General features: G+C 40.9%; 3 protein-coding genes across 6 annotated transcripts; 1 reads left to right on the forward strand and 2 right to left on the reverse strand.

The window, feature by feature from the left end:
- Nucleotides 1-6,532: 6,532 nt before the first annotated feature.
- On the forward strand, nucleotides 6,533-80,988 carry tox2.S (TOX high mobility group box family member 2 S homeolog). 3 transcript variants are annotated; one of them, XM_018238457.2, is made up of 9 exons: nucleotides 6,533-6,983; nucleotides 34,936-35,001; nucleotides 51,310-51,555; nucleotides 72,956-73,195; nucleotides 73,402-73,629; nucleotides 73,793-73,873; nucleotides 74,962-75,357; nucleotides 76,280-76,380; nucleotides 80,000-80,988. In XM_018238457.2, the coding sequence occupies exons 1-9, from the start codon at nucleotides 6,885-6,887 to the stop codon at nucleotides 80,034-80,036; spliced, it is 1,494 nt and encodes a 497-aa protein (XP_018093946.1). In that variant the 5' UTR covers nucleotides 6,533-6,884; the 3' UTR covers nucleotides 80,037-80,988. The 3 variants fall into 3 exon arrangements, with proteins under 3 accessions (XP_018093946.1, XP_018093945.1, XP_041434196.1); XM_018238456.2 differs by having other exon boundaries at nucleotides 6,554-6,983; nucleotides 76,250-76,380; XM_041578262.1 differs by lacking the exon at nucleotides 6,533-6,983 and adding an exon at nucleotides 7,860-8,126 and having other exon boundaries at nucleotides 76,250-76,380.
- A 21,867-nt stretch (nucleotides 80,989-102,855) lies between these two features.
- On the reverse strand, nucleotides 102,856-108,343 carry LOC108702776 (tigger transposable element-derived protein 4-like). Of its 2 annotated transcripts, none has more exons than XM_018238461.2 (2): nucleotides 107,567-108,343; nucleotides 102,856-105,238 (listed from the first exon to the last, which is right to left on the reverse strand). In XM_018238461.2, exons 1-2 carry the CDS (start codon nucleotides 107,583-107,585, stop codon nucleotides 103,467-103,469), a joined length of 1,791 nt encoding a protein of 596 aa, XP_018093950.1. In that variant the 5' UTR covers nucleotides 107,586-108,343; the 3' UTR covers nucleotides 102,856-103,466. The 2 variants fall into 2 exon arrangements, with proteins under 2 accessions (XP_018093950.1, XP_018093948.1); XM_018238459.2 differs by having other exon boundaries at nucleotides 102,856-105,241; nucleotides 107,567-108,342.
- Nucleotides 108,344-111,817: 3,474 nt separating this feature from the next.
- Nucleotides 111,818-137,746, reverse strand: snta1.S (syntrophin, alpha 1 S homeolog). The gene is made up of 8 exons (XM_018238462.2): nucleotides 137,452-137,746; nucleotides 132,345-132,530; nucleotides 121,165-121,348; nucleotides 117,780-117,966; nucleotides 117,516-117,646; nucleotides 114,951-115,147; nucleotides 113,644-113,831; nucleotides 111,818-112,754 (listed from the first exon to the last, which is right to left on the reverse strand). Exons 1-8 carry the CDS (start codon nucleotides 137,705-137,707, stop codon nucleotides 112,662-112,664), a joined length of 1,422 nt encoding a protein of 473 aa, XP_018093951.1. The 5' UTR covers nucleotides 137,708-137,746; the 3' UTR covers nucleotides 111,818-112,661.
- Nucleotides 137,747-144,179: the final 6,433 nt, after the last annotated feature.

The following is a 144,179-nucleotide window of genomic DNA, read 5'->3' on the forward strand; positions in this document are numbered from 1 at the left end:
TCATAGTACAAGTTGATCTAGAGACTAGTCCAATTGGAGTCAGGAAGGAATATATTCCCCTCTATGAAAAATTGGAGAGGCTTCAAACTGTTTTTTTTTTTGCTTCCTCTGGATGAACTAGCAGTTAGGCAGGTTATATAAGGACTGAAAAGGTTGAACTTGATGGACGTGTCTTTTTTCAGCCTAACTTACTATGTTACTATGCTACATTGAATGCCTTAACCATATGCTTCTGAGTAGGTGGTGCAGCATGTAGTGGGCTCAAGAAGCAAACAAGTGATTTGGGTACAGGTTGAAGGTCTATGCTGGTCAAATAGCAATTTTAAGGCCTGGGTGCAGCTCCCACAGGTGGAGCTTGTTTATAAGCACTTGGCAAATCTGCACATGGGCAATAACCCCTGGCAGTGGCAACCAATCAAATGTTTGCTTTGATTATTCAACCTGCAGCTGCTTTTAAAAAGCCAGCCACTGATTGGTTGCTATGGTTTACCGCCAAGGTTAACATTTACCCAGTGTTTATAAAGAAGCCCTACATCAAAAGCCTCACTATTCCCTTCTCCAGTGCTACAATCATTTGGTGTTTTACTTCTTTGCCCTATAGATATAAGGCCCTTGATTCCCCCCGTGAGGCCACAAGAATAGCCCTATAAACAACCAATCACCAACAGGGAAATCTCTTCCCAGAATAAAACCCAGTCCATATTCAGTATATTAGTAAGTGGCAGTTTTCTTTTGGATGCAATTATTCCATTTGCTCCTGTACCAAAATAAACACAGAGGCAAAGTACCATCTGCTAAGAACCCACAGTGCTGTTCCCCAACACCCTTTATTTTCTCCCCGGTTTGATACATGGTAATGCAATCTACCACTAAATGTTTGACTACAATATTAATATCTCCAACATCACATTTGCAAGTGTATTTTGACTGGGTGGATTTCAATGGGATTTGCGCCGCACAATATATGCAAATGCGGTTTTAAGCAGTCACAACTCCCAACAAATTCAATTTGGCACCTAAAACAAGGTTACCATTTTGGCATTTAATGTTGCTTAAAAATCACAAGTAACACTGGTTCCCTTTATTTCCATAACAGATGGCTCCTGCCTTCATTTAGAAGCAGATTTTTTGGTCGGCATCCAGGAAAGAGAATCTTCGCTTCATCTTCACAAATGCCACTGTTTAAAAGCAGCAATCTGTCTTGTTCAATTCTATTTACATAGATATATTATTTTCCCTTATTAGAGAAAGCTCCTGGATTTAAATGACTGCACTGGAAGCTTCTGGGAGACCAGCTATTTCTGTTGCACTTCATTTTAATGCCTCCTTAGAGCACCAGTTATACTGAATCTATTGGGAAGGTCTATGGCCGCTCATAGAAGCCAATAGAAATGTTGCAGCATCATCAGAAGGAAACAGGGCTCGGTATTGGGTCCACTTTTATTTAACTTGTTCATTAATGACATAGGGAGGATTTTGTAAGTAATGTATCAGTGTTTGCAGATGACACAAAACTATCCAGCCCAATTAATTCCATCCAGGATGTGACATCCTTGCAACATGATCTTGACAAACTGGCAATCTGGGCAGCTAAGTGGCAAATGAGATTCAATGTTGATAAATGTAAAGTCATGAACCTGAGATGTAAAAATATCCAAGCCACTTATATCCTTAATGGGACTGCACTAGGCAAATCCATTATGTCCTTGTAGATAATAAACTTGGCTGTAGCAAGCAATGCCAGTCAGCAGCATCAAGGGCAAAAAAGGTCTTGAGCTGTATTAAAAAGGACATAGATTTGCAGCAGGAAGGGGTCATTCTTCCACTGTATAGAGCACTGGTAAGGCCCCATCTAGAAAATGCCGTACAGATTTGGTCTCCAGTGCTCAATCAGGACATTACAGAATTAGAGAGGGTAAAGAGAAGGTCAACTAAGCTGGTAAAAGGTATGGAAAATCTTAGCTATGAGGAAAGACTGGCCAAATTGGGAATGTTCACGCTGGAGAAGAGGCGCTTAAAGGGGACCCGTCACCCAAAAAAAACATTCCAATTCCTATTTTATCACATTAGTCAAGCAAAATGAACTTTAATTACACTATATAAATTATTTGAATCTTGTTTCCTTCAGTCTGGGAATTCATAATTATAGCAAGCAGGAAGCAGCCATTTTGTGGACAGTTTTATTAAGACAAGCCTTGTATCATCTCAGAATCTTGTTTGTGCACCAGAATGGGGGACCTGATGTCCATCCCCATGCCCTGGCTACACAATTAAACGATAAAGAGAACGGGGGAATGTGGGGAGAGCAGTGACATCTAGGAAGTGCTGAATGGAAAGTGAAAGTAATTGTCTGCCCCGCCTCTATGCCATTGGCATAGAGGAGGGGCAGACAATATTTGATTGACAGCTGAGATTTTTAAATGAGCTTACAGCAGCTATGAATGCTTTAATAAAAAATAGAAATTGGATTTCATGTTTAATTTGAAAAGGACTTTTATTATACAGATTTTTGTGTCTGGATGACAGGTCCACTTTAAGGGGTGATATGATAACTATGTATAAATATATAAGGGGATCATATAATAATTTCTCTAATGCTTTATTTACCAGTAGGTCTTTCCAGCTGACAAGAGGCAACCCATTTCAATTATAAGAAAGGAGGTTCCGCTCAAACATTTGGGTGGGGTTTTTTACAGTGAGAGCTGTGAAGATGTGGAATTCTCTCCCTGAATTAGTTGTACAGACTGATACATTAGATAGCTTTAAGAAGGGGTTGGATGGCTTATTAGCAAGTGAGGGAATACAGGGTTATGGGAGATAGCTCATAGTACAAGTTGATCCAGGGACTGGTCCGATTGCCATTTTGGATTAAGGAAGGAATTCTTTCCCCCTCTGAGGCAAATTGGAGAGGCTTCAGATGGGATTTTTGCCTTCCTCTGGATCATCTAGCAGTTAGGAAGGTAAAAAAAAGGGTTTAAAGGTAGAACTTGATGGACGTGTGTCTTTTTTCAACCAAACTTTCTATGTTACTATGTATTGGCTACGACCCTCTCTTTCTTAGGGGCCTACAAATATTCAGTCATGCCAACTATGAGATAAAATGGCTTTGTGGTTCCAGGAAGGAACATAAAGTAGATTCAGCAACTTGTGGTATCCCTAGAGCACTGATGACTCTAAAAACTAAATTCTAGGTATCCCTTTCTAGCCATCAGGGTTCCAGATTTTGCAAGGCCATAATTCATGGCCCAGGTCTGGTGGTTGGGGCAGAACTGGACTCGAATACTAGGCCTGAACCCTCTGGGACATTCCTTACTATTCTGCCTCACCAGTCAAACCTGTCCCCTTTCAACATTAATAACAATGGCTTCAAGCACCATTTTTACTAGTCAGGCTTGTAATGTACCAGCCAGGTGGCAACCCCAGGCCGTGACATTTGTGTGACAGCTTCCATATTGTTACTTTAAAATACATTTGTTAGTAATTGCAGTAACTCAACATTCCCCACTGGAAAGGGATTAGAATCTGATTTTGATATGCACCTCCTAACTGATCAAGCCTATAATAACACATGTTCTAAACCATCAGTGTGCAACGTAATATTTGTTTCTAATTAAGATGTGAGATATATATATATATATCCTTTTGTGTAACTTTTTTTATTTACAAATCTGTGGCCACAATTGCCAGTGATAGGTTAGTGGTTAAGCTCATACAAGAGATATTACAGTAGTATCATGTGACTGCCTTAGTGACTCCTGACCCTTGTGTGGGGCTGAGCTAAGGCTGAATTCAAATATATGATGTGTATACACTTATGGGATCCATTATCCAGAAATCCGTTATCCAGAAAGTTCCAAATTACGGAAAGGCCATCTCCCATAGACTCCATTTTATCCAAATAATCAATCAATAAAACAGTAGTTTGTATGTGATCCAAACTAAGATATAATTAATCCTTATTGGAGGCAAAACCAGCCTATTGACGTTAATGTTTACATGATTTTCTAGTAGACTTAAGGTATGAAGATCCAAATTACGGAAAGATCTGTTATCCGGAAAACCCCTGGTCCCAAGCATTCTGGATAACAGGTTCCATACCTATATAATAAGGCACAATGGTATGGATAGAAATTTGAAATTCTGAAGATGCATACAAATATGTGTTGGTATGTGCAAGTTTGAATTTAGGTTGGTGTATAAGTGCTCCTGCATGTACTCTTGAGGGTATCAGTTTATATGCTTAAAGGAACAGTAACCCCCAAAAAATTAAAGTGTTTAAAGGAATGACAATATAAGTACTGCACTGGTAAAACTGGTGCATTTGCTTCAGAAACATAATTATAGTTTATATTAACAAGCTGCTGTGTAGCCATGGGGGTAACCATAAATGGCGGCCCCCATGGCTACACAACAGCTTGCTTATATAAAGTATAACAGAGTTTCTAAAGCAAACACACGAGTTTTACCAGTGCGGCACAACAGGACATTACCGTTTCATTAATTTAAAAGACTTTCGTCATTTAATGATATTTTAAAGGGAAACTAAAACACTGCTAACGTCATGCTTTCTCTCTTTCATGTGCACTTTGAAAAAATGTCCTTCCAGAGGTAGGATTTTACCTTAAAGGAATTGTTTAGTATAAAAATAAAAACTGGATAACTAAATAGGCTGTGCAAAATGAAAAAATGTTTCTGATATTGTTAATATAGTTAGTTAGGCAAAAATATAATGTATAAAGACTGGAGTGACTGGATGTCTAACATAACAGAACAGAAAACAACTTCCTGCTTTGCAGCTCTCTTGGTTTCCACTGATTGGTTACCAGGCAGTAACCAATCAGTGACTTGAGGGGGGGCCACATGGGTCATAACCGTTTACTTTTGATCTGAGCTGCATGCTAAAGACCAATTGCAAATTCGCTGAACAGTTATGTCCCATGTAGCCCCCCTTCAAGTCACTGACTTAAGATGGCCATAGATGTAAATAATCCGATCGTCATCGTGAGACCACGATTATCTCGAAACGATCGTACGAATTGTCCATCAACTAAAAAGACCATTTCAGGTGATATTGCCAGGAAAACAAAGGGGAGCTGCCTGCTTGTCCCTGCAAACATAGATAGATTGCACTGGGACCGATAAAGATTTTTTAACCTGGCCGATCAATTTTCTGACAGATGGTTGAAAAAAAGATTAACCGCACGATAATTTCGAAGGATTGGTCGGACCTTGCTAAAATCGGTCATTCGGGAAGAAAAATCTTTGCGTCTATGGGGACCTTTACTCAGAGTTAGATAGCTGAAAAGCATGAAGTAGTGTTCTGGCTATTATGTTGCACATCCAGTCACTCCAGCCTTTATAGATTGCAATTTGGCTAACTAACTATATTAGAATTTTTTTTTATTTTGCACAGCCTATTTGTTTACCCAGTTTTTATTTTACACTGAATTGTTCCTTAAAAATACATCGAGTTGCATGAGGCCTAAGCAAAAATCAATTTCTCTAATGCAGAGTTTGTGCTCAATGTGCAAAGTAGCACTTATAGTGTGGAAAAAAACACGCGTCACATAGTTGCACGGATATTTACATCCAGAATCGGCATCAGTGTATCAGCTTCAACCCTTCACAAAAGTGTAAGAGATGGGGAGAGGGATATCAGAAAGGAGTATGGTTATAGAGAATAGAATCATGATGGGAAAAGAGTAATAAATAGGGAGAAGGGTATCAGAAAGGGGTATGGTTGTATAGAACAGAAGCATGATGGGAAAAGTATAATAGATGAGATTAACAATATAATAGATGGATATGGTTATAGAGAACAGAAGCATGATGGGAAAAGTGTAAGAGATGGGGGAGGAATATCTGAGATGCATTGTTATAGAGAACAGAAGCATGATGGGAAAAGAGTAATAAATGGGGAGAAGGGTATCAGAAAGGGACATGGTTGTATAGAACAGAAGCATGATGGGAAAAGTATAATAGATGAGATTAACAATATAATAGATGGATATGGTTATAGAGAACAGAAGCATGATGGGAAAAGAGTAATAAATGGGGAGAAGGGTATCAGAAAGGGACATGGTTGTATAGAACAGAAGCATGATGGGAAAAGTGTAAGAGATGGGGGAGGAATATCTGAGATGCATTGTTATAGAGAACAGAAGCATGATGGGAAAAGTGTTAGAGATGGGGAGAGTAGTATGGTTATAGAGAACAGAAGTATTATGGGGAGAAGTGTAAAAGAAAGGAAAACGGGGGAGCATGGCTGGATTGAACAGATGAACAGGGATGTTGGAAGTGAAAAGGAATGTGAGAGGTGGGGAGGGGTGGCTAGAGAAACAGAGGATGGGAGAGTGGAGAGAAGTGTGAGAGACTGAGAAAGGGAAATGTGGAGAGTTGGGGAGAGCATGGCAATAGAAAAGAAAGGGATTATGGGAGTAGAGAGAAGCAATGTGAGAGGTGAGGGAGAACTAGAGAGAAGGGATAGAGAGAATGTGGTGATGCTAGGAGATGGGGTAATGAATGAAGGAGAGAAAGGTGTTAGGAGAGTGGGGGAAGAGGTGGGAAAGAGAATCATACAGAGGAAAACAGAGAGAGAAAGAGAAACTGAGAGAAACAGAGAGAGACCACAGAACGGATGTTAGAGAGAAGGGGACTGAAAGATGCCCAACCCCCCATCCCTCTCCCTCCTCTCTCTCTCTCTCCCTCTCTGTCTTGTTGTTTCAAACAATAGACACAGTCTCCCTCCCTCTATCATACACACACACACACTCAGCAAGAGGCAGCACAGCTCATACAGGAGCTAAGCGGAGAGAATTAAAAAAAACACACACGCTCACACACACAAAACCAAACCGTTTTAATGCCCCTCCAGCCGCCGTGTGATGGACGTTAGGTTTTACCCTCCTGCCCCCACCAGCGTGGGCACCTTATCTGCAGACCCCACCTGCATCAGCCCACTGGACTTTTACCACTGCAACAAGGTACAGTCTTACTGCTCTATACTGCTGCTTCTTGTCCTGCTCTGGGACTGCTCTGACTCTTGTCATTTGGCTTTGGGAGGGAGTGGGTTAAGTCCTGGTTTTGGTGAGAAATTGGGGCTGGAGGGGGCAGAATGCACAAAGTTTGGGTTGAGCAGAATGTTTGGAAATGCTGTCTCAGAGGTACTGGTTTGCTGTCTGTATAACCCTTAATTAATGACCCTTTGGCAATATAACTGCCCCTATGCTTAGCCCCTTTGTCACACCATGGGGTTATCAGCTGTATGTGATTCTGCTTGCTGCTAGTCTGAACCTCAGCAATAGTAACCACGCTGGACCCTGTCATACTCACTCCTGATGTGCAGCGGCCGATTTGGTACTTTTGAGTGTCCATGCTGGGTGCTTAGAGTAGAAATACAATGACATGCCTAGTGGGTAAGTGGCGGAGATGACAGCAGCGTAGTGGTGCACTCACAACTCTGGAACCTCTTTCAGCACAGAACAGGTTAAAAAACAAAAAGGGTGCAAAGACAAAAAAAAAAACTCCTTTGGAATGACATGGCACCCCTACCCCCCTGTATAATTAATTAAGAGGGATGGCACCAAGTGTCCCTATGGGATACGGACACCTTGTAACTCATTCCTCAAATTGACTCTTCTATTGGCTTCAGTCTATAAACTGTCCTTCCCACTTCCATATCCCCCCAAAATAACATCTCTGATACACCAATCCCCCCTCCCCCCTCCTTCCAGCCCATTAAAAATAAATGATTATAGGATCACACCTCCATTTGCATGTGTATGGAAATGAACACTTTTTATTAACTCCTCTCATCCCAGCTCCAACTTAAGCAAAAACAAAAAACGACTAATTAAAGCGTCACTGCCAGCTGTGACAATAACGTATTTAATTGCACAAGGTGGTTTTTTTTACATTTCAATTTTTTTAAAAAAAATCCAGCAAATATGAATTTTGCAAAGCGAATAGGAAAACGCCAGCAGACATTTGCAGCGCTGGGTTCTTAGTTGAAAGTTGCACCGTCCCCTGGTAAGACGTGTGTGTGTGGCACTGGAGCTTACAGATCCTAGAGGTAACTGGAGGCTTCAGACCAAACCATGTTTCGGATATTAGAGAAGTATCTTAGGGTGAGTACTTACCTTTTTATTTTGTGTTTTGTCATTTGGAAAAAAAAACCTTTTTGTGCAAAGAGTGATTGAGAACACAGTATCCAGTGTTATTAGGGTGCATTGTAGATGGAGCAATACATCACTAAACCAGGGTTTCATAGACTGCTGGCTGGGTACTTGGTGTTGGATAGTGTTGTAGTTGCAGCCAACTGATTTATGCATGCCTGGGGGCTGCACAGTGTCGTATTGCCCCATAGCAGCAAGGGGTAAGTGACCTACTAACGTTCCTGACTTTGCTACGCATTATCATTGCACGGCTTTTGATTTTTACAGTGAACCCTGTAACATGTGAACACAGTATTAACAGTTTGTCTGCAAAAAGGAACGGCAATGGGGGACCCAATGCAGAATAAAGATCTGGACAAGTTAATATGCAATATAAATCTGGGGTTTCAGGGGTGCTTGGAAAACTCACCATTTTTTACAGCCCCGTCTTTGTTTTGTAATCTTTACATGGTAATAGTTTATTATTTTCAATGCTAACAGGAGGGAAGGGGAAAAAAAACTATTTCTGTAACGGTCAGGGAGTCGATCATTTTTTTAAAAAAAATTGTTGGCGACTATTTCTTTTTGTACGTGGTCTGATAGGAAAAGTTTGTTGAGAGAGAGATGGATAGTCACTTAAACAAGCATCTTAAGTTGTCCTGGAACAGAGCATGTAGATGCTTATGTGCAGATGCCACTTTTAGATTGTAAGCTCTGCTGAGCAAGCATGTATATCTGATATATACATTCGTTAATACGTATTATGCATAATAATAATCATAATACCTATAAAATGTTGTCCTTTGTATATAAATGCACAGCGGCTGCTGCTGATCTCTAGCCTTCTGGGAGTAGAGAGTGCTTTCAGGTAAGGCTAGTAATTAGATAGGCCGTATTGCTGTCGAGCCTTTGTTAATCACCATTCTTGCCATTGTCACTATTCATGGCAGAGCCCAGACACTGGAATATTTAGGAGTAAGGTGTTCAATGTTGACAGTGCGCAAGTCGGCCCACGTGAGTGAGAGCTTTGTATTCCTCAGGGACTGATGAGGAACTCTAGCAAGACTCAATTGTGGGACTTTGTTATTATACGCAGGCTGTTGCTAAATTAAACACAGTCTTACATGGGTCTGTCTGTTGGGATGAATTAAGATCCAATATGGACCCCAAACTAATTTAATTAATTTAGGGTTAGTGGAAAATATTATCTGTTTTTTGATAAAGAACATCGTTTGTTATGAATTTTGTGACTTAAATTGAGTCACAGGCCTGTGATTACCTGTCGCCACTCCTGCCTAAAAGAATGGAGAAGGGGGTCATTAAGCTGTGCCCCCGGGCTATAAAATGATGACATTATTTAGACACGAGGAGGGTGCGGGGTAGAAAGCTGTCAGTGTTTAGTCAGGTTTTTACTGAGCAATAACCATTTGAATAGCGTTCATATAGACTGAATAATATAGATAATGTTGGTCTATATTATATGTGTGCCACGTTATTTCTCCTTGACTATAATCTTATCAACTGTGCAGGTTTATATGGAAGTTTTCTTGTTTTTTTTCATTTTTAACAATAATTTTTCAGTACAATTGTCACATTTACAGATAGCATATATAACAACAGAGAAAGGGTCATTTCAGCATTTTATACATACGTATATATCCCCACAATGCAGTAGTACCCAATCTGAGCTATCCATTGCAATAATACTTGTATTTATACAAATCCTGAATTCAGAATTATATGGACCTTTATATACATATAGATGGGAGTTTAGTATTTCCTCTCTGTGTGTATGTATATATAATAGTGTAATATAATTAGTGTCGTAGCAGTGGCACAAAGCACTAGAGTTAAAGACAGGGCCCTTGGTAAATCAAGAAAGCTGCACCCCAAATCTGACTGTTCAGATATCCCAACTTGAAAGAAGAGGAGGGGGGTTCTCTCCATACCCTACGCTAAAGCACTTTCTTCCTATGTACACAACCCCGGATTTCGTATACCTACATGTAAACAGTATGTTGTATGATTGGTATAAACACTAGCTAATCTACCTATCTATCTATCTATCTATCTATCTATCTATCTCTCTCTCTCTCTCTCTCTCTCTCTCTCTCTCTCTCTCTCTCTCTCTCTCTCTCTCTCTCTCTCTCTCTCTCTCTCTCTCTCTCTCTCTCTCTCAATCAATCTATCTATCTATCTATCTCTCATCTATCTATTGTCCATCTATCATCTATTTATCATCTATCTATCTATATATCATCTGTCTGTCTGTCTATCTATATCGATCATCTATCTATCTATCTATCTATCTATCTATTATCTATCTATCTATCTATCTATCTATCTGTCTGTCTGTCTGTCTGTCTGTTTATCTATCTCTATCTATCATCTATATCTATCAATCTCTAACTATCATCTATCTATAATCTATCCATCATCTATCTATCTATCTATCTATCGATCTATCTATCTATCATCTATCTATCATCTATCATATATTTATCATCTATCTATGTATATATCATCTATCTATGTATATATCATCTATCTATCTATCTATCTATCTATCTATCTATCTATCTATCATCTATCTATAATCTATCTATCATCTATCAATCATCTATTTATCTATCATATATTTATCATCTATCTATCTATCTATCTATCTATCTATCTATCTATCTATCTATCTATCATCTATCTATCATCTATCATATATTTATCATCTATCTATGTATATATCATCTATCTATGTATATATCATCTATCTATCTATCTATCTATCTATCTATCTATCTATCTATCTATCTATCTATCTATCATCTATCTATAATCTATCTATCATCTATCAATCATCTATTTATCTATCATATATTTATCATCTATCTATCTATCTATCTATCTATCTATCTATCTATCTATCTATCTATCTATCTATCTATCTATCATCTATCTATCTATCTATTTATCTATCTATCTAATCTATCTATGGCACTATATAGCACTGATATGTAGCTAAGTGATACAATAAAAGGTATTACATTCATAGTTACCTTTGTACTCTGCAATTTGCCCGGTTCCTCGCCTTGTGCTTGTTACATGGGCCCCTTGCCCACAGCGAGGTACAGTTTCCCAGCAGTAATTTGAGCTAAGTCACTGGGCACATTAACTTGATGGCAGAAGATCGTTGACACCAGGGACTTAACTTAAGCACCCCTGTTGTATGTACAGTGCTTCACCTCTGCCAAGGGAAATGGAAAATCAAAATAAAGCCATTAGTACCACCTGTAAAAAGTGTAAAGGTTTCAGCACGTCACTGTGAGTTCACCGGCACTGCCGGCTATGTTAGAGGGTGACTAGTAGGGTTAAAGCCTGAAGCAGTGGTAGAACAGCAAACCAGCAGGAAGGTAAACAAAAATCTCATATTTTATAGAAAAGGAAGATATTTTTGAGCCCACTGGGGAGTGATTACATTTTCTAATACAAAGGCCTGGGAAATATAATGTGCTACTTAAATTAACTGAAAAAGAAAGATGTAATTTTTTCACTCTACTTTGCAGTAGAGGTTGCCAAGCTCAGACTTCTCCTTAAATCCTGCTGGGAGTTGTAGTTTAACATGGGACATCCCTGCTGTAAAGTAACACAGGTGGCTAAAAAAATATAAATTAAAATGCTGTAAATATAATTTTAAAAGACTCCTAGTTTTTCCCATCCCCACACAGCGACCCTGCAACTGTTTGGGGCCCTGGAGGAATAGGGGGCTAAGTAGGGAACTGACTGAAAAAATTGCATTGTATTCTAATAACAATTTCCATTTCCTAGGGGGGCCCTGAGAGAATTATTCTTTGAGGCCCAGTAACGTCCCGTTAACCCACTGTATTATAGGCATTGCACACAGCTATTTCACAGCAATGATTCCCCTGCCCCATAGATCTAATGGGGGGGCATAGAGAGTATAAGTGACTTGCCCACGCCACAGTATTGGAAGCCTGGAATCTGAATCCAGTAACTTGGAGATATCATTACTTTTATATTTGGGAAATAGTATAGGATAAAATATGTAAACCCTACTTACCTATAAACCAACATACTTATATGATATTTTGTAGCTGCTGAACATGCTGTGCCCACATGGTGGCACTGTGCTCCCCTCCCTGTATTTTGGTAGGTCAGGGATAAGATTCCGTTAAATTGGTTTGTGCATCGTATTAAAGAGAAAAATTAAATCTCGCATTCAGCGTTCATGTGCCCCCCCCTCTCCTTACACCCTATGGTTTAACAAGAAAATATCAAATGTCTCGCCGTGAGAGCGCTTCAAGCACTGACATGGTTTGGGGCTTTAGAAGCAACTGTTGCAGAGCAAGCTGTCTGAGATGAGTTAATTGGTTAATTAAGTGTTTATTGGAGGCACTGGGAAACAAAGGCTTATGGTTAGTAATCTTGCTTTAATCCGGGTTCCCTGCTGATGGGAATCACTGGAACTGTTTGGGCACAGGAGGAAATGGAGTGGACAGGTTGCACAACACAAGGAGCTCAAGCTGCACAAGGGATGTAGTCAATCTAATTGCCCTGTGGCATCTAAGGAGTTTGTACATGAGGCATCTTGTGGTTAAGGTTAATGTTTTGTATTACAGCCTAAAGAGATCATCTAAAAGATTACATGTTGTAGCTCCCAGGATAGTCTTCAAAGTCCCCTCTCCCTTCTATACCACAGCTACAGACCCTTCCCAGAGACTATTATCCCACTGCTACTATAGACACCATCTCTCCCTACTATACCTGCTATCCCACAGCCACAGTCACTTCCCAGAGACTATTATCCTGCTGTTACTATAGGCACCATCTCTCCCTACTATACCTGCTATCCCACAGTCACACTCCCTTCCCGGAGACTATTATCCCACTGTTACTATAGGCACCATCTCTCCCTACTATACCTGCTATCCCACAGTCACACTCCCTTCCCAGAGACTATTATCCCCACTGTTACTATAGGCACCATCTCTCCCTACTATACCTGCTATCCCACAGTCACACTCCCTCCCAGAGACTATTATCCCACTGTTACTATAGGCACCACCTCACCCTACTATACCTGCTATCCCACAGTCACACTCCCTTCCCAGAGACTATTATCCCACTGTTACTATAGGCACCATCTCTCCCTACTATACCTGCTATCCCACAGTCACACTCCCTTCCCAGAGACTATTATCCCACTGTTACTATAGGCACCATCTCTCCCTACTATACCTGCTATCCCACAGTCACACTCCCTCCCAGAGACTAATATCCCCACTGTTACTATAGGCACCATCTCTCCCTACTATACCTTCTATAGGCACTTTCCATAGTGTGGAATGCCTAGTACCAGTATGGGTACAATTTCACCCCAGTGAGAGTAGTTTAGGGGCCCCTGACAGACACAGTGCCCATTAATAATGGCTAAAACTCAGAAATTAGAAAGTGACAAATGAAGGGTATGCAGCTGGAACTTTAAATGCAGAGCGGGACGGCTGGTTAGTGGATAGACAAATGTATTACAATGTATTACAATCATATAAACTTGAGAATAAACAGAACAAATCACACTCATTACTGTAATTTTCCATTGTTTATTTTGTTTGTATGTGTAGGATTTATGATCAATGCTGGTGACTTAGAAATACCTAAGGTTACAATCAGAATGTAAAATACAGGATTGTGCCCAAGTTCAGTTACATGCATTTCCCTGTATATACACCGACTTTAGCTGTATATTTCCATATCCCATGTAAGCCTTTAGACATTTGTGATTCAAGCTCTCTCTTGAGATTCAACATCTGGTCCATGTCCGACTTAGATTACAGACAGTGCTGAATTTACGATGTTGGCCTAGGTTGGGCCCCCAACTATATATATATATATATATATATATATATATATATATATATATATATATATATATATATATATATATATATATATATATAATGTTTAGATAGGGACCCGCACTCCAATGTTTCCGTGAAAAAAGGTTTTTATTTTAACTTGTGCATCCAACGTTTCGGCCCATGTTTGGGCCTTTATCAAGGTCCAAACATGATCCTTGATAAAGGCCCAAACATGGGCCGAAACGTTGGATGCACAAGTTAAAATAAAACCTTTTTTCACGGAAACATTGGAGTGCGGGTCCCTATCTAAACATTGTATGCTAAAGCTTTGGCCCAGCACCCACAGTGACTTCAAGACTGGATCAGAGTGCGAGCGTTTGCTGATATATATATATATATATATATATACAGAAAAAGAAGCTCGCACTCGCAGGTCTTATTATTATATATATATATATATATAAAATTTGGCCCTGGTTCCAGACAGATAAACATGTTACTATCTTATAATTACCACCATATTAAGTACATCAAATAAGTGTTCCTTTCAGATTTCCCTGTAATTTTATGTTGAGCTTCCAGTAGTATCTAGTGGGGACCTTCTTCCCAAAACTTATCTTAGGTGGTCTTCAAACTGGGCCCCCCTAGAGGGGATAGCCCCAACATTTGGGCACCATTCAAATAATCATTGGAAATCCTTTGTTTATATTGACTCTTGACTATTGACCTGTCATTTCTGTCTTATACTTGCAAAAGTCTCTTTAAAAGCAAAAGTCCTGTCTTGATTGCAGTTTGTTGGCTTCCAGCTCCGCTCTGTTCAGCCGAATTGTCACTGTTTATAAAACTCAGCCCTGCATGGGTCAATGATTCAGTGAGTTTAGCGAATATATTGCCATGAATTGGGGAAGAAATCCCTACAAAGAGAATGTAGGCATATCTGGAATTAAATTATGCATTCTAATTATGATGATGGTGAGTGATTTCATTTACATGAGTATAAGGCATTCAGTTTTGGTGCCAGTGCCACTGACATTCATTATTAATATCTGTACTCTGGGCAAGTGCTGTACTATAGTATAGTATTATATAGCTATTCACTGCCCCTACTCAACAAGGATTGTGAGAGAATGCCCAAAAATACCCTCACTTGATAGCCTTATATTTACCATTAACCATCTACATCAGTGGTCTTCTTCTGACTTATATGATCAAGCCGAACAAACAGACACATGAAAAAAACTGATCTATCGAAAACATACACAAAAATATCTATGGCATAAAACGTGTTCACAACAAATCTTGCTCTAACCGATTATCAACATGGGCTTCCAAGAGCAGCTGGTACAGAAAGGGGCATTCTGGTCATATATGTCCATCAGACTGGACATCCTTGTCAATGCTCTGAGCCTCTAGGGTTTACATCTTTGATAGGTGGCCATTCTGGACAGGGGGCCATAGCAGGTGGCATTGTGGGCAGGTCAATGGTGCTTAGGGATGGAGTGGGTAATTTTTAGTGTCAGGGGTGGGACTATGACACAGTGGTTGTGACTCATTGAATTGCTCAGCAATCAGGGCTTTATGAAAATCTGTATAGCCTCTGCAAAACCAGACTGTCCGATTCAAAACTGGACAGGTGCAATCCTAGAGCCCTCTAGTAATGCTAGTAATGCCAGTCCCAGGGACCACTGATGTATATTGATAACTGTGAGCAAGAATGGAGTCTGGATTCAAATCAGTATCTCTCATTTCAAGTACACAGAGGCCCCAACCATGGCATGAGCATCGGAATCCACTGTCTATGGGGTATGTGACCTCCCCTAGAATTTCTCCCCCTCATTCTGGAAATTGATGAGGTGGGCAGGGAGCAAGGGATTAAAGAAAAGGTTTCACACAGAGCTCAAATGTACCCCCAGACCCTCTGTCTAAAATCACCTTCCAACCTGCTTGGCTTATGTCATCCTACAGTAGCCCCTCTAGCATTTGCCAGAATCCATATATGCCCATTAGTGATGTGAGGCTGGGCTGACACCCGCAGGATCTTCGTGGGTTTGGGCCAACTTTCACACGCGATTATCGTGTTGTGAGTTCGGCTTGAGCTCTTATTTCCGGATTGAGCTCTTTTTAATTGATTTGTGCCTGCGTGGCCCCACCCCTTCTTTGACATCATAGCGGGGCGGGCACCGGTCTATAAATTCAGAGGAGCTCCGGGTTAGGGTTGGGCGCGAGTGGTGGAGCGGCGGGTTAGGTTTGTGTGCGGATCAACTTGTTGTCGACATCAGTACTGCCCATATCAGAAGCTGGGAAGCCAAATATTTTTGACACTGAACCAGCCAGTTTTGGTAAAACTGCCTGGGATATCAGTAGTGATATACTTGGGGGCCTCCCTAACTTCTGGTCCTGCTGCTGCCTAAAGCAGAAGACTATATACAAGAAGGGGAATGGCCAATGCTTTCTACAAAAAAAGTTATGATTCAGATAGTAAAAATACTCCTAGTAACATTAAACCAAATAAATAGCATACTATTGAATATATTGCACATTCACATAAAAATACAAAGACCAACACTTTATGAGGCACACACGTACACTTGTTAGCTGGAAGGCAGACTACCATGCAATAAAGAATCTAGGTCAGTCAAATCTCTACCTCTGTGAGGATGACCACCTCCCCAACCACTAATGATTCATACACACGCTAACAAAATAATGCATTATTTATTATATGCAGAACTGCCACTGCGCACAGTCTATGCCAGAGACAACTCGTGGTTAGGTCCGGCCTTAAAGCAATAGTAAACTTTAACAACAGAGCAGCATAAAAAATAAATAAATAAATATATATATATATATATATATATATACCTGAACGAACAGGAACGCACGACCATGAATGCTGCAAGGGCCGGGTGCCAGTCTGTAAACACATACAAAATCCCTCCAATGACGGCACTCCAGAATCAGTCACGCTTGAGTCAGTAGATAAAGATCATAAAGGTTTATTAGGGTGGACCAACGTTTCGATACCACACAGGTATCTTCGTCGAAACGTTGGTCCACCCTAATAAACCTTTATGATCTTTATCTACTGACTCAAGCGTGACTGATTCTGGAGTGCCGTCATTGGAGGGATTTTATATATATATATATATATATATATATATTTATATATATATATATATATATATATATATATATATATATATATATATATATATATATATATATATATAAGTTAGTGCTATTAAATGGTATGTAAGCATTGGCGTTTTACTGTAATATAAAATGTAATGAAGTTAGGTTGAAAAACACACACGTCTATCAAGTTCAAGGCAAAAAAAAAAAAAACCCTCTGAAGCCTCTCCAAGCCTCTCAGAGGGGGAAAAAAATCCCTCCTGGCTCCAAGATGGCAATCGGATAAATCCATGGATGAACTTGTACTATGAGCTATCTTCCATAATACTGAATTCTCTCCCTTGCTAAAAAGCCATCCAACCCCTTCTTAAAGCTATCTAATGTATTAGCCTTTACAACCGATTCAGGGAGTGCATTCAATATCTAAAAAGAAATCCATCCAAAGTTTTAGCCAGAACCTTCTTTCTTCTAATTTTAATTGGTGCCCAAGTGTCAGCAGGAAGGACCTACTGGTAAATAAACTATTCGAGAGATTATTATATGATACCTTATACTGTATATTTATACATAGTTATAACCCCTCAAGCACCTCTTCTCCAGCGTGAAGAACCTTGGCCAGTCTTTCCTCATAGCTGAGATTTTCCATACCTTTTACCATCTTAATTGCCCTTCTCTGCACCCTCTCTAATTCAGTAATGTCCTGTTTGAGCACTGCAAACCAAAACTGTAAGTCATATTCTAGATGGGGCCTTACCAGTGCTCTATACAGTGGAAGAATAACCCTCTCCTCCTGTAAATCTATGCCCCTTTTAATAAAGCTCAAGACCTTATTTACCTGTGATGCTGCTGACTGGCTTTGCTTGCTACAGCCAAGTTTATTATCTACAAGGACTCCAAGGTCCTTTTCCATAATGGATTTGCCTAGTGCAGTCCCATTAAGGGTATAAGTGGCTTGTATATTTTTGCATCCCAGGTGCATGACTTTACATTTATTAACATTAGGTGCCCAGATTGCAAGTTTGTCAAGATCCTGTTGTAAGGATGCCGCATCTTGAAAGGAATTAATTGGGTTTAATAGTTTTGTGTCATCTGCAAACACTGATACATTACTTACAATACTTCTTAGTCATTAATGAACAAGTTAAATAAAAATGGACCCAATACTGAGCCCTGGGGGACCCCACTAAGAACCTTACTCCAAGTAGAGAATGTCCCATTAACAACCACCCTCTGTACCTGATCCTGTAGCCAGTTTCCTATCCATGTGCAAACGTCCTCATTAAGCCCAACAGACCTTAATTTAGAAAGCAGTCGTTTGTGGGGCACAGTATCAAACGCTTTGGCAAAATCCAAATAGATCACATCTACTGCCCCCCCACTGTCCTGAATCTTACTTACCTCATCATAAAAAGCAATCAAATTTGTCTGGCATGCCCTATCCTTCATAAAGCCATGCTGATTGCTGCTCATACTGCCATTTACTAGGACAAAATTTTAAATGTGGTCCCTTAACAATCCTTTAAATAATTTGCCCATTATGGATGTCAAATTTACAGGCCTATAATTGCCAGGCTGAGATCGTAACCCCTTTTTAAATATAGAAATTATATCAGCTTTCCTCCAATCCATAGGTACCAGATAAAAGAGAGTCAGATGAGAAAATCAGAAACAGAAGCCAGTCTAAAACTGAACTAAGCCTAAGGGTGTAATTCATCTGACCGTGGCGCCTTGTTCACATTAATTTTTAGTAAAGCTTTATGAACCATATCCTGACTAGTTTGAGGTGAGCCAACAGTGCCGCTATGAGGTGCTTCTTGAAACTCCTCTATTGTATACACTGAAGAAAAGAACTGATTAAGCACATTTGCCTTTTCTGTATCTGTTACAACCATACTGGTACCATTATTTAAAGGAGCAACACTCTCAACCCACATTTATTTACTATAAATATTCTTTAAAAACTTTTATCTAGTAACCCATAGCAACTAATCAGCTGGTAGCATGTGTTACTATATCCAAGCAGATTTTGTACCTTTTACTCCATTACTCTTTCAATTTTGTGCATCTACTTAGCCAGCCTAACTGGTGTTTTGCACCCATGGTTCCTTAACTAAACCACCACTAGTTGAGTGTTTTGTGCTGCAGTACAACCATATTGTTTTGATCAGAAAATCTCCCATTGGTTCTAATACCTCCCTGAATGACAGGAGCAACGGCGGCTAAATAAAGCTCTCACTTGAAAGAAAAAGCTGCAATAACTTCTCATTAATCTCTTTTCTTTCTCTGCCGGAAATAAAATCCCCAATTCTTGGCGGTTTACAAGCTCACAAGTACAGTTTACAAGGTTTAAATATCTCACCAGGGAAAAACAAAACCATAGAAAAGATACTTTGGGAGAAATAAGCCACGAATTTAGCAGCCACGGGAGGAATCAGAGTTACTCGGCACAGGCGCTCGCCACTCTGTTTCCTTCTTTAACTTCCATTGCTTTTTTTAGGTCTCTTTTTGCTTCTGCCTTTTTTTTCTTGCCCATTGTTGAATCCTCTTACTTGCACGCAGGGCCCCCGAGACATCTTCACCTTTACTCTATTCTTTCTTCTTCATACTTTTTTTATTCTTAAACATTTTTCTTTACTTAAAGGAGAACTTTCGTGAAAATAAAAATTTAGCTTCAGCATACTGAAATAAGAAACTTTCTAAATACAATCAATTAAAAATTTGGTACCCTTTCTTTAATAATCAAGTGTATCTTCACTATCCCTCTCTCAGCATCTGTTTCTCCTCATTCCGTCTTCATTCAGGAGTTGGGTGTCAGAATTATCCAATAAATATTATTTTGGCTAGAATTTGTATTACAGCTCACTCTATTAAAATCAACAGAAATACTGTCTCTCTACATGCAGAATGTGTGCAAAAAGGCAGTTACAGTATTTTTTTTAGATTTTGTTTGTACTGGAATCAGTTATTTGGGTGAGCTCTAATACATCTGCTAGGAAAGGGAGCCCCCCTATAAGATATATTGGATGATTCATCTGACACCCAACTGCTGCATGAAGACAGAATGAAGAGAAACAGATGCTGAGAGAGGAATAATGAAGATAAACTTGATTATTTCAGAAAAAATGCAGATTTTTAATTGATTGTATTAAGAAAGTTTCTTCCTTCAGTATGATATAATTTATTTAAAAATTTTATTTTTGCAATAGTTCCCCTTTAAACATATCTTGTTCTTCCATCTGATTTCTATTGTAAAACACTCCCTATACATTCAGTAAAGAGACTTTGGGGCACACCCACCTTGGCTCAGGGACCAGATGCATTCTGTATCTTATGTTAGATGAAAGAAATCCTTACACCTTGCATAAAAAAATTCTGCAGAGCACAGTGTTGGTGGGTGCAGGCCTGTCCTGTCCTTAGCCCCCCGGCCCTAATGTATTGTATTGATGTGCGGGACAAGAAAAAACTCGACCTGGACCCGCGTGCCTGGCAAATCCGGCACTGCAAACCCGCAGGTCCCTTGGGTACATCACTATACTGTACCACCAGCACAGACACCCATAGCAGCATGTGTCAGCCATCACTCCTAACTTGTCTATCTGAATGATGTGCAGGAGGGTAGATGTCTATATGCCTCAGGTTCATATGAGGGGAATCAACTCAACAGCCACCTTGTCAATCTTTGCGATTGGTGCAGAGAGACCAACAAATCATGTGAGACTTTCTGGGATATCTGGAGAGGTAAAGTCCTACTTGCCATGTCACCATTAGACCACCCTAAAACATACCTATCCATTAGTGATGTGTTCGCCTGCACACCCTGGCCCTCCTTGATAGCTGCTGCTAGGTGCTCAGTCCTTAGGGGATATGGCTCTCCCCACGAGAATAGGATTCTCCAAACAAAGTACTGGCACACAATAGCGTTGCAAAGGGGTATAACCCCTACGTGTTTATTGAGTCAATAAACAAGTAGGGGTTATACCCCTTTGCAGCGCTATTGTGTGCCAGTACTTCGTTTGGAGAATTCTTCCTCTGGCAGCCTCTATTTATAGGTGCTTTAAATAGAGGCGATTTGTCAGATCAGGTTGGGAGCGGGCAGGTTAGAGTCGGTGCAGGTTGACTTTTTGATGACCTGAACATCACTATTACCTGTACAGTTAGCATCTGAGAATCTATTTGCTGCAACCAGAACATTTATACCCAAGATACATAAACCACTCAACAGCCAATAATACACAGGCATAGATATATAACTCAGCAATACTTTCTCTTGCACGCGTGATGATGTTGCCTTGACTAACCCAACACTCTGATGCAACACTGTTATTTCACAGCACAAGAAACAGCCACTGACACTTGAGCATTCAAAGGAGCGATATTTATCTTCAGGATGAATACCGACTGCTTGCTCCAGTGGTCTGTACCATGCGCCCACTACATCAATATTCCTCTATAACGGAGAGTCCACGAAATACGCACAGCTCTTTCACTCTCTCTATCTTTTCTAGCTGTATTCTAGTGACAGAAGGTTCCAGTGTAAATCAATCAGTCTATCCTATGTCCCATCTACAGTATCTATCTCTCTATCTATATCTTGCTAATAGGCACTTATTCCTGATTATTCCACAATACCCGTGCTGAATTACCATGTTCATTTTACAAAATTAGGCAGGTTATAAAAGTTCGAACACATTTCTGTGATTTTTATGTGTTATTACAGTTTTGCTAATGAAGGTGAATTGCCCTTTAAGAGACTTCATAGATCAATGAATAAAGCTTACCCTGGAGAACCTTCAAACAATAGTTTTGTTTATTTCAATATACACAACATGTTTCGAGTCCAAGGACTCTTCATCAGGTGCTTATAAGCACCTGATGAAGAGTCCTTGGACTCGAAACATGTTGTGTATATTGAAATAAACAAAACTATTGTTTGAAGGTTCTCCAGGGTAAGCTTTATTCATTGATCTATGAGATTTCCTGACTTGGCGGAGTCAGGCACCCTGTCTGAGAGCTGATACTGATTGATACAAACGCTGCAAGGATATCACCTAAAGCATTGTGACCCCTTTAAGAGACTTGCTTATCTTAAATTGTTACAGTTGTTTCTTTGCTTATCTTAAATTGTTACAAAAGCATCTGTTTGCACATGGCACATATTCTGGGCTCTCTGCCAAAAGCCAATTACGTTAGAAACTTTGTATCTTTTTCTGACTGTTCAGTGCAGGAGATCAAAGAGAAAGTCGGGACATTTCAGTAACTTTCCAACTGCAGTTTGAGCTGTCAAAACCGGGACTGTCCCGAGAAAAATAAGACAGTTGGGAGGTATGCAGCAGGGAGGTGCAGTTAATCCACAGGCCAGTTGACTTTTATGACCTCATACTTCCCATCAACGGCACTAACTTCATGGCTTTTATATGATCTCAACTCCACAATAATACTATACTCTATAATTAAGGGTAATTTATGGTGCACGCAGTGTGCCAAGTGCTATTTTGGAGACAAATCGTCATGCAGATCCCCCCCCCCATTCGAGCATTGTTGCGGCTGAATGGGGAGTTGCGGCTGCTGTGTCAAAACAAATGGAATTGTGCTTGTGTTTTGTCGAGGATGGAATGGTGTCACTTTCAGCTTTTACTGTTTAAATCCAATTGTATATCATTATTATTGATTATTGATGCAATTGATGCAATACCCTGAGCAAACCCTGGGATATTCTCATGTTCAAGCATTCTCATTGGAATGAGGGGGTGGGGACTACTCAGGGGACCCCACACTTGAACCTGTGTTCATAAATGAGCCCTGATATTTTACTAATTGGAGAGTTCTGATCTAGAGAGCCCATTCTCCTTGCATGTACCCATCCATCTCTGGAAGAAGTGGTTTCTTCAAAAGCTGGGTCCTCCTAAGCCTTCCATGATGTCTACCAAGGAAGCTCAAACCACATGCCACTGTAGCCCATAAATTATATCCAAGCGGTGAACATGAGACAACTCAGGAAGTTCCCTTACAGGCTGATAAAAGGTGATATTTAAGAGGGCTATTTAGGACAGCGGCAGCTTCTACAGCAAAAGAGAGAAAGAGGAAACCTGCAGTGGGAGACCACAAAGCAAATCACGTGTCCAATACCTATAAATATCAATTGTAAATAACTAACCGGGGCAGGAAGCTTGATGGGGTCTCTGCAAGCAAGTGTTTTGCAGAGAGTATCTCAGCAGATATTGCAAGTAGGTGAATGTGTTGTGTTGTGAGGGACACAGAGGCCTTAAAGGGGCACTGTATACTATTATTCCTTTCACTTTATTTTCTTATAAATGCTCAATTAGACAAGCAGGCATAATCTATACTGCACGGAGAGCCTTATATATATCTGTATATCTGTGTTTATGCATCAGTGGGAGCAGCCATGATTGCTCTGATGCGGTAACTCCATTAATGATTTGTAAAATAGTGCCACCCAGTGGCCAAATACAAATGCTGTGTCACCCAGTGGCCAAATACAAATGGGGCTAGCCTCTCTATCAGCTCTGAAAATAGGTTGGAAAAGCTTTAGGTGGCTTTCTAAATTCATAATGGGAAATATACTGTCATTTACAAGCTGTTGTAATAAATGTATGTACAATTAAAGAGCATCTAAACTAGGAATGCACCTAATCCAGGATTCAGTTCGGGATTCGGCCAGGATTCGGCCTTTTTCAGCAGGATTCGGCCGAATCCTTCTGCCTGTCCGAACCGAATCCGGATCCTAATTTGCATATGTAAATTAGGGGCGGGCTGGGAAATCATGTGACTTTTCATTGCAAACGAAGAGTTTTTCCCACTTTTTCCTTTCCTGCCCCTAATTTGCAAGTGCAAATTAGGATTCAGATTCGGTTCGGTATTTGGCCGAATCTTTCACCAAGGATTCGGCCGAATCCTTCTGCCTGTCCGAACCGAATCCGGATCCTAATTTGCATATGTAAATTAGGGGCGGGCTGGGAAATCATGTGACTTTTCATTGCAAACGAAGAGTTTTTCCTTTCCTGCCCCTAATTTGCAAGTGCAAATTAGGATTCAGATTCGGTTCGGTATTTGGCCGAATCTTTCACCAAGGATTAGGGGATTCGGCCGAATCCCAAATAGTGGATTTGGTTTGGTGCATCCCTAATCTAAACCGAAATGAATGAATACACTCCTCTAAACACTATTGCAGTTTACATGAAAGTTACATTTTTTTGTGATTTCTGATATATCAGTGGTTTTACATTTCTAATACCAGATTTGCAGCACAATAACTCTCTTTAAGTGTCAACAACCCTGGGGTTAACTAATCACATAGGTTCTGCATGGTTGGATAGAGTCTCTGGGTCTCTGGCTCCAAAAGAGACCTATTTCCCTGGAAGCCTCAAGTCAGCAGTCTAAAACTACACACATCTACTAGACCACAAAAAATAGGCAGTTTAGATCAGTTTACTTTTTGGGTTTAAATCCCAACGGTCTGCATGAAGAACTAAATAACATCTGCAGTGATAAGTAAATGCACAGTGATTTGTGTACTGACACTGGTGCCATTTCAATTGTAATACCAAAAAACTTGAAAGGGGAAGTTTACCTTTTCATTAACTTTGATTATATAACATGCAGATTTAGTAAATGGTTATCTTAAGTTACTCTGTCAGCCTTCCTATTCTGTCTATTTCCAGTTTTCATAAGAATATGTGGGGGTCGCAAACCTCGGCTCCCTGGTTGTTAGGATAATGAACCCCTAGCAGCCAAGAGCTGCAGAAGAAGCTTAGAATGATTGCATTTTTGATTGGCTTCCCCTTTAAATCTTTTGTAGTGTGTATAGAGGCAATAGCCCTGCAGTTATTTAAGGGATTATTTATTTACTGAGCCAGAAGGTGCTGTGTTTAAGGCGTGCGTGTTATTGTGAGATGTTACAAATTGCATGTTTAACTCGCTAAGAAGATAATTTGAGGAGGACAATTAAGCTAGAAATTAGAATTCCCTTCAGCCCTGCTGAGTTTTGCTGTGCCATTTCCTACAGCGGGAACACTGGTTTAACACAATTATCGCACTCATTTTCATGTGACTGATCAATATTGTGACACAAAGGTCTCACTCATACAGGTGACTCTGACACAGCGGTTTTTATACTGAGACTGAGTATTACCAACCAATTACTGCTGAGTGCTTCCATAGAGGGAGCAGGTGTTCTCTATATTCCACGCTTGTTGGACAGATATAATACAATACTGATGTCATTCAAAAAAGTTAATGGACTATGAGGGGCCACATACAGTTGTAGGAAATGGCAGAACAGTATAAAACCTATCTAAGTGATATCTGATTGTGTTTACTAAACATGGAACTAGGAGTAGTAGACTTGGTGGCAGCCATAATGGGAAAAGGGGGTGGGACATACTTGTACAAAATGTTTCTTTTATGTATATTTCAATGAACTATAAATAACAGCTCCTTATTTCTCCTCTCCTTTTATGTGTGAGTTGGTCTGTGTCCAGGTCAGGACAGAAATTCACAACAGGACCTGGCAATTCAAGTACGCAAACCCTCTACAGGCCCATTTATTAGTGATGTCTATGGGTGTCTTACAGGAGTTCCTCTTGCAGTAGCCAGAATCTACAGATGGCCAGCCTGGGTCTGTCTGTGTCTACCGCTAACGTTGCTGTTAAGGGGAGAGGGAGTATGGAAGCAAAGAATGCAACATTTCGGGGCAAGCCCCTTTGTCAAGCTTGACAAAGGGGCGTGCCCGAAACGTTGCACTGCATTAATAAAATTGCAAGGGCTTGCCCTGCTAACTAAATTCCTGTGTGCCGGGGATCCTTCTATGTACTCTGCATTTAACAGCAGGTGAAACTATTGTCGGATAAGGTACCAAAAAGTTTCATGTAGGTTTCCATTTTATGGGTCAGTATGTGTCTTTGGGTGCACTAAACTGTGTGTGTTTGAGGAAAACCTGTAAACCTGTAGAAATGAGTCCTACCAAAAACTTCAAAAAATGTTCTGCTGTATTGGGGTGACTGCAGAATATTGTATTTGTTATCGAAGCCAACTACCACCACATTAACACATACCGTATAAAGGATGATGTCCAATTTAAAGCCTGAAATTTGTCCTATAGAACTGAAAAGGGCCAAGTTCGGTTTCCTTTAGAAGAAGAGTTCTTGAGATGTTCCTGCTCAGCTAGCCAATGCATTCTAAGAAAAGGACATCATTATGTTTTTCAACAACTTCTTCTGAAAGCTCAATGTTGGTATACAATATCAACCATAACTCTTTACTCAACTACAGCTGCATGCATACATCACAGGTGAAGCATTTAGAAACATCTCTATTTTGAGTATGAGCTTCTTCATGTGGTCAGATATGGCACAGAACCTCTACCGCTGATCTGTTCAGTATGTTGTTCCAGCACCCTTACCTCAACAAGCTCTTTGTCTCTAAAGAGCAACCTTCTAGGCCATGTTGTGTTGTAGTAGCATCAACTCTGTGGCAAAGATCAGGGTTTCAGTCAGTGAGGAAACCAAGGTGGTTCCTAAAGTAAATACGAAAGAGAGATTTTTGTTTTAAAAGTTATTGCCTTGCCAAGTCATGCCGGAACCTTATCACATTTTCTTAATATTAAAGTCAGTGATGTTAACAGAGAAATTATGGCTGTTGAAACTGGTTTAAGTAATACTTGTAAACCCAAATATACAGAAACTAAAGGATCTTGGTGCACTAGCAGATACAACTTATTGTCACAACAAAACAAAGCACATGGAAATAATATATATATATATGTGTATCCTTGTTAAGGACAGTCCCTGTGTATTAGTGGTAAATCCGTGAGGCCCCATGGATTTACCATTTGGTAGGGAAGCTTCAGCCCAACAAACTACAGGGAGTTAAAACTTTTATCAAGATTTTACTCTATGCTTGTCTTCTTAATCTATACCATGGCCAATGTTGTCATATGAGCACCATCTGTTGACATTTGTCTTTGATGTCAGAGGGTGTGGGTCCACCATAGGCTTTAAAAACCAAAAGCGCTGTCTTTTCTGTGTATATCTATACTGAGTATATTACATTGTCCCCTTGAAGTGATACTGACACTAACAATTTTCTTTTCAAAATATTAATCTACATGAAAAGTTACCTATAGGTCATGTTGATAGTTTTTCGCTGATAGTTCTGCTTTTGTAAGTAATTGTTACTTGAAGTTCCTAAATCTGACTGTTTTGCCAACCTGACTGTCCCATCTCAGTCTGTCAGTTAGAGTTTCTAATGCTAACAGACTACTGCTGCACAAATATGGCAGCCCCCTCATAGAGGAACATGGGGGTAAGAAAGGTAATGTAAAAGCATCAGGCAAATACAGGCAAATACAGGCAAATTATAAATAGCATTCAAAAACAATGTTATGATAGATAATAAAAAAGTTTTTTTTCGGATTTTCAGTTGTATATATTCACATTTCAACTTTTCTTTCAACTAGATCTCCCCCCCCCAAAAAAACCCAAAAGCTCGGAAACTGTAGCTCTTTCATGTGACCAATCACACAACAGACTTTTTCTTGCCTCAAAGTGGGGGTTGGTATAACTACTAACTCAGTGAATTTTAATGCCAATTGTATTCACTTCCTTTGATTCTGCATTTCATATTGAGTTTAAAGAGGAAACATTTTTATTTAAACATTTGTTGTATTTAAAATATCTAAGCATCCTTCATTCAAGGCTTTATTGCCTCTTCCATGGGGAATTTCACTAGAAAAATAAGTCACAGGGTTTATAAACTCAGTCCTTGGCTCATCGAATCTGCCTCCTGTGTCCCCCCCTCACCCCTGCACTTCCCCTCTTATAGCCCTGGGTGTTATATGTTTAGCAGTGGTTGCGGATTTAACTGTCACAGATAAAGAGAGATATACAGGCCTGCCACAAAGCCACACTTCCTACTGCAGGTCTCTGGAAGTTGTGTTCACACGTACTGACATACTGGAAAAAAAAAAAAAATTATATATACATATACATAGATAGAAAGGAGTAGGGAAATGCAGAGATAATTATGCACTAGAAACCTAAAGAATTAGTTCTTAAAAGACAAAATAAATCATGTACTAAACCAGTTAAGGGTAAGGCCACACGAGGAGATTCGGGGAGATTTTGTCCCGAACTGCCTCAGCGTTTTTCCCCATAGGCTACAATGAAAAGTTGCCTGCGCTAATGCACACGCGGCAATGCGTTTTCAAAATTCGCCCAAAGTTGCCTCAGTGAGTTTTCACCCGAAACCCCCGACACAACCAAAAATCAATGGGACTGTTCCCATTGACTTTTATGCAACCTCGACAGGTTTGAGATGCCGTGTTTTTATTTTCGGGCTTTTTAGCCCTCAGGGTTTAATAAATTCCAAAAAATTCGAGATTTTTTCAAAAATCCGATTTTATAAAGAAAATCACAAATTTTTTGGATTTCGGGGAATTTCGGGTATTCGGAGCTTAGTAAATAACCCCCTTAGGGCCCTAAGTACAATGAGGAACTCAGAAGAACAAGAGCTTGCCTTTCTAATTTGTGGGTCCAGCCAGTTCTTTAATGTGACCCAGTGCACTCCTTTCCACCTCTATAGATGTGCAGACTTCGATGCATTTGGCGCAATATGCACCCTGGTGTTCTATTGTAAATAATGTTTCACTAGTGGGTTTTAGCTTTTGGTATATAATAATATAATTATTATCTTGCCCTGCCTTCTCTGTACCTGAACTCTTTGATATAGTATTTGTCCAAATTCTGAACCAAATCCGAACCCTCGTCCCAGGTAGAGATTGCCAGTGCGTGGATGGAAATCACTGATGTGCTGATTTTAAAGTGTTCGTATTCAGTTGATCCAGGCTCTTTGATTTGACTGATGGAAAAGACTCAGATTTGGATGAATCCCAAATGGAATCCTGGTTTTGTGCATCCCTACTTCTCTGGTAGACCTAACTGCACAGGGGCATTCACTCACTCAGATTATTTCTTTATTTAAAGAAGAATGTTTACTTCCCTAATAATTTTAGCAAAGCTTCTTAACATAGTGGTGCTCTAGCACCCTATCCCCACCCATTGGGCCAAGTCTCTATTCCACACCTGCAGATTTAGGAAATCACTAGGGGCCCTATGTTGTCTAGCACACTCTTACCAACTCTCTCTCATTACTCTCATCCACCCACTCTAACACAAAAACACACAGCTCTGCATGAAGCCTAGATATTTTGGGTTAAGAGAATCGTTGGTGTGGGATGACCATCGATAATCATCTAGAGCCCTGTGCAGAGATGCAGTAGATGAGAACAGTGTTCAACACACCAAAGCAGTCAACCAATAGGAATATAGAGCTCACCAAACGAATGCATCTTTCCCCAATGCAGGGCTATATTCCAAACATTTGGCCCTAGGGCCAAACAATCAGATTACAACAAGGAGCAATGGGCTCCAACGGGTCGATCGCCTGAAATATTAAACCTTCCCTACCAATATCGTGGTCAGATATCGATCGGGAAGACCCGTCGGAAGCCCCCATACATGGGCAGATAAGCTGCCGAATTGGTCTAAAGGACTGATATTGGCAGCTTTATCTGACCGTGTATGGCCATTAAGCACCTCTTCAGTTTAAATACAGGGGAGCTGGGCTTTTTTGGTGTGTCTGTTTGATGCAGTTGGGGAGGGCAGATGGGGGGTCTTTGCATATGATTAAAGTATAAGTTTACATCTCCTTTAATTCAAACATCATAACAAAAGTCAATCAGAAGGTGAACATCTCATGACCTCACACTACAACATGAGGAAAGCGACAGTCTAATTTGTGAATGATGCTTCACCATTCACATTTGCAGTCCAGCTCTGTGTGTAGTAGCACTTGCTCTCTCCCGGAAGTAAAGATGGAGTAAGATAAGTAACTATGTGCTGGAGGAAACCAGAAGTATGTTTTGCATAGCCGTTATCAGATGATGTGGTGAGGGGGGAGGAAGAAATGCAGGTATCTGTACTCAGCCCCTCGCTCTTATCAGTGCATCTGTGTTTAGCACATTCAGTTATATTGGTTTGATTGCTGCATCCGCTCCCCGACTCTCTCTAGTCTCGAGTCAGGGTGACTGCAGAAGTCTTTGTTTACTTATGTTCCCAGATAAACGTTCAGGTGCAGACAATGAAGTGGAAGTTTAACATTGCTTGTTTCTGCTTCCAACGTGAAACTAAAGATCCTGCACTGAGACTTTGCAATCACTGTGAGGCTCAGGAGTACAGGGGGTCAGATAGGGTTGCCACCTTTTCTGGCCTTCCTATATTTGTATCTGTCTTCCCTTTTATTAACATTGGCATCAAGCATTATTACCAGCCAGGTCTCTTAAAAACTGACTAGGTGGCAACCCCAGGGTCAAGGTGGCACGCCACTGAGATGATTTATGATAACACACGGCTTGTTTCTCTACTGTTTATATTGTGTGTTGCAGTAGGCTTTGCTGTGCGTTTTCCTTAGATCTGACAGATACATATAGGCCTAAACATTTAGAATTTTCTGATGCTCTGGTTGCCTACAGTTTGGTCTAAGTATACTTTGAGGGCAATTTAATTGCCACTAGGGATCAGTGTAGTCAGTGGCTTTCTGGTGGGCCTGGCCTTTGCTACAGATTGTTACACACACAAGTTTATTGCTGGGATTGGCTACAAGTTGGTCTAGCCATGTAAAAGTTCTAATGCTCTGACTGATTATTCTAATCATGCATATGATGGGCTACAGTGTTGACTAACCATGAGAAAGTTATAATACTCTGATAGGCTACAAATTGATCTAGTTACATGAATATGCCAGTGTTTTGATTGGCTACATCTAGCACTATCCACTTTATACTGTATATGATCAAGTGGCCCAACAACAAGAGTTAGTGGGATCATTTCTACTCCATGAATTTGTAATTTATATGACACTAATCATATTTCTCTATTCAGCTGCCCTTAGATTTCCTAAAATTAATTAAAAGGCTTTACTTACCGGTCAGAGCTGAACTTGGGTTACGGCAAACTGTGTATGTTTGTATTAGTACATGTAACAGGAAGGGCAGAGAACATGGCTTCTCTGTGTATTTATATTCATGCATTTAGTTGGGAGTTAAGTCAATTAACTGATTTGAAAGGGGCAGTTTTTCATAGATGTCTTTTGAACCCCTATTGACTATAAACATGTTGTACTATTATTTTCGATTGAATAAATGGCTTTGCTATAGAGACAAATATGGCAGCTTTACTTTCACATATTCGGGGGCCGGAACCAGGGGTAGACAGAAGAGGCACATGCCTAGGACACAACAAAATGTGGGTACCAAACAAGAACTTCTTTTTTCCCTCTACCCCTGGTCCTGACCCTTGTTCCCCCCACCGTCATTTCTTTCCTACATCTCTCTGCATGCCGGGGAGGAGGTGAAGTAGCCTGTTTGCCTTGGGTGCCTGGTGGGATTGGCCCGGTCCTGCACATATCAGTTTAGATATTTGAAGGACCATTAAAGGTGCTTAGGAGCCAGTATCTCCTTTACGAAACCCCTTAAACAATGGAAGCACATTAATTTTAGTATAGAGTTAGTATTGCTGCTGTGCAGCGCTGTGATCCTAGATTCCAGCCAGGGCACTAATTGGAAGGATTGTGGGCTCTATGTGGCTACTCCAGGTTCCTCCTATAGTCCAAAAACATACAGACAGGCTCATTGGCTCCTGATACAGCTGATCCCAGTGCATATGAATGTGATGGGGGCCTTAGATTGTTAGCTTTGCTGGAGCAGGGACTGATGTTAATCATGAATATTCATTTAATGTGCTGTGGAATGTCAGAGCTGTGTAAAGAATATTTTTTTTCGGTGTTGTGTCTTTAACTGTACAAAATAAAAGACGATACCACAACACAAGCACAGGTCTCAGAAAACAAAGCAAGAACAAGGCAAAATGAGAAACCGGTGGGGGGAGCGAAATGCAGAGAGCTTCTTAGTAAGGGAAAGTCCATTCCAAGAAGTCCTAAAATTGACAGTGTTTCATGCACATTGTCTCCCCCTCTGTGCTAAAGTAGGTGGTATGCTCTTTTTAATAGGGGGGGGAAAAAATAAAGGTCGCTGTATCCATGGTAACACCCTGAGCCAATCGTATTGCCCCACGTTTAGCACACAAAGCACCTGTTATGTTGTTAAAGAACCAACAAGCCAATCAGAACCCTCCAGTCTGCTTTCTGCTCTCACTTTACGCTGGTACGTTCTCAACACGTGTCCCCAAATTGAAAGGAGGTTGGGGTTTTTTTTCTGTACCATTTAATGAGGCTGAGCAATTACTGAGAACAGCTTCCAAACAAGAATGTTTGTGGATAACAACATGTGCATAATTAGTCCTTAATGAGCCATTGTGCGCGCAGGATTTTATTCCCCCCTGTTAAACGTGCAATTAAATTTATAATGGTTTATAACATGTAGAAACCCGTACTGAAGAAAGAAGTATACCATTTGCTGGTTTAACCGTTTCACTTGTATCTTAGCATGGGCAGGGAAGAAACACAGAATATAAATGAGTATATACATTATAATATATACCCCTATAATGTATAATGTTAATGAAGGAAATGTAACAGAACATTTAAATAATTCCTTTATAAAATTATATGTGCTTGAGTAATTACACAATATATTACACAAGAATATGAATAACCATAAATATATTTAATAAATACATCCAGTGTATAGTGATTTCACTTGGCCTTATGCCTTGTAATTTACAGTAGGGGGTACATTATCCCTTATAATACATGAGTGATACTCAGAGTTCCCTGTATAACTCAGCCTGCAGCCTTGTGCCTTTATATGGTCACAGAACCCCTCAGTGACTTCTAATATCCTTATAATTTACAGTAGGGGGTACATTATCCCTTATAATACATGAGTGATATTTAGAGTTCCCTGTATAACTCAGCCTGCAGCCTTGTGCCTTTATATGGTCACAGAACGCCTCAGTTACTTCTAATATCCTTATAATTTACAGTAGGGGTACATTATCCCTTATAATACATGAGTGATACTCAGAGTTCCCTGTATAACTCAGCCTGCAGCCTTGTGCCTTTATATGGTCACAGAACCCCTCAGTAACTTCTAATATCCTTATCATTTGCAGTAGGGGTTCACAAGTCCTGTTCATTGCATGTATTTTGAACAAGGGGTTATGCTGTCTCTTTAACAACTGCTGCTTCCAATTCTATACCCAGAAAAGCAAATTTTCTCTCACTGCATAATGAGAGTATAGTCTCTAAATGTATGAAAGACAACAAATCTTGTGACACCCTAGATCAAGGAATCTGATTCCTATCACCTATATAAACTAAGGGTAGGTTATAGAAGAGACACAGGCCTAGGCCATAACCATTTTTGGAATATTGGGGGCACAAATACAGAATTTTTTTATCGTAGTTTTATTGTCTGTTATTTTGGTCCTTGTTGCTCCTCTGTCTCCCTGTGTAAGTTGATCATGGGAGAGGTGACATCTTATGCCACACATGCTTTGGGCACCCAAGCTCTTTAGACCCAGTCTGCATCCAGATTCTCTGATCTAGTCCTTCAAGTGATTTGCAGTCTCTCAGTTTCCTGAAAGACTACAGCTTCACTGCCATCACAACTGCTAACAATACTGATTATAACAATGCTATTTATTAAGAGACACAAGAAGCACTGGATATATATATATATATATATATATATATATATATATATATATATATAATATATATTCATATATACTATGAATACACACACACACATATACGTGGATACTTCATCTTGTTCTTATTCTTTAAATCTTCCTGAATTAGGAACATGCAGCCTTGTTGTTCAACTTTAGGAATCTAAAGAATGTATTTTGCTGTATTAGAGAGCTTGACACAAAATATGCAGTTCTGTAATACGTTTCTTCATCTCCCGATCCTCAGAGATCCTAATAACGGCCTCTATTCACCAAGGGGCAAGAGAAGGACCTTGGACGCCTGAGAAAGTTGGCGTGGGATGTTGATTGTAGGAACCATTCGATTTGGTGGTCATGCTACTTTTATGGCGGGACGGGAACACCAGTTTTAATTTTTCTAAACTTCCTAATCTAAAGTAAAGGTTGTCTTGAAGGAGAAATAAGAGAAGAAGGCACTGTCAGTAGAAGTCTGAGTTTGAATGACATGGCTCCTCAAAATTATGTTTGCTTCCATTTTTTTAAATGTAATTTGACGAGTCCAGGCATTGTCCAGGATGGAGACAATGGGGAGATTACAATGTGTTCTTTTTGTACACTGTAATGGTACACTGGATGGGGTTCATGTCAAGTCTCATGTTCATGTCACCCTAGTTGCTGCTATGTCAACCCTCTCTGTACTTATTGAGTCAATCACCTTTGCAAATGTCCTAGGCTTTGTATCTGTTAGGGCTCACACCTCCAGTGGTGTCCAGAGCTGTTACTCCATTCAACAGTCCTTCTACCTTCTTTACACTGGCTGAAGAGCAAAACAAGAGCCACGAGGTCGACAAACATTACACAAATGCTGCCAATCTCTGTTGTTACCACGCTAGAAAGAAAATAATTATTGCATAGACTCATTTGAGGCAGTGTCATGGTGTGATAGAGCTGGCCAGGTAGATCTTTTATCCTGACTGTTCTTTAGGTTAACTGGAGCATTGTAAATGAGAGCAAAACAAGGTTTATGGTTTCTTTTGTCTTCTTCATCAGCCCTGTATCAGTATGATATCCCTTCTTCTTTTTGTCTTACAGTTTGATGGGGAGAACATGTACATGAGCATGAATGATACCAACCAGGACTTCCTTTCGACAAACCAGGTAAGTTCTGTTTCACTTAATTTCCACTTATGTGGTATAAGTGGTTAAATAATTTTATGCACCAACAAGTTCTGGCTCTTCTTATAGACTGAAGTCTTGGTTATTGAACTGAAAGAACATTGTATTGTGTACACTGGGGATCGTCTACTCAGTAATAGGTATCTTACCTACATGTTCAGTGAACAATGGTTGAGTAGTATTACAATATTAAACATTTTAAAGACCTCTATATTATACCTTTATCTTGTGAAACAGTGTTTGGCATTAGTTAGAGTTCATTTCTAGATTATAATGTGATGTCCACATCAGTCTTATGCTGAGTTTTCCGTGGACTGAGAAAAAGTAGAATTCAGAAAAGCTGGACACAGATGGACTAAATGTCTCATTGTTGTTCAAAATTGTCATATGAACCTAAGCCTATGCATTGGGCTTCATAAGAGGCAATTCGGTTAGCCAACCGTTGCAAATGATTGACCAAAACCAAGCCCCACCTGATTTTGTTGAGGTTATCCACCATCCAAAAATTGTATATGCCTACACTTGTGCACAGCAAGGAAACTGACTGACTCAAGGGCTGACCAGTACTATTACTGCAATTTTGCGGGCAAAGGTGTACAATGCTTAAATGATAGGCTAATTAGTCGAATTTTTCATACTTCCACCAATTTGGGGCCAGCTTTCGAAAGACATTCATTCTGTTAGTGAACACAGTACAGAACTCAGTCTAAGCTAGTGGTTCCCAAACTCATGCTTCAGTGGCATGGGGGAGGGGACTTAGCCTGGAGGCCACAGTTAGGGTAATAATTGTGAAGTATGGCCATTTGCCCTCATATATACACCGAAAATACCCAGCTTGAAGGTCAGTTAGGGTGAGATTTGTGGCTAATAATTATTTACTTTACTTGATACTCTTGAAGCTATGACTGGTTAATTGATGCACCAATATTTTCCTATATTTGTACTTATTTCATGAGCCAAGGGCTGCAGGGCTAATACACTTTCTGGTGAAGTACAACATAAATCTGATGTTGATGAACAATGATCATCTTCTAAGTGCAAAGTCTACCTTATTTAGAGACAGGTTTACTCTTTAGAGTAGGGCAAACATGCCATTTGCTCTGGGTCCCCAGTAACACAAGGGTCATTACATCAGTGATATTCAACTTGTCACCCTCCATTTTATACAAATTATGGGACTAATCAAGAAAGCAGGTAAGAATTGTAGCCACTAAACAGTTGGAAGGTCACATTCTGGACATATATTTTCATTCTCAGATGAAGCCCCGGTTTCCCTGCACCTCCTGGGTCCCTGTCAATGTCCCCTCTAAGGTATGGGCTTGTGAGCACGTACAAAAATTGTGAGGGCAGCACATACAAAATATTGTGGTGTGCACAGAGAATTTTGTGTGAAAACACAAAATGTTTTTATTACTCCTGACCTGGGCACACCGTTTTTAAAAACTGCTCACACAAGTTTGAAAAGTGCTTTTTTTTGTGCACAGAGTCATTTTTTGTGCATATAGCTGAGAATGAATTAAAGGGAACATTGGTCCCTGTTATTAAACAATAGATTGTAAAATGAGTGCCGCCTTCTGACAATGTGACATCTCTCCATTGGCCACGTTCTGTCACTCACATGTCTTTTAAATCAAATAAAAATGGTGGACTATATTAAGCAGTATTATCTGGCCAGCAGGGTGTACTTTGCCAGGGAATGAATTACCTAATAAAGCAGAAAGCTATAAAATATTATTAAAGTCATTATGAACCTTACGTACCTCCTGTCACAGCCACTAAATTACAGTACACGCACCCATCTTGTTGGCCTCATTCATATTAGTTACAGAAATACTACCCCCACCACCACCACCACTTTCTAGAACACATTACGGCCGCTTTTAGGTCTGTCCGTGCCCTCGGGAGAAATACAAATTATGTAATTCCACCTATTTAAATCAAATCACGGTGACACTCCTGACTGCAAAGTAGAACTAGATTTTCTCTCCCAAACAGACATGGACATTAATGAGAGATGACATCCAGTTATTCAGCAGTGACCTGCTGACCCGACAGAGAGAAGAGAGGGGGACGGTGGGGGGAGGGGGTGTAATTTGTGTGCGACTGGGATTGTATAGGAAGCTTGCTATTGTTTTCCCCATACAAAGAAAGCCCTTTCTCTAAAGGATGAATGGAGTGTACAAACAATTGTGTCATTTTGGGCATGATGCCATTGGTGGAATCCTAATGACAAAGCAGAAAATCTGCGTGGGGATATGGGGGAAGGCGTTTTGTGGGCTACAAAAGAGGGCGTGCTGGGATATGTTTATGAGGGTTAACGAACAACATCCAGTGTAAAGAAAACATGACAACAACAAAACAATACCCAAGGAATGTCATTACCACAATCTTGTGAACTGATTTTTTTGAACCCACTCACTATGTTGCTTAATTTTATATATATATATATTAAATTCATTTGTAGTACAATAATAGTTTATATATATACAGTACATTGAAAACTTAACTATTGCCACCACAATGCATAGAAGGTTGATTTAAAAACTTAATTCATTAAAGGAGAACCAAACCCTTAATTATAAAAACCTCTACCCCCTCACCCTACATAGACCCCCTCCCTGCTCCCCCCCCAGCCTAGCTGTTTTAGCTGTTACCTTCAGTAAATGACCCTAACTTCGGTCTTCTCCGAGAAGTACGTGCCGTTTTGTCGCATGCGCAATTGAAGCAGTCTTTGGGTTTTTGACAACTGTGCATGCAACGAAATTGCCGGAAATATCTGGAAAAAGACCCGAAGATTGATGCCGGAAGATGTGAGCTCTGCTGCACTGAATCTGCAAAGAGAGGTAAGTAAAGAGTTAGGGGCATTTACCGAAGGTAACAGCTAGGCTGGATGGGGGGGAGCAGGTAGTGGGGTCTATGTAGGGTAGGGGTTTTTATTATTAAGGGGTTGGTTCTCCTTTAAGGCCTCAGAGTGTAATACATTTCTTCACGATGGTCTAAGATGGTTTAATAGGATGAATGTCTATTTGTGCTTCTAGACACACCTGACAGTCCAGCTTGATGGTCAGTTACAGACAGATTTGTAGTGAAAACCTATTTGCTAGCCTAGATATTATTGGACTGAATGATTAATACATCAATATCTGTAACTTTGTCAAAAACCAATGTGGGCCCTGGTCAAAGGTGGGACCTACATGAAAAGATTGAACTAAACATGTCCAACAACCACTGGTGTAGAATTGAGAGTTGAATTAAAGAGTTGTACCATGTGGACTTGAGAGTGACCCCATTCCTTTGAGCAAACTGTAGGTATATTCCCAAGCAGTACATTTTGCAGATTCATTATGGTTTGATTTCTATTAACTTTAATGCTTGTGAGGAGATGGAGATGCTTCTTTATATGAGAGTTTAGTTGCATGGTTACCCATTACTCTGTATTGTAGTGTTGAAGGTAAGGGTCAGCCTTTTTAAAAGATATCTCACAGATTTATTTTTCTGTTTGTTTATACTCAGAGAGGTTGCTAGGATGTGCGGGTTCTATCTGTATTCATGCTGGAGTCAGAGATACGGAAACCTCAGCTTTAAACTGTTCTACAAACCCTTAATTACCTATTCCTGTTCTACAAATGCTCTTCTGCCCTTAAGGGCTCTTACACACGGGCGTATTTTGCTGAGCTCCCCTACGTTCCACTTTCTTCCATTCAGCCGCAGGGGAGTGCAGGAGAAAACGCACTCAATTATTGTCAAGGGGACTGTACTCACACAGACGCATGTAAGTGACCAACGCAGGTGGGACGCAGCATGTTGCATTCCACCTGCGTTTATTGCTTACATGCGTCTGTGTGAGTATAGTCCTCTTGACAATAATTGAGTGCGTTTACTCCTGAGCACAGCAAAAAACGCCTGTGTGTAAGAGCCCTAAACCTTTCTGCTCTTGTAAATGTACCACTACTCCTCAGTTACTCTATGTGCTGTCATTTGTTTCCTTCTTGCTCTGTATAGCCTATTTGTAAATTATTTTCAACATATTCTCTACTGCTCTGCAAACATTCTTCATAACCACCATATAGTATGAATTATTCTGCATGCCCCTGAATTTTCCATAAACCCTCAACAAATCTGTTCCCTGGTTTTAACGGGTAACTCCCATCATGCATTCTGCACTATTTGCCTCTTGTAAAAGCTAACGATTTTCTGTAGATTCCTCTAGTGCTCCAATGTCTACTTAGAATCCTCTTGTGTCACATGTCTACTTGGAAACTTCTCGTGTCCCATGTCTAAATGGAAACTTCTCATGTCCCATGTTTACCTGGAAACCTTTCTTGTTCAATGTTGAGGTGAAACCCTCTTTTATCCCATATCTACATGGAAGTCTCTTGTGTTCGATGTCATATTGAAACGCTCTTGTATCCTAAATCTATATGGAGCCCTTGTGTTCCATGTCTACGTGAAATCCTCTTGTGTTTCATGTCTACTTGGAACCCTTTTGTGTTTAATGTTCATGTGAAAAAAGTTTACATGGAACGCTCTTTTTTTGTGTTTCATTTTGTATCTGTGTGAGGACACAGTCTTATTCAATGTTTATGTCTGTTTAGAACCCTCTTTTGTTTCCCAGCTATGTCTATATTCTGTACATCCTTAACAAATTAGACAAATAATGTAGCAGCTACATAAAACCAAATCTGATCTGAAATCATGTACACCACTGCTTTTTTATCAGCAGGACACAATGCTTATATACACACACACACACATACACATGTAATGCTGTTGTGTTTACAAAGGACAAATCTGCTTCCTTCCAACAATTCACCAAGAGTTTGAATCTCAGGAAATGTTGCTTTCTCTAAATGAACAATAAAGAAGAATTTATAGAAGGACGAAAATACTGCAACCAGTGACCTTAACTGCTTTAAAGTGGGGGCAGGGGTGACATTAGGGGCAGGGGAAGTATTAGGGGCAGGGAAATGCCATAATTTGGGAAACCTACACTTCTTCATCTATCTTCTATCTGTGTCATATACATTTTATTATATTTTATCTCAATATTGTTCTTTCCTTTATTAGTTACAATTGATTATCCATCTTTTGATTTTTCTACCCACCTTTCTATTTATATATCTACCCATCTACAGTTCCTTATTATCTCTCTCTCTCTCTCTCTCTCTCTCACTCTCTTTCTTTCTCTCTCTCTCTCTTTCTCTCTCTCTAATATATATATATATATATATATATATATATATATATATATATATATATATATATATATATATATATATATATATATATATATATATATATGCTATTATCTCTTTCTGTATAGCCTTGTTTCTCTCTCCTCTTCTCCTCCATCATGTACTTAATCCTGCTGGGAAATATAGTAATATATTTATAGTTTTCCAGGCAACCCCCTTCCAGAAAAATAAAATAGCTTTATAAATAAGTAAAGCGCCAGTTTCCCTAAACACCCATTATTTTACCAATAAGGTAGAAAGGAGGCAGCAAGCCAAAGGGTTAATCAAGTATATTACCATAAACTGATGGCAAATAATTTATGGTGCATTGCCCATCCATTACTCTGCATTCTCCATGTAAACACGGAATGAAATGATGTCACCAGGGGCACATCGTACGCTAAGCGGTGTAATTATTAGAGATGCAAACAAAGCAAAATAGGATTAATACCTATATGAAGTACAGTGCGTTTGTGCTGATCCAAGGCTAATGAGAGCTTAGACCTGTCCTATATTCTGCAGAAATGGATCATAATGAAATATATTCAACATCGTATTGCTTATTATTGCTATCAAACCCCCAATGAGATGCCTGCTTAAACACTTTGCTAGTCAAATGATGGGTTTATTTACTAATTTGGAACAGTACACTTGTTATAATAAGGTCCCTTCAGTGATATTAAATATTTATATTTTTTCTAAATTCTTTTTCAACTGTAGATTTCCAGTACAGTAGCAATAAGGCAAAGCATGTATTTTGCAGGCTGTGTCCATAGGGAGATGGGGTTTGAAGGGGACAAGTAAAGACCAGGGATGACCAATTATTACAACACTGGGCATCATGTTAAGGGATTTACAAGCAATTTGGGGGTCGGTAAATCACAGGTCTACACCAGGGGCTTAGAAATATTTTTGCAGGGGGTTGTTCACTTTCCAAACATTTTTTTTCAGTTGAGTTGTTTTCAAAAATTGTTCGCCAGAAATAAAGACTTTTTTTCATGTTTTATTTTTAACAATTTTTGCAACAATGTCCCTGTCCCTGGTGTTTCTGTCTGTCATCTCAGTAATCCAGGAGCAACTGTTACAATTTGCTCCATTAGTTGATGCATTTCTCAGCAGCATCTGTGGAATATTAACAACTACTGTATCAATTCTAACTTCTGCCTTTAAGGGCACTCAGGGATTCTGCTCAGCAGGGCTACAGATAACAAATGATCACAAATAGAAAAGTGAAAATAATTGAATTTCTTTATTTCTAATGAACTATTTAAAAACAAGGGAGCTAAAAAAAAGTGGTGTAAAATGGACAACTCCTTGTTGTTCAACCCCAAGGTGATTATATGCCCACAATTTTATGTCTCACTCTCTTTATCTCTTTCACTCCATCTTTCCATCGCTTTCACCATTATCTATCATACAATATATCTGTCTTATCATCTATCTATCTATCTATCTATCATCTATCTATCTATCTATCTATCTATCTATCATCTATCTATCTATCTATCTATCTATCTATCTATCTATCTATCTATCTATCTATCATCTATCTATCTATCTATCTATCTATCTATCTATCTATCTATCTATCATCTATCTATCTATCTATCTATCTATCTATCTATCTATCTATCTATCATCTATCTATCTATCTATCTATCTATCTATCTATCTATCTATCTATCTATCTATCTATCTATCCATATATCAGTCTACTACAACTGTATCTTTCTGTATCTCTAGCAAGGTTCAGTTCCAGTCAGGGTGCTATTTGCATGCAATGTTCCCTGAAATTACTTCTTAACTATGTGTGCAAGAAAACTATTTTGTGCAAACATTATTTGTGTGCGCAGTTTTTAAAAACTGTGTTGGTAATAGTGATTCACACCCGCACCCGATCTGAATCCGCGGTCCCTCCACCCGCCCCCGCCTGCACCGGATTCCTTTTATATAAACGTTTATATAACCGTGCCAACCCACCCAGCCGATGATGTCACAAAAGGGACAGGGCGAGCAGGCGCGGCTATAAAACCGAAAGCCAGCAGTGCAAGATGACGGGTGGGGGGAGCAGGAAGAAGAGCTCCAACTGAACTTGCCTGCAACCCGCAAATGGGGGTGCGAAGTCGGCCCGAACACAACCGATCCGTGCGTCCCGCGGGTATCGGGCTAGCCCGCATATCACTAGATGGTAAGGTCAAAATTTATACAACAATTTCACACAAAATTCTTTGTGCACACCACAATTTGTTGTGTGTGCTGGCCTCAAAATGTATGTGTGCAAACACAAGCAGGGTCGGATTACATAGTGGGCACCCCTAGGCCCGCTGAAGTTTGTTGCCCCCATCCCCTCCTTTTTATTTGCGCAAATTTTCATCATCTGGACTGAAGAAATGGGGATTGGCACATGGGAAATTTAAAAAATGATTTCATCTCTTGTGCATCCCCATAGTTTCTGAACCAATATGGGAGTGGTTGGGCTTCATTCCGCCCCCTAGAATCCTGCCGCCCTGGGCCTGGCCCTTGGTGGCCTGTCCACACATTGAGCCTGCGCACAAGCAAACACCTTAGAGGGAACATTGCTTGCAAGACATATGTATGTTCTCCCCATGTCTGTATTTCTACTCTATAAACATACAGGCACGTTAATTGGCTCCAGATAAAACTGCCCATAGTGTGTGTGTGAAAGTGATGGGGACCTTAGATTGTAAGCTCCACTGGGGCAGGGACTGATGGGAATGATGTTTAATCTCTGTACAGCACCGCAGAAAAGGTCTTCACTGTACAAATAAAGAATAATTATATTAAAACTATAATAGGTTGTAATACAGGTTTATCGCTAAGTATGGGAGGAAATGACTTTTGACCACTAATTACAGCCAGGAAAGGGATGTGTCCTATAATAAAATAGGGACTTGGCACTGTACCTAACAAGGCAAAGTGATTTCAGAGAAAAATAAGAATTTCTCACCCAGAAGGAAACAGTGATGGGGATATATAACGGCACAGAAATGAGTGATGTTACAGCACAGCCTGAAACACTTCTCACCAGATTTTTAGCTGTATAAAACAGCATTTGATGGTTTCCAGCCATCTGGGGTCCACAGCTTTTCTGCTGACATTGAAAAAATTATTTTGTCAGAGAAGTGACTGCGGTCCCTTCCCTTTTCTCAAGAAAATGAGTTATGTTTATGCTTTATAACCGGTATAATAATTGGTACAGGATGGAAACGATGCAAAGCTGAAGCATGCCAAACACAGTAATAGAAATATGTTATCCTCTGTAATAAAGCTATACTGAAAATGAATTCAAAGGTCAGCTGGCCCATTAAAATAATGGATGCGATGTTGCAGCTGTGAACTGCAAAGAAAGATCAGGTTGTATCCAAACTGATAATATGGGGGGGAGGGGTCCCTTGGAAATACCTTCCCATACAAAATAATGTAATCCCATTTTGTTGGTGCATTGCTAATCCAGGCTTCACACCCCATTACACAACCATGTACTGTAGAAAATTGCTCTGGACATTGCTGGGGAGGCATTACTATGCTGCACAATACAAATTGGTTTAGTCTCAAATTGTTCTGGGCTCATATTCCCATACCACCAATGTACTAGTGATTTGTGTATAGAAGGTATAACATTGACCAATGACCCTCCAGCTGTTGGTAGGTTCCAACTTCCATTATACCACTGACAAAAGCTGGGGGAACTGGGAGACCAAGTTATGCTCCTGGTCCCTCAATTCTGAGGATGAAAATACTGAAATCGGCTCTGGGCACTATAGTTTTGAGCATGTGTATAAATATGATATAGAGAATGTTATTACGTATATTTCTTTTGTTTTTTCCTTATTTCTTTTGTGTGTTACAAAAGCATCCTCCAGGTTGAGTCATGAATCAGGCAGTTGCTGGGGATAACTAGAACGAGCAACAGTGGCACGGATCCTATCTGATACCCACTGTAAACAGCAATCCTGCCCTGCTTTAGGGTAGGGACACACTGGACGATTTGTCGCCAACGTTTTTAAAAAGCAAATCGCGGCGACATATCGCTCGTTTTGTCTCTGAACAAAAACAAATGAAAGACGCCAGCTCCTGTGCCCACAGCGCGTTTGTGAATCGCCTGTAGCTCCAAAACGCACTGAGACCCTTTTCCGAGCGATTTATCAGAAATAGCATGTACTTAGAAAAGCACTGAAATCTCCTAGACACGCACACACATACAGATAAGTAGCAGAAATTGTATTCAAATTACAATGCGAACACAATGACGCAAGAACGCAAGCACATAAAGACGCCAGGTTACAGCGGGAAGCACAAACCGTTTCCGGTTTGGGTGGAGCACGTACCGCACAGAGTAATGGGATACAAATCGCTCTGTGCCAATAGTCGCTGTGAATCGTCTGTTCAAAAAAGACGATTGTCTTGTCGCCGCGATTTACTTTTTTAAAACGTTGGCGACAAATCGTCCAGTCTGTCCCTACCCTTATGGTTGAGATTCTAGCTATCTTTATAACAGAGCATTCTGTCACAGTGGCACAGATCCTATCTGATCCCCATTGTAAGCAGCAGTCCTGCCCTGCTTTAAGGCTGAGATTCTATAACAGATTGCAATCTTAGCTAGTCTTCCCTTTCACAAAATAGATTAACCAATTGTTCTCAGAATCAGCCCAAATAACAGGAAGATCTTTAGAAGCTTTTGCAGAGACAGTGCCATTTTATAGGCTCCCCGCTGTAGAATCCATTCTACATCTTCAAAAAATAAAAATCGTTGTTTTTTTTCCATAACGCCAGTCGCTGTATGATGCAGTTGCACAAATGATTTCCCTTAATAAAATCCGTTGCTATAGAAATCCCATTTCTCTCTCTCTCTTACTTGGCCCAATCTGTCTCTTCTTATTTTGATCAAATTGTTCTGCACATTTCTCTCTCTCTTCCAAATGCAATAACCATCCCTCCGATAAAGCATCCCATAAAAATGATTGCATCGCTTGCGTACGGAGATTTTTTTTCTTTTTCTTTGCAAATGCAGCAATATTTTACTGCAGCAGTGACAAGTCGTTATTATGCATATATTCCCCCGGACCCGGCATATTTCCTTGGATTTCTGATAGCAAGATTTTGATATGTTAAACTATGGAAGAAGGTGGCTGGGCTTATGAACGCTTTTATTGCTGAAAAGGTCAACAAGGCGATATTATTTTCAAATTACATTTTTTTTGGGCCCGGAGCCCAAATGAGAATAATGTAAATCGCCAGCGTCAAAACATACGAGGCTACTTTTAATTGCATGTCATTCCAAAATACATACACTAATGTGAGCCAGATATCTGTCAGAAGCCGCTACAGCAAGACTGAATAATAATCAGAATATGCAGACTGCACTGGGTCCTGTGTTGTCATGTAATCTAATATGGATTTTATAATTTTTGTATTGTTTAATACAAACTTTCTCCAACTCTGCAGAACCAGCAGCTGCAGCAAAATAATCCTCCTAATAGAATCCCAGTTTATCTTTTTAAATCTGGCTCCATGATCTTTGTCCCTGCAGCTGGAGTTGGAAACAGTAAAGGGGATGTAAAGGCAAAAATAAAATCCAATACAAATCTCTGCACAGTCGCTGACTGCTCTACAGGGAAACAAACAAAGCTGCTTGAGTTCTGCATGGCTGGGAAGTAAGGCAGGGGCTCCCCCTGCTGTTCATAAGTATGATTGTTTCCCTGCAGAGCAGTTAGGGACCATCTGACAATTCCTATCCTCAGCAGTAAATGAAGGGAGAATTTCACTGCATACAGTGATGTTTCTTGAAAAAACGGTACACATTTTTTAATAAAAGTATATTGGAAATAGGTTTCTTTTTCATTAAAGAAAGTAAAAATGGGATTGTATTTTTTTGCCTTTACATGCCCTTTAAAGGAACAGTAACATCAACAAAAATAAAGGTTTTTTAAATGTAATTGTACTGTTCCCCCACACTGGTAAAACTGATCTGTTTACTGTGTAGCAATGGAGGCAATTGAAATAAGGCTAAATGGCGGAAGTTACATAGCAGATAACAGATAAGTTCTGTAGAACACCATTATATTCTACAGTGCTTATCTGCTATGTAAACGTAGCCTTTTCTCCTTTCAATGACTGCCCCATGACTACTAGGGTTGCCACCTTTCAAAAAGATTTCCACCGGCCGTGGTGGGGGCGGGAAGAAAGGGGGCATGTTGTGATGTCAAAGGGGGCATGTCCTGACACCAAAGGGGCGGAGCCACGGCACACGATTGGACAGACGCTGGAAAAGAAGGTGAGTTTTCAGCAAATTGGGTGCAGGCCAAGGGCTTTTGATAGGGGTATTACAGATTTCCCAGCAGCTACATTGCCGGTAAATTCATAATACTGGCCCCGGCCTTGGCAGGTGTTTTACCGGCTAGGCCGGTAAAATACCGGCTGGGTGGCAACCCTAATGACTACACAGCAGCTTATTTATATACTACTTTCTAACTATGGTAGTGTTATATAGTAGTGTACATTATTCCCATATTGTTATTTGATTTTGGGCCCAGTACCTTTTATGGCATGGCCTAGTTCTCCATGAACTCTGTACATGTAGGCGGAGACATCAGTGGTGGGGCTAACAGTGCAGTCTATGTGTGGATAAGGCTAAGAGCCAGAGAGGAATGGAGTTGGGAAAGCAGAATGTATAGAGCAGGGGGGAGAGGGGAGTTGAGGGAGGAGGAAAATGAGAGTGAATGGGGGAGGGAGATGAATATGCAGGAGAGCAAGGGATGTGTATAACAAAACAAGACACACAGGATAGAAAGAAAGAAGCAGGAAAAGAGGAAGGAAAGGAATAAAGGGAAGTAGATAAACAAGCATTACCTTCTTTTTGTTTTTCTTTCAATAGACAATACAGTATAAGGTTATATAACTTATATAACCGTGGCCAGGATAGTCTTTCCTTTTATGCTCTATTTATACATAGGGATGGGAGCTGCCATAATACACAGAGGTGGAAAACTGTGAATATATATATATATATATATATATATATATATATTTATTTTTTTTTTACAGTATATACACAATTTCACCATAGTGTCTTTTTTGCTGCTCTTCAAGAACTCCTGTCAATATATCAGTTTATACCATGAGAGTAATATACATGAGAGTAAGGGTTAGTGGTACATATGTGTCCAGCAGATTCTGTGCTATGCAGCATAGTACATGAGTCACATTAAGCCAGTGCACAGCTACAGACATATAGAGTTTGTACAAAATGACTACATGATGAGATTGTGTGTTCATTCTGCAATATTGAACAGTTCTGTTATGAGTTAGAGCATGCGTAACATGGACGATAATTGTAGAAGCCACAGCTGTTTCAAGCACGTGAATAAATGCCTGTGAGTACTGCGCCAATTTATTGCAACATTTTTTACCCTTTAAAAAAATAATCAAAAGTGCATCTCAAAAACGCAAACTTTGCACAAATGTGCATAATAAGCCCTTAGTATGTCTAGGATGGAGAGAAATGGTGCAGAGTGTTTATATGCTGGCACAAACATAGAGCTGCATTAAATGCCATTTGGAACCATTCAGCCCCCCCTGTTGTATGGAATATGAGAGACAGTATATAAAATATTCAGTCACAGTGATGCATTTTCTGAATAGTAAATGTACCCGGGATTACAGGCCGTTCCATTAGTGACTTCCATTAGAAAAAGCTTTCAGGTTCCTTTCTGTTCTATTACATTACACATTCACCCGCTGGCTTAACCCTTTCCCTGGCATCAGCAGTACTACCAACAAAGCTCCATTCTCTCTAGATCTACAGTGTGTGTGTGTGTATATATATATATATATATATATATATATATATATATATATATATATATATATATATATATATATATATATACAGTATGTGTTCATATACATTTCATCCTTTTCTTTATGCAGATGAATTAATTGAATTTATAGATATAGCTAGTATACAAATAAATCCTTATAATGTTTCATTCATGCTATAATAGGAATACAATTAAATTCTAAAACACATTTAGATAACAATATGGAAGCCTAAAAAGAAGAAGAGAAAACATCTATCTAGTGTCACCAACCCCTGTTTCTTTAAGGTGACCATAGATGCACAGATATTATCGAAATATGAAATTCGGTGCATGTATGGTGGGAGGCAATTCGACAGATATCGGCAGAAGACTTGGATATAGGTCGGCTCCTCAATTGGCCTAGGCGGAAGATTTTGATTGGGCACCTTTGAAGGCACCCAAACATCGCCCATTGTTAGTGCTGCTGAATAGTCACATACAGGTAGAATTCTATTGTAGAATTCTATTTTTTCTACCTGTAAATCTGAATGTGTATTGAAACAAACAATCTTTCCTTGAAAGACCTTTTCCAGGAAAGATCATAATTGTTACATCTATGGCCACCATTAGGGAAAAGAGGGCAGAGCAGACAGTAACTCTTCTAATGCTTTCCCCTTGTCTCTCTTCCTATATATTAGACATTCATCTGATGCTAGGAATTAGTGATGTGCCCGTGGGACCCGTGGATTGGACGGGTTTGGACCAACTTCCACACAAAGTTTGTGAGGCCCCATACAAGTGAGGGCTGCAACCTTCCCCACTTCTGCCTGGTTGTGCTGCTTTTTATATACCGTACTCGCGCCCGCGACAATTTTTATATGCGCGCCTATTTTGTCCAAATGCATTAAAGTCAATGAATAATTCTGGCACGCAACAATTTTTTTCTGATGCACGCCCAAATTTTTTGGACGCGCCAAATTTTCTCTGCAGTTTTGCAAATTTATTCAGCAATGGTGAAATGAGGAAAATCACTAGGAATTTGCACCGGGCAAATTTATTTGCCCATCACTAATGTTTTGCTGTGGCCCTTGCACAGTCATTCCTGCTTTGCCATTGGATAGACAGAGGTGGCACTGGGAGTATTCTATATTCCAATTTGCCTTTAAGGGCAGGCTTTTTTACTTGATGAGGGTAGCTGCCCTGCTGCAAAAGTACATTAACCAGGTATCAATCAGGAGGGGTCAGGGGCCCCAGAGTAGGCAGAATGATTGCACACATTCCTTAGGTGGCTTCACCAGGGTCTGTGTATGCCAGTGCAGATGCCACTTACATACCATATTAAGAGCAAGCCAAGGTTGGGCTAAATGCCCAGCACATTCCTTACACTGGCGGGTTACATAAGGCACTGCACTGCTGTCATTATGTTGATTGGATATTGTGCGGTGTGATTTTACTCGTGTGTGACTGCTCATTCAGAAGAAGAAGAGGAGGAGGGCAATTATTTTTTCAACATAAATTTTAGGTTTTTTGAGAACAGGTGTGTGGCAACAATACAAAAACCAATTATCAGTTGAATGAGATGGAGGCACTATGCCAGGTCTCTAACGGAACATTCTAGATCTGAAATCACTGCTACCCTATGTGTCCCATTTTCTTTCTCTGCCTTATTTCCTATGGGATGAACATATGGATCACTTTATACAATGCAACTTTTGATAGCTGCGCTGTACACTTGTATATTACATGAACAATACAGACAGTTGGAATCAACAGTGCAATAAACATATATACAATTACATATATGTTGCCATTTCTCTGTGGGGTTATAGAGGAAACAAATAACTATGGACTTAGTCAATCTTTATTTCTATGTCAATAATAATTGAAAGGGGGATACATTACCCCATATAATACATGAGTGATACTCAGAGTTCCCTGTATAACTCAGCCTGTAGCCTTGTGCCTTTATATGGTCACAGCAGTGGCGTAACTACCGGGAGAGCAGGGGGTGTGATTGGGCCAGGGCCAGCACCCCCTCAGGGCCCCCCGGCAGCTCACGCGCCACGATTCCGGCAGTTTCCGGGTGTACGGAGGGGGGCCCGGCAGCGCGTCCCGCGCCAGGACCCGCCCCCCTCTAGTTAAGTCACTGGGTCACAGAACCCCTCAGTGGCTTCTAATATCTTTATAATTTACAGTAGGGGGTACATTATCCCTTATAATTCATGAGTGATACTCAGAGTTCCCTGTATAACTCAGCCTGCAGCTTTGTGTCTTTATATGGTCACAGACCCCTTCAGTAAATTCTAATATCCTTAAAAATTACAGTAGGGGGTTCATTAGTCTTTATAATACAGGAGTAATACTTGGAGTTCTCTGACCTCTAAAACTTAACCCCTTCTCTATAATATCATTTAATGGGTATTTTATTATTGAAATGTTTTGTCAATATTGTGTATATATATATATATATATATATATATATATATATATATATATATTTTTTTTTTTTATAATATATGTAACATATAGAGAGAAATATATACATATTTGTATATTTATTTATTCCTCAATGCCTATTACATAATGTATACTCCAAACCATAGGAGTCTTTTTTATTACAAATAAAGAAAATCAGAAAGTTCTGGGATTTCCCAAAGATAATTATTCCCAAGATTAAATGTTCCAGCAACACAATAGCCACATTATTAGTACCCCCCCCCCCATACTGATGCAAAGTTCTTCCAACAACACATATGTCTGGCTGATAAGGGCTGATTTGCATTTCTATTATGGGGGATGAATGCACGGAGCATCCCTACAATGCTCTGCAATAATGTTCGCGTTCCCTCCCTGACTATGGAATAATATATTAAGGAAATAGTAATTTCCCTACATATGGGCTGCAGTAATGACATGTATAAAAAGGGTGCTATAAGTATAACACTGTTGGGCTCCATACAAGAGAGAAGGCTGCCAAAGTCAGAGGCAAAGATTATGCAGATTTATCAGGACCTTGTTGTACCATAAAATAAAAAGAATGAATAGCATATGCTGTATTTAGTACATTATGCGATATTTCTGTGGAGAGGACGGCGGCTTCTCAGTGCCAATGGGGCTTCATACTATGCAGTGTTTTTGTGCCAGTTATTATTATATTCACCTAACTAGCTCAGGCAAAGCTTGGCCCTCTGTCACTGTGGATAAATATAAAGCCTTTGTTTTTTTGTATTTTTCAGACATACAATGGACAAAGTGAGAGTAACGAAGATTATGAGATCCCCCCTATAACGCCTCCCAACATGCCAGATCATTCTTTACTGCACTTGGTGGACCATGAGTCTGGATACCACTCACTGTGTCACAGCCTCCCTCCAAACAGCTTGATCCCGGCATACTCTTACCAAAACATGGACTTTCCCGCAGTAATGGTCTCCAGCATGCTGAGCCAAGATGGACATCTACTCTCATCCCAGCTCCCCACAGTAAGTCTACTGTTTCCTTCATAGGGATGTGAGGAACATGAACCATGCAGCTGGCATCTGAACATACATGTTTCTTTCTATATGCCATATTTGAAGGGTCAGATTTACTCAAATTCAACCTGGGGAGTTCTGAAGGATTCCCATCAATTCAATATGTTTCTCAATTGTGAGTGCCCAGCCAAGTAGTACCGGCACCCTAGGCGACGTTACTTTGCCCAACACCCTGCCTGGAAGCCCCCATTGACTTGCTAAAAACCCCCTTCCCCCCACTTCATTCCTAGTGCTGATCTCTACCAACTTCCCCATCAGCTGTGCTCCAAACCTCACTGCTGGATTTGCTTGCTCCCCCTCCAGTTGTGCCAGAGGCCAGTGCACCTTCTGCGTGCCTAACCCTAGTTGCAGTCCTGTCATTCACTTTAATACATTTTTTAAGAAAGCATTGAACACACTGACATATGTGTTTGCTTTGAGCAACTGAATGGCAATCTCTTCTGTGAGGTTTTAGAGTTTGGCGCTGAGCTCTAACACCCTCTCTGAATCTGAACTCCAAAGCATGTTAATGTGATCGATATCAGTATGAAGAGGTACTGCAAGTAATGATCTCCAAACCTATATTACAAATAGGTTTTAATTTTTAATTGTTCTACCTAGACAACTCAACCCCTGAGATGTCAACTGCGCGTCAGGCTTCTGAGATGTTGTATTTTTACTGTACCAAAGAATCAAGAAATGTTACTAATAGATGTAGATTTTAAAAAAAAAATGTAAAAAGAAAAGAAAAGCAGACAATCAAATAATGGAAAAACAAAAGTGAATGCTGAACAGGGAAAATAGAGCTACAATGCACTGCCGTGTCCTTAGCCAGAGTAATTGTTGGCAATGAATATGTATGAGCGTTCTCTGCTGATTGGTGATTGAAGGAGAGAATGGACCTAATGTCTGATGGGGCATGTTTGACAAATCAATCCTAGGAGGACAGAACGCATGTTGTAAATTTGCATGATTCTCCCAATATATTTTGCATTTCAAGCTTCCATTTAGAAAGTGCATGTTTATTATTTTTTCTCTCCCTTTGGCTTAATTGGATTCAGTCTCTGCACAGAATATGAGAATATCAGGAAATCTCAGCACCGGAGTCAATATCAGTGCCTTGCCTTGCACATTGGCCTTCTGAATGAATTTATATGCAATGTTATTCTATACAATACTGATACATATACTCATATGGGGTATGTCTTACCACGCATTTACAAACTGTGTTCCTATTGGTTAGATAATAACCCATTAATGATAATATCTCTTGAGCTCTTAATAAGGCCAAAATTAATCCCAAAAGTGATATTAAAACTCATTTCATCATACTAAAATCCAATTTTGTTAAAGTTCGGGTTTATTTATTTTGTGTTTCACATTTGGTCATGGTTTGGGACAATCACAATTTGTTTTTTGCAGCTGTGATTTGTTTTTTCCATAAATTTCAATGAATTTGTTTTTTCAAAAATTAAGAACCTTATCACCTACAAAAACCAAGACATTTATTTTTTCCTTCTTCACATTCTCCTGCCGACTACTAGTTCACTGTGAACCCCCCCCCCCACCCTGTTGCTCCCTAGGGTAACCCCCCCTGTTGCCTCCCCCTATTGCTTCATATAACCCTCCCTACAACTCCTCCTATTGCTCCATATAACCCTCCCTATAACTCCTCCTATTGCTCCATATAACCCTCCCTACAACTCCTCCTATTGCTCCATATAACCCTCCCTATAACTCCTCCTATTGCTCCATATAACCCTCCCTATAACTCCTCCTATTGCTCCATATAACCCTCCCTAAAACTCCTCCTATTGCTCCATATAAACCCCCCTATAACTCATCATATTGCTCTCTATAACTCTCCCTATAACTCCTCCTATTGCTCCATATAACCCTCTCTATAACTCCCCTATTGCTCCATATAACCCTCCCTATAACTCCTCCTATTGCTCCTTATAACCCTCCCTAAAACTCCTCCTATTGCTCCATATAACCCTCCCTATAACTCCCCTATTGCTCCATATAACCCTCCCTATAACTCCTCCTATTGCTCCATATAACCCTCCCTATAACTCCTCCTATTGCTCTATATAAATCTCCCTATAACTCCTCCTATTGCTCCATATAACCCTCCCTATAACTCCTCCTATTGCTCCATATAACCCTCCCTATAACTCCTCCTATTGCTCTATATAAATCTCCCTATAACTCCTCCTATTGCTCCATATAACCCTCCCTATAACTCCTCCTATTGCTCCATATAACCCTCCCTATAACTCCCCTATTGCTCCTTATAGCCCTCCCTATAACTCCTCCTATTACTCCATATAACCCTCCCTATAACTCCGCCTATTGCTCCATATAAATCTCCCTATAACTCCCCTTATTGCTCCATATAACCCTCTCTATAACCCCTCCTATTTCTCCATATAACATCGCTGTTGTTGTATTGCCTCCATGCAGTGGTTCTAGTGAATGTTTATTATGTGCATTGCTGTTAGAGACTATATATATATATATATATGTGTCAGTGGGATCCTTGTTAGGGCTTCACATTAAAGTCATTCCCCTCCTGATACTACTGCATTTGACCCTATTTTCAGATTATGATCATTTACTCTCCTCATTCTCAAACCAGGATATTACATATATAAATCAGTCTGTAAAATACCAAATAGTTGGGAGTGGGGTGGGGGGAGGTTGGTGGAAACGAGAGAGATTGGGATTTATTAAGCAGTTTCTAGGGCTGGGAAATAATTTATTTTTTGTGCAGTCCTTGGAAAATGTTCTCTTTTTCTGTTTTATGATTGGGTTTTACAAATGAAGCTTGGGCCGCTATAAATCAGAGTTAGCGGGGATGAGAGCGCTTTAGTTTCACATCAAACCTCATCCTATCAGAAAGGAAAATGAAATTTCACATCCTCTCTCTCCTTTAATGTAAGGAAATGCACTTTTAATGTTTCTTATCTGCATTGGAAATGAATCCAGAAATTATTATTCTCCCCCAAACATATTTACCCTCAGGATAAGTAAAAAAATACATTTGATATGACTTTAAAGAGGACCCGTCACCCAAAAAAATTATTCGAAATCCTATTTTATCACATTAGTCAAGCAAAATGAACTTTAATTACACTATATAAATTATTTGAATCTTGTTTCCATCAGTCTGAGAATTCATAATTATAGCAAGCAGGCAGGAGCCATTTTGTGGACACTGTTATTAAGACAAGCCTTGTATCCCCTCAGAATCTTGTTTGTGCACCAGATTGGGGGACCTGATGTCCATCCCCATGCCCTGGCTACACAATTAAACGATGAAGAGAACGGGGGGAATGTGGGGAGAGCAGTGACAGCAGTGAAAGTAATTATCTGCCCCGCCTCTATGCCTAAGGCATAGAGGAGGGGCAGGCGATATTTGATTGACAGCTGGGATTTTTAAATGACCTTACAACAGCTATGAATGCTTTAATAAAAAATAGAAATTGTATTTCATGTTTAATTTGAAATGGACTTTTATTATACAGATTTTTGTGCCTGGGTGACAGGTCCACTTTAAAGAAAATTAGGAATTGGAGCCCTTCTGTTTAACCCTTGGGTTGCCAAATAGCTTTAGTAGTGTTAAAGCGATAAAAATCACTTTACTTTAGAGGATATTTATGCCTCCTATAGCTGCAAGATTTATCACACGTCAGTGAGAAACGTACTGCCCCGCATTAGAGTAAAATCGAGCAACAGCCGTTTTGCTGTTGTAAAACTACCCATACCCCACACTGACAGCCTAGACAAAGAGCATACAATCTGAGATGCAACTGAGCTGCAGTTGTCTGGCACTGTACCCAATTTGTTATCAGGTACCATTATAAACTGCACCAGTGGTATAACTAGAAATTACTGCACCCCACAGCAATACAATAAGTGGGGAGACAGGAGGCAGCAGGCTAGCACCCTATCCTATGGGCATACTATATTTATATAAACCTGGCCCAGTCTATACCTTTTAGCCCCTTAGTAGTCTCAGGCTCTGCTCCCTCTATAGTATATCCCTGAATTGCATACATTAAAACTAGTAACCCATATGAACCAATCAAATTTTGGTTTTCAAACAGGTGATCCGTCATACTGATTGCTATGGATTATTAGACCCAGTGCCTACTTGCAGGAATGATATAAAGACACTGTACAATGCTGTTCCCCGGACAGGGCTGATAGCTGTAGTTACAGCACAGAAAGGAAAAAACAGATAAGAATTATTAGCAAGTACAAGTGTACCATATGGTGCCCTCACAATATTGTCTCTGTTTCCAAAAGTCTCACTTAATCTGTGTATTTACACTGTCAATGTAAATAAATATGTTACAGTATTAGACTTTCACCAAAGCTGCCCAACTCCAAATCTCTGAAGGAGAATGAAGGCACAAGAACAATTTATTTCAAAGCATGGAGCTGCTGCACAGCCTTCCATATGCAGCAGTCATATGCAGATCAATTTATGGAACCCTTGATCTCCCCAGTTCAGTTTTTATTCTCCAGTATAGAGTTCTGCACATGACCAATTTTTGAGACCCAAACCCAACCCAAACCGGCAACCCACGCAGCCTGCGACCCGAACCGCTACCCACATATTTACCCACTTGGATCTGTTACCCTCCCCCGTCCGCAACTGCCTTATCCGCAACCTGATCCACAACCCCCCGACAACCATTGAAGAGGAAGTGCTGTTTCTGCAAACCGGAAGTGATGTCGTCAAAAGTAGGAGGAGACAGAAAAAAGTTTTGTAAAATTTTAAAAGGAATAAAATATAGACAATATAACATAAGATAAAAAATATATATGAGACTCGCAACCAGGAGACCTGTATCTATACAGCACCAGAAAATCCTACCCTTATCCTGCAGGGTACCAGCTTTTTTGCAGGTAACCCACGGGTACCCAACCCGCTGCAGGACTCTAGTCCAGTATGCCGGCCCCTGTCTTAGACCTATGATGTGTTGTTTGTCCCAAGTACAATTTGTTGTACAAATCATTTTGTATACAAAAATATACCCAAAACACAATATTATTTTCTCTCTGGGTAATATTTAATTGTGGGCAATACTGGTTAAAAATACACAAAAGATATAGTCAAGAATCAAGTTGTACACAAAAGAATATTATAAAATTCCAAAAAGTTATTTTATTCAAAAATGCAAAAATAAAAAACAGTAGGAATATATCAGGCACAAGGGTCTTCATTGCTCTTGAAAATAATTGTGGGAAAATTGGACAAAATACTGCTGATGCCACAATATTTAAATTGTCAATGTCGGCTAAAAAAAAGTGGTGTTATAAGAATAAGAATATATTCATTGTGGTTGCACTTGCAAAAAGCTAACGAGTCTCTTTTTTAGACTTATTGTAGATGCAGTTATGGGGAGGACGCCCCCATATTTTTAATGATGTTTTGTATCATAATTGGTGTAAAGGTAATACAGTGGGAGATACCAAGTCTTTTGCATTAATAAATTAGCATTTTTCTGTAAAAAAAATGGTATCATTGTGCCTGATATATTCCTTCTGTGGATTTTCTTTTTGAATTTGAATAGAATCATTTTTAAAATGTATTTTGTCTCCCAAATGTATACAATCTATGTAACAGTGAAGTGTAATGTTACTTACAGTATACAGAATATATAATGGTGTAAATTATAACAATGCTAACATTATCACATTGCTAACAATTAATATTAATATATTTTCTAGATTTAAATGATAAAATAGATGCTTGTTACAGAGGCAGATTCCATATCACAGAATCAAAAACTATTTTGTAAAAAAAAAAAAGGTCATTCAAATTACAGAAGCAATAAGCAATACTTAATTGGAGTCCATTTGAAATTATAGCAAATAGATGACAAATGTTGTATGGACAGAATGATTCTGTTGTCTAAAACTTTTATGTTTCTAGGGTGTTTTGTAGCTGGGAATTTATTTTATATGAAAAATTCTAAATACAATAAACTAAGTAGAAATGGCTTAGCTTTTTTATACATAATTCATACTGTAAGTAACATTATATACATCGCTGGTTGTTACATGTATTCATACTTTTGAGAAACAAAATGCATTTTTAAATCTACAGAATGTAGTTTGTGATATTATAACATCCTTTAAGCACAAATTTGATTTTGTTTTTTTCTTAACTAGAAGTATATCTTTAGTGTATTTTTTTATCACAATATGGCCTTAATTTTATATATATATATATATATATATATATATATATATATATATATATATATATATATATATATATATATATATATATATATATATATGTATATATATATATATATATATATATATATATATATATATATAGTGAAAATATATATATATATATATATATACCCTGAGATAAATTCATTTTGTGTATTGGAGGCTTTATTTTTATACAGAATGTATTTTTTTGAATATAAAATGTACTCAGGACAAATGGCACCCAAAGATGTTGATGGACACAGAGCCAGTTGGGGCAGAGCCTTAGATTACCCTTTACAGTTTTACCCTAAGATATAAATAAACTGTATAATTTGGCTCGATATTTCCACTGAGCAAATCTAGAGGGAAAATAGCATTATAGTGGCCTTTAACTCTCATAATTCTCCAAAAATAACCAAGAATAAAATCTTTGTGGGGGTTGTTGTCCAGAAACATATGGATAAGGAAACATTGACCTAGTATTATCTTGTGGCACAGTGTCTCTCATGTGTGAGCCTACCTTCTACTTTAATCAATACAAACCTCTGCTGATTTGCAATCCAAAAAATCAATCTGTTCTCGAAACTGTCCCCATATCAGTGTCACCTGACAATAACCCTTTTAGTAACCCAGTGCCTTATGACCAACTGTTTACCCACACCTTAGACAATGATAAATACCATATATATTATGACTGATCATTTAGTAGAGGCTATTGAACTGGTAATTAAAGTAGGGTTGGCGCCATATTTAAATGATTCTTGCATGACTAATTCACATTTAATTCAGATGCATGTCGAAGACTTCACTGTTTTCTGTACAGCCATTCAGAACGCATCCATATTCATCTAGCCATTTGGTACTCATTACATTTGTATTATCAGTAGTCTACTTTATTCCTTAAAGGAAAACTCTACTGCCATAAAAATTACTTGCCATAAAAAGATAATTTGCATCCTGATAATTGAAAAATTCAAGAATCTCATGAAATTAGCATATACATATCAGTAATTATTGCCATTTTACATCATTTACCTTAAGCGACCATTTTATGATGTGTGCTCCTTCCCTGATCACCTGACAGGAAATAATGCAGGTTCTAAGTTTAACAGTGGTTGCAAAAGAAACACCTCTGTCCATTCATTGGCTGATGTAACCTAGCATTTACATGTGCCCTTTGTTTGTGTGTGAGCACAGAGCTTCATACAAGCCAGAGGGCAGACTTTTGCGCTTAAAATGGCAGTTTTTGTATATAGGGTTATCCAGTGGCGCATATTACTGAAAAAGAACATTTTACACAAAAAGTGTTTTACATGATCTGTTTTATGTAATATACTGTATATTTTTAAAGAAATGTGAAATGTTCAGAAAATTTTGTTTCTTTTAATTAAAACTAAGTAAGCTTTATCAGAAAGGCCAGACTAAATATACCAATAAACCCTCAAAGTAATGCTGCTCAGAGTCCTCTTTCAAAAGAAACACAGCATTTCTTTCCTTCTATTGTGTACACATGGGCTTCTGTATCAGACTTCCTGTTTCCAGCTTAAACCTCCTTGCCCCGGGCGTGAGCATGCTCAGTTTGCTCCTCTTCCCCCCTGCCCCTCCCTTCTCTGCTGTAATCTGAGCCCAGAGCTATAAGTGAGCAGGGAGAGACTCAGGCAGGAAGTGATGTCACACCAAGCTAATACTGCAGCTGATATCCTAAACAAACAGAGAGCTTCTAGAGCTTTTTACTTAGGTATGGTAAAGCATTCTGCAGAATAAATATAGCATTCTAGCTTGTACTATTGCAGCTAATTTATTGGCATTAAAATGCCTCCGTAGCTTTCCTTCTCCTTTAAAGCATCCCTTCCATGCTTTATGTCATTTTATTCCTTCATGGAACTGACCTTTTAACTCAATAAAAGCCTAACTGCAAGTAGATTGCTTTTACATAGCACTGACATTTTAACCCATTACACGCATGTCAGACTGCCCCTTTTAGCCCTGAAAATATTGCAGTGACAGGAGTCCATTTTGTTTCCTCGGGGGGATGACCTTTTAAACTTTTATAGCCAATATCCCAAGTAGAAGTATGTCCGTTCCAGTTTACTAAAATTTAAAAAAAAAAAAAATACAGATGGTGGAATGTTCCTCCTCATCTTCTGCTTCCCAACCCCACAGTTATTTATTTCCAAACAGTCTTTTGGGGGTAATGTTCCATTTTCTTATTTCACACTTCTTTTTCTCATAAATGAACCATCGCTTCCATAAATCATTATGAAAACAGAGACTAACGGCGAGCCTGAAAGGTTGAGAGATTTATGTAACACGTTTATGCTTCCAATTTTCTCGTACTGGAGCCGGGGCCGCTGCAGCTAAGCTAATAAAGGCAACTATTAATATTTCTTGTTGCCCAGCAACGGCGGAGGGAGAAAGTAATAGGTTGAGCTCAGAAAATAGATGACCGATAAGAGGGGGGGGGAGTGAAAAAAAATTCAATTCCTTTATCATCTCTGGGGAAAAGAGGTTTCACATGTACATGATGATAAATGAGGGACTGGCCTAAAGGATAGAAGAAATACATAGATATTTATGTTTTCCTGTTAATGTTTATTTACAGGATATTTTATATGTGCAACCATTTTATAACTGAAGTTTATGTAGGAATAAATAAATATATATATATATATATATATGTATTTATCTTTTTATGCAGAGCTGTCTGTGGGGGCCCCAAGCAGGGGCAACTGAACTGGAGCCCATACATAATTGGCCTCGCAGAGTAGATGTTGTAGGCAGGACAACCAGGCCCGGATTTGTGACCCGGGCCTAGGGCGCTTACCTGGGAGCGCAGCTCCCCAGCGCTCCGGTGCTGGCGCGGACAGGACCGTGTGGCCGGGCACCAGGACTGCGCGGCCTTGGGGAGGCCCACTCAATCCGACCCTTATGACAACTGTGGGAATGCTGAATATATCACCACAAATTTACCTCATCACTGTGGTACTCTAGCACAAGATGGCTGCCTCACTTTATATCAGTGTCAGTCTTTATGTAGCACCCACATATTCTGCAACACTTCCCAGAAAGTATACATCATTCCCAATAGTCTCTGCACCAGTGGAGCTTACAGTCTAAGGACCTTATCGCAGACACTATGGTCAGTTTCATCTGGAGCAAATTAGCCTTCCTTTATATTTTAGGAGTGTGGGAGACTTGAGAGAAGCCAACGCAGCTACAGGGAGAGCATATAGAGCAGATAGTTCCCATGGTGATTATCAAACCAAGGACCCCAACTCTTTAAGGCAGCAATGCTAGCCCCTGCACCACCATGTTTGTAATTTTTAGGGATGCAACGAATACAGGATTCGGCTTGGGATTCAGTCAGGATTCTCCTTTTTCAGCAGGAAACTTCACAAGGCAACTTCGGGCGACTTCAGAAATTGAAGCTCCGTGAGTGCATTGGCGCTGGCATTTTGTCATTTTAGCAGGCGGCAAGCAGGGGGAAGGCAGTTCGAGGAAGAGGCGATTAGTCGCCAGGCGACGCGACTAAATCTCCCCGAATCTGCTTGTGTTCTTGAACCCTAAGAATCCTCCACTGGTGGACTGAGATTTTGTTTGCATACATTTGGGCAGACATGTGGCTGGCTCACTGGTAGCTGGATGTCTCTACATAGATTCTATGTGATATATTCAGTATTGTCTTACCTGGAAATTTCCCCTTAGTGACTGACGAGCTTTAGTGATATTTTCTTCAGCTCTGTGTATATGAATCTATCTGCCTGTCATCTATATACCTATCCATTTATCTCATGTATCTATCATGTATCAATGTGCCCAACTCATTTTAACCTATTACTTTTTATCTCACAATTACTCAGTGGAGCTGCCGAGGCTTCCATAATGGGAGATTTATAAACTCCTTTCTCTTGTGCAATGCCAAGAGCATTTTTTACAACAGTCATGGTAGCCATCTTTTTCTCTAATAAGTATACTGGGATGCAGTGCTATTTAGTGGCATGTCCAAAGTATAAAGGGGCTTGTGGCGAAAACTGAACAAGGGTTTTAGCTTCAGTTCTGATTTATTTTAGATGTACAAGGTAGATACCATAGCACTGTACATTTGTCATTATATACAAAGATAGACTTAGCCAGTATACAGCATTATAAGAGAACTGCTTTCCTCATAAGGAGGGTAATAAACACTAGATAAATCAGGCCAACTTGCTGATACCTACAACTACTTCTAGATCCTTGTGACCAAGGGTTTCTTTCAATGGGCTTTTAAATGTAATTCATCCACGCATTCATCTAACCACCAACCAATCCGATTAGTTCATTGCCCAATCTTGCTCATCCATCCATTGAACCAAACAACCATTCCTGTATGTCCGTATGCGCATCCTCCATCTCTCTAACCAACCATCCAATCCTATCATTTTATCCAGCTAATGCTGTCTATAAATCCATACGATCTAACTAATTCTCATTCGTCTTTCCATTGGGCAAACCCTACTCTTAACTTTCTAATTGTTTGCCTTCCTCTTGTCATTTTCCTTCCAGCAACGTGAGAGTTAAAAGAGAGTTGTTTCCTCTGGAGGCCTCAGAACAAACTCTGCTCTGAGAGGATCACATTTCTGTCATCAATTTTGCATTTTACTCAGGAATCCTATTACAATATTTATTCAATATGTTTCATTACGGAGAGAATTTGCATTTGTTTAGATTTGCATGAGCAAGCCTCTCCACTGAGGGTCATTTATAACCTCTTTCTCTACACAATGACAGGTTTTACATGCCATGGGCTTAACCCTTGCTGTGGCATACCAAGGCACATATTTATAGCTGAAAGGGTGTATGTTCTGGCAGTATCCCATCTTAAAGGGATTTTTGTCATTATAAAGGGTGCCTTCTCTTCATTAAAGGGGTGGTTTACCTTTAAGGTAACTTTTAGTATGTTAAAGAATGGCCAATTCTAAGGAAAATTTCAATTATATATTTTTTTAATTATTTGCCTTTTTCTTCTGACTCTTTCCAGCTTTCAAATGGGGGTCACTGGCCGCTTCTAAAAACAAATGCTCTGTAAAGCTACAAATGTATTGCTATTGGTACTTTTTATTACTCTTTCTATTCAGGCCTCTCCTATTCATATTCCAGTCTGTTATTCAAATGAATGCTCAGGTACATTGGACCCCAGCAACCAGATGGCTGAAACTGCAAACTGGAGAGCTGCTGAATATAAAGCTAAATAACTCAAAAACCACAAATAATAAAAAGTGAAGACCAATTGCAAATTGTCTTTGTAATGCAGAAAATGACTTATTAAACATATAGACAGTAGGCCAAATTCAAAGTGACATTTCCATAAGTCTGGTTGGTTCTGGAAATTTGATCTGGAACTTCCCAAAAAGCCTAGCCCTGTTTCCTTCCAGTGATCTTTTCCTAAGGTGCCCATGATTGTTCAACTAGCCAGAAATCAAGAATAAGAAGAGATCATATTACTCAATTTTTGCACTAGTATGTGTTTTGGCTATACATATAAACATGATTTAACCATACCCAGAACATATATATGGTTTCTCTCTGTACCTTCTAGCCTTTCCCCCATATGTAATAAATGGCCCTAAGTTTGCCCAAGGGCAGTAACCCATAGCAACCAATAAGATGCTTGCTTTACAACATGTGACCCGTGAAATTCTACCTGCTGATTGGTTGGTCTGGGTTACTACTCCTGGGCAAACTTAGTGCCTTTTATTACATAACCCCCAATGTGTTTGTCTTTATGTCTGGCTGGTTTTCTCTAGATGTACACTATTGCTCCATGGCTATGGCTGGTACAGTTGAAACATTTAAGAACATTGTAGGTTTAAGGGGTCAAGCCAAGGGATCCCAAGGGTACTTTGTCGTTAACAACCCAAGTGCACAGATTTTCTATTGAATTTGAGCAGCCATTATAGGACCAACGGGCTACTCCTATTTAATTATCTATATGTTTCTGCCTTAGGGCAATGGCAAACAAAGGGTTATTAAGAGTTTTGTAGATCCTTCGACAAAAGGCTTAAAATCACCTCTATTCAGTTGGAATGGCAGTATTGGTAAATTTTATTGACAGGCAATTGTTATGTGAATATGTACTAGTCAGGAAAAGGAAATACTGGCACACAGAGCGTTTGCAGCAGGTAAACCTTGGTTTACCTGCTGCAAACGCTCTGTGTGCCAGTATTTCCTTTTCCTGATACATTTTGGAGGCTGCCGTGTCCTCTCATACTGAGCACCAAGCTACAATCGCCAAGGACTGTTGTGGGTGTGCGATCGCTCTATCTTGTTTCAGTAATATGTACTAGTCAACATTTTCGAGTGATACTTGCACCATGGGGAATGGGGGCCATTTTGAGCATTTTCACCCTAACCTGTGAAGCTACAAAACACCCTGATATCAACCCCATAATCGGTGACCTTGCTGATATCTGTATATCCTACACATGCTTCCTGCACATGTGGGTACTAATAGTCTCCTCGCCTCTTAATTAATTGAAAGAGCTCTGACAAACGCCAGGAATACTCAGACAGCACTTGCGAATGTTGTATTTTTACGCCTACTAAATAAACACGAGGCCTCGCCATCCAAGGGTGTTTAAAACCCAGGTGGAGCCCTGGAGACACACGCAATACCAGAGCTGGGTAAGACAATTGTGGCTTCCCTTCTCACATGTGTCAGTTCATTAAATAAGGCATTTGTCTAATGCCAGTGAAGAGGTTGACTGTACAGAACAGTATGTGGATATATTAATCGGGTAATTAAAATATCACTTGGCGTGTGTTTGAAAGGCTGCCAAATTTGTAGTTGCTACAGAGTCAGGTAATTAGGCTGAAACCTTTCCTACGGAGAATACAAATTGTTCTCTCTTCAAAACAAGAACATCACAGAGGCAGGATCAGAGTATGGAAAGAACAGGACTTTTTTTTTCTGTGCCACTACTTTGGTTTTTGTGAAAATTCAACAACCGAAGTGCAATGACTAATGCAGGTCGGGTTCTGTTTCTTCTGAACGTATATACGTGTATGCTGGGCAGAGCAATCCATCACATTATGCATTCCTGTCAAAATCCCAGCTCTGGAAATGTATGCAAGCAGTCGTTGCTGCAAGATGCATCTTCAGTCCATGTTGGTCCATGTGTCCACTGAACAAACCGTCAGTCATAGGAAAAAAAAACAGTCTGCCCGAGAGGCCACAGTTACCTGCATACGGACAGGAAAAAAATATTTGTCGCAATTTTCTTTGAAAGATTTTTATTGATGATTGGAATATAATTTGAATCCAACATTCCAAAATGTTGGTCCCCATTAGTAAAGCTGCCTGCATCAGAGCCGCCCAAGCAGTAATTATGCCCCAGGCCTCTGTGTCTTCTAGCACTCTCCTGGCTCTCTCTTCCTGCTGGAATCTCCTTTCTACACTACATCCCCTCTGTGCCAGTTGTTCATCACTCGGAACCACCTTTTCCTCACCCACTTGCACAGTTCAGATGATCACTTGCAAATTGATTTAACCATATAGAGCAGAGGTAGAAAGGTCTATGTGCCTTGGGTCCTAGCACCCCCTCATCATGCCTATATCTATGTACTATGATTATCTGTTGGATCAGGGATTAGGCAGGTCAATGTCATAACTACTGGGGTGGGGCCATGGAACATGCTGGGAATATGCAACACATGGTAGGGATGATGGTGGATAAACAGTGTTTGTGGTACCCTGTCCAATTACAATTACTACAATATCAAGAAATATTGACCATCTGACATCCCTGACAATATATCTACGTATATACCCTCCATGCCTGTTGCTAAGTAGAAGCTAATTTTTGGCAATGAGCAAACATCTGATCAATAAGCACCAGCTAGCCGTACAAATAGGAAAAAGGTATTGAAATGGAATGAAGAAACAGGACTTCAACATCATTTAACCGTTTTCATTTAATTTTCTTTCCAATGTCAACGTCTATTTCATTTCCATCAATACAGACAAGTCTTGCTCCTTTATAAACAGACAATGCTATTCTGCCAAAACCATCAAACTGTACTAAAGTCGAATTTAATTTCACTTTCTATAAATAATTGGGAACCCTTGAAGTCTGGTTTCATGATGTTATGTTGTTAACAAAAAGCCAAAGCACATTTATAATTTGCAAAGGAACTCAAGCTAAGCATCCACAAATCTGTCCCCAATGTGGAGTAGCACTGAACACAATACAAGTGCAAGCTCAGATGCAAGATAAAATATCCATGGAAAAACGTATGAAAAATTCAAAGAGAGCAGGTATAGCAGCACAGTGTTATAAACACATAGTATAGGAATGGCACAAACGTATTTCTTTCTTTATATGAAGACATTTATAGAGCGGCTTTTATTAAATATATATTGCTTGAGAGTCAAGAATTAGTTACGTGAGAAAAATTAAATCAGGATGAAAAGGAGAAATGGCGTTTGTGTTAATATGCTCATGGCACATTCTTCCCCTAGATGAGCAGTGGAGTAACTAGATGTTACTGGGCCTCACAGCAAATTTATTTTAGGACCTTCAACATATATAGAGGTTGCCCTGTTTTACCAATATATATGTTGAAAAGTTTCATTAATTAAAACCTCATGGGGCCCCTATACTTCCTGCCCCCCCTTGCAGCCGTAGGGTCTGCTTCCTCTATAGTTAGCACTGTAGGTGAGTGTATCAGACTGGGATGACTGGGGCCCACCTCTCCTGCCACAGAGGCCATCCTCCCCAACGCCTCCCTTCCAACCATCCATCATCACACCATGTACTTCCAAAGAGTGTGCTGTAAACTGAACCCTGAATCCCCAGCATACAGTAGACTTGTGGAAGGAAAGCCAACCCAAGATCCAGACCAGAGGTTACTGCTTACTTTCTGACTAGTACATTCTTTTAGATCTTATTATTTTCTACAAATAAAACATGGAGAGAAGAACAAAGTTTGAAAGTGGGCCTATGGTCTAAGGTTTTCTGGTTGGCCCTGGCTCCCCAGTTTGAGACTGGCTTAAACCCTATGCACGTAGCTCTGCTTCCTTCTCTAATTCTAGCCCTGCACATGAGGATCAGAAAGCAGGCGAATGGGATGTAGTGAGGCAGGAGAAGGTGGAGCAGGGAATGGATGATGGCTAGGCTTGCCTTGGATACATTCCAATTTTGGATTGACTCTGATTACTGTATCCTTTCTACACAAAGAGAAAAAGCCAGCATATGCCGACTTGCCCAGGTACTTGCCCCATGGCAAGTAAGAAACTTTGACCCTCTTTACCTCTTGCAATGGTTATTGGTTGTATTTTTGTATATATTCCATATATATCCCCTTCCCTTTCAAGTGTACATTTATATAGCATAGCCCAGTGTTTACAAATCACACCCTCTATCTCGACTTTATCTCGTTCAACCTCACAAGTTGTCACCACCAGTAGACAAAACCAAGCTCTAATTCTGTGTTTAGATCTTGCGGTGATGGCACCGGCTTCCATTTCCTTTGATGCGGTGATCTATGGGGTGTCGTTATTATGTAGTGTACCTTATTGCTTGTATAATGAAGGTTTGACACAATAACCACAACACAAAATTTGAATAATTAGCTTTCATTGTAAGTTACTCTTCTTCATCATCCTGTTCAGGGAAGGCATGTTGTTCCTGCCTATTGGAGAAGGGGGATTGTATTATAAAAACCTTGAATTAATGTCATGTAAACATTTACCTAGTTTGCACTCATCAAATTCTTGCCCCATTGCCAGAGCTCACCAGTATAAATACAGGGGTTTTCAGTGCCAAGCAGGGTTGCCAGGTTGGCGGTGTTCTAGTCAAATTGAGTTACTAATTTAAAGCCCAGGCGGGTTACTAGGCTACTTTTTGGGCCTTTGGCTGGTTTGTATGTTGGAAACCAGCCAAAGTGTTTTTCTTGCCCGAATGTGCCCAGCCTGCATCTCCCAATGCATGTTGGGTAATGTAGTTTTTTTTTAACAATTTTCAGACTGCCAAGTTTAATGTAAGACTACAATACCCAGCATGCAATGAGACTGACTTGTGTAGAAGTCAGAAGTTACCAGATTTTAGGCTCTGTACCCCAGTCTCTCATCACTCTTAAGCATGCTCAAATTTCAGACAATTTTAGGGCAAAAATCTGCTGGCCACCAAAATGTTTTACCAATATTTATTGAAATTGTATATGTATTGGGTCCTTATGTGGCCCCTATACCTCCAGGGCCCCCCTCTGTAGTTACGCCCCTGGTGATGGGTGAATCTGTCCCATTTTGCTTCATGGGAAAATTTGAAAAAGGTATATTTTCATATATATTGATTTATTTTTTCACTGCACATGTGCTATTTTTGCACTACTTTTTTAAGCCTCTTGGCTAGTTTTGGTCTGGTTTTGTAGCTGACTTTGGTTGGTTTGGAAAATTAGACCTGGCAACCCTGCCAAGCCCCAAACATGAACAGGCACTTAATATTTTTATATATGTCTACATGTCCTAAGTCTAACATGTTTTGTGTTGCGTGCAAGAAAAAACAATACACCGCTCTGCATCACAGTCATAGAATCCTCTTATTTGCAGTGTGTCCAGTGGAATCTTGGCAGCAATTGTTACTGGTAAATTCATTGCTGATTTCCCTGCTAGGGGTTGGGATGTCACTGTAATTAATAGAGCCCTTCGTGATCCGGCTCTGCTCTTCACCGGCGCAATTACTTCACTTTAATCACTGACAATGGGAGTAATGCTGCTGATAAATACACTGACCAAAGGCCCAGCCGCTGGGATTCCCGTCAGCTGTCTGTGACCTTGTTTGTATTTCCTTTGTCTCGTGCTACTGTATGAGAGAGAGACAGGGTGTCAGTGGCAAGCCATTCGTCTATCTGTCCTTCTATCTGTCATCTATTTATCTGTTTCCATGTAGCGCTTATCATTCACTATACTGTATATCTCTATCAGTCAGCCTGTCTGTTCTCTCTTTAACTACTTATTTACTTGTCTATGGTTTATAGACAGCCTTCAGTCACTCGTACTTTTTTATTTTTGTGCATTTTTTCCATTCCAAAACTGTAATAACACATAAAAACCACAGAAATGTGTTAAAACTTTCATAACCTGCTAAATTTTGTAAAATTAACATGTTTATTAGGGGGTGTGGCCACAAAATGGGCGTGGTCAAAAAATTGTCACCACACTCACGTGCGGCAAATCCTTTTGTCCCTTTTTCTGTTTCCAAAATGTTGGGAGGTATGATATAACCCTCCCTATAACTCCTCTTATTGCTCCATATAACCCTCCTATAACTCTTCCTATTGCTCCATATAACCCTCCCTATAACTCCTCTTATTGCTCCATATAACCCTCCTATAACTCTTCCTATTGCTCCATATAACCCTCCCCATAACTCCTCCTATTGCTCCATATATCCCTCTCTATAACTTCTTCTATTGCTCTATATAACCCTCCCTATAACTCCTCCTATTGCTCCATATAACCCTCCCTATAACTCCTCCTATTGCTCCATATAACCCTCCCTATAACTCCTCCTATTGCTCCATATAACCCTCCCTATAACTCCTCCTATTGCTCCATATAACCCTCCCTATAACTCCTCCTATTGCTCCATATAACCCTCCCTATAACTCCTCCCATTGCTCCATTTAAAACTCCCTATAACTCCTCCTATTGCTCCATATATAACCCTCCCTTTAACTTCTACTATTTGAATAGTAGAAAGGGGGTCATATTCCCAGTATAACCCTACCCCACAACCCAAACAATCCACCATATCCAACCATCCACAGGCACTTCTAAAGAGATCACCACATCATTAAATCTCGCAGTCGTGCCCCGCGGTTCCCCTGATATTTCTTTTTCTAATAAGCCGATCAGAGCAAGTAAAGCTGCATCTGTTATTTTAACGAATAAATTAGTTTGACTCTTAACTCAATAATTAAAACTGTTATGGCTTCCAGCCTACGGAGATAATGTACCATTATTATGGTCGTTTGTTTCAATTAAATTCTTGCTGGTTTAACAATAGCAGCTGGGCACCTGTGTGTGAGAAGCTATTACTCTGCTCAGAGAGAGACACATCCGTTCCACGCAAAGGAATCTCTGCGCCAGGGAATGCGTTATGGCTTGGGCCCCAGTTTTATGAAGATAAGTGAATTTGGATGAATACAGGGGAGATCACTGAGATTTTGACAAACATTCAGATACATAGAGTATTGTCAATAAAGGTAACTACAGACTGGGATTCAAAATTGGCCCTAGGATTTCAAGTGCACAGGGATCCACACAGCCCCTGACCAGCCCAATGAATAGTGTCCATGGCATCTTACAGCAGCATTTGACAGAATCTACAGATTGCCAGTCTGTTCTCCTTATCTAGCCAATGTATTCTTCCTCCAGTGGGTTGCAAGCAGGTGGCAGACCTAACACCCCCACCACACCTTCTATGTCCTCCCCCGCCCCATATCCCAACCCTCTCTGCCCACAGTCTACAAATTATAACCACAAGCCCACCCTCAGGTGATGTAAGAGATGGGTGCAGATTTATAATTCATGGTGGCACGAAGGTCCAGGTTGAGTCCAGGTTGTGGGTTGGTGGGTTAGGGTTGGCCATTAGTGGAAAATTTGTCCAGTTGACCACTTTCCACACAGAAGGCATATCGGACATTCTTACCTATACTGTGCTCAGGTTGGGAAAACAATGAGGTCAAAATGTCTAAAATGAGTTGCTATTAGGGTTGCCACGTGGCCGGTATTTTACTGGCCTGACCTGTAAAAATGATGGTTGATCCGAATGTATATAGGAAGGCCGGTATTTTTTTCCAGAAAAGGTGGCAACCTTAGTTGCTATACTAACTGTGTTCTACCAACGCAAGCACCCGAATGTGCCAAATGTGTGCCCTGCCATGGCAAGCAGGGTTTTTCCCACTACAGGGTACCAGTCACATTACCCTCTGTTCCACAGGCCTAACATTAACATTAATAACTGTAGTATCACTGGCTGTGATTGGTTGAACTAAAGCCTTTTCCAAGGCAGGTTAGGCAGAGGATCATTGTCCCTGCTCCATAATAATTACTTCTTCTGCTTTATTAATGCCGTGGAACCCCGCTCCCATAGCTTCTTCCGTAAGCTATAATAATCAATAATATTCCAGGACCCAATGCTATTAACAACTCTAATCAGTCATGTGCCACATGCTTTCCCTCACATCACCTCATTTTGTGGTTCAGTCAGGCTGCTAATGAGTCATTAATTGGCAATTAAAGACCTTGGTTTTATTGAGAAATAGGCACAGCGTCTGAGCTGTTCTATCAAAATCACCTTGTAAATGGACTTTATAGTTTTAATTTCTAATGCAAGCCTAACTGAGACTTGGTCAGGTCTTAGCTGATGTACGGTGAGCCCTGGTTATTAGTGTGAGCAGGGTGGGGGTGGAGGAGAAGAGGCAAGACTTGTAACAGTTTTGTTGGGTGCTTGTCAACCTTCGAAATGTGCCACAGGCCACCATCCATGATCTTGACCGAAAACAATATGGCAGCTGCCATATTTATTAATAAATAGAACTAATCCTGAATACTAAAATGCAGACATCTATAATGTGCAGTTACCGGCTACCCAGCTCACTTTAAATTAATTATTGTACAAAATGACAGGGGCACCCATCCGTACAAGTTTCAAATTAAGGCGGAACATTCTAATTACAATGGGAGACAGCGGGTGCAAAGTGACTATTATTTTCAGTCAAAGAAAATGAGCTGTTGGAATCGCCTTTCAGAGGGATTTTAAAAAGACACACTAAGTTATTTTACAAGGGGACATTAAGAAACATGGTGAATAAATGGAAATGATTAATAAACAGTTTCATTGGAGGAGTATCACAGCCATAGATGATGATGATGATTATGCCTATCAGTGCAGAATAATAACCGACAGGTGGGAGTTTACATTTTACTTCGTTTAAAATAAATTTCTTTTTCTTTAACCTCAACCCCCCCCCCCCCAAAAAAAAGAGATTAATTATACTGGGCTTCAGAAATTATATTTGATTCCAGGAATGTTTTTCTTCTACTGAGTAAAAGGAAAGCTAAAAGAAAAGTTGATCTCATAAGACTATGGTGGAGTGGTTTGGTAGTGGTGTTTAAGGGAGAGATTTGGAAAAGATGGTTTTGGCATGTGTAGAGCTCCAGTAACATGGGTTTCTGATCTAGGCTTGAGCTGAGATGTAGGCAGAAATGAGAACCAGAGGCCGACAATGCGATGTTGGGATGACATTAACTTTTACTGGTTTCTCCCTTCCATATTACATTATTATATTCCCTCTATAGCAGTGGTTGTTATTCTTTTTCAGTTTAAACCTCCCTTGCAGTTCCAACCTTTGGTCAGGGACCTCCTTAGTTCATAACAAGGTGCGGATATTGGAAAACATTGGCGTAACAGCCATTTGGTCATGATTTCCCTCAAGCTGGGCTTCCATGCGTATCTAGGAGAGCCAAGTAGGTGTTCTCCAGAAATCTCACCCACACTGGTCTTAAGGTTAAGGTCCATTCCAATAATTCAGACCCCCCCCCAATTTGTAGCTGATTGCCCTTATATTGCCCAGGATAAACCTTTATATCCATCCCCCATACACAAGATAGAAATGTACAATGGGAGTATAAACTTGCTAAATCATGAATGCAAAAAGGCAGTGGCTGGATTTTGATGTAACAGATACAGGTATGGGACCTGTTATCCAGAATGCTCGGGACCTGGGGCTTTCCTGATAACGAGTCTTTCAGTAATTTGGATCTTCATATTTCAAGTCTACTAGAAAATCATGTAAACATTGAATAAACCCAATAGGCTGGTTTTGCTTTCAATCAGGATTTATTATATCTTAGTTTGAATGAAGTACATGGTACTGTTCTATTATTACAGTGAAAAAAAGGAAATCACTTTTTCAACTTTAGTTTATTTGATTATAATGGAGTCTATGGGAGACACCCTTTCCGTAATTCAGTGCTTTCTGGATAATGGGTTTCCAGATAACCGATCCTATACCTGTACCTGTTAGATTTGTGTTTTTCTACCTCTATGCCCTATATCTCATGCACAGCATTTTCTTCTTTCAGATTCAGGAGCTGGTGCACTCAGAAGGATCATCATATGATCCCAATCATCAGGTTTCTCTGCTAAACCGCTCTGGAATGTTGCCCAGTCATATGAGTGGCCTCAGCCAATCACAGATGGTATCACAGATGGGAATGAGGAGTGCAGTCACTCATGGATCCCCTTCTCCGCCAGGCAGCAAATCAGCTACGCCCTCACCTTCTAGTTCCACCCAGGAGGAAGAGATTGAGTCTCATTATAAGGTAGATACACTCAGAGCCTAATACATGTAATACATAATTATACCTTAAGTTTCCTTAAGTGTGTTCTCTTTTCTGATCATTCTATTTAATAATTTCCTTCTGGAGGTTTATTGTATTCATTATCACAAGTATCAAGAATCAGTACATATGAGTATGTATACAGCTTTGTCTATTCTTCCCTTTAAAAAGATTCTTCTTGCCTCCAGGGTGCAGGAGAGAAACGACCTTCAAATGATCTAGGTAAAAAACCCAAGAGTCAGAAGAAAAAGAAGAAGAAAGACCCCAATGAGCCCCAGAAACCTGTTTCTGCGTATGCCCTGTTTTTTAGAGACACCCAGGCTGCCATTAAAGGACAGAATCCAAATGCTACGTTTGGCGATGTTTCTAAAATCGTGGCGTCCATGTGGGATAGCCTAGGCGAAGAGCAAAAGCAGGTGGGCAGTCATCTTTGTTTTGTGTCCATTTGTGTTGTCACTGGTTGCATTCAACAATATTGTATTAAATAGGAGTTTAAAATCTACAGATCCTTTCTACTATCTACTATCCTCTCATACTGGGAGTATACTCAATCTGATCATACCTCCATGTCTACTTTAGGCCTATAAAAGGAAGACTGAGGCAGCCAAGAAGGAATATCTGAAGGCCCTTGCAGCATACAGAGCCAGCCTCGTTTCTAAGGTAACTAATTCCAATATCATATCCATGCCCATCCTAAGGGATAGAAACTTGTAAATAGCAGCAAGTTATAGGGCACAGTATAACCATCATTCTATCTACATGGGAAAGACAGGACTATGTGATTCTTTCATTGATGTCTGGTTAAAAGAAGCAAGATATGGATAGTATGTAGGTAATATTGTAGCATGCCCTTTAAAATAGGAAAGGTAGTAATCACAGATCACAAGGTGGGTACTGGCAAGAGACATAATTATTGGTACCACTGCCTTGGTGAGTCCTTTGCAGATGCTCCTTCTCTGCATTTATTACAGTGACCAAGCCCAGAGTAGAATAAATTACTTATATTTCTGTACCTAGGAATGAGGCTTTTCACTCATCCAGGTCCTGATATATCCAGCTGATACAGCCTTACTGCTGATAGCTATACCGAGCAAAAATAATAAGCCAAGATCATGTAGGGCCATTTATCCAGACATTTATGGATAAACATTGGGTTAATGTTACATGTTGTAACAGTGTTCTGTTGAGGGTTTTACATAAGAAGAAGAAAAAAAAACATTGAGGTTTTGGGAGGATAAGCATGAGATTGGAAGAAAGTAAAGTTATCATTATAGGGGGCATGTTAAACCTACAATTGTAGTTATACCTTTATAGATGCTACAAGACGTAGTGGCCTACGTCTATTTATTTATATATCTACCCTGGCCCACCCATCTATGTGTGTGTGTGTGTGTATATATATATATACATATATATATATATATATATATATATATATATATATATATATATATATATATATATATATATACATACATATATATATAGTACCCCTTATTGTAAAAGAGTGCTTTTATACAGGGCATGGAACCCACGAGGTTACTTCTAATATACTCATATTTTCCAGCAAGGGGTACTTTATTTATTAAGTTATAGTGAGTCATGTGACAAAAATTACATCACTAAGCTCCGTTTATAACTGATGACATCACTAAGAGCCGTTTCTAAGGATATAATTTATAGGATATTCTTGGCTGATGCTGTAGTGTAGAGACCATTCACAGATACAATATTATTTCTTTCAACAGAGCTACAGCGAACAAGGAGAGACACAGAACTCACAGCAAAGCCAGGCCTCCAAAATGATCCTCCCAAAGCAATCTATGTACAATCTTCCCCCACAATCCTCCTCCCCCTACCCTGGTCTTGCCTCATTCTTGTCACCAACAGACCTTCAGAGCTACCGTGGACACCCCCATTCTGGCCTCTCCCGGACCCTCAATGCCAAATCCATGTTGCCCAGCATCAGTGCCTCCCCACCACCCCCTTTCCAAATTAGCCCTCCCCTTCACCAGCATCTGCGCCACCCTTCAAGCTCTCTTCTCAATCAGTCCCTCAACATGCAGCAAGTACCACAGCCTCCCATCATGTCACCTTCCATGGCACTGCAGTCACCCATGAGCTCCTCTCCCACAGGCCAACAGGTAAGTGCTGGTTTCTTCTGACCTTTCCTCCTGTAACCATGTCCTGTTATCATATTATATAAAACATAAGCCCCTCTTCATCCATTCACTTTCCAAGGAAAAGCGCGGCCAATTACAGACTTATGGTTCAGACACCAATAGTTAGCCACATGGGGCTATGACAGAGCAATCAATGAAGTCAAACACACCTACAGTGTATGTAAGGGGGTCATATATATATATATATATATATATTACTTCTTATAAACCCCACTTAATTAGTGATAATTGTGTTTGATTGTGTAAAAAGAACAAAAGAATAAAACAAATACCATGATAATCTTGTCCTGTTTATGTGGGACAGCTAATGGTTTATTCCACTTGGCTGGTTGGTCTTTCTTGCTAAATGTCCACTTAATATATATTCTAGAGCAGTGATCCCCAACCAGTAGCTCTTGCGCAACATGTTGCTCCCCAACCCCTTGGATGTTGCTCTCAGTGTCCTCAAAGCAGGGGCTTATTTCTGAATTCCAGGCTTGGAAGCAAGTTTTATTGCATAAAAATGTCAAGTATAATGCCAAGTAGAGCCTCTTGTAGGCTGCCAGTCCACATAGGGCTACCAATACCCAATCAAAGCCCGTATTTGGCACCCCAAGGTACTTTTTCATGTTTGTGTTGCTCCCCAACTCTTTTTACATTTGAATGTGGCTCACGGGTAAAAAAGGTTGGGGACCCCTGTTCTAGAGAGTATGTGAATACAAGCACCATATATCCAGCAGAATTATGTATACAGCATTCCTTTGTCCTTGCCTCACACTGCCCTCTTGAATCATCCTTTTTCTCAATCCTCCCAGCCTCTCTCACTTTTTTTGTTTTTTCTCCAAACTCAAATAGTTTTCTCATTGACCCACAGGACTTTTCCCATCTCCCATCTGAATTTCAGAGCAGCGTAGGCCCTCGATCCCCAACATCCTCCAACCCACCTGGGAACCCAGAGTGGGAGAATGAATTTCCCAACAGAGAGTGCGGGATCAATCCCTGCAGGTAAGTGTCCATCTTTTTCTATAGAACAATATTTATAAATATATTAACTACTGTAATGTAACTCTCTTCTAAGGATATTATAAGGGGTTCTGTGACCATATAAAGGCACAAGGCTACAAGGCTGAGTCATACAGGGAACTGTGATTATCACTCCTTTATTATAAGGGATATTGTACCCCTACTGTATATTATATAGTGAATAAAGTACCCCCTCTTGTAAAATATAAGGATATTATAAGTTACCGAGGAGTTTCATGACTATATAAAAACACGAGGCTGAAGGCCGAGTGTTTTTATACAGGTCATGGAACTCCGAGGTAACTTCTAATATCCTCATATTTTGCAACTGGGGGTACTTTATTTATTATAATACACAACTTTAAGTGAGTCATGTGACAGAAATGACATCAGAACTCACTGGAGCTCATTTATCAACACTGGGCAAATTTGCCCACGGGCAGTTACCTATAGCAACCAATCAGTGATTAGCTTTTTGAAGCCAGATGCAAGGAGAACAATGAATGCAGCAATCTGATTGGTTGCCATGGGTTACTGCCCATGGGCAAATTTGCCCAGTGTTGATAAATGACCCCCACTGTTTATAACTGATGACACCAGAACTCACCGTTTATAAGGATATAATTTACAAGATATTTATAGCTTTTGTGTATTATAAGGATAGTAGAAGTCACTGAGGGGTTCTGTGACCATATTAAGGCACAAGGCTGCAGGCTGAGTTATACAGGGAACTCTTGAGTATCACTCATGTATTATAAGGGATAATGTACCCCCTACTGTAAATTATAAGGATATTAGAAGTCACTGAGGGGTTCTGTGACCATATTAAGGCACAAGGCTGCAGGCTGAGTTATACAGGGAACTCTTGAGTATCACTCATGTATTATAAAGGATCATATGTATCCCCTACTGGAAATGATAAGGCTGTTAGTCAAACTTGGTCACATGACTTTACAAAATCAAAAGTCCAGAAATCAAAAGTGTTATGTAGTTAAAATCGCAAGCGTTGCTTAAAATGCATTTCTGCAAATGTCTAGCTCTCCTCACGATGCAAAATCATTCGCTGGTGAATATTACATCACTAATTTTTGCTAACAAAAGTTAACCTTAACACCAGCTCTGTAGTTTTGTTAAATATTTTGTCACAAAATAAAAATGCTTTGCGACTGCGAAATTTTATTACATACACTGCACACTGCAAAAATCAATTGTTGGCAAACTTTTCAAGGAAGTTGTTGAGGTCTGAAATCAGTCAAAATCTAAACATTTTTGTGAACATTTTTTGTGCTAATGAAACATATTACATTTCCACAAAATAGTTTCATACAAGTCCTCTAACTCCTTGTTGGCTTCCAATTTTCTTTACAAGTGGGTACAAAGATTTCTGTGGCTCCTGACATAAGCACTTATGACATCATGAACTGATGACATCAGTTCTCTTTCAGAGGTGTACAATACTGGATATCCATAGCTTTTGTGTATCATAAATTATTTCACTGCTACAGCAGCATAGAATTTCATTGCCTATAATATTGACATGTTTGTTTTACTGTAGTGCATAATTATTTAGTGTTCTTAATCATTGCAGTAGGTCTATTAAGTTCATTATTTGTCCATCTTGTCTCCATTCTTAAGCTTCTCCAGTTTGCTTTAGAAAGGGAAAAATCCCTTCTTGATCTTGAGTGCTATCAGTTTTGGGGTGGAGGCTCACTTTTAAGGCCAATGACACATGGGGCAATTTGGATACTTTACCTCCTTATTTTTAATTAGCCCAAGAATGAGGCACCAAGTCTTCCCAAAACATTCCCTGTTGACTTGCAGGTGCCTGACAAAGTCTATAGTGTGGTTTCAGTAGGGGTACTTAAAGGGCCAGTAACATAAAAAAAAAGAAAAAATTAGTTTGTACTTATCAAAAAAAACAAGACACTTTTAACTACAGTCTTTTTTAAGAAATAACTTCCCGAGTCTCCGATTGTACTCCTCTTCAGTAACGGTGACAGGGCATGGTCCAATGTGCAGCGCTCGATTTCTCCTCTTGGCTATCTCCTATAGAAGGCAGGGAGGAGAAATCGAGCGATGCACGATGGATCATGCAAAACACAACACTTTTAACTTTAAATTCGCAAAGTCTTTATTAAGAAATAACTTACAGATTCTCTGCTTGCACTCCTCTTCAGAAACGTCGACAGGGCGACGGTCCAACGTGGGCACTCGATTTCTCCTCCCTGGCTATCTCCTATAGAAGGCAGGGAGGATAAATCGAGCGCTGTACGATGGATCGTCGCCCTGTTGCCATTTCTGAAGAGGAGTGCAAGCGGAGAACCAGTAAGTTATTTCTTAATTAAAACTTAAGTTAAATGTGTCTTGGTGTTTTTTTTTGTTATGTAGAACAAATTTTTTTAAAAAATGTTTCATGTTACTGGTCTTTTAAAAGGGATACCGTCATGATTTTTATGGTGTAGTTTTTATTTCTTAATTACACTCTTTACACTGCAAATAATTTACTTTATACCATGTAAAATTGAATTCCTGAACCAGCAAGTGTATTTGTTTTAGTTGTAATATTGATGTGTAGGCAGCCATCTCAGGTCAATTTGCATGGTCATGTGCTTTCAGAAAGAGCCAGCACTTGGAATTGCTTTCTGCTGGCTATTGTTTCTCCAACTCAATGTAACTGAAGGAGTCACAGTGGGACGTGGATTTTTACTATTGAGTGCTGTTCTTGTATCAGGGAGCTGCTATCTGTTACCTTCCCATTGTTCTGTTGTTAGGCTACTGGGGGGTATGGAGGGGGTGGCATTACTGCAACTTGGAGTACAACAGTTAAGTGTGGCGAAAGTTTATCAGAGCACAAGTCACATGACTGAGGGCACATGGGAAACTGACCATATGTCTGGCCCCATGTCAGATTTTAAAATTAAATATAAATTAATTGTTTGCTCTTTTGAGAAATGGATTTCAGTGCAGAAGTCTGCTGGAGCAGCACTATTAACTGATGTGTTTTGGAAAAAAACATATTTTTCCATAATAGTATTCCTTTAATAAAACTCAAGGTGGCCAAAATCACCCAGTGTCCCATATTACATATTTCAAAGGGTTTTGAATTGCTTCACTTGGTTATTCCAGGTTTCAGGTGAATTACAAAAGTTGGATCTTCAGGTAGGACTTGAACGTTGAGGATATGTAGGATATAAATTTAATTTACTTTTGAAAAGACTTTAAGGGCAGAGACACGCGGTCAGATTCTGGGAGATTAGTTGCCCGGCGACAAATCTCCTCTTCTTTGGGGTGACTAATCTCCCTGAACCGTCTGCTAGAATGACACTTGGAGAGCTTCATTTTCCGAAGTCGCTTCACAAGGAAACTTCGGACGACTTCGGAAAACGAAGCGATCCGAGTGCCATCCCGCCGGCAATTTACATTCTAGCCGCAGGCGAAGGTCGGGGGAGGCTGTTCGTGGAGATTAGTCGCCCTGAAGAAGAACAGATTTGTCGCTGGGAGACTAATCTCCCTGAATCTGACCGGATGTCTCCGCCCTAAAAGTTTCCTTTGCAAAGTAGCCTGGATGACTAAAAAGGTTTCTAATCTTCTCTCGATCCAGTTCTCTCACAAGGGACAAGTCTCTCTACCTCACCTAGAACCGCCGATGTATTTGCTAATGAAGGCTGAACAAATGGACATTTCAGAAAGTCTAAAGCACTGGATACCAAGACCAAGAAAAAAAGCATGGTCACAAGACACACAGGCTTCAGCTGTTGGCTCCCAAGAAGCTCCAGAGAATCACTTCTGCTTGGGAAAGCATCTTTGAAGACATAAGAAGCCCCTTAACCTTTTTATAAGAACAAAAGCAACGCCTCTTCTTGCCACCATATTGGCCACAGAAGCTTGAAGATGAATTGTGAGTGAGAGAGGGGGCTTTGGCCTTTTGACATTCATCCAGGCACATATAATATGTAAAGACCTCTGTTAATACTGTATATTTGAAAACACCCTCATCCTCATTTGAAAAAAAAATGGGGATAATAAAAAAAAGTGAGAAAATACTTAAATAAAAATATACAAAAAAAAATCACAGAAAAATAAAACGTGAAAAAATAAAATTATGACAAATATAATTTGTTGAATAGTTGTAAGTAGATTTATCATGTGATTTAGGACTGTGCAAAAAAAAAAACATCTTTCCAATTTTTTTTCCTTTTGTGTATAGAATTGAACCGAGTAGCTTAATTTCTAGTACAGCATTTTATATTAATTGTAGCACATTTTTTTAGTTATACATAGGATGTGTAAAAAAAATACTGCCAAATTTTCTGGTTTTATTTGTAATAATTTTTTTTTTTTAGCAAGAGAAGCATTTTTTTTTCTCCGTGCGGTGACGGAGCTATTTTATTTTTCAGTCATAAATAATCTCACCTTATTTTAAATTGTCGACAATGATTTAATTTATGAGAGAAAAAAAACGTCCGATTTCTGATTTCATGAAATTTTTTAAATGTTTGTGGCCGGCCGCCGTCGCCTCCAGGCCGGGATATTAATTTTGTTTCACAACTGCTTATTTGACTTTTCTTTTTAATAAAAGCATTAAAAACACTTCCAGATGTGTCATTTCTTTCCATCGGTATTGCATTAACTGCAGACTGTACCAAGGAACCTTATTGCTCAAGTATAAAAGTTTGCCTAGAAAATACATTTATTTCCACCTAAAAGAAAGGAGTAATGGTAATGTAATAAGTGGTGCTTTTATTTTTTTAAAAACACATAGGAACTATTTCTATTGCTAGGGAATAAAGGGAATTTGATTCCGGTATTTATGTAATGGTTCTTTTAAAGGACCAGTAACACACCAAATAGTTTAAACATTTTGTTTGCAGGGTTGCCATCAGGAGGCGTGGAGTGCCCCAAAATGTCAAAGCACAATTTGTTGTCAGCAAATCGGTTGGAACATGCTGAAAGTGGGTGGGGTTTGGGTGGATCATGGGTGGAGTTATAAATGGAAAGTGGCCAGGTGGATCAGGGGTGCGGCCAGCGCCGGATTTAGTGGACCCGGCTGTGCGTTCCTAGCGCCAGCCCGCATACTCCTCTCCCTGCGAGCACGCATGTGCGCCAGCACCGGAGTGCTTGGGAGCTGTTGGGGAGCTGTTCCCCCCCTGGAAAGCAGCTGGGTGGCATGCCGCCCGTAATATTTTGCCGCCCTGGCCTTTGTGGCCTAGGTGTGGCTGTGCATGCAGGAAGCATTTTAAAAATGTGCCCCATTGTACTTGATGGCAGGGTCCATGTAGCCAGTGAAACACCTACAAGGTCAGGGCCAGTATTAAAATTTACCAGCAGTTTAGTTGCTAGTAATACCCTAAAACTGAACCCCTTTGACACAAACCACCCCTTTTGTCACAGCCAGTTGGTAATAAAAATATAAAAAGGTGGCAGCACTAGGTCCACCACTATGAGTCTCAGCCTTGGGCTCCCTTTTCGGGACATCCCTGGTAATTTAGTAGTATGGGTAGTAGTACGATTAGCCTGCACTGGTAAGTATTGTACTTCAGAAACACTACTATAGTTTACATAAGTAAGCCGCTGTGTAGCCATAGGCACAGCCATTTAAGTTGAATAGGGCTATAAGGCATACATCTACACAACAGATAACAGACAAACTGTGCAGAAAACAATCATCTGCAGTTCTTACACAGGAAAACAAACAGGGGTTAAATGCCATTCATGGCTCTCTGGAGAATTTCAAAATCTCTCTCTCTGAATCACGAAACGAATTGTCAATGGGCGTCAAAGTTGTTTTCGACGCCCGCAACAATTTTTATACACGTGCTTAATTTGTCCAAATACATTAAAGTCAATGGGCATTCGAATAACTTTGACGCACAAAATTTTTATGCGTGCGACTATTCTGACGCGCCATGAAAATTCGCTGCGAATTCGCGCCTGGCGAATTTATTCGCCCATCACTATCTCTCTCATATAAAACAGGAGATTTGTTGCAATTGAATAATTAGGGGGGAATTTTTGCATATATTGGCTTAGATGACGAAACAACCACCAGCATGCTGTGCTCCACTGTGAAGTGATGAATTCTGGCACTTCAAATTCCTCTGCTTTCCATAGTGGGTGGTGCACAGATTCACTGGAAAGCAGAGGGGCTTCAACCCCAGAATCCATCACTTCACAACGAAACAAGGTTAGGATCACTATATAACAGGGCCAGGCAGGCGTGCGGGGGGGGGCACCCTAGGCAACCTGGCTGGCTATCTACCTGTGATCTCACTCACTCATGAGAGTGCATTGACTGTGATACTGCTATCAGAAGAGCCTGCAGTGAGAGGTCAAGGGTCAGGACTAGGGGTAAGTGATGGAAGAGTTACGTGCCAAGTACAGACATCTCTCATGGTTTCCTTTCAATCAATGAAATCAGGTTGAGATGTGTAAATAAACAATACATTTATATAAAAGTTTGAATTGACTTCAAGAAGGAAAGGAGTTATGGTTGCACAGTTACACAGTTACATAGTTACATAGTTAATTCCATCAAATTCAATCCCTCCAAATGAAACCCAGCTCACATACCTATATACACCCACTGAAACTATATATACCAATATCTATATTAATTGTAGATTTTAGTATCACAATAGCCTTTGATATTATGTCTGTCCAAGAAATCATCCAAGCCACATCCAGGCATTAACTGAATCAGCATCACAACATCACCCGGCAGTGCATTCCACAACCTCACTGTCCTCACTGTGAAGAACCGTCTGCTTCAATAATGTCCTCTAAAATACTTATAAAGTGTAATCATGTTCCCTCCAGAGAAAACAACCCCAATCTTGACAGTCTACCTTCATAATTTAAATCTTTCATCCCTCTAACCAGTTTAGTTGCACTTAGTCTCTGCACTCTCTCCAGCTCATTTATATCCCTCTTAAGGACTGGAGTCCAAAACTGCACTGCATACTCCAGATGAGGCCTCACCAGGGACCTATAAAGAGGCATAATTATGTTTTCATTCCTTGAGTTAATGCCCTTTTTTATGCAAGACAGAACTTTATTTGCTTTAGTAGCCACAGAATGACACTGCCCAGAATTAGACAACGTGTTATCTACAAAGACCCCTAGATCCTTTTCATTTAAGGAAACTCCCAACACATTGCCATTTAGTGTATAACTTGCATTTATATTATTTTTGCCACAGTGCATAACCTTGCATTTATCAACATTGAACCTCATTTTCCAGTTTGCTGCCCAGTTTTCCAGTTTAGACAGATCACTTTGCAAAGTGGCAGCATCCTGCATGGAACCTATAGTTCTGCACAATTTAGTATCATCTGCAAAAATAGAAACAGTACTTTCAATGCCCACCTCCAGGTCATTAATAAACAAGTTGAAAAGCAAGGGACCTAGTACAGAGCCCTGCGGTACTCCACTAACAACACTGGTCCAATTAGAAAATGTTCCATTTACCACCACTCTTTGTAGTCTAATTTTTAGTCGAGTTTCAGAGTAAATCGTTAGGTAGGAAGGAAACAAATGTAGCCTTTGGTAGTGATTGCGCTTAGGACCCTGGGAGTTTGTGCGCCGGGTAGGGATTGAGTGTTCAAGGAATAAGTTATCCCTGATTGATTAAATTCTCTAAACTCTCCATAATTAAATGGTATCTTAAGAACAGGACTGCCATCCCCTGAATCAGTTACAATCTGTTGCCTCTACATGATTGAGCTTCTAGTACAGGTGACTAGCTATGGTTGAGATCAGGACCTCACGACCCTCAATCATTTGTTTTGGTATATTTATTGAATAGATAATAATGTTCAACTTGCCAAGGCAGCGGCAAAGGTGGTGGTGCCTCCCTCACGTATATTTAAAACAAACCTACATGTGCGTGCTCTAAAATGAATGCAACTTATTAAAGTACTTTTTCCAATGAGTCAAACCTCTCTAGATAAATGAATAGCGTTCAATTACACCGACTGACGCAGGGGAACTGCTGTGATTTCAGACGTGACAGTAGCTCCAGGGTTCAGGCAAAGCATGTTGTGTCAACAGTATATTTGCTCCTAGCAAATTGAATGCAAATGGCACTTTAAACATATACTCCAGAAGTGACCCAACCCCCACTCTGAAATGACATCCAAACACAAGTGCAGCTGTATCTGCTTTAACACATCTAACCGAATTTTTTCCTGAACTATCGGAAAAACACTGCATTGTGGGTAATAACATGGTTATTTGTGTCCATAACTTTGCACACCGCTCTTGCATTTGTAACCCCTAGTCTCTTCTGACTTTATTAAAGGGCTTTCTACAGATCAGCCAAAGCTTCTCTCACATACCAAGACAGAAGGGACAGTAGATTAACACGCCGTCTGATATCAACCTTAGAACAACAAGGTTCCATTTACACCAGCAATTTGTCACCTAAGTAACTACTGAATCTCCGCATAATTATTGAACTAGTCAGATGCTCCTGAGCGATGAGCTTTGAGCATTAAGCGGGTGGTAAATACATCTGTCTTGTTGGCTTTGTAAACTGTCATTAAAACACAGGATGGCAGCTATGGATAAAAGCAGTATACAGCAGCTGCCATAGAAAAGGAAGACAGTAGCTATACATAAACCCCTGCCATAAATGCCATTAGATCTCTCACCATTTTGTCCCCCAGAGGCATTTCCTGGGGGAACTTTTACTTTACCTTACAAAACAATATATTGTGTTTTCCCCAAGGCAACATGAATCTGCCTGCATTTTTTTGGTCAATTCAACTTCTGTAATGACATGAATGTCTGTAAATGCCTAACTAAATAAAACATAACAGTTTCCATAATAGGAAATGATATCATAATCTATATGTAGAATGTGTGTAGCTACTAGTGATGGGCGAATTTGCGCCGTTTCGCTTCGCCGAAAAATTCGCGAATTTCGCGCGAAATTCGCGAAACGGCGAAAAATTTGCGAAACGACGCTGGCGCCCGTTTTTCCGACGCCGGCGCCCGTTTTTGACGCCGGCGTCCGTTTTTCGGAAAAAATTTTTTGACGCCGGCGAATTTTTCCGAGAATTTTCGCGGGAGTTTCGCGAATTTATTCGCTGGTGGCGAATCGCGCAAATTCGCCGCGAATTCGCGCCTGCCGAATAAATTCGCCCATCACTAGTAGCTACAACTGATCTGGCAAGCCCCATATTCCCCAAGTGTCATGGTATCACATACATATAGTTTTATGGAGATTCCAGACTTGTATAGAACTATCTCCCAGGAGTACTTTATAGAATTTTCGTAACAACAAATAAGCCTACTTTAGATTTCAGCGCGGAAATGGGCCACAACAGGAAGTTGAACTCAGAAACCCAAGTTTAAGGGTAAGGTCACACAGGGAGATTCGGGGAGATTTAATCGCCCGGCGACTAATCGCCTCTTCTTCTGGGCGACAATCTCCCCGAACTGCTTTCCCCTGCCTTTCCGCCGGCTATAATGAAAAATTGGCAGCGGGATGGCACTGGCAAAAAAATTACGCCGGCGCCCATTAAAGTCAAAGATTAAAGTCAAAAAGGATTACTAAATCTAAATCTCCCCGAATCTCCCCGTGTGACCTTTTTGTTACATGTTCAGAATGCAATAAAATAGAGGAGTGCGTTGCAGGAGTGCAATACAATTTTTTAATACACTCAGTATGAATAAGTAACGCCCAAGCGTAATAGCTTCTAGCATTTCTTGCAAGTAAGGTTTCAAAGTTAATTTTCAGCCGATACACAAAACCATACCATGCACTCTTAGGGGAGCTTTGAGGCTACAAGGATCCTCCTGTGTGCCACTACCATAAGAAAGCAATCTACACAGTACTTATGTTACTAGGTGGTCACTAGTGATGGGCAAATTTCCACATTTCAACGCCGGCGAATAAGTTTGCGAATTTGCCCGAAAATTTGCTGGCGTCACAGTTTTTTGGATGCCGCGGATGATTATCGGACGGCCTTTGACTTTACTCTTTGACTTTAATGGGCGCCGGCGTAATTTTTTTGCCAGTTTTGCGAATTTCAGGGAAATTAGCCCATCACTAGTGCTCAGTGATTCATATTGCCAGTTTGTATGCCAGTGCCTATTTTGACTACCAGTTCAGACCTGCTATTAGGGTTTCCGACTTTTCTGGGGGCGGAAAACGGGCAGGTTGAAAGGGCGGATAACGTCAAAGGCAGGAGCGGGGGCAGGACAGGTGATGTCGGGGGCCAAGATGGTAACATTGGGGGTGGAACTGATGATGTGGGGATCAGCGATTGGCTGATCGCCATGTCATTATTTTCAATGTCCTGTCCAAATTTCCTAATTTGGAAATCCGGACAGGAAGATTTCAACCGGAAAGCCCTCCAAATACTGGGGTGTCCAAGTGAAATCCTACCTGCAATCAACCTTTATCCCTGGCAACTTTTCTCTCTGCAGGCAACGGAATCAACTGCACTCACCATGTTTGCCCAACATTAAAATAAGTTGCATAAGGGCTCTTACACACGGGCGTTCCGACCTGCGATCCCCTGCGTTCCGTTTTTTGGCGTTCAGCCGCAGGGGAGCGCAGGAATAGACGCAAGTCATTATTTGAAATGGGGCTGTACTCACTCAGGCGCGTGTAGGCGCCGAACGCAGGTTCAGACGAAACATGCTGCATTTTTCCTGCGTTCGGCGCCTACACGCGCCTGAGTGAGTACAGCCCCATTTCCCCCCCCATCAGTGATCCCCAACCAGTAGCTCTTGCGCAACATGTTGCTCACCAACCCCTTGGATGCTGCTCTCAGTGTCCTCAAAGCAGGGGCTTATTTTTGAATTCCAGGCTTGGAAGCAAGTTTTAATTGCATAAAAACTAAGTATAGTGCCAAGTAGAGTCTCGTTTAGGCTGCCAGTCCACATGGGGGCTATTAAATAACCAATAACAGCCCTTATTTGGCATGCCAAGGGACTTTTTCATACTTGTGTTGCTCCCCAAATCTTTTTACATTTGAATGTGGCTCACGGGTAAAAAACGGTTGGGGACCACTGTTCTGAATAAAAGTTTATAATGACTGATCGTGCCTGATATTAGTATATATCTACATTATTTTATTATTTTATTAATTTTATTATAAACACACTGTAATTCCTACACACAGTTTCCTGGTATGGGCAAAATGTATCCTATTGCTCCATATAACCCTCCCTATAACTCCTCCTATTGCTCCATATAATCCTCCCTATAACTCCTTCTATTGCTTCATATAACCCTCCCTATAACTCCTCCTATTGCTCCATATAACCCTCCCTATAACTCCTCCTATTGCTCCATATAACCCTCCCTATAACTCCTCCTATTGCTCCATATAACCCTCCCTATAACTCCTCCTATTGCTCCATATAACCCTCCCTATAACTCCTCCTATTGCTGCATATAACCCTACTTTGTGCTACTGTGGGGGTTGCTTTGCGTGTAACACAGTGAAGCAGGTGCCAGTGACATTAGTAGTACAAGTGAAGGTCAGCATTGGGTTCACTCGTTTTTTTCCCACCAAGTTCTTCCTCTGGCAGGAAGCGTGTGGGCTTTTTTACAAGAACAATTAAGGGGTTTGACTTTTAAAGGTACGTATCAGTTTAAAGGAACAGGTTTTACTGTTGGAAACCGCGATGAGAAAACCAAGAATTTGCATATGTTTATTTTAGCCCCCTCTGTTCCAGGGGCTCCTCAGTGCAAGTTCTGGGTCTCCAAAAAGCAAACATGTCCTAAAATGCACAGTATCTTCTTTAAAGGGGTGTCCTTTAAGGTCATACCATGCTTAAATGTTCCTTTTTAATAATTGTTATATATTATATGTGTGTATGTGTATATATTTTTATTTAGTGCTAAGCAGTCTTTTGTTAGGGGAACTAACAATTAACACATAAGTAGGAGTAGCAAATGATACATTCAGAGCAGCTCAGAAACCCTCAAAAATTGCATCAGAACTTAATAATCAGCCCTTTTTTAAGTCACAAAGCAGGACTGCTGCTTACAATGGGCATCAGACAAGATCTTTGCCACTGTGACAGAATGCTCTGTTATAAACAGTGTCGGACTGTGCTGGCAAGACACCGGGCAAAAACCCGGTGGGCCCCAGCCCAGGGGCGCTCCGCCAATGAGGCGAGCTGAGATGTTCGCCTCAGGCGGCAGCGCCAGAGGGGTTTCCAGGAGCCGAATTTCCGGTTTTTAAACTGCAATTGCGCTCTCTGCACTAGTGTTCCTGCCTCCAGGTAAGCCGCAGAGGAGGGGGGCAGTGAAGGAGCCGCCTCAGGCCCCCGCCGGCCCAGCCATGTTTCCCGATCGGGCTCCCCCTTGAAAAAAAGTCTCTGCTGCGCTACCGCGCAGTGCAGGCATGCAGTTCGAGGGAGTTTGTGCAGGCGCGCACTGCACAGACGTTCATGCAGGTGCACACCACACCAGCATTCACGCAGGAGCGCGCAGATGGAGACAGAGGCCCGAGAGGGAGGCGCGCAGAGGTAAGCCAGGAGGGGGCCCCTGGTGACTGCCTTGGAGGGGCCTTCATGTGGCAGTCCCGGTGGGCCCCCATTACTCCAGTCCGACCCTGGTTATAAATATAGCTAGAATCTCAGCCATAAAGCAGGACATTAACACTACACTCGGAGAGAAAGAAAGGAGGTTTTGATATTTATTTGTGATGATGATGATAGACAGAACGAGAAACAGATGACAGACAGATGGCTAGATAGACAGATAGATATGAGCATTTACAGGACACATAAGGTGACTCTGTGTTGCACAAGCAGAGGAAGGAAATGGGGTGAGGTTAATAAGTAGGTTACTCACTGGGTGGAAAGGACCATTATGGGTGAGGGATCACTTCTTATTATATATATTATATATTATTATATATATATTAAATAAAATGAGACAGTGCCCCCTAATGCAGTTGCACATGAATGGGGTTGGGCACTACAAGGTGCACCATTTACAGGTCTATTATTAATATTTGTGCACATATTTATAAAGCACTAACATATTCTGCAGCGCTGTACAATGAATGAGTGTATACACTGACCATATAAGAGGTACAGAGTGCCCTTGTCAAAAGAGCTTACAGTTTACAGTCACCTATAGGCAGCCAACTTTGGTTGCTATGGGTTACTGCACCTGGGCAAACTTAGTGGCTTTTATTACATATGTACTGTATGTATCCATCTGGGGATGTGTGAAAGTGGAGCTACTTCATAGCAGGGTAGCGATCAGTTAGGTGAAGGGGGTAGAATTGTACAGGGCATGGTCTGGGTCCTTATACAAATAATATAATAACAATATAAACTCACATGCACATATTCGGTATGTTTTTGTCACAAATAGTTTTGCCACATCCCTTATCTTATGTGTTTGGCTTTTTTTCTGAGCGGGGAGTGCAGCGAGGAACACGGCGCACAAATACAGTTAAATTCATTTCATTTAAAATTTTTCTACCGATGGACAGGATTTTTGAGTCTGCAGAAACAATTCAATGTACAATATAAAAAAAAAAAGCAGAAAAAAAATGATAAACAGACGATATGAAAAATCCTGCAAATGAACTGAGCAGAGAAACGAACCCACATCTCCCCCTACTGCTGGAACTGAGGATCACAGGCGCGTTGTCAGTATCGAACTACGAACCGGGCTGTGGAAAGAACTATTAGCACTTGTTGAAAGGCTGCAATAGGGATTGGTAGCAGATAGGTGCTTTATATAGAGAGAGAGAGAGACGGAGACAAGGGGAAATTGTTGGAAGGGTTACTGTCTGCTCTGCTCTCATTTCACCTACAGAAATAGGGATTGGTAGCACTTGCTGGGTGCCTAACATATAGGGGCACATTTACTAAGGGTTTGAATTTCAAAGTGCTAAAAATTCCAAATTCAACCATCGAATTGAAAAGTTCGATAGTCTAAGTTTTTTTTTTGTTTGAATTCAGCTGTAAAATCGTTCGATCGATCGTACAAATCGTTAGAATCGAACAATTCGAACGATCTAATCGATCGATCAAACGATTTTCAGAAAAAAACTTTGACTTCTAAAAACTTAGCCAAATATTGGCTATAGGTTCTAGGAGGTCCCTATAGGCTAACATAGCAATTCGGCAGGTTTAAGGTGGCGAAGTGGCGAATTCAAAGTTTTTTAAAGAGACAGTACTTTCAATTTTCGAATGGTTGAATATTCAAAGTTTTCGGCCTATTCGATGGTTGAAGTACCCAAAAATTACTTCGAAATTCGAAGTTTTTGAATTTGAAAATTCACTTTGAATTCACTTCGACCCTTAGTAAATGTGCCCCATACAGACAGAAACAAGGGCCGTTGGATTTAATCAGATGGAAGCACGCCCATTGAAATAAAGAAATGATAAAGTAACCATTTTCTAACCAGTCACATACACTCATGTTCCGTGTCACAGCATTAGTAGAATTTGGCGTAACGAGGAGTTACTATGACAACGTCACACACACAAGGAAAATGGAAATTACATTTATAAAGGGACGGGGGGCAGTTCATGTAGGATATCATTATTCAACAAAGGATATTTAGTTAGGAAATCCTGATAACAATATTTAGCAATGAGTGAATACATTTGAAGGGAAACTTCACACAAAACCTGACTTTGCCTAATGAGAAAATAAGTCATTCTAAGCAACTTGCTAATATACTGTACGTTCATTGCAAATCGCATCTGTCTGGCTCGGCGTCGGGCCAGACCCCCTCTCCCCATATTGGGAGCGGCGCCTCACAGTAGGGCGCGGGCAGGGCGGCCTGAGGGTGGGCCTGGACAGCGGTCCTGGAAGGCCCCGGGGCCCCCCAGTCCGACCCTGGTCTGGCTGTTTATATTCTCTACATTGCAGGTTCTGACTCTTGAAAGACTTGATTCAAGAGTCAGAAGCAGAAAAGGACAGACAGACACTGTAAAACCACAGGAAATGTGGAATTAAAGGGGTCGTTCACTTTTGAGTTAACTTTTAGAATGTTATAGAATATCCCATCCTAAGCAACTTTTCAATTGGCCTTCATTATTTATTTTGTATAGTTTTTTATATTTATCTTCTTCTGCCTATTCCCAGCTTTCAAATGGAGGAGACTGACCCCATCTAAAAAGCTCTGTAAGGCTACACATTTATTGTTATTGATCCTTTTTTTATTTCCAGGGGTGTTTCGGTGGTCCTCGCCACCCTGCGGCGGCCTCTCTGATGAAACCACTGCTTGCAGCCACAGCATACCATTTTGAGAGCTGGAGCAGGTGTGTGGGGCCCACATCGCTAGTGCTGAGAGCACAAGTGCACTCTGGACTAGCAAAGCCAAAATTCGGATTTAAAAATTGGAATTTGAAAGTTACCAGTGCAGTGGCGGAACTGCAAAGAAATCCGAGCCCAGCGCACTCCAAACCCCATCCTCCCGCCCACTTCCTGCCTCCGCCCACTTCCCAGCCTGACTGTGCTCACTCTCTGCCCAGACCCCGCCCACTCTCCGTCCCGTGTCTCTGCTTCCCCGCCGCAGGTAAGAGAGTGGCTGGGGAAGGAGGAGGGGTTTCTTGTTAACTATAGAGGAAGCAGACTCGGCAGTCCGGGTCCCCTTGCGACTGCAGGGCCTGCTTCCTCTACAGTTACACCACTGCAAGAGCAGCTTTTTTTGCCACCCCTGGTAACTTGCAGGATTTGTCTTATTCAAATCAATGCATTGTTGCTAGGGTAATGAAGACCCTAGCAACCAGATTGCTTAAATTGCAAACTGGGAAACCAAATGAAAACCAATTGCAAATTGTCTCAGAATATTACTCTCTACATCATACTAAAATTTAACTCAAAGGTGAACAACCCCTTTAATGTATGTAGGAAAGTCTAGAATGGAACGCCTGCTTTCCTGTCTCTGCCATTTTGCTTCCCTATCAATAACATTGGCATCAATAACAAAGAGCCAGGTCCATACTGTACCAGCCTGGTAGCAATTCAACTAGACCCCAGAGCAGACCAAGAGCTGTAAAAGATGGGGTTAGTTAGTCTATGATCATGAATATGCCCTAAAATTCCTACCCTGATTGGGCTACAGGTTTTGCCCCTCTAATCAATAACCGGGGACATGGGTATAATGAGATGCTTATTGGCCATTAGCCCTGCATGGCTGCCCAGTATGTCAGGACCAGAAGGGATGTAATAGCATGCCTTCCTCTAGATTGCACCTCAAGCATATGGCTGGTATCTCTTAAATTGTTGACTTTAAGGGTTAGGCCACACTGGGCATTTTGGGGAGAGTTGGTCGCCTGGCGACTAATCGCCTCGTTTTTGCGGCAACCAATCTCCCCAAACGTCTTCCCTCACTCTGTGCCGATTAAAATGAAAAAAAAACCGCTGGCGCTAATCACACGCGGCGATTCGTTTTCCGAAGTCACCCGAAGTTTCCCCGTGAGGCAAGTTCGGAAAACAAACCGCCGCGTGTCATTAGCGCCAACATTTTTTCATTTTAAGCCAGCGCAGAGTCAGGGAAGGCGTTTGGGGAGATTGGTCGCTGCAAAAACTAGGCGATTCGTCGTCAGGCGACTAAATCTCCCCAGAACGCCCAGTGTGGACTTACCCTAAGAGCTTTGTGTACCGCCATTCTTATTCTGTGATAGGTAAACCATTGTGAGGAGGGAATCTACCTACATTCATTGGTTTTATGTAATCCAGTACTAGACTGCGCTTAATGGGGTTGTTTAGCCCCTGCACATTCCAGCTAATTAACTTAAGGGTCATGGAGGCAGCTGCGTGTTTCAATGAGGAAACGTGTAGTTACATCCTTAGTAATCTTACCAGTTATAATATCCCTGAAATCATAGAAAGAACCAACACCAAACAGTATGAACGACCCCTTCCCTCCCCTTTTTCCCTGTACCCCAAGTGTAAGAAGAGATTCGCCCATAACTTCAATTATTAAGTCACACAGGGGTGGCCAGTGCAGAAAGCTCAATAAAAGCTGTAACCAAAAGAACAACTTGGTTATCTCCATACTGTGCCCTCCCTCCATAGTCAGCGCTACCAAAAATAAGTATCCGCCTGTAGTTGCTGCCAGGAATGCTCCAGTTGTGTGCAGGTCTACTGGGTAAAATCAGGATATTTTATGAGATTAGGCAATGGAGCCCAGAGCAAGTGTGTCAGTTTACATCAGGCTGGTAGCTACGCCCCCCTCTCAAGATATACAGCTATGGGATCTGGTATCCGGAAACCCGTTATCCAGAAAGCTCCGAATTACAGAAAGGCTGTCTCCCATAGACTCCATTATAATCCAACAATCCAACTTTTTAAAAATGATTTCCTTTTTCTCTGTAATAATAAAACAGTACCTTGTACTTGATCCCAACTAAGATATAATGAATCCTTATTGGAAGCAAAACCACCCTGTTTGGTTTATTTAATGTTCACATGATTTTCTAGTAGACGTAAGGTGTGAAGATCCAAATTACGAAAAAAGTTCCATTATCCGGAAAACCCCAGGTCCCGAGCATTCTGGATAACAGGTCCCATACCTGTACTTTTATTTGTAAATGGTAATTTCTATTACAAACAGCATCTGCTTTGCTGTTTATATTAGGGATGCATCGAATTCATTATTTTGGATTCAGCCCAAAACCAACGAATCTTCTGCGAAAGATTCAGCTGAATACCGAACCGAATCTGAATCCTAATTTGCAAATTATCGGTGGGAAGGGGAAAATATTTTTTACTTCCTTGTTTTGTGAAAAAAAGTCATGAGATTTCCCTCCCTGCCCCTTATTTGCATATGCAAATTAGGATTCGGTTCGGCCTAATCCGAGTCCTGCTGAAAAAGGCCGAATCCTGAACCGAATCCTGGATTTAGTGCATCCCTAGTTTATTTTCTCTGCACTGTTGTAGCAGAACACAGCCGATTAACAGACATGAAGCTACCCAGAGAACAGAAGAGAATACAGGAATGGAATGTAGGGGCTTTCTCAGCCCAATACCTCTCACATTCCAAAGCATCAGGGGAAAATAAGAGGCCAGGAGCTGGGATTATACAGAAGCTGAGCTTTGTACAGTATGTTGGTAGTAAGTTATATTCATTTACCCAAGACTAGATCCTAATGGGCCAAGGTTTTTCCATCACTAGGTCCTTGTTTGGGAGCATTAAAAGTTTATGTAAGAGTAAGCAATAAGGCAGTACCAAGCCAAGTCCAGTTACCAGGGGTTCCAGTAGTACTGGGCACTAATGTATTTGGTACCAATATTCTCAGTGAGTGATGCCATAAAATTCTGGGCCCGAGAGGGATTTATCAATAAACGTCGGTAGCAATTGCTCCGAATGCACTCACTGTTATTATTGCAGCGCCCACCAACTCGATGTCGCATCCCGCGCGGGGCCCCGGCCTGGGCAGACAAGGCAGTAAATCTGCTTATTATTTCCCTATTTAGATCGAGGCCTGGAAAAAAATATTATCTTTTGTTTTATACAGAGAATGGAAAATAGCATTGTCATGGAAACCAGAATAAAGTGATGGGGGGAGAGAAGGGAGGGAGGCTTGGTAGAAAGGTACGGGGATATTAAAGGCTTCATTTCATTTAACCCTTTCAACATCCTCAATAGAATAATGCACAACACTGTCTCGTGGGCTTATTGCCAATAGTATAAATACTAATAACACTCTTATTCCCAGAGCCGCTGAAGATCTATAATAAGGCCTCACTTCTAAGTAATTGGAAATAAGTATAATCAACATTTTGTTTGTCAGTATCAGCTTCCCGTCTAAGTGTGTCACCTGAGTGCCTGAGTGTACAGCTATGGGATCCATTATCCGGAAACCCATTATCCAGAAAGCTCCGAATTACGGAAAGGCCATCTCCTATTGACTCCATTATTATCAAATGATCCAAATTTTTAAATATAATTCCCTTTTTCTCAGTAATAATAAGACAGTACATTACACTTGATCCCAACTAAGATATAGTTAATGGAAGCAGAACAAGTCTATTGGGCTTATTTAATGTTTACATGATTTTCTAGTAGACTTAAGATATGAATATCCAAATTTCGAAAAGATCCATTATCCGGAAAACCCCCAGGTCCCGAGCATTCTGGATAACAGGTCCCATACCTGTATACCCACACACCCACTGTCTTGATATACAGTGCCCCCAAGTGTCAGAGCCCACCAGACAGCCGCCATCCAGGGCCTTGCATATTCAAATTAGGGGCAGGAAAGGAAAAAAAGTGGAAAAAAATTCTTCTTTTGTGACAAAAAGTCATGTGATTTCCCTACCGCCCCTAATTTACATATGCAAATTATGATTCAGATTCGCTTCTGCCAGGCACAAGGATTAGGCCGAATCTTGCTGAAAAAGGCTGAATACTGGCCGAATCCCAAACTGAATCCTGGATTTGGTGCATCCCTACTCTATAGCGTGTGCACCCTGTTATGACACTGGCTTTACCCCCCCAACCTCCATGCACCAAAGGGGCAAACTAATTGGCTACTAACCCACTAGTTATATATTTCGGGTGCACTTTGGTCTCAGCCCGACTACTCCATGCTCTGAGGATTTTAGGGTATTTTTCAATGCTGGTCCATGGCATGGTTATAATTAAAGGGGTTGTTCACCTTTGGGTTAACTTCTAGTATGATGTAGAGGGTGATATTCTGAGACAATTTGCAATTGGTTTTCGTTTATTATTATTTGTGGTTTTTGAGTTATTTACCCTCCAACCTCCAGTTTGCAGTTGCAGCATCTGGTTGCTAGAGCCCAAATTACCTTATCAACCAGGCATTGATTTGAATAAGACACTATGAATAGGACAGGCCTGAATAGAAAGATTAGCTATAAACAATACATTTGTGGCCTTACAGAGCATTTGGTTTTTTTTTTAAGATGGGGCAAGTGACCCCCATTTGAAAGCTGGAAAGAGTCAGAAGAAAAAGGCAAAAAATTAAAAAAAAATTTAAAAAAAATTAAAAAAATGAAGACTAATTGAAATGTTGCTTAGACTTGGTCATTCTAAAACATTCTTAAAGTTAACTTAAAGGTGAGACTGTAATATGAATAGGAGAGGGCATGAATAGAAGGATCAGTAATAAAAAGTAACAATATCAATACACTTGTAGCCTTACAGAGCATTTGTTTTTTAGAAGGGAGTCAGCGACGCCCATTTGAGAGCTGCAAAGAATCAGAAGAAAAAGGCAAATAACTATAAAACTATAATAATAAAAACCAATTGAAAAGTTGCTCAGAATTGGCCTTTCTTTAACTACAGCACAGCACCTTGTAGCTGGAGATTGTAGTACAGGTACCATTTGACTCTGCAAACCCCATGCCACATATGCACGTGATAAACATTTATTCCATTAGCTTGTCACTATTTTCCTAATACATTATTACATATTATTATTAATAATATTGCTGGCAGGGGTGATCCTGGTAATTTTGCCACCTGAGGCAACCTTGCTTTTTCTGCCCCCACCCCTCTCCACGGCACTCACCTCTTCAGTGCCTGAGGGGGTCGGGGGTGGTCCACGTTGCACCGGAGGGGTCAGGGGTGGTTCACGTCGCTAGTGCAGAGAACGCAATTGCGCTCTCTGCACTAGAATAGCCAAATTTCCGGGTTGAAAAGCGGAAATTTGGCTCTTAGTTACCAGGAGAGACATTTTTGCTGCCCCTAGCAAAAAGTGCCTCAACTCGCCTCATTGGTGGAGTGCCACTGATTGCTGGAAATATATTATTAATATTGTTGGAAAATACCTGCTCCTTATCAAAGAAACCCACTAGTTATTGAACTCCCAGAATCCCCTGGGAGCCAGAAGAGTGCAGGTTAAAGTGGATAATTGGTACGATTGCTTTGGTTTCACATTGAACCAAGGGGCCACTGTACATCGGCAGCCACGTGCATCTCCCTGAATTCTGAACAAGTAATTACAAATGCTCGTTAACTAAATGGGCATCGTTTTTTTTCCTGCGGAGGAACAGATAAAACACTTGGAAAAATGATAAAGACGTGACGTTTATATCTGTTCTGCCACCTTAACTGGTGCTTTCTATGGTCTGACTGCATTTACTGAGGCGTATTGATCCTGGGAGACCTTCTGTCCTTTGCGGCCATGGACTTCATGTAGTGCAGAGCATCAAAGGCTCCTGTACATAAATACTGCTAGGTACTGGCCCACGGCTCAGGGCACAGCTGGAGCAGCACATGCTCAGTGCTAAAAATGGTCTGCTATTGTTCAACTGCAACTTCCATAACCCCTAAGGCTTTTAGTAGGGTACTGGGAGTTTTATAATTTTCTACTAGCAAGACCAATTATTAACTCTATTAGGGCAGGGGCACACGGGCAGATTCAGGGAGATTTAGTCACCTGCCGACTAATCGCCTCTTCTGCGGGGCGACAATCTCCCCGATCTGCCTTCCCCCTGCTATAATGAGAAAACGCCTGCGCCAATGCACTCGCGGCTCTTCAATTTACGAAGTCGCCTGAAGGAAACTTTGGGCGACTTCCCCACAGAAGAGGCGATTAGTTGCCAGGCAATTAAATCCCGAATCTGCCCGTGTGCCCCTGCCCTTGGCAATAATGTACCTTAATCTACCGTAAACAGAAGTTACAGTTTTGCTATGGTGTTATGGTGCCATCTGGTGTCTGCTTTTGATACTACAATGAGTGTAGAGACATTAGGGCTCATTAGTTATTTGCCAGGCATGGATTCGCAGTGAATTTCCGCACTTCGCCGTCTGTGAATGTTTTCTCTAAACTGCTGCAAAAGTTCGGCATGGAAAAATTTGCTGCGACAAAAAACAATTTGTCAAAATTGTTGCCCATCAAAATGATTTGGATGCCCATTAATGCATTTGGACATGAGTCGCACAAATAAAAATTTTGATTGCAACGCATGGTTGTGCGTCAAAATTATTTTGGCGCCCATTGACTTCAATGCATTTCACAAATTTTTGCCCATTTTGCGAATTTTTGACAAAGCAAAACGGGACAGATTGTCCAACACTAAGGCTCATTTATAATCACTGTTTATAATCACTAGGTGATAAAGAAAGGCAAACATCTCTGCCCATTAGAGTTGCTTGTGCCGAATGCACTCTTTAATAGCTGGGCCAGTTTGGCAGTTGCCTACTTTGGTTAATAAGACACAAGGCAAAGGTGACCTGTACTTTACATCTGCATTACCAAGGCACACATTATGCAGCACCCACACTGGAATGCTGGGCAACTTGAGAGAAGCCTATTGAACCTAATAAATATCCATATGGACATAACCAGCAATGGCCCATGTGATGCAGCTCTGAATGCCATATTCCTTTCTAGATACACAATTCTAAATTCTAAAAAAGACCAAAGTCCATCAAGTTTAACCTCTCCAATAAAAGTCAGTGCTTATACACTTACACTGACCCCTCCATACACTCACTTACAGTAAATTCTATATACCCATATCTATACTAACTATAGATTTTAGTATCACAATAGCCTTTTATATTATGTCTGTCCAAAAAATCATCCAAGCCATTCTTAAAGGCATTAACTGAATCAACATCACCCGGCAGTGTATTCCACAACCTCACTCTCCTGACTGTGAAGAACCCCCTACGTTGCTTCAAATGAAAGTTCTTTCCTTCTAGTCTAAAGGGGAGGCCTCTGGTACGGTGATCCTCTTTATGGGTAAAAAGGTCCCCTGCTATTTGTCTATAATGTCCTCTAATGTACTTGTAAAGTGTAATCATGTCCCCTCGCAAGAGCCCTTTTTCTAGAGAAAACAACCCCAACCTTGTCTCCCCTCATAATATAAGTCTACCATCCCCTTTCAAGCCAAATGTTTGCTCATACCAGGGGCAGAGACATACATACATACAGCTATGGCAGCACTGGTGCCCAGTTTTGTGCCCGCCTGGTTCTGCTCTATCCCCATAAACAACAAAGTGAGACGAGAGAGGCCAAGCCAATTCCCTCTCAAGTCAGACAGCACCAGCCTGGAACAGAAACCCAGCAATGAAGACAATTGCAATAATAATAACAAGAAATATTTAATGGTTTATTCACTGGGTACAAAGAAAAAAAAAATCAAGTTGTGTTCTCGCATGAGAAAATCCTGACACACGCCCTCTATTTACCCACAGGATGGTCAGGGCAGCTTGCACTCACCTACTTCTCAAAGGCCAATATAGACCTGACATGAGCTCATTCAGTTGGGGTTATGTAGAAAAGGTGCATTAACACCATTGGTGGAATATCGTGCAATGGGAATAAATCTTTGCAAAGTGAACAATGTTGCCTTTGCGAACATTGCCCTTAACATGACAGTAGGATAGTGATTGTGAATGTTACTGTTTGCGCAGTTTTAAAGAAAAATGTATTACGTTTGCTCCAAAAGTTTACATCGCCTTCAAGATGATGCTAAAGGTTCGCAATGCAATAAAAGCTTAATAAGGAATATTACGTTGTGACATGCACTAAATATAAGCATGTTTCTCTTTACATTGACCTACCTGATTCCATAGATTAATAGGAAACCATGATACTCTGCGAACCAGCTCTCCATCTCCCGTAGGCTCACGGTGTCATGCAACTCTTCCTTTACCCTGTTTTATTGAGAAGTAATTCATTTTGTACTTGAAATCCCTGTTTTCCAGGGAATCTGTGCCAGCCACTATGGAAAGGAGAAGGACCTCATGTCCCCAAATTATTCACTTCATAATGAGAGAAGTTGAGTGAGGGGTTGCATGACATCATAAGCCTAAAAGGGGTGGGGAACTGATTTCCTTTCAGTCTGTGGAATTAAGGTGGCCATACATGGGCAGATTTAAACTGCTGATTCAGGTCTTTAACACCAATTTGGCATCTTATCTGATGATATCTGGCCAAAAACAAGCTTCTTCTTCTCAAATCTTGTTTGAGCAGGCTTGATTTTTCTGTCAGATCAAGGCCCACAACAGCTCATTAATGGGGTACTTGCTCCGACTTTTTGTATCCCCTTCATCGTAATGCAATTGTTTGGGTCTAATGGCATTACCACAATATTGCCCACCCAAGGTAGTTCTGTCTGAGTAAAGATCTTACAGTGTATGGCCACCTTGAGCCAGGTCGGTGTAAAACACATATATATATATATATATATATATATAAATATATATATATATAAACACATATACATATATTTCATATAGGAAAATCCCAGTGTTTAAGCAACTTTTCTACCTACCCAACTGAACGAGCTCATGTCAAAAGGGGGTCTATAGTTTCCCTTCAGCACTGATGCTGAAGGATTTAGGGCTCACTTTCTAAAGAAGTGCAATTTGTAAAGTGCAAAAAACGTCCAGAATGCAACATTCTTTCCCAGCATTCCTTTTGGTTAGTAAATTGCCCTATATTTACCACCTGTTTCTACGCACAGAGCTATGATAGGTGCGTTGTGTATGGCATTTTATCAGATGCATTTCTGCACCCAATTTAGTGCCTGGCAGTGGAAGATGAGCCCTTTTTTTTTTGTTCAACTGGGACACAGATACTTCCAATTGCATTTTTTCATTGTATTTATTGGAAGGTAGAAATGCAGTCAAATTGAAAAATTTGTATTTTGTAGTTTCTCCAGTGTTTAATGTGGACAAAGATGGGTTTAGATTAGCTGTGTGCTATAAATATAGTACATTTGCCCATTTCCATCATTGCACCATTATAGACTGGGGTAAGTCACCATTTCACTACCTGTTCCTACCTGCCATCTAACATTATACTGTCACACAGGTTGCAGGGAACTCACTTATGTTTTAAGGGATAATGTACTATAAATTATTAAGCTGGCCATAGATGCAAAGATCCGATCATTCGAATCCTCGAACGATCGGACTTCCCCATCTCCCGACCTGCCATTAACCATTCAGATCAAATAAAGTAGTAAAAGAACAGATCAGCCGATGTTCAGCCCCTGACAGCAATCGTACGAAAACTATGTCTGACAAAGCTAGTGACAGTCTCCCACTGAAAATCGGCAATACAAGCAGAGATATTATCGGCAGCCGACAGAAATTTTTTAACCTTTCCGATCGACCAAACGACTGATCTCCGCCGGACGAAAAATGTCGGGACTCTCCACACACGGTCTGAAAATCGCACAAATCCTCGATTCGTAGGATCAAAACTTTACGTCTATGGCCAGCTTAAGGGTATTAGAAGTCACTGAGGGGTTCTGTGACCATATAAAGGCACAAGGCTGCAGGCTGAGTTATACAGGGTACTCTGAGTATCACTCATGTATTATAAGGGATAATTTACCCCCTACTTTAAATGATAAGGATATTAGAAGTCACTGAGGGGTTCCGTGTCCATATAAGCCAGGGATGCTGATTGCTGACTATTTGTAAGTACACCAGTGCAGTTCAGCATATAAGATCAGTGTGGAGAGCCAAAATCACAATAAATGTTTTTGGCCTGATGCATTCCTAGAGGGTACCAAACTCTGCGGTGACATTACATTACACATTTTAGCTGGAAGAACATCATTCTTTATACATGAGTGATGTCACATATTAATCACAAATTAATCAGTGTTGTCAAAATGCAATTTTGACATCAAAACTATAAATAATTTTCACAATATTATGTATATTTTGGGCTTCATTGATGTCCAGCTACACTCGAAGCCACTCTAGTGCCAATTAATGGGCAAACCTGGAAGGGAATGCACCAGTTTTATAGGTTATAGGTGGGTGAGCAGGCAGAACCTGTGTGTGCAACAATTTGTTAGGTGATCAGGGTTATACAGAATGATGCAAAACAGAGTTAATAATTGAAATCCTTAAAGGAATTGTTCAGTGTAAAAATAAAAACTGGGTAAATAGATAGGCTGTGCAAAATAAAGAAATGTTTCTAATATAGTTAGTTAGCCAAAAATGTAATGTATAAAGGCTGGAGTGACTGGATGTCTAATATAATAGCCAGAACACTGCTTCCTGTCTTTCAGCTCTCTTGGTTTACCCTGGTTACCAGGCAGTAACCAATGAGAGACTTGAGGGGGGCTACATGGGTCATATCTGTTGCTTTTGAATCTGAGCTGAATGCTGAGCATCAATTACAAACTCACTGAACAGAAATGTACCATGTGACCCCCCTTCAAGTCGCTGACTAACTCAGAGTTAGAGAGCTGAAAAGCAGGAAGTAGAGTTCTGGTTGTTTTATTAGATATCCAGTCACTCCAGCCTTTACAGATTACATTTTTGGCTAACTAACTAGATTAGAAACATTTCTTATTTTGCACAGCCTGTCTATTTACCCAGTTTTTATTTTCACACTGAACTTTCCTTTAAGGCAGGAGTCCATTGGGAAAACTGGAACCACGATAAAGAGCTTAGTTGTTCATCCAGGCAGTCTTCACATTTAATGGAAAAAGTGGGTTAGATACTATACTATGGGATAAAATAAGGCCACATTATAACTTCGTTGTACTCTCAACTGGCTGACGAATCACTGTGTAGCACCTTGTTGTCTTTAGAGAAAGGAGAGTGGAAGCCACCCTGAAACACACATAACAACTGGGGTAACGCCCTATGAAATTTGCATCTAATGAAGCAATGGGTCCATTGGTCCATACAAGAGGCCTGCTGCCATCCTTCTCCAGGGTTCTTGTACAGGAAGTGCACTGAAATTGTCTTGTCCAGAATATGTGGTGTGCTAGCAGATATCTTGAGGTTTAAAATACTAGACTCTTGCAGAAAGCTAAATAATCCCTATTTTGCATTTTTTAGAAAGTGCCTTCAAATGTTGGGCATGAGGAGACCGCTAATAAAGGAGCAAGGGTTATAGACAAAACCAGACCAACAAACCTCTTGATCTGCACAATTCTGGCAAACTCTGTATTTGTTTTAATAGGATACCTAGCCTGATCTTTTCACACTTAGTTTGTTCCTCTACTAGTCAGAACTTACCAGTAAAGTGCCTGTTTGCAACAACTGTTTAAGGCTTCAGCAAATCATATGTACAACCAACTTCTCCAGCTAAGAAAAAACACTAGAGTCAATGCCATTTACTGTGATGTGTTTGTTTGACAACACACTAAAATGTGTATGTGTTGCAGGTTAAACATGTTTCTTCCTACACTGATTGTCTAAGCATCTCTCTATCTGACCCTGCAGCGCACAGAAAATACTCATATCTTGGCCCTGGCTAGAAAGGAACCGTTGGATAACACCACATGCCCCTTTCAGTTCTTGGACACTGCTAAAGTCTTCAAGGACCTCTGACTTTATTCCAACTGTAGAAGTCATATCATTGTCTTTGGTTGTTACACACAGATCAAAGCCGTCTCGCTCAGATTTGGCCACGCCACCTTGATGTGCCATGTCCTTATTGTCCCCCACCTTTACCTTCTGTATGGGGTAAGATAAGTAGGAGCTTGGAGCTTCAAACTCATCATCGTCTTCCTGCTCAACAACACACTCTTCTTTGATGGTTACTTTCCGGTATGTTCCCAATCCAGCAGTAAATGGTCCATAATTGTGTAAATTCTCTGCAGCTCCCTGTAGCATTAAGATTGGAATATCTTTATTTGGCACGAGACTAGTCGGCTGTGGTCTTGCAGAGCAAAATGCCTGGGTGCTTAATATCTTCTGGAAACAGTTTTTAATAGTGCAGGAAGATATCCTTAACCAAGCCTTGTTCATTGTATAACTTGCCTCTACAAGTGTCATATGCGACAGTTGCTTAAGGAAGGACACTCCAGACCCTCTGCTGACATTGGTGTCCTCCTGGAACCTTTCGAGCAGCAGTTGTTTGTATAAAGCATTGAATTCGCTGACCAATTCTTGCCCAAAGAGATTGGTAGAAGACATATTTGTGTTGTTCTTAGGAAAGAGACAGAGGGAGATGTTCCGGAGTTTAACTTTTGGTACAGTGCCATGCACCATTAAAAACAATAGGACCTTTCTATCTTGCCTGGCAAGTTTTGAGTCCCAGGTCAGAAGCCACTCAATGAAGAGTCCTTCTGTCAGATACCCATTGTGACTGAGCTTCAGGAACACAGGTGATAATGAGTGGGCCCCAACAAACTTGGCAGGGAGGTTGTGAGTCACCAATAGTTTGAGTTTCTCTGTTCCATTCATGTTGCAACAGAACCAAATGCAGACAGATTCCTTCTTGTGTTCAGACATGAAACCCTGACCCGCCATAGCTCGAAACTGAAAGAGTGATTCAATGCCACAGAATATGTCTTGGGAATGGTATTCCCTAGCCACTTGGGCAAGGGTCAGGGACCTATTCCTAGGGCATAATTGAGATGATCGGTCATGGACCTCTGATCGAGTCAGGCCCTCACTCCTTTCATCTGCATTGAGGCAATAGCCCTTTGCTGTCATTTTGTCATAATCTATTTTGGATTCCTGTACATCTTGCCCTTGCATCATTCCACTCCTTTGACAAGGTAGGACTTCTGTTCTATAGAACAGTCGGTATCTCTCTTTCCACCTCCACAGCCACCCATTGGAGGGCTTAAACTGAGGACAACCGATCTCCTTGGCTATGGCCTCTGCTCGCCTCATGAGTATAGGCCCTGAAATAGGAAGCTTATTAGCCTTAGCGAAGAGAAGCCATTCCAGCAAAGCCTCATCCACCTTGGCATGTTTGAAAGGCCTGTTCCGTTTACGACATGGATTTTCATTTTGGCTCCACCGTTCTAAAATCTCTTCCCTGTTTTTCATCACCCGACTAATTGTTGACTGTGACAACCCCAAATTCCTTGCAACAGATGACTGGGAAGCCTTGGGCTGTTGAAGGAGTTCCAAGATTTTAACCTTTTCCGCAAGTGTTGAGTCTCTTCTTTTTTTAAATGGATGCTGGGAAGCACCGGGGTTTCCTTCTGAAACAAACACAAAGATAAATATAAATTCTGGCCTACCCTCACAAAACAATGGACTGGATGTTCTGCTAGATTATCAGCCATAAAGCAGAAGGGAACCTCTGCCTACAAAGGGTACCAGAAAGAATCTGTCCCACTGTGACAGAATGCTTTGTTATAAAGATAGCTAGAATCTCAGCCATAAAGCAGGACAGAACTGCTGCTTACAATGGGGATCAGATACTGAAGGATTTGTGCAGCCACTGGGACAGTATGCTCTGTTATAAAGATAGCTAGAATCTCAGCCATAAAGCAAGGCAGGACTGCTGCTTACAATGGGTATCAGATTGGATCTGTGCCACTGTGACAGAATGCTCTGTTATAAAGATAGCTAGAATCTCAGCCATAAAGCAAGGCAGGACTGCTGCTTACAATGGGTATCAGATTGGATCTGTGCCACTGTGACAGAATGCTCTGTTATAAAGATAGCTAGAATCTCAGCCATAAAGCAGGGCAGGATTGCTGCTTACAATGGGTATCAGATAGGATCTGTGCTACTGTGACAGAATGCTGTTATAAAGAAAGCTAGAAACATAGCCATAAAGCAGGGTAAGACTGCTGCGCTGTGTAAGAAAGGTGGTCATCTTTAATTACACATCTCTATGCAAGAATGAAAGTGACTATAATTGAATTCCAATAAATACTTACATTATTGCAGACTTAAAGCCTAAATGTCAAAAACACTGGTTGTCAGTCACCTTACCATCATTACAGTTGCTGATGGCTGACCTGAAACTGTCCTTTATATACCTAAAGCCAAAGTATAGCTTGCTCTTGTCTAAGAACAAACTGCCACCTCCAGTGACACAGTCCTGCAATTTTCCTTATCCAGTTAGCGCAGTGGCAACCAAATTGTGGGATTGCCCCCTGGTGGCAGGGAGGCTTAAAGGGATACTGTCATTTTTTTCAAAACGCATTAGTTAACAGTGCTGCTCCAGCAAATTTCTGCACTGAAATCCATTTTTCAAAAGAGCAAACAGATTTTTTTTAAATTCAATTTTTAATTCTGACATGGGGCTAGACATATTGTCAGTTTCCCAGCTGCCCCCAGTCATGTGACTTGTGATCTGATAAACTTTACTCACTCTTTACTGCAAGTTGGAGTGATATCAACCCCTCCCTTCCCCCAGCAGCCTAACAACAGAACAATGGGAAGGTAACCAGATAGCAGCTCCCTAAAGCTGGCCATAGATGTTGAGATTTTTAAAAGATCCTATCCTCATCGTGAGACCATGATTTTCTCTGAACGATCGTACGAATTTACCATCAACTAAAAAGACCAATTTGCCAGGAGCTGCCTGCTTGGCCCTGCAAACATAGATAGATTGCACTGGGGCCGACAAAGATTTTCTGACCTGGCCGATCAATTTCCTGACAGATGTCGGCAGAAAAATCGTAAGATGTACGATCGTTCGAATCCCACTAACCGCACGATAATTTCTAAGGATTGGTCGGACTTCCCTAAAATCGGTCGTTCGGCAAGAAGAATCGTCGCGTCTATGGGGAGCTTAACACAAGATAGCAGCTCCTTGGTAGATCTAAAAACAACACTCAATAGTAAAAGCCAAGTCCCACTGAGACTGATTCAGTTACATTAAGTAGGAGAAATAACAGCCTGCCAGAAAGTAGTTCCATCCTAAAGTGCAGGCACAAGTCACATGACCAGGGGCAGCTGGGAAATTGACGAAATGTCTAGCCCCATGTCAGATTTCAAAATTGAATATAAAAAAATGTGTTTGCTCTTTTGAGAAATGGATTTCAGTGCAGAATTCTGCTGGAGCAGCGCTATTAACTGATGTGTTTTGAAAAAAAACTTTGTTTTTTTTCATGACATGACAGTATCTCTTTAAAGCAGGGGCAATTGGGTATATAATTGAAGCCAGCCTGTGACCCAGGGTTAAATAAGATTCTATTGTCACTGCTGTGTGTTCCTGGATAATGGCTTTTCTGTATAATGTCTCCCATACTTGGAAATCAGCCCAAAAAAGTGTTTTTTTGGGAATGAACATAAATGGATATCACCCAGTCCCAAAGCAAGGTGCCACTCAGCATATCCAGCCACAAGAATGGGGGGGTTATTGTAAAGCATCCCTCAGTGTGTCCAGCCTGGAAGCATTCACAGCTCCTGCACTGCTGGAGGTATAACGGGTGTTGATGGGAGTCGCAGTACAGACATTGAGCACATGGTCCCTTCACGACACAGAGGCCTCACTGAACTCCACATTGACTCCCACACAGCGCAGCATTGCCATTGTGTCTACACCCTGTCTCCCAGCAATCACATACCTGTCTGAGCCTTGGACATGCTTCCTGCTCTCTCCCCCGGGACAGACCATAAATACACAGGGAGAGCCTTGTTTCTATATGACTGCTCACAATCCCATCCCTGGGGTATTTCCCCTGTTTTTAGCGAGCAGTTGAATGAACCTTCCCTTGCAAACAACGATCCGGAAGGGAATCATCGCTGGGGGCTCATGGGAAATTTTACATTAACCCACCTCATCCCAAAATTGCTGCACACTGTGCCTGCTCCGGACCCCTAAATATATGAATACGTATCCCAGAGGCAGAGGGTCAGCCAGCCTGCGGGCGGCGTGAGCCACGAGTAATTGCTAGGCATTTATCAACCCTCCCCCCCCTTGAGATCGGTATAGTTAGTATATCCTGGGACAGTGCGGTTTCCATCGCATGGGAAATAAGGAGAGACGCTCAAACCAACCGTACAAAGGGGGTGCATCTCATATGCAGGTACAGTGAGTATGACAATGTATTCTCTCTGTAATACAGCCCAGAGCTATCCTGTAATGAAAAACTAAACGCTTTCCCATCCTGCACAACACAATGATTTCTATTTTTAAATATAAAACGTAAACCAGACTGATATCATAATTAGCTGGACAAGGATGAGCCCATAAGAGCTTGTAATTGTATTTAAGATCAGAGAACCCCTAAATTACCCCCATTCGCCTCCATTGCTCTCTCTGCCTACAGGCTGGTAATCTGATCCCATTCATTTCTATTGGACTGGCACACTGGCACACCAACAACACACACACCTTCACACATACACACAGCTGCACTTATAGACTTGTACACACACACTGGGGCTCATTGATAAACTTCGCGCAGGGCAGAATGATCCGCACATTGAAAATATTTGCCCTGCGCATGGTTATATTTATAAAGCTGGATGAGTGGTGTACTTCATGTACTTTTTTCATATTGTGAATGTTCATAAGAGCTTCTTAAATATGGCGAAAAATGCAAATTGCATTCTCTGCGTCCGAGTGACACCACGACTTTGGTGGCGGAGAGAATATTCGCAAAACAGTTTTGCGAATTTAAGTTACTGTCAACACTATTTTCACGCACAACAACGTCTCATTTGCGAAAATTCATGCACAAAGCAAATTCGCAAAAAAACAGAAAGATGGGCACAGCAGTGCAAAATTTTAGCATTCAGGCATAGAGTTACTTTTTAGACACACACAGTCAAACACAGTCAGTTATTTATAAACAGTGAGCAAATTTGCTCCTGGGCTGTAACCCATGGCAATCAATTAGATGATTGCTTTCCGTACTCAACCAGCAGCTGGCTGAAAAAACTAATCACTGATTGGTTGCTATGGGTTACTACCCAGGAGCAAATTTGCCCACTGTTTATAAATGAACCCAATACAGACAAACTTATACACAGCCATATTAAGTAGGCCATACATGGTCCCATAATAGCTGCCGACATTGGCCCGACGGGCTTCCCCGATCGATATCTGGCCGAAAGTCGGGCAGATGACGATCGGACGGGACTAAAAATCCCGTCGGATAGCGGCCGCATCTGTTCGTTGATGCGGCCCCGCGATCCGACCGCCCGTTAGCCATCGTTAGGATCCATCTCAAGGTGGGCATATCGTGGAGAGATTTGCTCGTTTGGCGACATTGCCAAACGAGCGGATCTCTCAGTGTATGGCCACCTTTACTGTATATACAGACACTTGATCACATGCTCTTACACAGGCTGCGCGCTGCGTCTGCATCAGACAGTCGGATTGCGTCGGATCAATACTGCGACACCATGCAACAATTCTATCTCTTGCCTTATTTTTTGTCGCATGCATTTTGTCGCAGCGCGTCTGATCATGACAAAATCGCTCGTGGAGTCATACCCTTAAGGTAACGTTTAGTATGTTGTACAATGGCCAATTCTAAGCAACTCTTCAATTGGTTTTGATTATTTATTTTTTGTAGTTTTATAATTATTTGCCTTTTTCTTCTGACTCTTTGCAGCTTTCAAATGCTCTGTAAGGCTACAAATGTATTGGTATTCCTAATTTGTATTACTCATCTTTCTATTCAGGCCCACTTCTATTCATATTCCAGTCTCTTATTCAAATCAGTGCATGGTTTCTAGGGTAATTTGCAACCTAGCAACCACATTGCTGAAATTGCAAACTGGAGAGCTGCTGAATAAAAAGCTAAATAACTCAAAAACCACAAATAACTAAAAATCGATCAATCAGGGAAAATGGTTACTGAGTAGATTAGTGAGACAGTGAGGGTTGCACTGAGCCCGTCAGCTGGATCCTTGCCATGGGACACAAACGCGGTTAGCAAATCCTGTCTTCTGCAGCCCAGAATCTGATTTGTGAGTATTCCATCAGTGCCTTATCCTGTACCAGTTACTTCATCTTTATTTACATTTTTGGTCATCCATCTTGCTGCTGGTTATCTGATGTGGTTCTTTACCAGGCAGGACTGTTATGGGAGGATGTGATGTGTTCCCTACACTTGTTACACATATTCCTGCTTTGTGCACCCCATGGATCATCTGTACAGAAGAATATGCTGTGAGGAGTCCTGGCAGAGCTTACTAGCAGATAACACTCCTATAATAACAATAGGCAATTATATGTAGCTAGTGTTGTCATGGTTTCAGCAGAGCACACTGACTTCCTGTTATCCTTCTTCCTGTCTGGCACTATACAGCAAGGGCCACTTCAATGCACTACCCCAGCTGTCTCTGTGTCCATTTGGGAAGAGCCCAAACCAAAACCAATAACCCTAGAATACGTATCACCTGCTCACTGTGTGTAAATGCTTGAGTCAAACAATGTTTAAGCTGTATCTAATTTTGCCAGTGGGGAGCAGGTGATTTTAGTGTTGGGGTGGTAATTAGTTAATTAATTAATGCACCGAATCCAGGATTCGGTTCGGGATTTGGGCTTTTAAAGCAGGATTCGTATTCGGCCGAATCCTTCTGCCTGGCCAAACCGAATCCGAATCCTAATTTGCATATGCAAATTAGGGACGGGGAGGGAAATCACGTGATTTTTTGTCACAAAACAAGGATGTAAACCCAACCCCAATTTGCATATGCAAATTAGGATCCGGATCGGTATTCGGCCGAATCTTCCGTGAAGGTTTCGGGGGTTCGGCCGAATCCAAAATAGTGGATTCAGTGTATCCCTAGTAATTAAAGACATTTCCTACACTAATTTCTTCACAGTGTCCCAGGAACAATGCAGTAACAATTTCATATAAATTCCTAGAACATCTTACAGGATACATGTAGTTCCAGTATGTTAAATAATACCCCAGAACATACAAATAGATAGATACAATATTATACATTCCATAACACATAGCAGGATAAATACAGTGCTAGCCCCATGTATCATGCTCCTAGAACACATGGAGGTAACTGAACAAAACCAAAGCAAGTCAGGGTTCAAGTTTCCGGTCTGGCAGCACAATAACTGTCTAACCCTGTTAGAGCTGACTTATACAGTGGTGGCAATTGGGACACTTGCAGGTAAAGGCTCTGCTGAAGTGAGCAATTACATTGGGGGGTTCTCTTGTTAATTGCTTCTGTAATTGTCATAGTATTTTGATGAACCTGAGGCAAACCAGAGACAGCTACAGACAGACAGAAGGCACACCCACATACACCCAGATGTAAGGAAAGCCGTGGCATAGTTAGCTGGTACTGGGTCCATTGCAAATTCTGTTTAGGGACCCTGATTGAAAGAACATCAGTTGCCTGTCTACTTACCAATCTTAAACAAAAGATTAACTCGCAGGTTTTCCTAGGACAAAAGCTTCAACTTTATTGATGGGGAGGTGGTCAACCACAGCTATAATCCCCCCAATATTTCCCTAATAGTGGCCCTGTATATAGGTTCCAGAGTTTGCTCCTGAAATGGTTGCCCTAGTCATTTGCCTAGAGTTGCAGTTGCCTAGGGGTAGGCAAAAGAGGTGTGGGCCTTGAGTGCAAAAGAAATGGGGGGTGCAAAAGAAATAGGCAGTGCAATCAGACACAAACAAATGGTGAGGAAGGAAGAGAACCATGTGGACCAAGTGAGGGGGGTAGATGGTGGGGGAGAAAGATATCCGCATAGGGAAATCGGTTGGGGAAGCAGATGATCAGAAGGTGCGCCAGGTAAAGTAGGATTGCTTGGGTGCCAATAGTGCTTGGCTCAGCACTGCCTGCAGTTAAATTAAATTTCTTATAGATTTATATAAAAAGACATATAGCTGTTATTCATCCCACACAAATACTGTATTGTTGCACAAATAATGTAACAGATCCTTTTGCTCAGACATTTTACTGTTTATTGTACAACTCTGAAGGGCAAGTCAATTCCTCCATTCCTTTCCAAATGATGAGGATTATGAAACTGAAATATATTCACATATATATATAAATATCCACACGCTGAATAATTTGTAAAATTAACCAAAATAAACCTCAAATGCCCTTGTTCTAATGCAGCTTATGCAGTCATGTTGGATAGCTCATTTAATATTAAATAATAAAACTAGATATATTTCTGCCTCTATGCTCATTTGTGAATATATATATATTAATATTTTATAACAAACCCTAACCTGTGCTCAGAACGGGGAACAATGAAACCAGATTGTTAATTGGAATTTGTGCTGCTGTATATTATGTGTAGCAGATATTGGTCATTTAAAGGCACAGTACTTCTGTTTGTCCCCTAAAAAACCCACTGTATATCAGAATGACTGACATGGATTCTCACTGAAGCCATGGCATTAAACTTTTTAAGAAAGAAATATATATTTATTTATAAGGCACTATAATTCATGGTTAGCGGAACTGCAACTCGCAAAGAATTTGCAAACATAATCGCATAAAGACAAAAATGGTTTCACATTTCCTTGGCAATAAACTTATCCAGACATAATTAAAAAGTGGTTAATATGGCCATTGGGCGAGTAAAAATATCATTTGTGTGAATTTAATTCATTTCAGAGAGCTGTTTACTTTGGACTTACTGTCCAGCACCTTTTAGGGATTAATTTTGGTTAGCCCATGGACACGAGGGACTTTTCCAAGATTGCAACCTTTTGCCATATCCTAGGTGTAAAGGCCAAGGCGGGACACTTTGGCCGACAGGAAGGAGTGAATGATGAAGACAATGGTTTTTGGACAGGAGTGCAGATCGAGTTGCTAGAAGAAAGTAGAAGTCTCAGTTAGTAAATGCACCAACATGCTTATGGAGGCACTCTCATGCATATTGGGGCTTGCAGTTGATTTTATTTTGAACTGCAGGTAAAATCTAGCCCTGCCCACATATATGTTATAGGCCCTGGCATATCACATTCAGAGCTACTTGTCAATCTGCCACAGGTCCGCTCCCCTTGTAGGATCCCATTGCCTGACCATGCATTGGTGGGCAGCAGCTTATATTGGCTTGTAACCCAGTCAGGCAGTTAAAGGACATCTAGGGACATCACTGGGCATATATCACAGGAAAATTGGATCCCAGGCTATAGAACTCACACTTCGGTCGGTGGAAACAATTCTATTTTGCAATAAAATGCTACTGGTAGTCACCATGCGGCCCATGTTGGGAGGGAGCTCCTAGTGTGGGCAGCCATGTTTGGTTACTCTCATGCGAATAATGCGCAATTCTTATTATATGCATGTGTGTGACATTATACATGAACATAAATAGTCACACACACATAGAGAGATCCTTCCCAGTGCAGGTGGCATAGCAGCCACTACGAACATTTCTTGGGCAAAATAGTATTGTTTCCCCCAAATTGAAAGCTGGCTCTATTAGCATGTACCTCTAGTGTAGGAAACAATACTCCTATGATAGATGCCCTTTAAGCTAACATACCTGCTTGAAGGGGTGAAGGGAAATTCACTAAACTACCGCAGGTCCCTATAGGTAATTCCTAAGAGTCCTTTTAAGTCTTAAGGGCCCCACCAAAATGGTCCAAATTATGCCTTGCAATTAATAAGGTTGGTCCTGAAAAGAATAGTGATGGGTGAAGGTGGTGAAGTCACATTTCCATATTTAGCACAATTATGACCATTTAGTACTTACAAGTTCTGCCTCAGGATTGCCGAATTCCAGATACAGCATTCTGACCCCATCATCAGAAGACATACGGAGCTTCTCAAATGGCTGGTGGAAGTGTATCACCTTGTTAAGGCCGGGTTCCTCCACAAAGAGAGTGAAACCTTGATCAATGTGTATAGACAGTGCACACTCATTCCCATCCCATGTACATGCTGTGTGGAGGAAAGAGAGATGTGTTTATATAGGAAATAACGTCTCCTTCATATAATATATACTGTCGAGTGGTTACATTTGAGACAATTAGCGTTATGCAACAAAAAGTGCATACCAAACTACCAGTGGTGCATCCTAGCGCCACATGGCCGCCATGCTCTGCCCTTCTTAAACTTTTTGCACCACTGGGTGCTTCACCAGAGGAGGTCACCTCCCCAATTTTAATTGTCACCGGTAAATGTTTTGTGTGCAGCACTGCGAAATTGTTTCTTAGAGATCCATAAATATCATTGTAGTTTTCAGCATGCATCTTCATGAACTGCTTATTAGACATTCAGCAAGTGGATTTAATATGAGCCTAGTTTTTGAAGGGCTCCAGACAATGCAAGAAACACCAATTCTTAGGCAAACAAAGAGAATATACAGGTAGATATTCATTTTGTAGAGAACAGACCAGGAATCAGCAGTACTTAGTCTGCAATCACCCTTTATTGGTGTATTCTCACGTGAAAAATGGACTAACTCCCGAAACATGTAGTGAGTGAGAATACACCAATAAAAGGTGATTGCAGACTACGTAAGTACTGCTGATTCCTGGTCTGTTTCTAATCTATACAAAATCGAATATTTATCACATGATGGATGGTGTGTGTTGAAACAGCAGGTTTACACTTATTTGATTTTTTTCACTCATCCTCTTTGATTCAAGGTAGATATTTACCGAAATGGGAAACAATGGCATAACAACCAAGGGAGCAGACCCCACAACTGCCCAGTAGGGGCCACAAGTGGCATGGTACAAGGGATACAGTTCACCCACATTAACACAGTGTAGAAGGGGGCTAAGTGGCATGAAATACGTAGCACCAGTCAGCTTATTAACCTTAAGATTGCTCACCAGAACATTTTTAGGTTTTAGAACAGAAGGGTCTTGTGTGCCACCAGCCTCACATTTTCCAGTGGGTCAGTAACCCTTAGCCAATTGCTTTCATACAGTTGGCCAGTAAATACAACAGGCTGATTGGTCAATATGGGCTACTATACCTGGCAAACTGCTATTGCATCTACCTCCGTGGTTTTGTACGTTCCTTACCAGTCTCATAAAACTTAACTCTCACCTGTGGTCACCTCCTTTATAAGTTCAGCTGCACTGTGACAGCCGTCCACCAGCGTCCGTGTCCAGGTTGCCAGCTCCCGCTGCGTCTCTACACTGAAAAGGTGTGTTTCCACCCCTTTCTGGGTACCAGAGCGCAAAGCAAATGCCAGCTCAGTTTCGTAGAGAGGAGAACTTTTTGAGGGCCCAGAATGTACCAGTCTAAAAGAGAGGGGGTAAGATGTATAAATGTAAATAAAAAAACATATCACAAAGTACAAATAACTGTTCTTTCCACTAAACTACTAAGGGATTTGTAATGGGATGTGTTAACTATTGCTTTGTGATGCTAACCACTGTGCTACCTTACTCAGTGCAGTGCAGTATGTCACAGTCCATATTGGGGCCTAAAGAGCCTAATTTCTAGTTAGAAAATGGAAATGTGGCTCTTAAAGTTACCAGTGGAGACAATGCTTTGCTTGTGGTAAAGTGTGTCTCAAGTTAAGTATCTCCCCTTGTCTCATGGCAAAAACACACCTGCAGCAACTTCACAAGGTTACTATGTGTGTTGGGAGTTTCCTTAAATGAGAAGGATCTAGGGGTCTTTGTAGATAACACGTTGTCTAATTCTGGGCAGTGTCATTCTGTGGCTACTAAAGCAAATAAAGTTCTGTCTTGCATAAAAAAGGGCATTAACTCAAGGAATGAAAACATAATTATGCCTCTTTATAGGTCCCTGGTAAGGCCTCATCTGGAATATGCAGTGCAGTTTTGGACTCCAGTCCTTAAGAGGGATATAAATGAGCTGGAGAGAGTGCAGAGACTAAGTGCAACTAAACTGGTTAGAGGGACGGAAGACTTAAATTATGAGGGTAGACTGTCAAGGTTGGGGTTGTTTTCTCTGGAAAAAAGGCGCTTGCGAGGGGACATGATTACACTTTACAAGTACATTAGAGGACATTATAGACAAATAGCAGGGGACCTATTTACCCATAAAGTGGATCACCGTACCAGAGGCCACCCCTTTAGACTAGAAGAAAAGAACTTTCATCTGAAGCAACGTAGAGGGTTCTTCACAGTCAGGACAGTGAGGTTGTGGAATGCACTGCCGGGTGATGTTGTGATGGCTGATTCAGTTAATGCCTTTAAGAATGGCTTGGATGATTTTTTGGACAGACATAATATCAAAGGCTATTGTGATACTAAGCTCTATAGTTAGTATAGGTATGGGTATATAGAATTTAATTAAAAGTAGGGAGGGGTGTGTGTATGGATGCTGGGTTTTCATTTGGAGGGGTTGAACTTGATGGACTTTGTCTTTTTTCAACCCAATTTAACTATGTAACTATGTGGGGATGATCCCACAGTTTGGCAACTGCTGTACTGTGTGTGTAATTTATATTTGTTACAACAATTAATCGTGTTGTAATTGTATGCAATGCATTGTAATGGTATGTGTTACTTGCTGCTGCTATTTCCCAAAGCTAAAAAACAGAAATGGTAAATCCAGTATTGCTGTTTGTGGATTTAACCATTAGATGGCAGTATAAGTTCTTGAAAGCAAAATCTGTCGTAATGATGAGGACTTTGCAGCCTTTCCTTGACAGGGCCGAGAATGGTGCACTCATTCAGAGGGGCAGTTCTTATTCAGTGACCCAGATCACTCCTTCTAATTGGTTTCTTATTTGTTTTGCTTCAATAACAAACAGTGGGCAGGTATAATCCAGTATTGGGTGGATTGACAGACTAGTTCAAAACATATATTTATATATTGCTTTACTATATTTAAGATACTAGTATACCATGAGCAGCAAACATACTCCCAATACCAAATAAACATTGGGGTCTGTTCCTGCTGAACTGTGCTTAGTACAGGGGAACAGAGCACTAATGGTATCCTTTGACTACTGAATGATCAATTAAAATCTTAAAGGGGAACTATCACAAAAATGAAAATTTAATATAAGCTTCAGCATACAGTATACTGAAAGATTTTGTTTTCTAAATATAATCAATTCAAAATTCTGTACCGTTTCTGAAATAATAAAGTTTACCTTCACTATCTCTCTTTTATCATTTTCTTCATTCACTCTTCATGCCGGAGTTGGGTGTCAGATAATCATTGACAGTTAGATCCAATATATATTTTAAGGGGGCTCCTTTTGCCTGGAAGATGTATTAGAGCTCACTCTATTATAATCACCAGACACCATGTCTATCTACATGCAGGATTTGTGCAAATGGTAGTTATTTTGTTAGATTTTGTTTTTATTAGAATCAGTTATTTGAGTGAGCCTTAATTCATCTGCTAGGAAAGCCCCCCTATAAGATAAATTGGCTCTAACTGTCAATGAATATCTGTCACCCAACTACTGCATGAAGAGGGAAAGAAGAGAAACAGATGCTGAGAGAGGGATAATGAACATAAACTTGATTATTTCAGAAACAATGCAGAATATTTAATTGACTGCATTTAGAAAGTTCCCTATTTCAGTGTGATATTAAGAGAGCTTATATGAAATTTTCATTTTCGAGATAGTTCCCCTTTAAGGAGGCAAACAAACCCCTTTTATCCCTGACTAACACTTACCTGGTGGCAATAAGTGGGTGAAAGAATGCAGGTTTGCTAAAGCCCTCTCTGGAGTGCGGAAGGCTGTTGTACAGCAGGAGATCCTTCTCTGTGAGAATGGCCAGCAGATTGCGGTTTCCATCCTGGGTGAGCTGAGGGTTAATATAGCAGAGCATTAGAACGTCAGCATGATGTGTCCATTCACAGGGCTTACAGGCTGTCCCGTTATATGTATAACTGTATATAAGAAGGCACTCACTGCCCACTGCTGGCATAGCCACATACCTGCTCAGTAAGCCAGCCCATCTGTTTGATGTCTTTGCCTAATAGCTGTTTCACATCCTCCCGCACACGGGGGGTCAGAGCACTGGCGTTGGTGTGGATGGCATTAAACCAGGATTGGGCCATACCTTCATCCTTTGCCCGAAAGAACAGCACGTCCCTTCCGTCTGCTGAGCAGATCTCAAGGTATCTACAGAGAAAGCCACACAGCATCAAACAATGCCGCCTGTCAAACACACCTTGTAACCTATCTCTGATGTTTGTCTTAGTCCCACCCATGCAGGGGCTGTCTACAAGATATAAGGGATACTGTCATGGAAAAAATATTTTTTCAAGACACATCAGTTAACTGAATCAATTTCTCAAAAGAGCAAACAGATTTTTCTTTTTATATTTAATTTTGAAATCTGACATGGGACTAGACATATTGTCAGTTTCCCAACTGCCCCAGTTATGTGACTTGTGTCTGATAAACTTCAGTCACTCTTTACTGCTGTACTGCAATTTATAGTGATATCACCCCCTCCCTTTCACCCCCCAGCAGCCTAACAACAGAACAATGGGAAGGTAACCAGATAGCAGCTCCCTGACACAAAATAACAGCTGCCTGGCAGATCTAAGAACAGCACTCAATAGTAAAATCCAGGTCCCACTGAGACACATTCAGTTACATTGAGCAGGAGAAACAAGAGCCTGACAGAAAGCAGTTCCATCCTAAAGTGCTGGCTCTTTCTGGAAGCACATGACCAGGCAAAAAGACCTGAGATGGCTGCCTACACACCAATAACTAAAAAAAATACACTTGCTGGTTCAGGAATCACATTTTATATTGTAAAGTGAATTATTTATAGTGTAATTTAGAAATAAAAACGACATCATTAAAATCATGACAGAATCCCTACAGCTGGTGTTTCAGTCACCCTGAGCCTTTCTTTTACCCCAGATATGGCAGTTAAGTCACTGAAGAAAATTGATTCAGAGGACTGCATTGACCCAAGCATGCCATAAAGATTACTACAGAAGATTCAGTGCACCCCAGACATGCCAGTAAGATTACTGCAAAAGATGGAGTCAAATGATTGCATTAACCTTAGTCATGCCAGTAAGATTACTGTAGAAGATAAATTCATAGAATTTGTAGAAAATGAATTCAGAGAATTACATTAACCACACACACATGCCAAAAAGATCACTGCAGAAAACAGATTCAGAGAATCCATAAACTCCAGACATGTCAATAACATCAATTATATTGCTGCATTAAATGGATAATAGTCATTGCATTAATCAAGACAAGTGAATAAGATCACAACAGAAACACATTCAGAGCACTATATTAAACCCAGACATGGCATATAAATCTGCCATGCTATTCTCAATTAAAATGCTGCGGTGTCCATTCTGAAAAATGGCCAAAGTGTGTCACCCCATGGTGTGCCTTCTGTCTGTATAGACGAAACAGAATTATCACATTCTGATGAAAATTGATATTGCTGTGCCATCCATGGAAACCACAGGAACACTTCCCCAACACAAATGATACACAGGTCCAGAAGCATAGACACTTGGACAGACAACAGCTTTAAACTTAGACAAACACTTGGACAGACAACAGCTTTAAACTTGGATAGACAGCAGCTATAAGCTTAGACAGACGCTTGGACAGACAGCAGCTATAAACTTGGACAGACAGCAGCTATAAACTAAGACAGACACTTGGACATACAACAAGTTTAAACTTGGACAGACAACAGCTTTAAACTTGGACAGACAGCAGCTATAAACTTAGACAGACACTTGGACAGACAATGTTAAACTTGGACAGACAGCAGCATTAAACTTGGACAGACTGCAGCTATAAGCTTAGACAGACACCTGGACAGACAGCAGCTATAAACTTAGACAGACACTTGGACATACAACAAGTTTAAACTTGGACAGACAGCAGCTATAAGCTTAGACAGACACCTGGACAGACAGCAGCTATAAGCTTAGACAGACACCTGGACAGACAGCAGCTATAAACTTAGACAGACACTTGGAGATACAACAAGTTTAAACTTGGACAAGGTGCAGCTTTAAACTTGGACAGACAGCAGCCATAAACTTAGACAGACACTTGGACAGACAATGTTAAACTTGGACAGACAGCAGCTTTAAACTTGGACAGACTGCAGCTATAAGTTTAGACAGACACCTGGACAGACAACAGCTTTAAACTTGGACAGACAGCAGCTTTAAACTTGGACAGACAACATTTAAACATTTTTCTGGAGCAGACAGATTAGGAGCATTGCATTAAATCCAGACATACCAGAAAGATCACTACAGAAGACCCATTCAAAACACTGCATTAATCCCACACATGCAGAAAATGGATTCAGAGAACTCCATATACTCCATACATGTAATAGTATACTTTCACTGAATGGACCACATCTACCAAAGTTACAAGCAGTGCTGGAACTACACTTCCTATCCTATTCCAGTAACCCTTTCTCTCGGCATTTCTTTTTTTATTTTTCATAGTTTAATGGGGTAGTTCACCTTTAAATTAACTTTTAGTATTTTACATTATGGCTAATTCTAAGCAACTTTTCAATCAATAGATTTTGAATTATTCACCTTCTGACTCTTTCCAGCGTCCAATGGTAGTCCAAATGGGGGTCACTGACCACTTCTAAAAACTTATGCTCTGTAGGCTTATAAATGTATTGTTATTGCTACTTTTGATGACATATCTTTCTATCCAGGCCCTCTCCTACTCATATTTCAGTTTTGTTCAAATCAATTCATGGTTGCTAGGGTCATTTGGGCCCTAGCAACCAGATTGCTGTAATTGCAAACTAGAGAGCTGCTGAAAAAAAAAACGAATTCAAAAACACAAATAAAAAATGAAAACCATTTGCAAATAGTCTGAGAATATCATACTAAACGGTAACTTAAAGGTGAACAACCCCTTTAACCATTAACATTTGCCTTCTGCTGTTCTCTTTCCACTTCTTCTCTTTTCTATTGCTCCCAGTTTTATACTCTGTGCTTCCCCTTTACGTTGTACACATCAGTGTGGCCCCTTAATGCCTTCATCCCTGCATAGAGTATTTGCATGTTTATAGTTTGTTTCTGCCATGGCAAGCATGCTCAGCGAACCCCTTTTAGGACAATGTCTCACGAGGAAGGAGATTTCTCACCCTCAGGAAATTTGATCTGCCCCCGGGCAAAAAATCCCTGAAATTTCCTTGCCATCTGGAACCATTAAAAACAGGTGCATGGAAAACAATTTACACATGGCAACCCTGGGTAATCCCGTGAAAATGCCTTCTTACTCACTTTGACTAAACCCTTTTTGAAAGCATAATTTGTATTAACTCCCAGCCTCCTTTCTTACCTGGGCTCTGCATCTGCTGGTAAAAATCGACGGGTTACATAGCACATCCTCAGCGGGATGCTCTTTCCGTCTTTATATTCCCGGGGCGGGAGTGCGGGGGATCCTCTCTTCTGTAAAGTGGCCGTAGGTGAGCCACTCGGGGGAGAGCCCTTAAAATACGGTGATATTTCCTTCATGTACTTTACTAAAAACACAAGGGGGGTATCATTAATTATGCTGCCGATGCCTGATCTTACTTAAAGTCAGAGTAGGCCCAATGGCTTATTATTTTAAAGGATACTATCCCTTTAACAGGGATACATTCAGGGAAATACATTCTGAAAATGGTAGGGACAAAAGCTTATCCCCTTCACTGCCTATGTGTATTCTTGAAATATGGCACTGCCATTAGTATAAATCAGGGATCCCCAATCTTCTGAACCCTGAGCAACATTCATAAGTAAAAGGAGTTGGGGACTCTAGCAACACTAGCATGAAAAATGTTCTTGGGGTGCCAAATAAGTGCTGTGATTGGCCATTTGGCAGCCCCTATGTGGATTTTCAACCTACATTGAGGCTCTGTTTGACAGTACTCCTGGTTTTTATACAACCAAAACTTGCCTCCAAGCCTGGAATTCAAAAATAAGCACCTGCTTTGAGGCCACTGGGAGCAACATCCAAGGGGTTGGAGAGCAACATGTTGCGCACGAGCTACTGGTTGGGGATCACTGGTATTAATGAAGAGAGACTGACCCATAAACATGTCACTGTCATTAGTACCCTTTGGGCTTTATCTGGGATTTATTTGCTTTCCCCTGGTCCAGCTTCTAGAGCAGTGGTTACAAACTATGAGGCATGTTCCGAACAGATTAATCTCGATGGCCCTTCTTTTTAGGCTCCAGCTTACAATGTAAATATACAGGGCTGAATGCAGCAGTGGGAAAGATTTCTGGAATTCTCCATGAACAAGAATAAGCTCACATGCAACATGGGAATTTCCAGAAAAAACAGCGACAGCTGGAGAAACAGAAGAAGTTTAGTGTAAAGGCAGTAAAACAATTGTAGTATTTACAACTAGAAATGAGCATTGTTAGCACAGAGATTAACTATCTGCCAGTTATGGGTTTCAATCTTGCATAGGGCACCTAAAGTCATTTACATTGGCATAACTAGCAAACTGGGCTCCACAGCAATACTAAGGTTATTATATACAGTATCCTTAGCTCCTCCCATGATCATTAAGTTGTCTGAGATATTGATGAATTATGATGAGCAAAAATTTTCAGCAGGCATAGTTTTACAGTGAAATTCCACATTTTGCCACTGGCAAATATTTTTGCAGAACCACAGCAAAATGTCACCATGAAAAACGCAGTAACACAATACCCATTGACTCCAATGTATTTTGTGCAAAAGAAAAAACGGTGCCATGAAAAATGCCTATTGATTCTAATGCAGTTTGCACAGAGAAAAATCACTGCAAACAATCAATGCGTTTAACTAATTATGCAGCATTTTCACAAATTTTATGGTGAAATGGGACAGATTCACTCATCACTGTTTTTGGCTAAAGCTTAAGATCCACTCACTGGAAAAGGTTGGCAACACAATGGCCCAAATTGGACTGATAATGGAGGCTGAAAATTCATCAGGAAAGAGCCGCATCAAATCAACATGGCACATCATGCTAGAGACTAGGGTGTAAATTTACTTACCTCCGAAAATCCACCAGTGCTGGCTTTGCGCACATCGCAACACTTCGCCAGGCGTAAATTCACCTGGACAACGCTAATTCACGAAGATCCGAAGTTGCGCACAGGGTACCGAATGCTTGCAAAGTTGCGCTAGCGATAATGTGATCAGCAGTTTGAAGTTACGCTAGCGTTGGGTAATTTGCATACAGCGTGCAGTTAAAGTTCAATGGACGTATATGTTGCTGCAAATACATTACACTACACAAGGCCAGGGAAACCTTAATAAAATAAAATAAAGTTGTTATATTGCCCTACACATGTGCCCACTGTATAGTTTATGTCATATGTTAGAAAATGTAGGCGGGAATCTTGGTACCCTAAAAAAAAAATTGCGCAGTTTTGCAGGCTATCACCCTGAAAAAAAGAAAAGACACCAGCGTTTTTCAACAAAATTTCAAGTAACTCCTATCTACTCCATTGCACTTCGCCTGGTCTGAGGTGGTGAAGGCAAGTCTGGCGATAGAGGTAACGGTCAGTAAAATCAAAAACTTAGTGAATTTGCGTAGTAATGCTCTGCAAAGTTGCGCCAGAGTCTATCTCCTTCGCTAGCGAATTTTCGCCAGCGTTAGCCACTTTAGTAAATTTTCCCCTATGATCTAGAGAGCAGTGATGAGAGATGTGTATTCTCACCTTGCTTCATGGCAGGAGTGGCCCTGCTTATGGCAGCTGCATTTGGAATTTCAGAGAAAATGCTACATATTGGGGGAAATATGGCAAATGACACCACTGTTTTTTTTTTGTTTTTTTTTTTTACTTTCCTGCCTTCCCTTTAGTTCCTATGCTGACTGGCAGTTTTGCTCAGCCACAACAAAGGGCTGTGATACTGTCTGATCACCGTAGTCCTTTCAGGAAAGGGCAGCAACTTAAAACACCCATAAAAGGGGTTGTTCACCTTCCAGCACTTTATTCAGTTTTGTTGATTTCAGATAGTTCACCAGAAATACATACTTTTTTCATTTACCTTCTATTTGCAAGTGTTATTCTAATAATGAATCTAAAATATATATTTTTCACCCTCGAAGCAGCTCTGTGAGGGGGGTCGCCGACCCGGTAAATTGATACATTAAGTTGATACATTTGTTATCTTTGTCCCTGCTGAGCGGAATCCCTGAATCCGTCATTAAAGGCAGATGTTAGAATTGATACAATAGCTGCTAATATTCCACAGATGAAAAATGTAGCAATTAAATGTAACCAATTACAAGAATTGTTACAATTAAATGTAACAGTTCAGCACCTGAATTACTGAGCTACCAGACTGAAATGGCAGAGACACAAACATCCAACTTTACACTTAAATTTTGAAAAAACGGTAACAAATAAAAAAAATCTGAAAAATATGTGTTTGGAAGGTGAACAACCCCTTTAAAAAGGAACTATTAAGGAGAACTGTGGCAGCCCAAATATCCATTATCACCTGTGACCAAGGCCAATAGAAATGAATAGTGATGAGTGAAACTTCATGGAAATTTTTTGAAAAATAACAAAAAATTGTAAAATGGCGAAAGAGTCAAAGATTCTCTGCATTTTTTCCTAGTGCAAAATAAAAGTTTTTTTACAGCATGGAGAAATTCTAATAAGGCCATATACTTTTTTTCCAGAGCAAAAAAAAACTATTTTTTCCAACTACAAAAATAAGGAATGGTGAAATTTTAATAATACCATTGGAGTTTTTTCTCACTTTATTTCCCATGGAAAAACTCTTGTTTTTTTTCTGGTGAAACAGAATACATTGCAAAATTCTAGCATGGATTAAAGAAAATGTTCACTGCTGGCTAAAATGTAAATTTTGCAGCAAAACTGTACATTGAAAAATAGTTCTCTCTTCCCTAATAGTAAATGACGCAGGTGATGAGAGGCTGGCAGTTCTGCCTACATGTCGCTGGCAGCATTAGCCTTAGACAGAGGCTTTCCCTTACTCCTTAAAGGAGAAGAAAAGCTACAGAAGCAGTTTATTGCCAATAGATTAGCCACAATAGTACAAACTATAATCCTATATTAATTCTGCAGAATGCTTTACCGTACTTGAGTAAACATCTCTAGACTTTGTCTCTGTTTGTTTAGGATAGCAGCTGCCATATTGGCCTGGTGTGACATTACTTCCTGCCCGAGTCTCTCCCTGCTCACTCATAGCTCTGGGCTCAGATTACAGCAGTGAGGGGGGAGGGAGGGGAGAGAGGAGCAAACTGAGCATGCTCAAGGCCGTGCCCTGGAGGTTTAAGCTGAAAACAGGAAGTTTGATACAGAAGCCCATGTGTACACAATAGAAGGAAAGAAATGTGGTGTTTCTTTTGACAGGGGACACAGAGCACCATTACTTTGATGATATACTGGTATATTTATATAGACCTTTCTGATAAAGCTTACTTACTTTTTACCTTTCCTTCTCCTTTAAGGCAAACAATGGCAGGTGGTAAAGGGAGTGACACAGCCCATAGAGCAAGCCCTGATATCTAGCCATGAGATCAGACAGTTGGCCAGTTTTAAAAAAGGGGACATTTCCAGGGTCACAAAGATAAATCTGCCATGCTATTCTCAATTAAAATGCTGCGGTGTCCATTCTGACACTCTTTGCGGGAAAAATGGCCAAAGTGTGTCACCCCTTGGTGTGCCTTCTGTCTGTATAGCCCAAACAGAATTATCACATTCTGATGAAAATTGATATTGCTTTGCCATCCATGGAAACCACAGGAACACTTCCCCAACACAAATGATACACAGGTCCAGAAGCATAGACACTTGGACAGACAACAGCTTTAAACTTAGACAAACACTTGGACAGACAACAGCTTTAAACTTGGATAGACAGCAGCTATAAGGTTAGACAGACGCTTGGACAGACAGCAGCTATAAACTTAGACAGACACTTGGACATACAACAAGTTTAAACTTGGACAAGGTGCAGCTTTAAACTTGGACAGACAACAGCTTTAAACTTGGATAGACAGCAGCTATAAACTTAGACAGACACTTGGACAGACAACGTTAAACTTGGACAGACAGCAGCTTTAAACTTGGACAGACAACAGCTTTAAACTTGGACAGACTGCAGCTATAAGCTTAGACAGACACCTGGACAGACAACAGCTTTACACTTGGACAGACAGCAGCTATAAACTTAGACAGACAACAACTTTAAACTTGGACAGACAGCAGCTATAAACTTAGACAGACACTTGGACACACAACTTTAAACTTGGACAGACAGCAGCTTTAAACTTGGACAGACAACAGCTTTACACTTGGACAGACAGCTTTTCAACTTGGACAGATAGCTTTAAACTTAGTCATTTGGACAGACAACAGCTTTAAACTTGTACAAACACGTGGGTTTTTTTGGGGGCGGGGTGTTATTGTTTCCCTGGCATGTGGGTGCTGTATTACTGTATGTATATTTGTATGTATACAGCTGAGAAGATGAACAAACAATCAGCCAGCATTCACCAAATGTTTTCCTTTATAAATCAACCAGGTGTACGTCAAACGGTGTCCACTTCAACCGACTTTAGAAATCCAAAAATGTAGCAGACAGCACAATTCAGGCATATAATTAAAAAGCCTTTATTTGTTACTTCATGGCTTTATAGTCTGGACAGATATATTTCAAGCCACATATAGGCCTTTATCAAGCTTGGTTTTGTCAAGATCTGTATACGCAAATGCAATCATATCATATAGGTGGTGCACGGCACACGTGGAAATAGTTCATAAACAAACAGACAGCACCAGGTCCAGACTGGCAATCTTTGGGTTCTGGCAAATGCCAGAGGGGCTGCTATAAGGTGCCATAGAAAGTCAGTATTTAGTGGGCTGGTGGGGGCAGTTTGGGCCTGTGTGTAGGCTTATCGGGCCTCTGTGTACCTGAAATGCCAGGGCCTATTTTGACTCTCAGTCCAGACCTGGACAGCACCATTCAAAATGTGTTTTAAAAGCCTTTATTGTTACTTAATGGCTTTATAGTCTGGACAGATAAAACGTTTCAAGCCACATATGGGCCTTTGTCAAGCTACAGCTAGCATATATCAATTTTTGTCAGATACAGTACATTCTCCATAGACAGTAACAGCAAAATCACCTACACATTAATGGCAACTACAGCTGTTGCCATTTATGTCCAGTACAATTATGCAAAGATGGAGAAGGCAGTATGGCAGCTCCAACTCTTACACAAAATCAGACACACAGAGAAAAAATGTTGTGTGCCCATGCTAAGCTGTCCCCTCATACGTTACTAAGTAAGGAGAAATAAACGTAAGATAAATCCTATTTATAAATAGGGTATATTTTACCACCGACTATATGGGCGTTAGCAGGGCTAGCAGACAGTCAGATCCTGCCCATCAGCTGTCAGTGTTTAGTTCCGCCCTGCGGGGGGAGATAGGAGAGACCGCCAGCTACAGGCTGGCACTGATCCTTTACTACAAAGTCACACTGGAAGAGTGTGTGTGTGTCTGGTTCCCTGTGGATATTGTATGGAACCTGTGCACCCCTCTGTATGCGTATGCACCTGTGTGTGTGTCTGTCAATGAATTCTGTCTCAGATAACTACACATGCCATTTGCCAAACTGGTTTAAACTACCATCACCCCCATATTTCTCTTTTTAACATTAATCATGTTTGTGCCTGGCATTTTTCTGTTGCTATATAAATCTCTATTTAATATTGTTTTCTTTGCTATGCTAAGCTTTCTTATATGGATCAGGGTCCCTTTAGTCCATAACAGGGTTAAAAACACTGATATATCAGCCATACCCCCCACTCAGCAGTAAGGATATGAGTTAGTCAGTGTAATTGTACAATGTAAGTATCTCAGGGGCAGTGGAAACAATAACACCCCTGCTCTGTATGCTCACAAAGTACATACCGTCCAGCACTTTCATTTTGTATCTGGGACAGAACCCAACTGCTGTAACATGACCAGAAGCTCATTTCATCAAAAGCATTCCTTCTCTGCCCACCCTTCCTGCTACATTCTATGAAGCCACAGGTCCAGTTTCATATCCCAGGCCCATTTTTGTGTACCACCACCTTCCCTGCCTTGAACTAGTGTTCCCTCTCTCAGTCTAAACCCTGCCATTTCCCTCTCACCCACTTTTACTCACTCCTCACTCCACCAGCCCTGAATCCCTAATGGCTCACAGAGCAGCACAGCATTCTGGGTAACAAAATGGAGCCACCATTGCTGTGAAGTATAATAAAGAGCTGTTGCAAAATACATAATTTATGGGAAGAGTGGTTTGAGAGCAGCGCTGCAATTGTATTGTAACCATCACTGTTGGACACCAGGGGCCCACCAAAAAAACGTTAGATCAGAGTCCCACCCAAAAACCTTAGACCAGGGGCCTCTTCTCAAATCTATTATTCTTCCTCTCCTCACTCAACCTCTATTCTCCTAGTCTCTTTTCTTTACATACAATAATACTATAATCTATTATTCCATCTATTTGGCCTCTTTGTTCTCATAGAAATAGGGAATGGCCATGAAATAGGCCAAATGTTTAGCAGCATGAGGGCCCACTGACACCTGGGCCCACCGGGAGTTTTCCTGGTATCCCGGTGGGCCAGTCCGACACTGGTAACCATGAGGTAAACCGCAGCTTAACCAAGCTCTGTTCCAGGATAAGATAGATATTAAATGGCATATTCAGTATTATATGCAGCATGCTACCCCACCTAGGGTTGCCCCCTGGCCTGTGAAAATGATGGTTGATCCCAATGTTATTAATAGGGTAAAAAGATGAATATATAGAAAGGCCGGTATTTTTTCCAGAAAAGGTGGCAACCCTAACCCCACCAGCTGTTGTTTTCTGTTTCTGGTTAAAACTAGTCTACCTACCCCCAGCTGTCTCTTACTGTACCTATTTAGTACAAGTTTATTTACCCCCAGCTGTGCTTTCTACACCTGTTTAGTACCAGTCTATCTAACCCCTACTGTCTCTTTCTATACATGTTTAGTACCAGTCTATCTAACCCTAGCTGTCTCTTTCTAGACCTGATAAGAACCGGTCTAGCTACAGTACCTTCAGCTGTCTCCTTCTACACATGTTTTGTACCAGTCTACTAAAATCTACTTCTGCTGCCTCTCTCTATACCTGTTTAGTACCAGCCTATCCACCCCAGCTGTCTCTTACTGTACCTACTTAGTACCAGTCTATCTAACCCCAGCTGTCTCTTTCTATACATTTTTAGTACCAGTCTATCTAACCCTAACTGTCTCTTTCTAGACCTGATTAGATCCAGTCTAGCTACCTTCAGCTGTCTCTCTTTCTATACCTGTTTAGTACCAGCCTATCTAGCTCCAGCTGTCTCTTTCTGTTCCTGTTTAGTATGAGTCTATTTTCCCTCATCTGTCCTTTCTTTTCCTGATTAACACCAGTCTCTACGTCCAGCTGTCTCTTTCGGTTACCTCTCTGCAACAGCCCAACCCTCCTCTCTCATCTGCTTCTCACATGTATCTCTTTTTTCACCCTTTTCCTCCTCATCTCTCTTGTCTGTATCCTGTACTTCCATCTTCCTTTTCATCAGCTCAGTACCAGCCTTCCCTCTCCCCAGACAGATTACCATCCCCCCAGTAACATCATTATTAGTTTTCTACTCAGGAACTACTACAACTCAGGAATACTCAACCTTCTTCCAGTGCAGTTACTATAGTCTTACGCTTACTTCTTCTGCACTGTACCCATGATGCTTTATTCCCCTCATACTGTTCCCCTTTACATGAGCTCAAATTGGGCAAGTACCCATTTTTGGTTGTTTCTGATGTATAAGATATTTTTATGGGTTTCACCACCCAACATAGCAGTAACTGAGGTCAGTCAGTGTGCAGCCATTAACGCTCAATGGAGATCAGTCATTTTTTGTGCATGCCCATAACATTAAAGGGGCACTGACTATAATATAATCATTTGTTTAAATAATTTTACTACGTACATCAGAGGTGTTGAGCACACAGCCCTATACCTGTTGATTAGCCTGCGACCACCAAGCTGTTATTTTACGTATGGGACCCTTAACCAACTTTTAGCTTTTAAAGATAACGTGAGTTACAGTTCAACAACAGCTGGAAGGCCAAAGGTGAGAAAACCCTTATTTATTATTTCTTCTAGATTTGGCTGCAGCCTTCTTGCAGGGCCCCCAAAAACTAAAACTTGACTTAATGGGTTTACATTAGTGAATGGATCCCACTGGTTTCAGTGTGAGACCCAGTAAGCTCTGGCTAAGCACTTTTATTCTGTGAGATGCCTGTGTCGGCTCCCCTTGCACTGATGCCTCCCACATTCCCCTCCCAGCATCCCTGGAATGTGCACAGTTCCCTAAACAGCTGTGTGGGAAACCATCAAAAGCAGAAAAAATTCAACAGAAGACATGGGATAGAGTGAAACTGAAGTAGTAAATACACTATATAAACTAACACAGTCGTACATTTTAGTACCTGCACCCAATAACTAGTGACTAAGTCAAATATTATTCTGTAAGCGGCACAGTTATTCATATAACTCAGTCTCCCACTGCAAATTATACCCACTTCATATAGAATAGACTGGAAGTTTAACCCATAACTATACCCTCTCCTACTGGTCAATATAACCCTTCCTATAAGAACTCCTACTGCTCATATAACTCAACCTATAACCCCTACTATTGTTCCATATAACCCTCCATATAACTCCTGGGAGAACAAACTGCAGCAATTGAAAACCTATCAAGTGCAATGTGAGGAGATCAAGTTGAATCTGTTAAAGAAACACAACCATTAAAGGGTTACACTATTATACTGGGCCTGAGTCTGATATACCAGAAATAATGTTAATTGGTAAAACTATACTCAAGAACTTTATGGGCTTCTCAGCTGATGCTGTTTATGCCTTCATTCACTTTCCTGGCACAATGCAGTTTGAGCTTCCAGTTGCCCCAGAATCTGGAGATTTTCTGGGAGATTTTCCATAAAACAAAGAGAGATCCAATATGGGGTTAGGGTTAGTTATCTAAAAAGAGCACTGTGGTCATATCTATTCTACTGCACTCTGAATGTGTCGACTTGTCTGATGTCTTGTTCTGGCCTAAAGGTGGCCATACACTCAGCGATATTAATGTACGAAACAAATTTTCAACATTACTTTTGTCTACTGAGTATGTTAAGAGGCTAATATTTTATGATCTAAAAGAAGTTTATATGAGAGAGTCTGATACAGATTATTGAGGAAAAAATATGGCTTTTTCTTTTCTGTTTAAAGATTCATTTGATGCAAATTATTTGAATTATGTTTGTAAATCCAAATTTTCCTCCTATTGCTCCCTGTAACTCTCCCTATAATTCCTCCTATTTCTCCATATAACGCTCCCTATAACTCCCCCTATTGCTCCATATAATCCTCCCTATAGCTTCTCCTACTGCTCCCTATAACCCTCCCTATAATTCCTATGACCCCATATAACCCTCCCTAAAACTCTTCCTACTGCTCCATATAATCCTCCCTATAACTCTTCCTATTGCCCATATAACCCTCCCTATAACTCTTCCTATTGCTCCATATAACCCTCCCTATAACTCCTCCTATTTCTCCCTATAACTCTCCCTATAATTCCTCATATTTCTCCATATAACCCTCCCTATAACTCCTCCTATTGCTCCATATAACCCTCCCTATAACTCCCCCTATTGCTCCATATAATCCTCCTTATAGCTTCTCCTACGGCACCCTATAACCCTCCCTATAATTTCTATGACCCCATATAAACCTCTCTATAACTCTTCCTACTGCTCCATATAACCCTCCCTATAACTCCTCCTATTGCTCCATATAACCCTCCATATGACTCCTCCTATTGCTCCATATAACCCTCCCTGTAACTCCTTCTATAGCTCCATATAAGCCTCCCTGTAACTCCTCCTATTGCTCCATATAACCCTCCCTATAACTCTTCCTACTGCTCCATAAAAGCCTCCCTATAACTCCTCCTATTGCTCCATATAAGCCTCCCTATAACTCCTCCTATTGCTCCATATAACCCTTTCCTATAACTCCTCATATTGCTCCATATAACCCTTCATATGACTCCTATTGCTCCATATAACCCTCCCTGTAACTCCTCCTATTGCTCCATATAACCCTCCCTGTAACTCCTCCTATTGCTCCAAATAACCCTCCCTATAAATCCTCCTACTGCTCCCTATAACTGTTCCTCTAACTCCTCCTATTGCTCCTTATAATCCTCCCTGTAACTCCTCCTATTGCTCCATAAAACCCTCCCTATAATTCCTCCTACTGCTTCCTATAACCGTCCCTCTAACTCCTATTTGCTCTATGGAACCCTCAATATAATCCCTGCATAAAGTGTATACTATACTATAAAGTGCTGCAGAATATGCTGTTGCTGTATAAATGATAATAATAAGATATTTTTCTCTAAGGCATCTAAATCACAACAGGCAAACGTAGGCTCACCTTCCAGTACCACCTCCTTTCCGTTCTTCTTTAGCACCTGCACAGCATCATCATGAGTGGCCTCTGACAGGTCTAGCCCATTAACAGATAGGATGGCGTCCCCCACATATAATGATCCTGTCAAGTCAGCAGCCAAGCCCTTGAAAATCTTGGAGATAAGGATGGGCATCTTGTTCTCCTTGCCACCTTGTGAAAACAAATATATCTATTAATGTATTGGTATGGAACTGTTCTTCAATATATACACCAAGGAAATATTTATCCATCCCTAGATAAATGGTATACGGCAGGGGTCTCCAAACTTTTTTCCTGTGTGCCACATTCAAATTTATTTTATTTAAAGAAATGAAGAGCAACAAAAGCACGAAAAATTTGGCATGGGGGTGCCAAATACAGGCTGATTGACTACTGGTAACCCCTATGTGGACTGGCAGCCTACTGGAGACTCAGTTTGGTAGTATACATGGTTTTTTAAAAAAATAAGCACCTGCTTAGAGGCCACTGGGAGCAACATCCAAGGGGTTGGTGAGCATCATGTTACTCACAAGTCACTCATTGGGGATCGCTGGTATAAGGTGTATGAGGTGAGTAGTGATTCAAGAGTTCAATCACTCCTAGGCCCAAAGTGTACTAATGGTAGTGACATGTTTAAGGGCTCAGTCCCTCCTAGGCCCAAAGTGTAATCATGGCAATTTTTTCAGAGGGTAATGCAGTAAAGTGCAAAGCAACCATGTACTTAAAGGAGAACTAAATCCCCCTAGGTATAAAAGCCCCCTTCCACTTCCCTCCATTGCCCCCCCAGATCAGGATCTGATCTTTTAAAAATCTCAACATCTATGGCCAGCTTAAGAGTAACGTAATGGACAGAAGATGGAGTCTGCTGCTCTGATCTGCAATTTTAGCTCAGGTTTTCAAAGGGGGCACTTTTTTACATAATAGGCTGTTTGGGGAGGGAGAGATGAAAGGGGCCAAAGGAGGGCTGTTAAGGGAAGCTCTTGTAACTAAGGGGGTTTAGTTTCCCTTTAATGACTGTTACATTATATAGAAGCAGCTGGAAAAAAAATATTATTTTTCCAGTAACGCTTTCATCTGTTTCTAATTCTGCATTTCTAGAACGTAAAAAGACATTTTCAGATGACTCCAAAAACTCTAGGAAATAACAGCCCAAATAATTTATTTTCTCTATCATATTCTGGCCTAAAGGATAAATTGGTTTTATAGGATTACTATACTCCTAATTTTTTAATGCTGAATTGTATTTTAGAGAAAATCTGTACCTGCATAGTTTACGGTATTTTTTTGAGCTGCAGGAAAACTTAGGAAGGTGTTCCTGCTTCGAAAATGTCAACTTTGCCTTATGGCTTATTGTCTGGGGATTGCCGTATAACACAATAGTTTGGCTAAGGGAAGTAATAGGGAGGGTTGAGGACAGACAGCTTGATACAATGGCTGCTTAAAAAAAGTAAAATAAAGCAAAAGTAATATAAAGCATTGTATTATGGTTTCATTAAATTAATACAATGGTGAGAAAAAAATGAAGAGGAACTAAGCCCTTAAAGATGTCACTGTCATTAGTACACTTTTAATAAAAGTCACTAAGTTTGCCCAGGAGCAGTAACCCATAACAACAAATAAGATGTTTGCTTTTAAACAGGTGACCAGTAAATGCTACCTGCTGATTGGTTGCTGTGGGTTACTGCTCATGGGCAAACTTAGTGCCTTTTATTACATAACCCCTTTTGGGCCTAGGAGGGACTGAGCCCTTAAACATGTCACTGACATTAATACACTTTGTGACTAAGCTGGAAAAATCAGTGTAACTGCCACTAGATTACTCGGGCAGGTTTTCTTGAGGACCTTATCAACGGTAATAAACTGCCTAGGTATTGCGACCTTTAAGGGGGGACAAATGATCCTTAAATTGATTCTGAACATTCCCCAGGCATCAAAAAATCCAGGAAGGACTTTTTCTGTACCTTTGGAACACACCTTCTCCCTTCTGGGAGTCCTTGATGATTTCCTATCAGCCACACTGACCCTTTAGAAAGACAGCAACAGGCTTCAGCTAAATCGGACATGCAATCTGGTGCTATTTTAGGATTAGGAGATATGTGACAAAGTAATTCTGAGTGAGCAGCCCTCCAGAATCAGAGCAACCACCCTCCATTTTTCTAACAAAAGCATGCTGCATTCAGTCACCGTTTATAATGCCAGTGGAATAAAATCAGAACTCAGTTAATTTAAAGTTTACCTTCCTCTTTAAAACTATTAATACGTTCCAAAATGCAAGATTCTTATCCTTGCACATGCAGAGATATCACTTTCCTGTGTACTGCATCATGATGGAGAAAGTCGTTTGGGGGGGGGGGGGGCAAGGAGAAGAAGGTGGGTTGTTAGTCCCAGCAGTGTCACACTCCCCCAAACAAACCAATATAAGTTGTATTTTAATGCGTCCAACTATTTTGTCCTGTAGGACCCAGGAGGCTAAGCAGTGACCCTTATTATTTATCTTTTACTGTTCCCTAATGCCTTCACTCTTAATCACGTTCCAGCTGGCATTGTTCGGTGTTGTGACAGAGGCTGCCCAGTGCAATTCTCATGTCCTTAAGAAGTTTGGTTACAGCCAGACTACACTGGTAACCTGGGGACCCATCTAGCAAAACCCATATCAGTGCATGTGTCTGGTTCTGGGTGTGTACAAGTCTTTGGGTATGAAGCAAATAAACTACAAGGTTCAGCATCCCCCATAAACCTACAACTGTTTAGAGCTAAAGTTTGAGTTTGTGGCTAAAGTGTTATTAACACATGGGGCCAACTATGCCAATGTTACTATTAGAGCCCAATGGAAACACAACCCTGCATCGTCAGGAATCCCCCTTTAAAAGGGCAGGCATCAATGAGAGTGCCAGGGGCACTGATCTACAGGCAAAGTACTGGGGCACTGCCAGCAGACGTTACACAGCAGATAAGGTCATTATTGTCAAAATAATTTGCATAGAAGTTGCATACAGAGGTGAATTTGTATGGGGAGATGAGCACACATATAAAGCTGGGGTACCAAAGCAGGCAGCATTGGTTAAGTTAGAACGAGCCACAGATTTACAGTTGCTAATGTCAGTAGAAACATAACATATAAAGCTGGGCAGCAATAGTATAGTGAGAGTTAAGCATCCTGGGGGGAAGCTTTGGCATTGCCACAGAATCCACTGGTACATTATTATGGCACAATGAGGAGAGGGCATGGGAAGAGGTCTGAATAATGATGAGAAGGGCAGGAACAGTGTCGGACTGGCCCACCGGGATACCAGCAAAACTCCTGGTGGGCCCAGGTGTCCAGGACCGCCATCAGAAATCGCAGGGCCCCATACGACAACATTTCCTGGACCCCCTCGGCTGCACCCACCGCAAGCCCCACCTACAGGTCCGCCTTCCCCACCCCCACAGGTCCGTCCCCCACCACACAGTAAAAAAACAAAAAAAATATTGGTGGCTAGAGTTCCCACATGTTAATAAAAAATAAAAAGATATTGGTGGTCAGGGCCCCCCATAAAAACCATTTGTGGCCAGGGCCCCCCCATAAAAAATATTGGTGGCTAGGACCCCACATGAGAAAAAAAATTGGTGGCCAGGGCCCACCCCCCCACATTATAAGAAAATTGGTGGCCAGGGCCCCTTAAACATCCATGCAGCTCTCAGAAAGATGGGGGGCCCGACTTATCAAGTAAGTGTGGCATGGCCGGGGCCCCCCTTACCCTCGGGGCCCCCTACAACTCTCCTCCCTGTCCCCCCCTGATGGCTGCCCTGCAGGTGTCAGTGGGCCCTCTTGCTTCTAACTATTGGGCATATATTATGGCCATTCCCTATTTCTTTTTAGGAAAAAAGAGGCTTGATAATGGAACAATAGAGTATAGTAAGTAGATATAAAAGACTTGGAGAATAAAGAGGTTAAGTGAGTAGAGGAGGAATAATAGTTTGGAAAGTGGGCCCATGGTCTAAGGTTTTTTGGTGGGCCCCTGGCAACCCAGTCCAACACTAAGCAGAAATGCCACAGTAAAAGGTAGGCACAATAGCATGATAGGTGGGGATGTCACTTGGGAGAGAGATTTGGGCATGGACACTATAATGAGGTGGATAGAAATGCCGCGGAGAGCTTGGCAACAAATGAGATGGGGAAATGAGAAGTGGGCGCCATAATAAAATAGGGATGTCACAATAAAATGTGGGCACTGTAATGAGACAGGAATGACACAATGAGAATTGGACACTATGACAAGGTAGATAAGCCTGCGCCTGAAAGAGAAGAAGTTGGCTTTACATGGTGGCACTATAAGGTAAAGAGAAAGATGCAGTCAGAGTGAAAGCTGGACACTATAAAGGGGCAGTAAGTGACGGCACAATGAAACCTGTACACTGTACTGGGCTACTTAGTAATGTCAAAGTGAAAGCTGCCCATTGTATCAGGGTATTAGTCAGGGATGCCTTAGAGAGAGATGGACAGATATTACCTGTACAGGGTAGTGGTATGAAAGACATCAAAGCTGGGCACTATAGCAGGGTTGTAGTTAGGAATGCCCTTAGCCTGGTGGGCTCTGTACTGGGACAGAGGGAAAGTTGGGCACTGCAGACGGCTACTAGGTTTATGCTCTGGACAATATTCTGGGCTAATACCAGTATGGAAGTTGGGCAGTATAGCAGGGCACAAGGTTGTATAAGAGTGTGTCACTGGGCACTATAATGGGGTGATACAAAGGAATACCCTAGAGAGAGCTGGGCCCTACATTAGCAGAGTTAATATTGCCAGTGTTTAACCAGGGCACAACACAGAATGGCATATATACAGTAACAGGGCTGCTACTTGGTGGAACTGTGAAACTGGGCACCAGTCTGGAATTCCCACAAGACAGAGGGAGGGGCACTAGAGGAAGAGAGCGCTGGTGTGACATTTGCTTTATAGCCGGGTAGTTATTCATAGGGTGAACCCGTGGGCAAAGCAGCAGAGTGAGTTGGCAAAGCCTGGGTGTGTAGTAGTAGTAGTAGTAGTAGTAGTAGTAGTAGGAGGGTGGTCTCTTTTACAGGAGTACACGTATGATGCCAGTAGTTCCCTTACCCTTAATGCTGACTCCCAGCCCGCCCGCATCCTGCTTCACTACCCGGACAGTCCGGCGCAGGTTAATCACAGACTCCGGGACGCCTCCAGCAGGTTCCGCGCAGTTTACCGCCTTCTCCTCCGCTGCCCCAGGCTCAGACTCCGGGGTGAAGCTCAGAGTCTCTTCCCCGAGCAGCAGCAACACCCGCAGCCAGCGCTCCCCGGGACAGCGCAGCTCCAGCAGTCCGCTCCGATGAGCCGTGCCCGGGGAAGCCATGGCCAGAGTGGCCGGACAAGCAGTGAGGGAGGGAGAAGGAGGGGGAGAGAGGGAGCGGCTGCACAAGGTGGGACCGCCCTGCCCAGTCCCGTGCCCACAAACTAGTGCCACCCTGAAACCCATCAGCCCCTGTCATGTCTGATTTTATAGTGTCCGTCATGCGTGCCAGTCTATGGCCTCTTGTATTTAATATATAGGCCAATAATATCTGTATTTTCCCTACTACTCCCTGCCTACCTCTGTATACTGCCCAAAACTGCCTGCCTACCTCTATATACTGCCCCTACTCCCTGCCTACCTCTAAATAGTTCCCACTACTCCCTGCCTACCTCTATATAGTGCACCCAACTCCATGCCTACCTTTATATAGTGCCCACTACTCCCTGCCTACCTCTATATAGTGCCCACTACTCCCTGCCTACCTCTATATAGTGCCCACTACTCCCTGCCTACCTCTATATAGTGCCCACTACTCCCTGCCTACCTATATATAGTGCACCCAACTCCCTGCCCACCTCTATATAGTGCACACTACTCCCTGTCTACCTCTATATAGTGCCCACTACTCCCTGCCTACCTCTATATACTGCCCCTACTCCCTGTCTACCTGTATATATTCTGCCAACTACTCCTTGCCTACTTCTAAATACTACCCACTACTCCCTGCCTACCTCTATATACTGCCCACCACACCCCTCCTACCTTAATATATTCTGCCAAATGCTCACTGCCTCCCTCTATATTCTGCTCAGTACTCCCTATCTACCTCGCTAAGTACTCCCTATCTACCGCTATATTCTGCCAACTACTTCCTGCCTACCTCTATATTCTGCTCAGTACTCCCTTGCTACCTTTATATAGTGTCTAAATCTCCCTGCCTACCTCTATATTATTATTATTATTATTATTAACATGTATTTATATAGCGCCAACATATTGCGTAGCACTGTAAAGTAAATATGATTACACAACTACATCACATGAATTATATACATAGAACATATGGAGTTACATACATCACAATCAATACCGGTACAAAAGGTGAGGAAGGTAGAGATGTCGCGAACTGTTCGCCGGCGAACTTGTTCGCGCGAACATCGGGTGTTCGCGCTCGCCGGAAGTTCGCGAACGTCGCGCGACGTTCGCCATTTTGGGTTCGCCATTGTTGGCGCTTTTTTTTGCCCTCTCACCCCAGACCAGCAGGTACATGGCAGCCAATCAGGAAGCTCTCCCCTGGACCACTCCCCTTCCCTATAAAAACCGAAGCCCTGCAGCGTTTTTTCACTCTGCCTGTGTGTGCTGAAGAGATAGTGTAGGGAGAGAGCTGCTGCCTGTTAGTGATTTCAGGGACAGTTGAAAGTTTGCTGGCTAGTAATCGTTTTGATACTGCTCTGTTATTGGAGGGACAGAAGTCTGCAGGGGTTTGAGGGACATTTAAGCTTAGGTAGCTTTGCTGGCTAGTAATCTACCTTCTACTGCAGTGCTCTGTATGTAGCTGCAGTGGGCAGCTGTCCTGCTTCTGATCTCATCTGCTGACTGCTGCAATAACAGTAGTCCTTGTAAGGACTGCTTTTATTTATTTTTTTGTTGTTTTACTACTACTACTACTACTACTATAAGAGCCCAGTGCTATTAGTCTAGCAGTGTTGGGGAGTGGGACTGGTGTGCTAATCTGCTGCTCCTAGTAGTTCAGCAGCACCAACTTTAATTTTTTTTTTTTAATATTCATTTTTTTTTTATTTTACTTTTTTTTATTTTACTACCGCTGTAGTAGTGTATAAGTTGACCTTTTAGGCATTATTTGCCCTGTAGGCATTATTTGCACACTGTTTTCTTCAACCCGCCATCTAGCTGTGTGACCTTGTTCACATTCTGTCTAAATATCCATAATATTACCGTCTCCAGAAAAAACACCGGAGTGACTTTTTTCAAGCAGCCATAATATATTTTACGTAATCCGTATCCACCGCTGTAGTAGTGTATACGTTGACCTTGTAGGCATTGTTTGCCCAGTTTTTTTGGCCGCAGCCACTGAAGCACAGAGGCCAGAAAAAATATGCCATATAAATGCTGAAAATAGTAATTTTTTGCCATACGTTGACTCAACGTATATGGCAAAAAATGACTATTTTCAGCATTTATATGGCATATTTTTTCTGGCAACTGTGCTTCAGTGGCTGCGACCAAAAAAATGCATATTTTTCTGCATTTATATGGCATAATTTTTCTGGCCTCTGTGCTTCAGTGGCTGCAACCAAAAAAATTTATATTTTCAGCATTTATATGGCATAATTTTTCTGGCAACTGTGCTTCAGTGGCTGCGACCAAAAAAATGCATATTTTCTGCATTTATATGGCATAATTTTTCTGGCCTCTGTGCTTCAGTGGCTGCAACCAAAAAAATTTATATTTTCAGCATTTATATGGCATAATTTTTCTGGCAACTGTGCTTCAGTGGCTGCGTCCAAAAAAACTGGGCAAACAATGTCTACAAGGTCAACGTATGGCGAAAAATTACTATTTTCAGCATTTATATGGCATATTTTTTCTGGCAACTGTGCTTCAGTGGCTGCGTCCAAAAAAAACTGGGCAAACAATGCCTACAAGGTCAACGTATGGCAGTTGTTTAAAGAGAACAGTAGATTACTAGCCAGCAAAGCTACCTAAGCTAAAATGTCCCTCAAATCCCTGCAGACTTCTGTCCCTCCAATACAGAGCAGTATCAGGCAGATTACTAGCCAGCAAGCTTACTATCATCTGTCCCTGAAATCACTAACAGCTCTCCCCCTACACTATCTCTTCCAAGCACACACAGGCAGATTTTTCAGATACATTTTTGCCCTTGATCCCCCTCTGGCATGCCACTGTCCAGGTCGTTGCACCCTTTAAACAACTTTAAAATCATTTTTCTGGCCAGAAATGTCTTTTCTAGATGTTAAAGTTCGCCTTCCCATTGAAGTCTATGGGGTTCGCGAACCGTTCGCGAACCGCTCGCATTTTTGCGCAAGTTCGCGAATATGTTCGCGAACTTTTTTTCCGACGTTCGCTACATCCCTAGAGGAAGGCCCTATGCAAAAGAGCATACACTCTAAAGGGAAGGGAGTAATACACAAGGTGTGGGAGTGGGCAAGATTGAATTTAAGTGAGTGAGAAATGTGGTACTGTTTGTGGTGTTGCGTTTGGTAGTTAAGCAGAGTGAGGGTAGGCTTCTCGAAAGAAGTGCGTTTTAAGAGATTTCTTGAAAGCAGAAAGGTTGGGAGAAAGTCGGACAGACCGTGGGAGAGAGTTCCAGAGGAGGGGTGCAGCCCTTGCAAAGTCTTGAATGCGAGCATGTGAGGAGGTAATGAGAGAAGAGTTGAGTAGCAGGTCAGTAGAGGAGCGTAGTAAGCGATTGGGTGAGTATATAGAGATGAGTTCAGAGATGTAGGTTGGGGCAGAGTTATGAAGTGCTTTGAATGTCAGGGTCATTAATTTGAATTTGATTCTGAAAGGTAGTGGAAGCCAGTGCAGGGATTGACAGAATGGCGAGGCAGAGGAGGAGCGGTTGCTGAGGTGTATGAGCCTCGCAGCAGTGTTCATTATGGACTGGAGAGGTGACAGTCTCTGGAGGGGAAGGCCAATTAAAAGAGAGTTACAGTAGTCTAGACGTGATATGAGGAGAGAGTGAATAAGAATTTTGGCAGCATCTTGGGTGATAAATGATCGTATTTTGGATATGTTCCTTAGGTGGAAGTGACATGATTTAATAAGTGACTGGATATGAGGAGTGAAAGACAGGGCAGAATCTAGGATAACCCCAAGGCACCGGGCCTGGGGAGAGGGGGTGATAGTGGAATTGTTAACTATGATGGATACTTCCGGGATGTTACTGGTGTTAGTTGGAGGAAAGAGAACCATTTCAGTTTTAGAGAGGTTTAATTTAAGGTAGCGTTGCGACATCCAGGTAGAGATAGCGGACAGGCAGGAGGAGACGCGAGTTCTGCGTTGAGATCAGGAGATGAGAGATAGATCTGAGTATCGTCAGCATAGAGGTGGTAGTGGAAACCATACGAGTTGATTAATTTGCAGAGGGAGGAAGTATAGAGGGAGAATAGTAATGGTCCCAGGTTAGAGCCTTGAGGAACCCCAACAGAAAGAGGTAGGGGAGAAGATGCTACTCCGTTGTAGGAGACACTGAAGGAACGATTGGAGATGTAAGAAGAGAACCAGGACAGGGCTGTGTCACGAAGGCCAAGCAAATGGAGGGACTGGAGGAGGAGAGGGTGATCTACAGTGTCAAATGCAGCTGAGAGATCAAGCAGTATTAGTAGTGAGAAATGATTGTTGGCTTTAGCGGTTATGCCCACACTTTCTGCCTACGTCTATAATCTGCCCATGCCATGACTCCCTTCCTACCTCTATATATTCTATACTATCTATCATCTATCATCTATCTATCTATCTATCTATCTATCTATCTATCTATCTATCTATCATCTATCTATCTATCATCTATCTATCATCTATCTATCTATCTACGTATCTATCTATCTATCTATCTATCTATCTATCTATCTATCTATCTATCTATCTATCTATCTATCTATCTATCTATCTATCTACGTATCTATCTATCTATCTATCTATCTATCTATCTATCTATCTATCTATCTATCTATCTATCTATCTATCTATCTATCTATCTATCTATCTATCTACGTATCTATCTATCTATCTATCTATCTATCTATCTATCTATCTATCTATCTACGTATCTATCTATCTATCTATCTATCTATCTATCTATCTATCTATCTATCTATCTATCTATCATCTATCTATCTATCTATCTATCTATCTATCTATCTATCTATCTATCATCTATCTATCATCTATCTATCTATCTATCTATCTATCTATCTATCTATCTATCTATCTATCTATCTATCTATCTATCTATCTATCTATCTGTCCCCACCTCTACTACCCATCTCTCTGTCTATATATTTAACCCAATGTACACTGCCCATCTCTTTACACTGCCCACTAGAGCTCTCTGTATACAGACCACCTCTATGTACTGCCCACTAGTCCCTGCCCATCTATATATACTGCCCACGAAACATTATTATTGTTTACTACACTGCAATCTATACACTGCCATATGATACCCACGTGTCTGTAGTGCCAGTCTGCACACACACATATATATATATTATTCCTATCTGCCAGTAATGCAACCTATACCCATATCAATGTACAGTCACCCAGTCAGTCTGTTATGAGGTGCCATCCAACAAATACACAGTTCAGTGCTTCAGGTGTGGGCTGAGTGAGGATTCTAGGTCTTGTAGTTCTTTGCCTGAGCCCTTAACTGGCTCTCCCTTGCTACAGAGTACTGGGATTGAAGCTCCCCATGAGGTATCCTATACTTATATGAGGACTTCTGTGCTCAATTACTCACCTATTTATGCCAATTCATCAGTCCTATGCTGCCACCCACTGCCCATCACTGGTTAATGCCATGCTGCACTTGTGCACTACTCCCACCCTTTGGCTGCCGATATGACACCCTACCCTAGGTGCTGTAATTAAAAATAGCAACAAGGAGATTAGTGGAGAAGAAGGGCAATACAAGGTCAGTTCAATGCTGCCTGATTATATGGATGTTGGGAGTTGCAGTTAAACATCCATCCCTTTATTTTACAATAGACGGTACATTATTCACTTTCATCTTTTTTGTTTCTTTGAAGCAAACATCGGATTGGTTGCTTTGGGTTTCATGGCCTGGCACAAGCTCGATAGCTGTTATTACATTGCCCAAAATGCCAATTCTGTGCATTTAGATTGTAAGCTTTTGTGTGCAGAGACTGTTGCCCGTGGCTTCATTTGCTGGCTGAGTGGAGTAAAGTGTTCAATGACCAGACTCCCAAGTGGGCAGATGTTGTAGTTCCAGTGAATACTGAAAAATAGCCAGAGTTGTAAGGGGTAGTGCATACTTTCCAACATAAAAAGAGGGACAAAAAGTTGGCGTGCGTATAGCGGCGAAATTCTTTTGGCCAAGCCCATTTTGGGCCACACCCCCTAGTTACCATGTTCATTTTACAAAATTTGTCAGGTTATGAAAGTTTGAACATATTTCTGTGTTTTGTTTTCACTTATTACAGTTTTGCTAATGAAGGTGAATTGCCCTTTAAGCTGTGAGTCTAACTTTTCCCAAGGGACCTGCTATCTTATATTGTTACTTATTTCCTATATCTTGAAATTGTTACAAATGTATCTTTTAAGCAGCCCATGGCTGTTCTGGGCTCTCTGCCAAAAGCCAATTAAGTTAGAAACATTGTTTCTTTTTCTGGCTGTTCCTTGCCGAGAAAAACTGGACTTTCCAGTACAAACGAGGGACTGTCCCTCTAAAAATGGCACAGTTGGGTACAGTCAGGGGTACGGTGGCCCGGGGATGGAAATGTTTGATTTGCAGATTGAGATTGTCTTT

The sequence above is a fragment of the Xenopus laevis genome, chromosome 9_10S, assembly GCF_017654675.1.
Source record: "Xenopus laevis strain J_2021 chromosome 9_10S, Xenopus_laevis_v10.1, whole genome shotgun sequence".
Taxonomy (NCBI): Eukaryota; Metazoa; Chordata; class Amphibia; order Anura; family Pipidae; genus Xenopus; species Xenopus laevis.

Excerpts from the sequence above, each read along its gene's own strand:
- snta1.S (XM_018238462.2), bottom strand. The coding sequence starts at position 137,707 with ATGGCTTCCCCGGGCACGGCTCATCGGAGCGGACTGCTGGAGCTGCGC. Across the intron at positions 132,531-137,451 it reads GCTGGGAGTCAGCATTAAGG|GTGGCAAGGAGAACAAGATG; the intron begins GTAAGGGAACTA and ends TGTTTTCACAAG. Across the intron at positions 117,647-117,779 it reads TGGGCTGGCTTACTGAGCAG|CTCACCCAGGATGGAAACCG; the intron begins GTATGTGGCTAT and ends ATTAACCCTCAG.
- tox2.S (XM_018238456.2), top strand. The coding sequence starts at position 6,885 with ATGGACGTTAGGTTTTACCCTCCTGCCCCCACCAGCGTGGGCACCTTA. Across the intron at positions 73,196-73,401 it reads AGATTGAGTCTCATTATAAG|GGTGCAGGAGAGAAACGACC; the intron begins GTAGATACACTC and ends TCTTGCCTCCAG. Across the intron at positions 73,874-74,961 it reads GAGCCAGCCTCGTTTCTAAG|AGCTACAGCGAACAAGGAGA; the intron begins GTAACTAATTCC and ends TTCTTTCAACAG.